This window comes from Eschscholzia californica, unplaced genomic scaffold (assembly GCF_041429995.1).
Source record: "Eschscholzia californica isolate CP2 unplaced genomic scaffold, dmEscCali1.0.p SCAF_5, whole genome shotgun sequence".
NCBI classification, from domain to species: Eukaryota; Viridiplantae; Streptophyta; class Magnoliopsida; order Ranunculales; family Papaveraceae; genus Eschscholzia; species Eschscholzia californica.
The window spans coordinates 46243194-46353353 of NW_028238472.1; the positions used below are offsets into that span (position 1 = coordinate 46243194).

A 110160-nucleotide genomic window follows, 5' to 3' on the forward strand; every position below is an offset into this window, starting at 1 on the left:
TTGGTCCGGATGGGTGGGACACATACACTTACTCAACCGGTCTGGGCAGAACGGGCACAAGTCCCAAGTGTCCACTCGGACTTTCGGACAAAGCAGGGGGACATTTCAGTTTTTTCTCCAACAAAGTGTCCGTCTATGACCGTTTTGACAGTCGGGCAAACCGGGTGTCGCTCGGTCGGGCACCGGTCACTAATAAACAAGTAAATAAATTTTTATTCGAAATTAAAACTGTTTAGTAGCTAAATACAACTTTCTAAACTCCCGCTTTATAATTTCAAAAAGTAAATGAATACAAAATTAAAAGATAATCATTGAGATTTCTCATGGATTATGATCGGCTCTATTCTTCTTCTCATGGATTATGGTCGTTGTATTTGGATTCTTGGGTTACTGATGAGATATTGAGATTTTGGAGGAGAGAGGGACTAGAGAAGTAGAGAGGTGAAGACAAGATTGAGAGAAGTGATTTCTAGAGATATATTTTTATTCTTGAAATTTAATGGTCATAGGAAAGGATTAAAATCAAACATATAGGCGGGTGGGTATAATGGGTATGATAGACAGAAGGGTATGGACAAGCTTGGTCAGACGGACTATATAAGCGGGCGGACTCGGTCGGATCACCGGGTAAGGGCCAATGCTCTCATCCGTCCGCTTAAGCTCTTTCGGTCGGGCGGATACGAATTGCTTCAGGCATCAGACAGTCACAAAACAAACCTTTCGGACTCCAACGGTCGTGGGTGGGTTCTGGGCCAAAATCCCACCCCTAGAAATGTCCCACCCAAATTGTCCAAGGGCATACGCAGCAGAAGTGGCTCATGTCTCAGCCTAAGTGGCCTAAAGCTTTGCGTTGGAAGCGCTGATCCATGTCTCCGCTAAAGCAGGCAAAATCGTTGGGCACCATGTGGTGGTTCATGTCTCGGCCACCTGGCTCGAGAGGGCCGACAAAGCAATAATTGCCATGTACGACCAGGCTTGTGCTAGGCCTTGCCCGACCTTAAGTCCACCACCTAAAGGAGTCCCATCCTTGGGGACTACTGACCGGCTATAGGAGTCTCACCTCCTGTAACTTATACCACCAAGAGCCCCACCAATTTGGGATACATCATCCCAAAGTGAGGGAAAGAGTTCTCTACAATTGCTTGAATCAAGACCATCAAGAAAAAAAGATAGTACTCGTGTTCTAATTCACAACTGATGGTATCAATATCCGTGGTCGCGTGTCTTGCATGGAGGGATCACAATTGGGATTCGTGACTTCTAAATTGCCCGATAAGTTTGGGATTCTAACATGCTGGAGAAATCGACGTAAGGTACATGTAACCTCTATTTTAATTATTGAAATGTGCATGACATCCTAAATCACCCTACTGTTAGAAACACTATTTCTGAAATTCCACTAAACGCATTAGACTAGACCACAACCCTTAAATATGCACTGAAGCTAAAAGTCGAGATCATTTGGGGGTGTGGGGTGGGAGGGGGGGGGGGGGGGGCACTGGAAACAAAACCCTACACCTATTGAGCTAGGGCCTAAATGTCAAACGCAGAGAGGATGTCGATAGCAGCCAAGACTTGGACATTAAAATGTAACTATAACAAAAATATTGACATTTTAATGGAAGCCCACCAATTGGTAAGAATTAGGAAAACAGACAAACCCTAAATTCAAGTCTCACTTTCTTGGTTTTATTCTTTAACCAAAGTTATTTTCTTTGTTTGGGACAATTTCTTTTGTAATATAGGACATGACTCGTTATCATCTTTGTTTCAACGATATCACCATTGTCTTAGGGGAGCCGCTCGGGGTGCCCCTTGAAATTGCTATTCGCGCTCTAAAAAAGGAATTGACTCTAGTCATTCTTGATTGACATCTGTAGGCGCCGCTTTTTCATATTGGTGAGTGTCAGATTGGTTCCGATCCTAGATCAGTCAGATTTTTCAAATTTACCCACTTAAAAAGAAACTCGAACACTGGTAGGAGATAAAATAATAAAGAAAAGTAAGATTTTCGGAATCGATGTTAGAAGAAATGAAGATCTTTTGAAGCGTATCTTTAGTCTATTTCTTCAATTAACGAACTATAAACGGTATACCCTCCAAAAGAACATGATGAAATTTAAGCGTTTTAATGAAGATTTCGAAAAAAATCAAAATGTAAATGAAAGAAGTCGATCAGAAATTACGGCGTCGCTAAAGACAAATTACGGCGTCGCTAATGGAGGGGTGGGGGGGGGGGGGGGGGGCTATGGCCGCTCCCTTTTCTTAGATGACACAGGGAGTGGCTAAAGGCGCGTTCACGTTTTGCTCTTTGTGCCTGTCCTCTCTACGCGCTCCAGCCGGTTCTGCAGGAGGCACCCGAGCGCCCCTTTTCTCATTTTTCTCTCTATACCTTCTATCTATTAAAAAAATCGTTATCTTCCTCTCATGTCTGCTACAGAGATCCCTCATTTAAAGATCATTTGATTAAGATTACGCAAAAAGTGGGTCGTTCTCTTGAAAGATCGATTTGCTTGTGAAGTATTCTATCAAGATCACCCAATCCTTTAAAGATCTCAAGAAAGCCTAAAAGATCTCAAGATCGACCTTCCTCTCAACTTTATCTCTTTCCATCAAGATTATACCTCATACAAAAAAAAAATCTAAACATCAATCGAGATTAGATCGAACTTCCTCTTGTCTTGAAAGATCGCCCTATAAGAGCATCTCCAATGGGACACTCTAACAAACACTCTAAAAGTCTAGTTGTAGTGTCAATGATGATTATCTTTCCTTAGTGTCAATATAGATACACTCTAATTCTTTTTGTCTCCAGAGGAGATCTCTAAAATCTTTTTACTTAATAGAGAAAAAATAGTTAAAAAAATAAGGTGTTTATAAATTTTAGAATGTCTCTATAATAAGACGGGTGCTATTTACAGAGTTACTAAGTGCTATTTACAGGTCTGGCTATTTGTAGATCTATTTTTTACTATTTACAAATCTTTTAACTTTATCACAACTTAATAGTTATTTAGAATAAAACCCCTATTTTAGAGATAGGTCCTCTGACCGAGAATGCTGAAAAATTAAACATCAAACTGATCGAAAATGTTGAAAAATTAAACATGAAATTGACCGAAAATGTTGAAAAATTAAAAATCAAATCGACCGAAAATGTTCATTGTTTTAAGCATTATTTCACCGAAAATTTGGGTTGTTCACTTAGAATGTTGACCTAGAAATCTGAATTTTTTTAGAATAATCACCACAAATTACTTTATCTTACCTCTAAAGTTATGTCTTCACTTAGAATGTTGTTATATGAGTCCAATGAAGAGTTGTAGTTGAGTTCTTCAATATCAAACTCTTCCATTAATGAAGCTCTTGACCACCAAGCTCCTCGATTAATGTACCTTCCTCATTGTTAGGTTCTTCCATTACTAATGTTTCTAGTAGGTGACTCTGAGTTGATTGGTCATAGTTGTGGTGGTGATTGTTGGGGTGGTGAAAGGTGTTGGTGGTGGGATTTAGGAATGAAGGAAATAAAATATCTTCTACTCTATAAATAGCAAAGCCTTATTTACAGAGAAAGTGAAAAGATTCCAACTTTTGGGGTTTGTAAATATCCAAAGTAGCTCTGTAAATAGTGTCTTATTGGAGAAGATTTTTAACAAAATCTCTAAAAATACTAAGTGGCGATCTAAGTGTTAGAGTTTGAGTGTCCCATTAGAGATGCTCTAAGTCTCAGACTGGTCAGTCCGAGATAGGGCACATATATCAGTCCAGAGTCAAAGGATATTGACTTCGGCCAACCTACTCCATGGGGCACGAAGAGTAATTATGGAAGGCGCCTTTAGCTACTCCGGGAGAGGAACCTCATGCCTCCCAACTTCTGAGAAACACAGAGAAAGGAAGTACTTGTCCTCTTGCAGGGTCAGATGAAGATCGTTAGATCATTAATATCCTGAAAAGTTAAGGCCATCCAATAAACCCTAAAAGCACCAAAATTGTACAAAACCTTCATTTTTCCCAAAAAGATACTACATTAAAAGACAAACACTGACTTTTCCTTTTCTGCCCTTTTCCACTGTCTTATTCCGAAACAACTAAACAAAAGATAACAAAAGAGAAAAATAAAAGGAAAAGACTCCCAACACCAAAAAGAACCCTAACCCTAAAATGAAACCCTAGAATTTAAGTGTAATTTCATTGCCATTATTACTATTATTTTTATCATCTTGATCTCTAAGTGAAGCTAATCCTCTTCTTTCTCCATTTTCACCACTATCACCTTTCCAACTATTACTTTCGGATTTTCCGTCTTCGATGCTCTCGGACCGATCTCCGGTTCCCCTTATGTCAGATTCCGGCGAACTATGTATCTTTGATGAGATTTTGTAAATATGTTGGTTAGGGTGGGATAAGGCATGATGATGGTGCATTTGGTGGTGGTGGTGGTGATGAGGTGGTGCAGCTGCAGCATAAAATTCTTGAGGTACTCCGGGCGGCGCACAGTAGTGATTAGACGGTAAAGAAGCAGGATGTGCGCCGTAGATGGTGGCCTGACCTCCTGCACTGTGAGCTGCTGTTGCATATTCTGGTGGAACCCAAATACTACCCAGTACCACTAATTGTGGTGTTGGGGTTCCGGCTGATTGTGGAATTTGACTTGGTCTTCTTGTGTGGAGTCTATATTTCTGGGTTACAAAAAAGAAGAAACAAATTAGTGGTCTGTCTAGCTAGGGAAATGCTAAATGGCCCCAGTTTGGAAGCCGATCAGGAGCTGAAAAATGATGTGGCCGGTTCCAATTGATCAGACTATTTTTCTCCTCATGACCTGACCAGTTGGGCCAGTCACATGGCCTTTCAGCCCGTGGTCGACCCCAAAATTTGGACAGTTTAGAATTATTGGCCTAGTTACATGCACCTGGATGAGAGAAACAGAGAAAGAAAAGAAAACCTGTAAATGGCTCTTGACTTCATCATTTGTTAATCCATCAACTTTCATCAACTCCCTTATTTGTTTTGGTGTAGCAACTGTGTTTATCAAAAGAAATTGTTACTCAAAGTTCTCGTTCAACAATCAAATAGAAAAACGCAAATCTTTTTTTTCTTTTTTACATTTTTAGTCCTTTTTCTTCACTTTATTGTTTATCATAGATATCGCCTAATCATAAACTAAAAATAAACATATATTCATTCGGTCTGCGTACTAAGACCAACTAAGCTACCTAGATCTCAGAATAGACACATTTAGATTTAAATACGAATGTTATTTTTAATATTTATCTAGTATTACCTTGAGAGCCACCTAACATCTGAAGAGCATTAACAAATCTTCGGTGCAAATCCGGTGACCAACACCTTCTTGCTTTTCTATGAGCTGCCTGTGAGGTTGCGGACGCTCCATGTGTTTCGTTATGAGACCCAATCGTCTTTCCATGTTCTTCTGAGGAACCTCCTCCAATATCGCTACCCTTACTAGAGTTATTATCTCTTCTTGAACAAGATATTTTATTTTCTGATTCAATACATTTTTTCTCGTCGATAATTTCTTTATCATTGGAAGCAAGAGCAAGATCAGGAAGAGTTCCTAATGTAGGACTAGAACATGAATTCCTTTCTTTAGTAAATGGAAGAAATGCTCCTACATTTCTCTTATTAGTATCATCATCTAAATTTATTAGTTTTGGACTAATTTGATCAGATTCTTTTGAAGTAGTTTGTTGTTTGGTTCCTTCATTATTTGATTGACTCCATAATTGTGCAGATATCATCCAACTTGATTTTTCTGATATGTTTGATGCTTTATCTGATCCTTCAGAATTTGAATGCTTTAGAGGTATAAATTCTTCAAGAACCGGTTTCGGTTCTTGGCTTTCTTTATATGTCTGCAGTTGCTGCCTGGAAGCCTCCATAGCTGACAAAAAATCGAAAAATAATGTATAATTAAGATATATGACGAATAAAATCACAGCATATGTCAAATCTATGAGAAAAATATGTTTGTACATACCACCCTCTCACAGAGCGAAACTGAGGGTTGCTGGTAAGCTGCCCACAACTGCGCCATTATGTGAGAGGATTGTATTTACAGACAGACCAACATTATGTATATACAACAACCTCCAAATATATATATGAATTATTATCAACAAGAATATATATATGAAGACAACTCATCGTTACCATTAGAGAGAAGCTGCATGCAAAGGGGTAATTCACGCTTGAACGCTTCGATCTTGAGCCATTCTTCTTCAAGATGAGAGAGGAATTCTTCAAGTTTTTGGGTTTGATCAGGTTGTTGTTGTTGTTGTGGTTGTTGTTGATGATCTGCAAAAGATTTAAGAAGCAAAGAGTAACTCTGGGGTTTGGTTTCTACTTGGTTTAGTTCCAAAGAAGAGCTCATATTTTAAGTTGAACAAATGAAAGATTGTTTTTAGGTTTCTTTGTGTACTCTACTCTTACACTTTCATGCTCAAACCAAAAAAAAGATGGATGGATAAAATGTATCTTGTAATCAGCACAAAGAAGATGAAATGAGGGTTAATTGTGATTCCTTTATAAGGGTGAGTTTGTTGATCAAGTTGTTAGGAGAGATAAAGAAGAGAGTAGAAAGAGAGAACACAATGAGAATCAAGAGAGGATCGTCCTTTTACGGGTAAGTTCGAGGGCGAATAAAGTAGCTAGGGTTTTAAGAGAGGTATAGAGTGTGATAAAGTAAAGGGGAGGTAACCTCTTTGCAAAGAACAAAGGCAAAAGCTAATTGAGAAGACTATCTGTAAATTGTAATGAAGGAATCAAGGTTTTTTTTTTTTGGTATAGAGAGAGAGAGAGAGAGAGAGTCATGTGCTTAGGGTTGGTCTTTAACAACTTTGGACTCACTTTGTGTGTACGAATTTCAAAATCACAAAAACAAAAGATGATTCTTCTTCTTCTTCTTTGTCTTAACTTTTTCTTCTCTCTGTTTGTTATTATCAGTCATGACACTTCTCAACTTTTTTAAAAATATAAAACCCTAAACCCAAGAATCAATTATCCTTTTCGAACAAATTAAAATTTTGCTTTTTCTCACACAACCATGGCAACTTTTATCTTTGGCAATTTTTTTTTGTTGAACTGACTTTTATCTTTGGCAATTGGTTTTTAGACAGGTCTGAGTTGAGTTGAGTTGATTCATCTTGTTGTGATTGTAATTGGCTTTAGGTTTCTAGGGAAAGAAAAACATATGAAAATAGAGAAATGCTATTTGCCCTGAAATTGGGGGTTGACTATGTCGATGGCTTGATGTGGGTGATCCAATTGGTTCACCCAAAATTTCTCTCCACGTGGCCTAGTCAATAGGAGTCGACCACATTAGTCTTCGACTATAGTTGTCTCCCTATTACGAACCAAATAACATTTCTCATGAAAATATATGCATTTTAACACCAAACATACACTTCTGACCTTATCGACTTGATTAGAACAAAGTGCAATATTATTGCCTTTTCAAAACATGTAAAAAGACAATATTACCTCTTGTTCTATATATTTGGGATAGACGTCAAGGGGGTGTATTTCAAACATTTTCCTTCTAAGACATAACATAATAAGGTAATTCGACCACCGAGTCAAATGGCTCCATTTCCGAGTCAACTCAGTCTAGTGATTGTGTTAGTTTATATATAAATGTAACTAGGGTTAGTTTGTAAATTATAAAGATTGTGTCTTATAGCTTAGCTTCACATATACTACTTTCATTGCTTTTTAGGTCATCTTTTATAAATTATAGCTTTTGCTAAATTATGAAAAGCAGAATACTTCCATTAGTTCCAAGTATATATACCCTTAGCTAGGTTAGGATATACATGGCATAAACAAAGGTAGGATTCATATTTAGCCATTTGATGCACACCACACTTAGAATATTTTCTTAACACCATAAGATTACTCATACACACTATTAGATGTCCAACACTTGTACTACATAAGTACTACTTAAAGGTTGTCCTTGCCAAAAACAATCACTAATCCCCTCTCTCTCCCTTTCTATAGAATTTTAGATATATAAAGTATCTATGAATAATTCTAGCTTGATCATAAGAAACCCTAATGTGGGAAAGTTTTGATAAAAAAAATAGAGAGATACCCAAGTAGTAGTTTTACAACATTAAAAAAATTAACCAAAGAGATTAAAGATGCTATATTCTCCAAAAAAAAAAAAATCGTAATATCTTTAGTAACATGAGAAATGGGCAGTCCAAACGGCCTACTAGATCTCAACAAAACAATCACGTCAATCTGTGAAGGAGTTTGAACGCCAAAATCCAAACTATTCATTTTTCGTGTTGTCAAAGTTTTTATTTCTTCGGGAGAAATGAAGCATTTTTCATACATGTGTTGTATGAGTGCCCGCCAATAGCGATAATTAATTAGTATCTGTCCACCATTTATCCAACTTTAATTCTCTTTTAGGGTTTGATAAAGTTTTTTTGTATAATTGTGTTGAAATATTTGAAGAACATCTTTAAGAGAATATTTAGTTGAATGCATTATTATAGTGTAAACAAGTAGTATATAGTATAATGTATACCCACCCTAAGGAAGGAATATCTTGCATGCAACTTCTACGACTCTTAAACCAAGGGAATACACCACCATCAAAGTTAACACAAAATAAAGGAAACCATAACCCTAAAAGAATAAAGCCTAAGCTCCCCCTTGGGAATCTTCTTCTCTGCTATTGACTTTAGTGAAGTGGCATGGAAGGTAACAAGATTCTCTCTATCTCTCTCCAAAACAAATGACATTTTAGAAAGAGCTTTAATAGCTTTGGGTTTAATTATTTGGGTCAAATCAGATCCATGACCCATCTCATCTTAATTAATGACTCCTTGAAAAGATTTCTTCATTAGAAATGTTTTTTCCAACGAAGTCTTAATAAAGTTTGACTCCAGCGCTTATCCGACATCTTTCTGATTGCATATTTCCATGAACAGTTTTCTAAAATTCTCAATAATTAAAAGTCGAAGTTGTGGATTCTATCATCAATAGATTGAGCAAGCCTATAAGACAAACTCTAAATGTATGCTCTTGTTTTTTATTTTCCATATTGATTTTGGGCCCATATTAGAGACAACGAGATACAAAAAAACACCATGTTTACTACAAATATACATGATCAAATTCTCCTACACACCAAGACAAAGTAGTTCTCCAGCAGATAAACTAACAAAGTGGACGCGAAAGAACAACTGCACTAGGATTTTTAAAGTTGTTCCTTGTATTTTGTCTCAATTATATAGTACGTTTGTTTATTATATACATTAGGAAAAAAGAAAATTTAAATTAGAAGATGGGTCATGACTTGATAAATCCAACCCGACCCGACGCGACCGGACCCATATTACAAGAAGGGAAAGGAAGGGGGAAATAGAGGTAGAAGATAGGAGTGAAGAAGAAAAAGATAAGAAGGATGAATCAAATTCTCCTGTGCAATAATGATAGATGGTCACTTTCCAAAAACAAAAACTAGCCTTCTAGTACAAGACTCCAACCCATGCCTTTTCCTTAGATTCTCTCTCTCACACAACAAACATTTCCTTTCTCTTACTAACATTTCTTTTTTCTCTTTTCTTTATATTCCCCCAACCAATATCGTCCTTGTTGAATATCCCTTTTGTCTGGAGCTGAACGAGGGAAATAGATTCCTACCTTGTTTGAATTAACTAACACCTACTATTATTTTGTTTTTTTTTTCTATGTAAAGAATAGAAACCTGAGCTAGTGAGAAAATTTTAATGTGAATGCACATTCGTACATTCAATTTTTAAATCGGTAAACTTGTATACACGATTAAGATATTACGTTAATATAGTCCGAGTAGGTCATGGTTATTACGGAATGCCAAATTCTTTCATGGTTAATTACATGCAAACTAAGTCTAGCTTATTTGTAAGTTCGCGCATACCTTGCATAAAAAAATTATTGGATTTTTTTTTTAATGAAAGAAAATTCGGCTTATGGAATTTTGTGACCCGTTTCCTGCCTAGCTTCCCTACTTTCTCAAAAATACCCAGATGTCCCCCTTTTTCAGATTCCGTTATAACACCGTTAACTAGTCATCATCTCTCTCTCATCCAACTCATCACCTCTTTCTGCCATCTCATCATCACGCCACCTCATCATCTTCAATGGCGAAGGTCGCCGACCGAAAAAATTGACTAGGCGGGAAACTAGTCATAAAGTTGGGGGTCATTTGAAAAATAACCCTTTTACTTTTAATGTGAGTGAAAGAACATTGACTAATGATTTTGGAATGGCTTAAATTAGGCCCGAGAGAGATAATTTCCAATTAATATGTCATGTAACTATGTATTTTTGGAATCAGAAAGAGAGGTTGTAGGACTAGGATTTTAAGTGAGCTAAACAAACTGAAATTCTAGAGATATCTTTGTAACTTGTTTTTCACTTATAGTGGAAATCATCGTGTCGTTGTTCGTCGTGGAGTAGGCTAATAAACCGAACGACGTAAAATTGTTTTGGAACAAATAAAAACATTAATTGTAAAGCAAAAAGACAACTAGGATTTCTTTCGTGAAGATAAGCGAAAGAAACTAAGGGACTAAATCATAAATAAGAAAAGAGAAGACAACATTAATTGTAAATTTTAAATAGGGTTTTTTCAATTAATACCATTAGAAATTGAAAAGGCAAATCATCTGAATATTTGCGAAAAACTGATAGCTCACTTGGTAATGTATATTACTCCCAAAATCCACGTTTATTGAACTTGAATTATTAAAGGTATAAATAATGCAATTAGATAGGCTTTTGTGCAATTAACTTAGTTGTTTCTTTCAAAGTTTAAATTCCGCGTTTATCGCATCTCAGTGATGCAACAATATTTTTGTAATGACTATCGTAGTCAATTTCCTAAACAAAATATTTCTATAAATTAGTGAACTAAGCAAAAAAACATGTCAAAAACTAAGATGCCAAACCAAAAAAATTACCCATAAAGATAATTAAGTGACACACATTTATTGGATGGTCCACGTACTTGGAGGCCCCCGAGCATTTCCCAATTTTGGCATCTCGAATCCAATGTAGGATATAGATGCATCATGCATCAATGTAATTGTTTAATGTGGTCAATCGAAAAAGCATCAACTTTCTTTTTCTTTTCCTTTTACCCTTTTTAGGTTTACGTTTTTCAACAACAACATATCTTATAATCCTCAATTTGAACCAAACCAGCATATCTTTAATGTCTCGATCCAAACCCACCATTGATTTTTGAGTGGTACTACAAAATAATTGGACTATAAAACCCATGTGTGAGAAATGCGGATTTTTAAAGAGGATCAGTTCTACTCAATAATAAAAAGTCTTTTGGTGAAAATATCTGAATCAGTCGCATTAACTCTATCAGTCTGTGTACCAATTGGAATGTGTGAGATTAACCTTAGATGCTATAATTTTTTTTTATCTATGTAAGACAATTCTCGCATATAGGGGGACCTTTAGACATCTCATTTTAGGACTTGATAGAATATTGAACCCCAAATAAAAAAGATTAATTTCAAAGACAAAGTTGAAGATTTCGATTCCATTCTTTATCATATCTAATCTTCAATATGGAAATTCCTTCATCCATCTTTTTTTCCTTTTGAGAGATTATACTAATTTTACAAGTAGACTTAATCAATGGTTTATATAAATTTGAGAGAGATTGAAAGTGGGAAGACTGAAATATTCTAATATTCATACTTAGCCTACTTCTGCCTTTACAAAAAAGCTTATGATGGGTGCATTTATGGGTTGTAATAGTTTCTTCTTTCTCTCTCTCAAAAAAAAAAAAGAAATAAGATTAAAGAATCATTTCTACTACTTAATTCATTAATAATTAAATCTTGAGTTGATGGCTCACAGAATTTTTCAATCTTTTTGGGATATGCAGGTTCTCTATAGTTTTCAGAACCTTAATAATTCATGGTGAATTTTCTTTTCTTTTTTTGTTTTGGTTAGGCCCATTGTATAATTTATTAAACCTTCGAAAATTTCTCTTTCTTTTCATTTTTTTTATTTTACTTATTTTCAAGGTCTTTTACAAGTTTTAATGGAGGACCTATGTTTTATTCCACACGTGTCGAAAAATAACATTATTAAACTCTTTTTGGGGTAGGGTACAAACTATAGACGCGTTTAAGTAAGGGGTGTAACCCTCTAACCCCGATCATGCACCAGATGCCCCTTATATAGTTTTGGTTTTTAAGTTACAAAGATTCTCGCTTGATTGCATTTACGAGAGATATTGAATTAATTAGAGCCGATCATGTTAAATTCACGATTATATAATAATCGAAGATATGATAAAGTCACGATTATATAAGAATCGGATACATAAACATAAATGAAAGACACAATGTTTAACGTGGTTCGGTCGGATACTCAAGATCTACATCCACGGAGAAATAACTCTTTATTAATAATCACCACATACAATTGTATGTGGGGTTGATCGGTTACATTGGTCAGACATAACTCGATGAGTTTGATTCCTAGAACCCTCTCCTATTTATAGATGACTTAGGGTTTAGGGTTTCCTAGTTTCTGATTACTAAACTAGGAAATAATACAAAATCTATCTAATATTACCATTAGATAGTTACAAGAGATATTCTGAATATAAGAAACTAAATCTTCACATATCTTCAATATATATATCTCCAATATTCTGAATTCTTCTTGATCGTCGGATCTCGTCTTCTCGATCCGTCACGTACATACACGTATATTGTTTCTGCAACTTATCTTGACCGCCGGATCTCCTATTTTCGATCCTCCTTATGTAACGTATCCTATTACCCCCCCGCAAGTTGGAGCACGTAAATTTTGAAGTGTCCGACTTGGAGAGAGAAAAAGGAATTACTTCTTGATTCGTCGTATTCGTCTTCTTGCAACTCTTGGATTGTGGATGCGTTGGAAGATGAATGAACGATGATTAAGTCACAACCAAAAGGTTGGTAGTTGCGGTCAAAAAATTGAGCGAAAATCAATGACAACGAAACTACATGTATTTTTCTCATGTATGTAAAGTTGGTCATTGTATGAAGAAAATGTCAACAACTAAAAGGTTGTGATGATCAATATTTGTCGTATAAAAACGTCAAGTATGAACTTTAGGAGTGACAACAAAATAATGTTGTTTTGTTTAAAATCGACAAGAAATCATTGTCGTAATTGCCAAAAAATATTGGAGAAGAAACAACCAAAAAGATGGTCGACATTAAATTCATTGACAAAAATATGCAAGATCGATATAATTCCGAAAAAATAGAGATATTCCATTCATTGAAGAGATATTCTATTCTGTGGAGAAATATTCCAAAATGTTATTTAGTAGGAAAGACAAGTCATCATAGATTAAGTATGAGTTGAAAAATGTCACGGGAGAATCCGGAAATAAAGATCAAAATAGATATATTCTATTTGTGGTGGGAAAATCCAAAATATAATTGGAAGAAATAAAATAATCATAAGAAAAATATGATTATGAAAATTTCGCGGGTTGAATTCCAGAATTAAAATCCAAAATAGGAATTATTTATCCGTTGAAGAGAAAGTCCAAAATTTTAGTAGAGAAATGAAATCTTCATAAACAAAGTATGAGTTTGGAAATCTCACGAGTATATCTGGAAAGAAAAGTCAAAATAGATGAAATTAATCTATTTTAGTGTCACAAATAGAAGAGAAGGTGACAAAAAAGTTGCGTCACATCTAGAAATAGTTGGATATAGGTGTCAGTAGAAGTCTGTCGCAAAAGAAATTTTCCGACAGTTAAAGAAACTATGGCAAAACATTGTCACACAAAACTGTGGCAAAAAAGTATGTCACAAATATATAATTTGGGGAAAATAGTGTCCAGGAAAATTAGGGTTCCGGTGAGACAATGTGTTCTGGTAACTCTAGGGTTTGCTTATCCTACTTAGTCGCGGGTTGAAAATAGCCGGGTTCACGGGTGAACAAACTTTGAGAGTTTGGGTGAAGGAGAAAACTTAAATTGGTTTCTGTTGTGCTTATCCGTCGAGAAATAGAACCGAATATATAAGAATTGGTTCCTGACGGTGTGTTTGTCAATTTCAGACCTATTTGGTCTTTAAAAAATCGAAATTTTTTTTGCAAATTAATGTAAAACTAACCTTTGTTGAAGAGGAGATCGTTGGTGCTTCTTCGACATCAAATACTAGATGAAAGTGATGAACCGAGTACTAATCACAACGAATTAAAAAGGCGTTGGAATTTGATAATCACAAGTATAACTTGGGAAATGTATATCGACAAAGTGATTTATCGATTACGTAATCACAACAACAAAAAAAAATTGTCGGAAATTTGCGGAAGCATAAAACACGAACAAAATCCTGCTCATGATACCATGTTAAATTCACGATTATATAATAATCGAAGATATGATAAAGTCACGATTATATAAGAATCGGATACATAAACATAAATGAAAGACACAATGTTTAACGTGGTTCGGTCGGATACTCAAGATCTACATCCACGGAGAAATAACTCTTTATTAATAATCACCACATACAATTGTATGTGGGGTTGATCGGTTACATTGGTCAGACATAACTCGATGAGTTTGATTCCTAGAACCCTCTCCTATTTATAGATGACTTAGGGTTTCCTAGTTTCTGATTACTAAACTAGGAAATAATACAAAATCTATCTAATATTACCATTAGATAGTTACAAGAGATATTCTGAATATAAGAAACTAAATCTTCACATATCTTCAATATATCTCCAATATTCTGAATTCTTCTTGATCGTCGGATCTCGTCTTCTCGATCCGTCACGTACATACACGTATATTGTTTCTGCAACTTATCTTGACCGCCGGATCTCCTATTTTCGATCCTCCTTATGTAACGTATCCTATTAGGAAAGAGACACGATAATTAACGTGGTTCGGTCGGATACTCAAGATCTACATCCACGGAGAAATAACTCTTTATTAATAATCACCACATACAATTGTATGTGGGGTTGATCGGTTACATTGGTCAGACATAACTCGATGAGTTTGATTCCTAGAACCCTCTCCTATTTATAGATGACTTAGGGTTTAGGGTTTCCTAGTTTCTGATTACTAAACTAGGAAATAATACAAAATCTATCTAATATTACCATTAGATAGTTACAAGAGATATTCTGAATATAAGAAACTAAATCTTCACATATCTTCAATATATCTCCAATATTCTGAATTCTTCTTGATCGTCGGATCTCGTCTTCTCGATCCGTCAAGTACATACACGTATATTGTTTCTGCAACTTATCTTGACCGCCGGATCTCCTATTTTCGATCCTCCTTATGTAACGTATCCTATTAGATCACGGTTAGTCTTATGAAAATATAGCTAAACAAATTTTTGTTGTTATTTTTCGTTTTCAAGAAAAACTATGCACAGACATATAATGTTCTCATCTGAAAAGAAAATAGACGATCGAAAAAAGTATTTTTTATCGGTTTTTCTTAGGGTGGAAGAGTAAGGAAGAAGATTTATTTCCTTACATCCTTTTCTCACACTTGTTATTCTAAAGAGGATTTTAAACCTTGACAAGAGTAGACCTCAATGAGTATATACAATACAAGAGGGCATCTCAAGCATATGAAAGTGGAGAATAAGAATAGAATTATTTTTGTCGGCCTCTAACAACATTACCCACAAAAGTTTGCATGTATTTAGAGTGAATTTGAAGAAAGGAACTTTTGTTTTCTTAATTATATTTAATATACTTTTTGCTTATGACTTTCATTAATTATATATTATATATTCTTTTGGATTCAAAATAAATCACTTAAATATACATTTTTCTTATGAAATATTCATAGTGATCTTTTAGTATGAAGTAAATTCTTTTCTGTCTATTTTTAAAGCGAATTTCTTTCTCAGTTATCGTTTTGTCTTATGTAAAAAAGAAACACTTCTACAAGTTTAAACTTGGAAAAGTCTAGCAAGTGAAAAACAATTGTGTATATTGAACTTTGGTGATTATGCATCATTGTTTTTTTTCAGTTGCAAATTATGCATCAGTTTTGAGCGTCGACTTTATCATTTATCGTCAATATCTTAATGGTGGTCCGATATTGATATCTTTCCATTTTGAGTGGGTAGATGATAGACACATTGTAATGCCCTTATGGGCAGCTGCATATAACTTGTGGAGGGGTCAAAGAGAAAAATCTGAGTTATTTATACCAAAGACTTCATATAGTCCTTTCGACAAAATAAAAGACTTCATACAGTAGACATCTAATCTCCTATTCCACTTGACATAAAAAAAAAAAAAAAGAATTTCTGCCTCTAAAACTCTAAAGGTTCTAGGATCGATCCCCAACTGATGTGAAATCCATAGTGATAGTTTAGAATGTTTAACTTAAGACGGGTTCTATGTCTTTGTAATGACTGCAATCAACCTTCCAAAAAAAAAATCACGATTTTTCCTTTAAGAAAGGTATAAGTACAAATTGTTTCGTTATTGCAACTTGTACTTTTTAAGTGTTTTTATTCGTAGATTTTTGCTTTCGATATAAAGAAATTATTTGGAGTTCATCTACTCATTTTTGGTAGTTGTTTTTTTTTTTAGATTAGTTCATCAAGTTGATGTGATTAGCTACATCAAAGATTGAAACAATAAAAAAACAAATCAATAGTTAGTTCAGATTTATTGTTTCTTATAAGCCGCACCGACACCCCACCACAAGGGGCCACTTTTAGGAAGTGCTTAAGTTAGGTCTGGTACCATACTAATACCTTATCTCATTATAAACCTCAATGTTGATGTTGTTTTTTTGTTAAATTGGCCGGCGTGCCTGGAACCCCTATGTCATTATAAGAAGGCAACCACTCTGATTTCTGGCATGAGAACTGGACTAAGTCAGGTACTTTCTTCTCCAAATTTCATTCGATTTGGAAAGTTTCGAAAAAAAATATGCCTCCGTTCAAGAATGTATGAGAGGTGACTTCAGAGAAGATAGATGGAATCTCCACCTTTCTAGACCCATTAGAAACTCTGAAATGAAGGAGCTAACATAGCTTCTCTCTGCAGCAACTATGGCTACAAGCAATCTTGCAGCCCCTCATGATTCAAGAAATTGGTCTCCTTCCAATAAAGGTTTCTCTGTTAATTTACTTTACAGAATCCTCGAGGAACAATCTAGTGCAATTGGCGATTACTTTCCGACATATTTCTGGAACAAGATAATACCATCTAAAGTATCTTTCCTCATTTGGTCAGTCCTGCACAAATCTTTGCCCACTAATGATAGACTCACCAAGCAAGGATCCTACAATCCCAATAGATGCTCTATGTGTAAAAGAGATGAAGAATCATCAAACCATTTGCTTTTGCTGCTGTTCTTTTGCCTCTGAAGTTTGGAAAGAATTACTACTACAAGAATGGAATGGTTTATGTCATTTGGATATCATCCAACTAATCAAAGATTGGAAACCAAAGAATAGATAGAAAAAGTTCCTTGATGTTATGCATTCCAGCTGCAATCATATGGAATATATGGATTGAAAGAAACAAGAGGATGATGGATGATTTGTATGTGAAAGAAGCTACAGTCGAGGAAATTATTGCCCAAACAAAAGCTTCCATTTTCTATTGGAACATCAACCAACCATGGAGAAAGCAATTGAACTTCTCGAACCTAATTATAAACTGGGATGCGTTAATTAGGCTTTGAGCCATTTGTAATCTTCTTTAGTCACATTGTTGTTTGTGTTTTGTGAAGTTAGTCTTCTCATCTAACTTCTGTAAGCTTTTTTAATCAATGAAACTATTCTATTTCTTCCAAAAAAAAAAAAAAAATCATGTTTATGATTTTGTAATGGAGTTTCCTAGATTTTGGTTTTAATGGCGGTTGACTTGGAAATGAGGGACTTGGGTAGCTACAAAACACACTACTTAGACACTTGATCATTATTGACCACTTGACCTCTCGTAACCATGGTGAAGGCATCATTGCTCATGTGTTTTGTGCCCACGACGTAAAATTTGGGGTCATATTGAAACCGCTTGATTGATAAGCTACAAAAGATTGAGTGACGTGGTTGTTGATGGATAATCTTGATTGTCACTATGATGACAATAATAAACAATATGAGCTGATCTTCCACAAATTTGTCAAATTAAAACTGAGACCCTCGGTTGAAGGTTTCGGTAGTTTGTTACAGGCGAGTCCTTCAGGAGTTGGTAATCAACTGTCGAACCCTCAACATCAGAGAGAGAAAAAGAGGAAAAAGTAATGGTGGTGGTGGAGAGGTAAGAGTGTAATTTGGTGGAACTGCGGAAATCTAGCCAAAGTTGGGGTGAATGTGTGTATAAGACTATAACATCCAATTTAATAATACTAAACTGACCTAAGCCAAGTGAAAAGGGACCTTGACACTATTTTTAGGTGTATTTTGAGTTTCCTTTTTCACACTCAAATATTTTCGCACAAACCAAACCAAACGGACTCTGTGAACCGATAAGCCCAACTCAGTGGCTTCCCTAACGAGCTGTATATGCAGCACCACTTTTTGGTCTTGAACTTTTTGTAGCATTAATTCCTCAATTGTACAAGAAATCCCACCAAAAATTGTCTCCAATCTGCCCTACCTAAACCTATATCTCGAATAGTTTGTTTTCAAAATTTATATCTTTCAGATGAGGAGATTTGTTATTTGGACACTTTTTCCTATAATTGACTTGTTGGACCTTCTTTTTTTAGGATTGCACTTTGGACTCTTTTTTCCAAAAAAAAATGTTAGATATAACAGCATAACGGAGAAAAATATTATTTTACTCTATACTCCATTGATAGAGATTTGTTGTTTAGACTCATTTTCCTGTAATTGACTTGCTATTTCGACCTCCTTATTCCATTCCAACTGTCGTTAATGCATCTCGAGTATGAATTTTAGAGTAAAGAGAGAATCACGTTTAGATATCAACTACGGTATTAATGTTATGATTGATTTTGGTGTATATGGAGTTGAAAATTTAGATTTCAAGTAAGTGGTTTTGTTAAAAAAATAAAAGGCTTCAAACTGCAATATTGATCATGCAAGGATAATGCGGGTTTTTTTTAAGTTTTAAAGATTGAATATTGCGGGCATATTTTTTTTTTGAGAAAAATGCTTATTACATATACAACTCCTCAAAAAAAAATTATTTAGAAACCAACATTTTTAATATAAATTATTGAAAAGTTTGGGTCTTTAAAAACTACCAATGAAATCTTTGATTGCATGTCTATAAGGAATTTGGTTTGTTGGAATTCCTTGATTGAATGTATCTGGTTATGTGATGGCAATGGTTGTCCATTTGAAATATTAGACCTTTGAACAAGCACATAAAGTGTTTGATAAAATGTTTAAGAGATCATTATCAACTTTTGAAGGGAAGGAGTTCAAAAAAGTATTTATTGAACATGGACAAATAGCATTTAATTTGAATACCCAAACTATGAACACTAATTAATCTAGCATTACATTTCCGTGTTTTTTCTTCGTTGTTCATTTTATGCTTCGGTTTTCGCTTCACTGCTTCGTTCCAAGATTTGGGGAATCATATAAATGTTCCTAATCAACCCCAGGGCAATAATCGCTTTGTGGAGATAGAGAAACACTGTGAGTCTGTTATATCTTCAGCTTCAGAGTTGAACCATATGATAATAGAGGTTACAGATTGAAAAATGAGCTTTCTTTCTTTGATGGAGATTGGGAGCAAAATAATGGTGGATCACCATTGATGCCATTTGATGATACTGAGATGCCCCAAAATAGTTCTTCCTCTACTCTGTCTCGATATAAATTGGTTTCTTTTGAAGTCAATAATGTGGATCCAATTCGAAGTACGAAAACAATGATACTACTGCCAACAACCCTTGGCTCAAGTGGTAAGAGGTAAGTCTTCCAACTTAAAGGTCAAGGGTTCGAGGCACACGCTTACCAATTCAAAAAAAAAACAATGATACTACTCAGTGGTGTACTATCAATAGGTATAACAAGAGAGCAAAAACTTCGATATGATCATTATCATGATTTTTACATAACCTCAGGACAGTCGAACCTTAGAATCTCCTTCGAAGGGGTCTATGTTGAATCTGAGAAAAACAGAGGCGAACGTCTTTTGTGTTTGATAGGGAATACTTCTGCATTGCCTTCTTATAAAGGAGTCACTGATCCTCGGAAAACCGCAAAGGAGTACATTTCAAACTATAAAAGCACAACTCATCTCTACCAGGAAGATCAAATTTTACTAGTTCTCTGTTACCCCTCGGATCTTTACTTTCAAAACAAGAGCAATTCGTGCAGAACTAATAAGTCTTAGAGAAGAATCAACGATAATGTTCAAATATCTTCACAGTTGGGTTCACACACCGAATATCAATTCATGACCAAAGCTTACAAAATATCATCATTCAATGGAAGGCGGTGTTAAGTTCTCTTCTGCTTCAATGTTTTGTCATAACCTACAGAGTTGGACATCTCATGAGGTACTAAACATTACACCCAACTGGAGATGTAGCGACAAAGATGAAGATTGCAGCAAGTGGGCTTATTCTGTTTTTGGATCCGAGATTTGGTCGATGGGGGGAAGCAGGAATAGTGTATGACTAGTACAGAACAATGAACAATGTCGGTCAACCTCCTTCATGAAATAGTCTCTGAATATTACAAAACAATGAATAATATTGGTCAATCTCATTCATGACGCTGTCTTTGGTAGAAGCAGGAACACCGAAACTAGTAGAAGCAGCAGAAGTATCGAAACTAATAGAAGCAGCAGGAATATCGAAACTAGTAGAGGCAGCGGGGGTAGCAGAATATTCAACAGGTTTGGCTGCCATAAACGAAGAGGATAATAATGGAGCAGGAGTGGCGGCTGTCATATGCGAAGATGACGAGGTAAGTTCCTCAAGCCTTTTCCTGATATTATGCTTCAAACCCATCACTACATTTCGCAGGTACGATAATCTTTCGTAATCAAGTTTGCTTGGATCAATATGTTCCCACCAAACCCCAGCATCATCAGTTAACTTCCTCTTCTTCTGAGCATGTCTCTCCTCTTTCTCTTCTTCTTCTTCTACTTCAACTCCATTGATGTAATGATCGAAAACAGAATCAACTGAGGTATTAATCTTCCTCTTCCCCATATTTTACTTTCAAGGGTTGATTTTTCACTATGCACAGAAATATTATCAAGAAATACAGATTTCTTAGTAAGATTTGATATTTCTAGTAATGTTGAATCTAAAGATAGTTAATCCCAACAATTAAACTAAACCCCTCAAAGAAATACACCAAATACAGTCACAAAAAACCCTAAAAGTATACTATGTAAAGCATCAGGATGAGAAGATATACTAAAACCCTAAAATCCCAGAACAAAAACTAGAAACTGGAAACAAGAAAGAAGAATGATGGGGGATATAGGGTTTTCAAGAGATAATAAGAATACCTGTGTTTAGATGAGAAATAGCAAAGGAGGGAAAGTAGAAACTTGTTCTTGATTATTGTCTCTGATTGCTAAACCACTCGTTCCCCCAAATAAGAACGACAAGAACAGATTAATCTTCAGTGAATGGATTAATCGATTCAAGAATTCCTGATAAGATGAAATGCTGAAACCCTAAATCAATTGATTCAAGAATTCCTAAGATGAAATGCTGAAACCCTAAATCAATCGATTCAACAATTCCTAATAAGATGAAATAATAAAAGCCTAAATCAATCGATTCAAGAATGGGTAACAAAGAAAAGAACGATTGAAACAAAAAAAGGGGTTTTTCAGATGTTCTTGAATGAGTTTTGTGATTAGTTTCAGACAGAGAGAGAGAAGAAGTGAGTAGAAAGAAAATGCCCTAAAATAGAAAGTGGGAAAGATCGAAATATATAATGAAGAGAGAAATTGTGGTAAAATATCCTGACCGTTAGATCGACTAAATATCCACCGTTCATTCAAATTGGAAGTGAAAGTAACCGTTAAATGGTGGAATGCAACGGCTATATTGAGTATTTCGAATGGATTTGAATTGGGAGAAGAGGCCGAAGAATGAAATAAACAGAAGGAGCGCCTATAGACCCGCCCTTATAAATACACCAACTACCATATAAGATCCTTCCCTTCTCCTTGTCAACAACCTTAAAACTTACTCCAACAAGTGAATCAAAACTAGAATTTGTTTGTATGAGCCAAATCGAGCATGCCCAAGATGGAAATGAATCCGAGACAATTTTCGAACATTCTAATTTTAGTTCTATGCAAAGAATTTTAATTTTTCATCCATGACTAAGAACACAAAAGATGTTAAAATAAAAATTGAAGTTGGTGGTCAATCTATGTCAATTTATTTTCTAAATGAAATTACCACATCATGAAAAGCGATCTAACCTCGAAATGAAAAAGAAAAGTTGCAATTTTGTTGCTTAACTTGTAGGGAATAATATTTGAAATTTAAAATTAATGTGTTCAAACAAGTTTTCCTTGATATGGAAGTGTGAGTTTGTAAATTTAAAATTGTCAAGTTTCTAGAACATTATTTAAAATACAGAATTAGTTAGCAAGGTCACATTCTTTTCTCGGACCGGGTAGTCATTGGTTCTCCGTAAATCAGACAATGAAGCTATATAAGTTCATTCTCTAGGCTTTATGGTGTCTATAGTATAGAATATACTTCAGAATTTGACCCTTATTATGTTTCTTAGTATTTGGAGATGTCTTTAAGATATAAATTGAGCACTTGATTTGCTCATTTCTAGTTGTTCTAATTTGAATACCCAAACTATGAATACTAATTAATCTAGCATTACATCTCCGTGTTTTTTCTTCGTTGTTCATTCTATGCTTCGGTTTTCGCTTCACTGCTTCGTTCCAAGATTTGGGGAATCATATAAATGTTCCTAATCAACCCCAGGGTAATAACCACTTTGTGGAGATAGAAAAACACTGTGAGTCTGTTATATCTTCAGCTTCATAGTTGAAACCATATGATAATAGAGGGCTTCTTCATTCGCAGGGGAGCTATGTTTGTGACAGTGTCAACTAACTTAGTAGCCTAACGATTCATATAACCGTCTCACACATGATCTTTTTCATCAATATACTAATTTTTCTCTTGTTAAAAAAACACAATAGCGAGACCTAAGCATGAAATTCTAGACATGAGATTAGTAGTTATTAGTTATAGAATTCACATCCTCATGTTTTGATTTTGGTACCAGCATTTTTGTTTTAAAGTATTTACAATTCGCCCTTCAAATCTTCGATATAATGTCCGCATATAAATTGGTTTATTGGAATTCAATTATTTCAGGTCATATGATGGAAATGGATATACATTTTGAAATGCTGAAACGAAGAAATAGCATCGGAGTTGCTTGATGAAATCTTCAAGAGTCAATTATGAACTATTCCAGGTATTGCAGTTAAAGGTTTTTTTTTTGTAACTTGAACTATATGATTTGAAATATGTATATATATTTTATTTTTCTCTGTGTACTAGGGAAGTAAGACTAGCTTCTTGGATTGAAACTTGGGGAAGAGGTTTCAACCTTTGATGTCCTATACAGACATTTAGAATTTTAAATGTGTTGGGATCCTAACACTTGGTCGAATAAAATAGTGTCAACTAATTATATTTTAATCACAAAATTTGATGTTTGAATTGTTAAATTGAAGTGCTCTGGTAGTTGATTAGCTCAATAAACAAGTTCGATTATTAATATATATTAATTTAAAGATTTTGACCAAAATTAAAAGTTGTATTTTTCTTGTAGGTAGTGGATCATGTTCTTGTATAAAGTACAAGGAAAATCAGAATCACATCAGCTGGTTACGAAAAATTTAGAGAAAGGAAAAAAAGGGAAGAACAATCCATTCTTGTAAAAGGTTGGTGCACTTCCACAGTTCCTTTTTTCTGAACATATTCTTTTCTGGGTAGTCATTGATTGTTTGGAATCAATAGTTAAGCTATCTGAGTTCATAACCTATCTTGTCGATAGTGTCGGAATCTGCAAAGGGCATTTAATTTGAATACCCAAGCCATGAATATCAATCTGGCAATACATCTCTGGGTTTTATGTGGGTTGTTCAGTTTTCGCTTTACCGCTTCATTCCAAGATTTTGGGAATCATGTAGATGTTCCTTATCAATCCCAAAGTTATAATCGCTTTGTGGAGATAGAAAAACATTGTGAGTCTGTTATATCTTCAGCTTCAGAGTTGAAACCATATGATAATAGAGGTTATAAACTAAAAAATGAGCTTTCTTTCTTCGATGGAGATTGGGAGCAAGATAATGGTGGATCACCATTGATGCCATTTTATGATACTGATATCCCCCAAAATAGTTCTTCCTCTGTTCTGTCTCCATATAAGTTAGTTTCTTTCGAAGTAAATAATGTTGATCCAATTCGGAGTACCAAAACCATGATTGTACTCAGTGGTGTATTATCCATAGGTATAACAAAAGATGAAAAGGTTCGTTATGATCATTATCAAGATTTTTACATGAGATCGGGACAATCGAATCTTGGAATCTCCTTCGAAGGTGTTTATGTTGAGTCGGAGAAAAACGGAGGTGAACGCCTTTTATGTTTGTTAGGAAATACCAGTGCATTGCCTTCTTATAAAGGAGTCATTGATCCTCAGAAAACAGTGAAGGAATATATCTCAAACTACAAAAACAGGCCTCCTCTCTTGCAAGAAGATCAAATTTTGCTCGTTCTTCGTTACCCACGGATCTTTACTTTCAGAACAAGAGTAATTCATGGAGAACTAAAGAGTCTAAGAGAAGAATCAAATCTTGGCTACTTTGATAATGTTCAAATATCTTCACAATTAGGCAAATACTCCGAATATCAATTCATGACCAAAGGTTACACCGCATACCCAGATCATCATCGTTCAACCAATGATGGTATCAAGTTTTCATCCGCTTCATTGTTTTGTCGTAGCTTACAGATGTGGACATTTAATGAAGTATTAAACATTATACCCAATTGGAAATGTAGCGACAAAGATTGTAGTAAGTGGCCTCATTCTATCTTCGGGTCTGAGATTTGGTCCGCGAGCAGAAACTTTGACAATGTTACACTCATTATGCAGAATGTGAAATGTGAGGAAGAAGCAGAGGAAAGCGGTGTCAGTAATGCTAGGGTGGGTATTGTATTTCGGCTACTTCCTTCCTCTGCGAGGAAGGAAATTGAGGAAGCAAGGACTGGTCCTGGCCGGACGCTTTCGGCTGAAGGTGTATGGAAGTTCTCAAGTAGTGAACTCTGCTTGATTGGTTGCTTATCTCCTGTTGGTTCAGGATCTAGTCGATGTGATTCACAGGTATGCTTATACTTTCCTCATCAATTCTCCATTACAAATCAGAGTTTGTTATCTGGGAGCTTATCAACTATAGTAAATGAGACTACTTCAACTCTAGCGTTTGAAAGAATTTTGAGGTATAATGATTTCTTCCCAAACTATAAGTATATCTTCTCTCATTTGACATACAAGTACTCGAAAATAGATCAAGCAAGAAATTTTGTAGAGAAAAGTCAGTCTGCCAAGTTCGTAACTTCTTTAAGAAAATCATTTCTAAGCTACCCAAAACCAGAAAATGGAGGAGACTTATGGCTTCTTGATGGGCTCTCGACGGAACTAGCTTTTCGTGTCTATGCAGTGCCAGACCCATTACCAGGGGGGCAGCCACTGAGGACTCGGATCGAGTTTGCAGTTATTTCATTAGGCCCTTTATTTGGGCCTCTTGCATACGACATATATGTATCTCTTCTTAGAAAGGATCCGTCCAACGCTCAAGCTAACTTTACAGAATATCAGCTATTCAATATCTCAGCGATACTTCATTTTACTGAAAAGCCATATGGGAATATCTCTTTGTTGTCTTTGGAAGGTTTGTATGACCCTATTCTTGGCGAGATGCATTTAGTTGGCTGCAGGGACGTACGTAACTCGCCGGGGATCATGTTCAAGAGCACAAACCTTGAAGATGGACGAGATTGTTTGATCGAAGCAAAAGTCCAGTACCCACCCAAAACTGCACGTTGGTTAATAAACCCGACAGTGAAAATATCAATCACCAGCCAAAGGAATAAAGGTGACCCACTCCATTTTAGCCAAATCAACCTCCAAACACTTATGATTACATACGCAAATCATGGGCAAGACGTATCATTTCGCTTTGCTTTCGAAGGAATTCTTAGAGTTTTATTGCTCGTGGCTATGATTTTCTTGACAAGAAGGCAGCTATCACATATCAGAAATAAAGATGATATTGCTCCATATATATCTCTTACTATGCTTGGTATTCAAGTTTTCGGATATATCCTTCCGCTCTTGGCGGCTAATGATGGGATCTTGTTCAAGTTGAAGGTATCAGAATTTTATAAAGGCACGTCCTATGTTCTTGAAAGCATCCCAATCTTGGGAGCTATATATCTCATTGCTGAGATCCTCTATCCTACTGCGCTTTTATTCACTGTAAGGCTTTCCATGGAGGTTCGAAGATCTCGAATCCAAATAATGTCTCTCATGACTCCAGGCGCTGCAAAACCCCTCAACGATAAGAAGGTTTTCGTTATCACCGTGTTTTTGCTTATCTTTGGCTTTATAACTGCACATATATTCCGCGGAATGAACATCACTCAAATGTTGCTTGAGCCAGAAGGATTTAAACCTTCAAGAATGAACACTACCCGTAGGTCGACTTGGATGGTGGAAACTGAGAACTTCGTTGTATCACTACAATACTTCTTTTTGCTTCCTCAAATTATCGGAAATTTTATATGGAAGATCGAAGGTAAATCTTTGTGTAAATCTTATTACATTGGTTTTACTATATTGAGAGTTCTAATCTATGTCTATGACAACATAAGAGATCCTATCTTGGATCCTTACTCTCCTAACGACGGGCGTATAATTCCAGCCCGGTTCATCTCCAAACCTGATATGGTTTCCGTTCCGATGGTTCTGATTCTGTGTGCAAGCGTGGTGTATATTCAGCAGAGATGGAGCTACCATGAGCTTAAGCAGAGGATGAACATATGGAACTATAAGCTTCTTTTATCGGAGTCTAAAACCGTTTAAGATGTTTTCTGCCATAGTCGTTGTGAATCCTAATGTCGACTAGAGGATGAAATTTGTGAAAATCATATTAACCTTGTCGGTTCCTGAATTCTAGATAGAAGTTATACATGTGTATCTTGTATGATCAGAGTTCGAAAATAATAAGATCATGATTGTTAATTTTGTTGTTTTGGTATCTTTTTTTTTTGTTTTTGTGGATTCTCCAAGATTTAGCTGCTTCACAAAAACGCTAGACAATGTGGGATAATGATAATTCCTCCCCAAACGCCCAGGCTAGAGTCACTCGGCGCTCTCTCTCCCCAAATTATCAAGTCCTGGCACATTCTTAATCCCTCTTCATCACTAGCTACGATACCATGTTAGAGCTAACTTTCCTTCAAAACCGAGTTGGAACTTCCCAAGATTATTTATAGCAAATTCTAACAATCCGGTGATTTAAGAAAATGCTAATATAAACTAGTTAAGAAAGTTTAGTACTATGTTAGAATTCCACTTGTGAGTCCGAGAAAGTAAAAGCATACTCTCGGACTTGAACTAGTCTGAGGTCTGGTTGAAGTGGTACTATAAGAGTATCAATCAACAGGATATCGATGGTGAATAACACTAAACAAATAAAAAAATCAAATTGAAGGTTGAAGTGAACTATATTAACAAAAATATACACACAAAAACAGAAGAATGAAATTAAACAACAAAAAAAAAGAGAACTCCTATTAAGATAAGAAACTGATAATCGAATCGACATGAATGAGAATTGCTTCAATGAATTACACTAACCAGAAGGTCTATAACTACAAAAAATGGCACTAACAATTAACAAATTCAACTGAGGGGTTGAAGACAACAACTATATTAACAAAAAAAATTGTAACAACCCCAAAAAATAACAATCCTCTTTAGCAAGTGGTGATAGAATATCAGAGAGGAATGAACAATTGGTTACAGAACAATGAATAATGTTGGTCAATCTCATTCATGAAGTTGTCTTTGAATATCACATAGTAATGAAGCTAGTTGTTGCCCCTCTTCATCTGCTTCGTTGAAAATGTTATCGATATCAGATACATCATCTTTCAATGGCCAACGAAAATCATTTTCCTCCTCTAAGAACAAAAAATTATCTCTCTCTGTTATAAGTGGAAACCCATCTTCATTCGCTAAAAATGAAAAGTCTTCTTCTGTTAAGAACAACGAATGATCTTCTTCTTCTCCCATTTCGATAGCAGTGAAAGAAGTAGCATTTTTGGCAGAAGAAGCAGCAGGAATATCAAAACATGTAGAAGCAATGTCAGTAGAAGCAACAGGGGTACTGGATTCGGCTTCATTCGCTAAAAATGAAAAGTCTTCTTCTGTAAAGAATGGCGAATGATCTTCTTCTTCTCCCATTTCAATAGCAGTGAAAGAAGTAGCATTTGTGGCAGAAGAAGCAGCAGGAATATCAAAACATGTAGAAGCAATGTCAGTAGAAGCAATATCAGTAGAAGCAACAGGGGTACTGGATTCGGCTTCATTCGCTAAAAATGAAAAGTCTTCTTCTGTTAAGAACAGCGAATGATCTTCTTCTGTTAAGGACAGCAAATGATCTTCTTCTTCCATTTTGTTAGCAGTGAAATCAGTAGCACTTGTGCTAGAAGAAGAAGCAGGAACATTGAAAGTAGTAGAAGCAGCAGGAATGTCAAAACTAGTAGAAGCAGTAGGAATATCGAAACTAGTAGAAGCAGCGAGGGTAGCAGAATATTCAACAGGTTTGGCTGCCATAAATGAAGAGGATAATAATGGAGCAGGAGTGGCGGCTACCATATGTGAAGATGACGAGGTAAGTTCCTCAAGCCTTTTCCTGACATTATCCTTCAAACCCATCAATACATTTCGCAGGTACGATAATCTCTCATAATCAAGTTTGCTTGGATCAATATGTTCCCACCAAAACCCAGCATCATCAGTTAACTTCCTCTTCTTCTGAGCATGTCTCTCCTCTTTCTCTTCTTCTTCTACTTCAACTCCATCCATGTAATGATCGATAACAGAATCGACTGAGGTATTACTGAAGGAGAAGACATTACCAGCCTCGGAGAAAGCAATCACCGCAATTTCTCCACCACATTCTAAACAAGTATCGGCTGCCTTCTTGAACAACCCTTGCCGTCTCTTAGTAAACGTCACCTTTCTCTTTTCCTTATCATTGATCTTTGCAATCTCAATCTTCTTCTTCCCCATATTTTATTTTCAAGGGTTGATTTTTAACTGTGCACAGAAATATTATCAAGAAATACAGATTTCTTAGTAAGATTTGATATTTCTAATAATGTTGAACCTAAAGATAGTTAATCCCAACAATTCAACTAAACCCCTCACAGAAACACACCAAATACATTCACAAGAAACCCTAAAAAGTATACTATGTAAAGTATCAGACGAGAAGATATACTAAAACCCTTAAACCCTAAAATCCCAGAACAAAAACTTGAAATTGGAAACAAGAAAGAAGAATGATTGGGATATAGGGTTTTCAAGAGAGAAAGCAATACCTGTGTTTAGATGAGAAATAGCAAAGGAAGGAAAGTAGAAACTTGTTCTTGATTATTGTCTCTGATTGCTAAACCACTCGTTCCCCCAAATAAGAACGACAAGAACAGATTAATCTTCAGTGAATGGATTAATCGATTCAAGAATTCCTGATAAGATGGAATGTTGAAACCCTAAATCAATCGATTCAAGAATTCCTTATAAGATGAAATGTTGAAACCCTAAATCAATCGATTCAAGAATTCTTTATAAGATGAAATGTTGAAACCCTAAATCAATCGATTCAACAATTCTTGATAAGATGAAATAATAAAACCCTAAATCAACGATTGAAACAGAAAAGGGGTTTTTCAGATGTTCTTGAATGGGTTTTGTGATTAGTTTCAGACAGAGAGAGAGAAGAAGTGAGTAGAAAGAAAATGCCCTAAAATAGAAAGTGGGAAAGATCGAAATATATAATGAAGAGAGAAATTGTGGTAAAATATCCTGACCGTTTGATCGACTAAATATCCACCGTTCATTCAAATTGGAAGTGAAAGTAACCGTCAAATGGCGGAAGGCAACGGCTATAATGAGTATTTCAAATCGATTTGAATTGGGAAAAGAGGCCGAAGATTGAAATAAAACAGAAGGGGCGCCTATAGACCCGCCCTTATAAATACACCAACCACCATATTAGGTCCTTCACTTCTCATCAACACCCTAAACTAGAATTTGTTTTTATGAGCCAAATGGAGCATGTGCTAGATGAAAATGAGTCCGAGACGATTTTCGAGTATTTTAATTTAGTTCTACGTGAAGAATTTTAATTTCTCATTGATGGCTAAGAACACAAAAGATGTTAAAATAAAAAGGGAAAAATCAAAGTCGTTGGTCAATCGATGTCAAGTTATTTTCTAAATGAAATACCACGTCATGAAAAGCGATCTAATCTCGAAACGAAAAGGAAAAGTTGCAATTTTATTGCGTAACTTGCAGGGAATAATATTTGAAAAATGAATTAATGTGTTCAAACAAGTTTTCCTTGATATGGAAGTGTAAGATTGTAAATTTAAAATAGTCTAGTTTCTAGAAGAACATATTTAAAATACAGAATTAGTTAACAAGGTCTATGATTAATTAATAAATAAATTTGTTTTATTTGGTTTGTGGGTCATATTTTTTCATGAAATTTCAGTATCACCCTTATATTTGATCAAAATAAAGTTTGGCTCTTTTTCAAATTTCAACCCATGAGCGGAAGCAATTCTATCGGCTTCCCAAAAAAATCTACATCTACCCATAAGTTTGATTAGTGGAATCAAGTGTGTTGATTATCATTTCAACAAAAAAGAATGTGTCGATTATGATCAACAGACTTACGAGAGAAAATAAGAAAAGAAAATCAAAATAAATAGCAATTTTCAACAAAACAAAAATGGCAATTTTCCGTATAGAATCCTTACCTCATGTTTAGTAACATTCATTAAGAAACTTTTGACTTATCAATGGACTGATCAATACAGATATCACAAATCAATCACTACTCTCCGCGACTGCCAACTGAACTCCTGTCAAATTTACACACCATTGATTTTCGTATTGTACGTAAAATATTTTTCCCATGGACAAGCTAACTTAGGTAGATAACTCAATGTAAAACTATAAGGACACCGCGGTTTTACTAGCCCCAACCAAACCCCTCTTAACTTCTCTACTCACTCTGAAGAGTTTGAACCAACTTTTTGATAAACATACCCTCCAAAAGAAGTTGTTTTAAAAGGAATAAATTGAAGATCTATTATATAAAACAGAAGGGAAAACGATGACTGGGACAAACATCTTTTTTTAATTATGCATATTGTCTAGAAGTCCTTCTCAAAATTTATAATATAGTCCTTCGTAGAAATAAAGTTACCTATTTAAAAAACAATAATCATTTCCTTCTTAGAAATAAAATAACTAATTTAAGAAAAAAAGAAACAAAATAAATTTCAAGGGTTAAAGAAAGAAATTAAAATCTCTTTCTCTCAATAAAATATTAACTAATTTAAGAGAAAAGAAACAAAAAAATAATAACTAACAAAAATCTCTCTCTCTCAGTAAAATATAAAATAAATTTTGTAACATTTGATTGATATAAGTGTCCGTGCCCTAGGGCACGGGATATACCCTAGTTAGAAGAAAGACAGAACTCTAGGGTTTTTGAATTAAGAACGGTTAAACGCCTCTATCTCTCGATGTCTCTCTATTTTCTTCTTACCTTTAGATTCAGCTTCAACCCTTTTTTTTCTTCCTTTTAAAAGGGAAAAATGTTTGTAAAAAGAATAGAGGTCTAAAATTTGGATTTAGGTGATGGTGTTGGTTTTGAGATAACCAAGGTGCCTTTATATATTCCCTTTGCTTATGTAGGGGAAGAGCCCAACTACCCCCAAGCCTGGCCCAATAACTAGACGAGGTCAAACATGGACCATATTTGCTCAACAATTTTGTTTGTTTCTCAAAATCTCATACTTGACTTTTACCTTATCAACATTGTTAGACTTTCTTTCAACAAAAAAAAAAACATTGTTAGGCTTTTGGGGAAATCCACAACGGAATAGACCATGACCTTAGAGCAACTCCAATGTGGGGGGGGGGGGGGGGGGGGGGCTGGGGCTCCCAAATTCAAAATTTGGGAGCCCCAGCCCACATGCTCCAACCCGGGAGCCCCGGGGCTGGGCTCCCGGTGGGGCTGGGAGCCCCATGCTCCCTGGCTCCCAAATGGGAGCCCGGGCTGGGGGGCTCCCAGCCCCAAATATGGCCGTTGGGGGTCTCCCAACGGCCATATTTGCCCCACTTCTTTTTAATTTTTTTAATTTTTTTTTTAAACTAATTTTTTTTTCAAAAAATATAAATTGTTTTAAATTTGTTTTTCCAATCATTTCTCTAATTTTTTCTTTTTTTAATTTTTTTTATATTTTCAAAATTCCTTCTCTCTCTCTAACATAATATTAAATTTCAATTTTATATTTAAAATTAATAATTTATAGTTGAAAATTGAAATTAAAAGTCCGCACACGTACATTACACACGTGCATAATTTTGATTTGGGAGCCCCTGTTAGGAGCCCGACGTTGGAATTGAAAAAAACCCCAGGGCTCCTAAAAATCAAGGGCTCCCAAAATTGGGAGCCCGAGCCCCACATTGGACTTGCCCTAATACTTTGTTTGATTTGGGCTCCCAAAAATGGATAAGTTAAATACTTTGGTACCCGAAAGGAGGGACTCGCCTTTCCCGGTTACAGTTAAATTTGGTGGATCAACTATACCTGATCAAGTGTAGAATTTCGTACTAAATTTTTATCTTTACTATAAGTTGATGGAGTTTTCTTTCCCGATACTTGATTAGGTAATTCTAATTAAGTGAACTATATACTTACAAAGTTTATAGATAAATTTTCTGACTTTGCATACATTTCAACTTAATAAACAAAATCTCTATAACTAACTTAATATGGTTGCGAATATTTTTTTGGTGCCATTGATTTAACTCCTACATGTGCCACTAGAATTGATCATGGAAGTGAGTAAAAGTGCATATACCTCCATGTCTTTTTATTTTCTATCCTAAAAATATAAAAATTTGTACCATACAAAAAACATGAGCATTGTTTTTTACAAAATAAAATTATTTCTCGGAGAGATAATGTTGATTGTTTTTCTATTGGGCAAGTGGTACTAACCATATAGGAAATGAACAAAGAAAAACATGTCATAAGTTTGTTAGCATTAAATAGAGAGAAAAGGGGCCCTATGTGAGGCTGGAAGTTTGTAATTAACAAATCTTGGGCATTTCTTTAACAAAGAGACAAGCTAGGGCACAAGTTGATCCTTTCTTTTCAAATGTTGCAGCAGCCATTGGGCTGTTCAAAATTCCAATAATTGAAGATGAAAATTTATTTAATTAATTGAGAATACCCTACCCATCTTGAAAAAGTTCAAATCTTTAATCACTATTAATGTATCTATGTTTTACTCCGGCACGATGAAGTCTTGTTCTGAGATGTGTTAAGTTCATTTCTCACGTGATTTTATGTCAGCTTCACAATTTACTTTGTTTGTGTTTTACGTTCTTGTGATTTGCAGTTTACTTTAACTATTTTTGTGGTGTTATGATCTTTTAATTTTGATGGAATTCAACAATAAATAAACTGATGGCACAATACAATTTCTGATGATACGCGTAAAAAAATACTTATATTAATTTCAAGAATGTCAGTTGAACTTGAGACTGAGACAAAATGTTTTGTTATGAGCATCATCCTAAATAGAATACTCTATATGTAATATTTTTTGGATAGTGTCCTTCGCAATAAAAGGTCGATTTGGAGTGTTGTTGGCAGTGGTCTGGATAACCTCTTGAACCATACTCCACCTAAAGTTTGCTAAAAAAAACTCTTAATTAATTCCTATAAATCATTAAATATTTAAAAAAAAAATCTCTATTCATAAATTTCGGTTTCATCCATATAGAAAGTAGTAAATAAGAATTGAAAATATATATACCTTTAAGTTTTATGAGATCAACACGGTAGGTATAACAGACAAGGTAGGTTAGAAAAGCATAATGGTGTTGGGGCCTCTCTTAATAAATAAGATCTTCTTTTTGAATAAATTTTTTACCACTTATAGTACTAGTTAAGTGTTTATTAATGTTGCTCAAACCAAAAGTAGTACTGTATGTATTAATGTTTAAAGGGTCATTTAGATAAATCAATAGTTGGTATTATTTGAAATAAAAAAATAACTTCAGTTTGGCCGATATATTTATTCATTATCCGTGTTTTACTCTTGATACTATTATTCCATTAGTCAATTTTACCAACTATTATTTTGTTAGTCAAATCTAACAGTGAATATTTTCTCTTATCTTTCACTAAACCATGAATATTTCTCTTGCCCTTCCCTTCGAAAAGAAGATTATGGTAAGATGTGCGATCATTTCGCAACGATTTTTCGGTTGATGGTCACGATCCAAACGATTTTTTCCAATGAGAGGTGAACAAAGTATACAGAGAAAAAAAATTATTTAAGTTGAATGTAGCGAGCAGATAGTCAATTGTTTCCCCACGACTTTTTCAACGAGGGGAACGAAAGAAATAACTCAGAGGGAACATTTTGGAAGGCAAGCCCAAAGGAAAAAAAATGATTGTTACATTTGACACACTATATCATCGTCTTGGGCCCAAAGTAGAAGAGATTTAGAAAAATAATTTAAGTTGAAAGTCGGAGGTAGATGGCTAACCGTCTGACGGAGACTTTTTTTCGACAAAAGAAAGAGAAGAAAAACATGGAGGGAAGCATTTTAAAAGAAGAAAAAAATAATTAGTTTTTAAATTTGACACACAAAATCCTGATCTTTGGGAACCAAATTTAGATGGTAGACAAATACATGGCCTTTATATTCCAGCTGATTACAAATTGGAATAACCCATAAAAAATGATTGGAACTCAAAGGTGAGATTTGAGCTAAAACTTGAGTGGAGCTATGGAGTCCTATTGTCATTTTTTGACCTTTACTACAAAAACGTGCTAAATCATGAATTCTTCCATAAGTCAAAGTTAAATTTCCCCCTTCCGTTCCAAAATCTTAATTAATTTATTCTTGAAAATATTTCCAATAACTAAAAAAAAGAAAAAAACAATTATGTTTCAATATGTGACTTATGCATCATTAATAAAACACCAAAATGAATATTTTTGTTCGTTATTATTTTTCGACCTAAGACCAAAACATAAAGAAAAGTGTGCAGGCAATACAATCTCCTTGAACAAACAACAAAAAATAATACAACTATCTAAAAAGTTATTATATATCTATATAAACTACATAATATTAATTATATTTTTACTGAGTTGTGAGAGTTTATGAAAGTTTCTATAATGCTACTAGTGGAGGCAGAGACTTTTCCATAGTTTTTATTCTACTACTAGTTCAAGTGGGTAAATAAATAATAATGAGTTTGGTTCGGTCGCACATTTACTATAAGTTTCTATAGAGTGTAGTTTTGAGATAGTTATATTTGAGTAGGAGCTATCGACTGTGTTTTTTTACATAAGTAGCTAGATGCTTTCCGATTATATCAAAATTTTAATACAGATTAATCACATTTCAAACTAGGACGTCTAAAGTCAAGTTCATCCTATAGTGGCTCTAACTTTAAAATAATGATTAAGAACAAACCATTAAACAAAATTTTAAATTAAAAAGAGCATCTAGTGGGGGTAGCTTTCTTGGTTGGCTATTGCTGTTTATAACAACTTTTCTGATGGATTATAGTGCTGTCATTCATTACTCATCATCCATTCGTATTATCTTATTTGAGAATAATACTGCATGAAGATTTTAAACATAAAATTAGGTAATCCCCCTAAACCCCAAAGATAATAGATGTGTTTAATAAATATCTACGAAAATTAAGCGAAAAGCCAAGGCTTAGTTGGTCTCTGTATCTACAAACTTATGTTACTCCTTGTATCTATACTAACAAACTTATGATCAACAAACTTATGTTACTCTCTGTATCTATACTAACAATATTGGTCGATTATCATACAAACATTATTGGTCAAGAGACGACGGATATCTCTTTTCTCTCTAGCTAGAAAGTAAGACATCCACCAAATATTGAAATATATATATTTTTTTTGTCTGTTAATTTCATTTATTTATAGATATTTTGTTTTTCCCTTTAATTTTACTTTCATTTTACCTAAATTTGTCACTTCGAATTATCGATCATTTTCGCTTAATTAGTGACTTTCCACGCCAGAAACCCCAAATAAGTGTCTGCATGGCGCATGCACCATCTACTCACTTGTATATGTGCAGAGTGATGAAATTTCTTTATCTGGCAACTATTGCACACGATCTTAATCAAATAATATCACTCTTCGACTTCATTTCAAGAAGAAAATATAAAATCAAAAGAGTAATAAACATGATATCTGGCTTTGGACTTTTTAAAAAAAATTTATGTTCTGCTATATAAAGTAGGGGGAATTTAAATACGCCCCTCATAAGGGTGGATTTTATATAGTGAATCCATCCAAATAAGGTGATTAGATCGTAGAGCTAAATTATAAATAAATCTATTTATACAATAGACTCACAAGCCATAGATTCAATTTGTCTTCCACCTTAATTCTATTGATACAATAAATTCGCAAGCCATAGATTCAATTTATCTTCCACCTTAATTTTAACGAGTTTTAAAACTACAAAACCGTAAATAAAAAAAGAAAAGAATTAGAATACATGTAAAACCAATTAGATTTTAGACAGAAACCTTATGTGATTTTTCGTTGTTCGTGTTTTTGGTGATTTTGATTTACTGAATCGTGAATCACTTCAAGTCACAAAAGATTTCTGTTCAAAATTCATTTGGTTTATCTTGTTCTCTAACATTACTCGTTAAATTAAGATAGGACACATATAGTGTCTATAAAACAAAAAAAAAATGAATATATAAATGTTGTAATAATTTTCGACAAATACCTTTGTTTTGCTAAGTTATATTAAAAAACAAAATTGTATTTGCCATCTAAAATATTTCTATACTCCTCTTTTAGTCCGGCCCAAGGTTATAGATCCTTTACATGATTTTCCATGTGAGGCTGAAATCTTTTAGCTTTGGCACGTTGGGCATTATTTGGGACGGTAAATTATTGAATGTAGACAAGTTGTTGAAATTGTGGTCATGGCCGATTGAGTCTAAAACAAAATATTATTTTTATTAATATAAATATTATTGTCTAGGTTGTTTGTATTCAATTTTTGTTATATAAATATATGTAGTGCAGTTTCAATACATAAAGTCATAAAAGGATACTAGAAAATAAAACTATTTGGGAATGAATTACGGAAACATGTTTATATGTTTCTAGTCTATATAAATAAGGGAAGGGTAACTTTTTTAGACAGATTCTCCTTTTCAATGACTAAAACTATATCTTCCAAATTTATCTCTAAGAACTGAGATTATATCTCTCAAACTTATCTTCAGACTCTCTTCAATAGCTAATTATACCTCCCAAACACAACTTCGAACATTTTTCAATGTCTAAAATTACACCTTCCTAACTTATCTCTAAAGATTGAGATTACACATTTGATAAAACAGTCTGTGTCTGGTTGGCATGTGTTACAACTTACACACGCGTAGTTTACTAAATGAAATCAAATATACCCGCAAGAAAATAAAATAATGCTAATAAGAAACTTGAGAACAAGGTGTAAAGCTCATTGAGGTCGTAAAGATTTCAATGTTCTGGCATGAAATATAATTTAGTTTGTAGACGCGAGATTCATTCAAGTATTTCCTATCTTTCAATTGAATTTATTAAGTTTATTTGTGATTTCGTATTGTTTTTTGTTTTATTTTGACCTATTTCAGCTGGCCCTATTTTAGATTTAAATTATATTGATGAAAAATTCGGACTTGCATAAAAGTCATTCCTATTTAATTTTAAATTAGATCAAATTCATGTTGGTCACATTGAGTGTTTGAAACATGTAGATTGTAGGAAACACAAAAATAAAGAGATATATAGAACAATTACTCGTACAACTTTGTTTGTGCTTCTTTTTCACTTTGTGTTTTTGGCAATTTTTTCATTGTATTTTGAAACTTAAGTAGTAGGCTAGAATTTGAAATGATGGTATGGGTTTAGCCCTCAAACACCTCGCACGCAACCATCTCATGGTGAGAAGATTGTATGTACAGACATTTGATCAGTCAATATAAACTGATTTATCTTTTCTTCAGTTTTTTTTTATTTATTTCGCTCTGATTTTTCTTCCTTCAAAAATTATATTTATCCTTCCATTTTGGTCCCTCCGACCCCCAACCCTCCGCTGATGTGGCGACATATCACTGGAGTATATTTTCTCACAATTCTCTCTCCAATTGCTTCATACTCAATTCATATGTCGCCACATCAGCGAAAAACTGAGAGAGGAATCAAAATGGAGGGATGAATAAAATTTCTATTTTTTTTTTTTCTTTGATCAGAACAAGATACTCCTAAAAAGAAAGTCAGAGATAGGGAGTAAAAGGAAACCTAATTAGACTGTTGGCGTGAAATTAGACCACTTGTTGGGGTAGCTAAAGATATGAGTTTGGAAGTCAAGGGAGATATTATATCTCCGGTCATACATGCTAGTTTTCAACGTTGACCATGTCAAATTAAAATAGTCAACTGATTTTGACGAGTCAAACTTAAAAAAATTAAAGGATACGGACAAGCTTCTAGAAGGGCTTTTTGTTGTATGAAACAGAAGAGGGCTACGTAATAAAGAATGAATTCTGGCCACTCATTGGTTGACCACCCAGTATCCAAAGAAGGTGAAATTACTACCCATAGTAGTTTAGAAGTAGGAAAGGGGTTTGTCAAGTTTTAAATGTGACTGACTTTAACTTTGATAAGATTTTAATAACTTTTAGTCTTCTAGAGAGAGAGAGAGAGAGAAAGTGCGTCGATCGAGGAAGAATCGACCCCCCAATAAATTGGCTGACCCTTTTTTCCTTCTAGAAGCCAAGTACAAAATTTTAAGTGAAGGTCAATTTAACTCACACTCCCACAGTTATTTCAGTTGATTTTTCTTTGTTTTTCTTTGACGATTCTGTATATTATACGGCTCCGAAAGCGGCCATAGAACCTGTGACCGGACTCTGTCCACCCATCTCAAAAGTTAGGGATGGGAATCGGGCGAGTTCGGTTGGGATCGGACGGACTCTTCTTAAGCGGGCACGGGGGATCCCGTTCGAAGTCCGATCAGACTGTCGGGTAAATCGAGTCGGACAAATACGGATATTTTTGTGCACGCGATCCGGTTTTGCCCGAGAGCTCGTTCAGACGGATGGGTCGCGGGCTTTTTGAATTAAACAAAAAAATTACATAACAAAAATTACTTAATTAAATAAATTAAACTGAATTTCATCTTTTATATTAATATAGATAAAAATTACGTCAAAAATAAAACTGAATCATTCTTTGATTTACATCATTTAACATAACAAAAAAACGAAAAACACATGATCCATTATTTGATTTATTTTACATCATTTAACATAAAAAAAATTAAATAATTAACAATATACAAATCAGATCTTAAAGTGAAGTTCTAAAGCTTCAAAACGCTTCATTTGATCCGTAGATCATCGACATATCGGCCGAACTTTCACGAATAGGTCTGTAACCATCTTGATATAGAGATATAAACTTCGGTTAGAACTAAATATTACTACCCATTTAGATTGTTGATCTGAACAATGAGTGTCTGGTAGAGAGAGAGAGAGAGTGAGTCATACAAGGTTCAGTCATGGTCTTCTCATACTCTCAAGGAGTGGTAAGTTGTTGGTTATTGCCTAATCAAGATCTAAGAGCATCTCCAATGCAAAGCTCAAAAAAAATCTCTGTTCATCCTATGAGTCGAGTTCCATTTGAGATTCTTAGTCATAGGTGGCGTTAATAAAGGTCCTCATTTTTTTTGTCTCCAATGCAAAACTCTAAACTTATCTTATTTACTTATGTGGCATAGTTATTTTTGTAAATAAATAATTAGTTATTTTAGAAAATATAGAAAGCTCGATTTTTATTGGTTGAAAATCAAATATTGATGAGTTGGACAATTAGAGATATCTCAAGAGGACACTCTATTTCTAGAGTGTCCTCTTGAGATATCTCGATTCCACCCTCGACACATCATCTTAGAGATCCAAATAGAGTGTTGCATTGGAGAGGATTTTTAAGAAAAAAAATTCTAAAAATCCTAAGTGACACTCGGAGTTTCTAAGATTGAGTGTTGCATTGGAGATGCTCTAAGAGAGAGAGAGAGAAATACTCAGAGAAAGTGAGAAGGGGACGGTGGGGATGGGTTTGTAAAGGGTGTTATTAGGGTCTTGAAGGGTATTTATAAAGGTGGTGGGCGGCTAGGGTTCCTGAAATGTTTTGATCCAACGGTTGGTGATGTATCAACCGTTGGATCATTTAAAAGGTTCGGGTATTAGATGGGTGGTCGGGTAGCGTGTAGGATCGGGCGGGCGGGTAGTGTTTAGGATCGGGCGGACTAGTATCGATCGTCTAACGGGTGAGCTCAATGGGTCGGGACTCGATAAGAGGCCTAACCCGTGTTCTGCCCGCTTCCACTCGATATTTCGAGTCAGGTACGCCCGACTCGGGTGCTTCTCGGGCGTCGAGTCATCTCGGATCGGTCGGTTAGGGCTGGATTTCGAATTTTTAGACCGTTTTCCCGGCCCTAGGTATGACCCTTCCCAAAATTGTGTGATCTTTTATTTTATTGAGAGAAAATAGAGCGATGAAAAATATTAAGGATGAAAGAAGATAAAAAAAAACTCTTAAAAAGGGGGCCAAATGGAAGGTAGGAAAATATTGTCTTTAGGGTTGGGTAAAAGTTAAAAAATTTGAAATCTATCTTGGACAATCCGAGTCTTTTAGGGTTTATGCACTCGTGAAATCTGAGCGCAGGTCCAACCCAACCAATTTGATCAAATAAATGGGTCGAGTTCCGAATTTAAAATGCTAACCGATATGTTGTCCGAGTCTGAGTTCAACTCGTTAGTATTTGTCACTTATTATTGTTCGTCTATTCAAGAATAGAGATGAAATAAGAAGTGTGTTTAATCCCAAATTGTGAGGAGAGAATATATGTTTGGATGTCCTTCATCTATAATTGTCTAGCTTCTCGAACATTCATTAAGCTCAAGTGACTTACTGAGCCTTGGCATTGATGTGTTAATATAGACAACGTCGGGAGGTACTATTCTTTTGAGTAGCGCGTAAACGTGTCCTCCTTTTGGATAGTGTAAACCCGACTGCGGATCCCCAATATTCAAAAAATTAACGGGATTTGGACGAGTTTTAGACACTAAGATTTTAGAAATTACATGTCCAAGTTTGCCTGATAACTGCGCTGGAGATAAAATTCTAGATACGATCGAGGCGACTAGATGAGAGAATAAGCTCGCGTCTATCTGACATTGTGTGGTTCCCACAAGGTGTGGTTACATATGAGGGGATAGCCCTTGCTTTTGTTTTTCTCTCGTATGCATCGAGCTCGTCTAGACAAGAGATTGTGATGCCATTCGAATTAGCCATAAGAAGTCTGGACACAATCGCATTTGAAAAAACTATCGTGTCTCTTACCAAAATAAGTCACGCATTGAAGATCCAGATACATCAAAGTCCGACATCTAAAATCACGCAAATCAAATTCATAAATTAGGAAACCACCTTACATTTTTCACATTGAAATACATAACATAGCAAAAAATAATTGAACTCTATACATTCTCTTAAAAGAGGGCAATCACTTGTACCATAAAGGCTAACAAGTATTCTCTATTCTTATCTCCTTTGATTCTTGGTGAATATGACTAGCAACATCAGTACGATGACTCACAAAGAGGATCATGTTATTACAAAAATGGTTGGTTATATCATTTGCGTAAAGTTTACATCATTATCAAAAATTTTGAACTCCTAGTTATAGTTGATTATGTATTTGATCAGAACCGTGTAACTATTAACCCAAGTAATTTTAAGTAAGATTTATGAGGTACACGTGGAGGACATTACTTTAAGCAATCTCTGTAAGATAAATTCATAAACCACACACCTGAAAATCATAAACTTATATGTAATATGGTGAGAAATTACTATTTCAAGCATATAATAATCTCTTTTTCCATTCCCTAATTTCGAAAAATGTTAAAAGATCATAAATACGATTCAACCACCCCCACGATCTCACAACAAACTAATCCATAAAAATATGTTTTTGGAAGAGAAGTAGATTCCAAATTTCTAATATAGTAAGAATGGCCAAAAGGACCTATTTTAAACTACCTTATAAAGACAGGGACTTATTTGGAAAATATATTTTATTTTGAAGTCCAACTGACAGCACTTAAAGTTCTTCTTCTCGTGAAAAGCAACTGTGAGAAGATAATTAAAATTCAATTCAATTCAGTGGTCAATCCAAGGCAGCTAGGTATTTAGTTATTTCTTGGAATCTCTCTCTCTCTCTCTCTCTCTCTCTCTCTCTCTCTATTCTATATGAATGTTCTATTGACTTAATTATGTTTAATTTTCTCTATCTAAACTACTTGATCACAAATCAACCCACGTTTTCTTCTTTCATTTTTGGTTTTTTAATGGAAGATTAACAATTTTCTATTTATATATATCTCTCTGTTTCTGAACTTTCTTTCAATTGGAACTTAGAGAGAGAGAGAGAGAAGAAGAAAAAACAGAGATACCCAAACTTGGGTATAATCATTTTATCTCTGTAAGACATTGTGGAATTAAGTTTCTCTCTCTAAAAGATTGAAACTTTGGAAGAAAATATATCTGGGTTTGGTTGGATTTATCAGTTTGGGGAGTTTTGAGGTGGGGGTTTAAATGGATCATGGTGATCTTTATAGAGTAGCTAGTTTAAGAAGAAATAGTTCATCAATATGGAGGAACAATACTTTAGAAGTATTTTCAAGATCTTCAAGAGATGAAGATGATGAAGAAGCTTTGAAATGGGCAGCTTTAGAGAAACTTCCTACTTATAATAGAATAAGAAAAGGAATTCTCACTGGTGAAGAAGGTGAAGCTAAAGAAGTTGATATTCAAAATCTTGGGTTTCAAGAGAAAAAACAATTGATTGAGAGATTGTTGAAAGTTGCAGAGGAAGATAATGAAAAGTTCTTGTTAAAGCTCAAGAATCGTATTGATAGGTATTCACTCTCTCTCTCTCTCTCTCTAACAATTCACCTCTCTTCTCTCTCTAGCAACCCATGTCTCTCTCTCTCTCTAACAATTCACCTCCTCTCTCTCTCTCTCTCTCTCTCTCTCTCTCTCTCCTCTCTCTACAAGCTCTCTCTCTCTAGACTCTGTTTGACAATCTTTATGTTTTTCTATTTTCAGAGTTGGAATTGATATTCCAACAATAGAAGTGAGATATGATCATTTAAGTATAGATGCAGAAGCCTATGTAGGAGGAAGAGCTTTACCTACAATTCTCAACTTTTCAGCTAATATCATAGAGGTAGTTTTAATTCTAAATCCAAACTCATTTACTTCTTTTTTTTCCTTAAATCCATCTTCCATTTTGGGTTTTTCAATCTTATTTAGAATACCCATTTTCTAATTTTGATTTTTTTTACAGGGTTTATTGAGTTCTCTCCATATTCTTCCTAGTAGAAAGAAACCATTTTCAATCCTTCATGATATTAGTGGAATCATCAAACCTTGCAGGTAAGAACTATCAATCCCACTACTCAAATCCATGCAATTCTTTGAATTTTAGGGTTTTAGTGAATTTAGTGATTCATTTTCTTATTTTGTTTTTGTAGATTGACATTGCTTTTAGGTCCCCCAAGCTCTGGAAAAACTACTCTTCTCTTGGCTTTGGCTGGCAAGCTTGATAAAGATCTTAAGGTAAATAAGATTTTGATTTCTTCTAGTTTCATGAGTGAGATTTTATTTTCATTTTTCTTAGAGTAATTTTCGTTTTCGAGTCGAAAACTGAATTGGGTTTGTTGATTAAACAATAGGTATCAGGTAGAGTGACTTATAATGGTCATGGAATGGAAGAATTTGTCCCACAAAGAACATCTGCATATATTAGTCAATATGATCTTCATATTGGAGAAATGACAGTGAGAGAAACCCTAGCCTTTTCGGCTAGATGTCAAGGAGCTGGAAGTGGTTATGGTATGTCAAAATCGAACTATTTTCATCTAAATCAATTCTAAAGATGTTCTTTTCACAAAGTCTTAATCAATCAGTGTTTTTGGTTCATTTGCAGATATGTTATCAGAGTTGTCAAGGAGAGAAAAAGCGGCAAACATTAAACCTGATCCTGATATCGATGTTTACATGAAGGTGACGCTTTGTTCTTAAATCTATTTGATACCCTTCTTAAATATTATCGAATTCGTTAAGTTTCAGGGGACTGGTTTTGTATGCTTTAGAATGTTGAGTAATTTGTACTTTTACAGTCAGCAGCATTGGAAGGACAGGAAGCTAGTGTTGTCACGGACTACATTCTAAAGGTATAATCGAGATGAAACGATCAATTCTTAAGAAAGAAATTCCTAAAAACTTATCGATGTGAAATTCTTACGGATTTCTCTGCAAAAAATTTCAGATTTTGGGCTTAGAAGTCTGTGCTGATACAATGGTGGGGGATGAAATGTTGAGAGGTATCTCGGGCGGACAGAAGAAGCGAGTTACAACAGGTAAAACAGGCCGTATATGTCTTGAAATGGAGATTGAATTTTGCTTATATACTGACAGAATCGTAACGATTTTTCGTGATGCTATCTTATAGGGGAAATGTTGGTTGGGCCTGCAAAAGCATTGTTCATGGATGAGATATCTACTGGTTTAGATAGTTCAACGACATTTCAAATTGTGAATTCGATTAGGCAAACCATCCATATTATGAATGGAACTGCAGTTATCTCTCTCCTTCAGCCCGCTCCTGAAACTTACGATCTCTTCGACGACATTATTCTTTTATCAGACGGGCAAATTGTGTACCAGGGCCCACGTGAAAATGTTCTCGAGTTTTTTGAGTCCATGGGCTTCAAATGTCCTGACAGAAAAGGAGCTGCAGATTTCTTGCAAGAAGTGACATCGAAAAAGGACCAGAGACAGTACTGGACACGTAAAGATGAGCCATACAGTTTTGTCAGTGTCAAGGATTTCGCAGAGGCTTATCAGTCATTTCATGTTGGTCGAAGATTAGGAGACGAACTTTCGACTCAATTTGACAAGAGCAAGAGTCATCCTGCAGCATTGACTACTAAACGATATGGAATTGGCAAGATGGAACTTCTAAAAGCTTGTGCTTCAAGAGAATACTTACTGATGAAACGAAATTCATTCGTTTATATCTTCAAGTTGGTTCAGCTTATGATAATGGCTACAATAACGATGACAGTTTTTCTACGTACTAAAATGCATAGAGATGGCATCGTGGATGGTGGGATATACTTGGGTGCTATGTTTTTCACTCTTATGATGATTATGTTTAATGGGTTTTCAGAGCTAGCTATGACTGTTATGAAACTTCCTGTCTTTTACAAGCAAAGAGATCTGCTCTTTTATCCTCCGTGGGCATATTCAATCCCTACATGGATTCTCAAAATTCCTATCACATTTATTGAAGTTGCTGTTTGGGTTTTCATCACTTATTATGTAATTGGATTCGACCCAAACGTCGAAAGGTAAAGAACATTAACCGAATCTTACAAGTTCGACATTCGAATTCTAGATTGCTCAGTACTAATGAAGAGATTTCGGAAAAATATTGTTTTTCAGGTTGTTTAGGCAGTACCTTCTCCTCCTATTTGTTAACCAGATGGCTTCAGGACTGTTTCGAACAGTTGCAGCTGTGGGAAGAAACATGATTGTTGCAAACACAGTTGGAGCATTTGCTTTGATTATTCTCTTGGCTTTGGGTGGCTTCATTTTGTCTAGAGGTACTTTTATCAGAACTCGATCAAATGATTTTCAGTTTTTTCTCTCCGAATTTCGTTGTTTTGAACATCGAAAATTATTCTGTCTTTGCTGCAGATAATGTGAAAAAATGGTGGATATGGGGATACTGGGTATCACCTCTGATGTATGGGCAGAATGCAATTGCAGTAAATGAGCTTCTTGGGGATAGTTGGAACAAAGTAAGTATTATGGCCTGCAAGTAGAAAACAAGAACAAAGATTTAGTATTTCCACTCGAAAATCTGATGTTTGAATTTCATAACTATTTTGTAGCCATTTCCTGGGTTTGAATCACTAGGAGTAGCTATTATTAAGTCTCGTGGATTCTTTGCCGAACCATATTGGTATTGGATTGGAGTAGGAGCATTATTCGGATATGTCCTCTTATTCAACTTGTCTTTCACTTTGGCGCTTACTTATCTTAATCGTGAGTATTCTCTTCCATTTTTTGTTCAAGATTTTGGATTTGAGACAACATTTTTCTAATCTTGTACGCGAATTTCTTCTTCAGCATTTGGAAAGCCTCAAGCAGTTATACCTGATGATTCAATTGCCATAAAGGCTGGAGAAGAGTTGCAGTCAATTTCTAGCAAAAAGAGCTCCACGAGTCGTCGATCTGCTGGTGACGAGGAAATTAAAAGAAGCACATCAGCAGCATCATCTTCGGCAAGGTTAGAAGCCATTGAAGCTAATCAAAATAAAAAGCGAGGAATGGTTCTTCCATTTCAACCTCTTTCTATCACATTTGATGAAATTACATACTCGGTCGACATGCCACAGGTAAATTTAAGGTTCAAAATATAATCAACTGATAATTTAAGTTTAAAAATACTATAAAAATAAAACATAGGTTGAAATTCAAACTTATTTTGAATTTATATAGGAAATGAAAGTTGAAGGAGTTACCGAAGATCGATTGGAACTTCTAAAGGGCGTTAGTGGAGCTTTCAGACCAGGAGTTCTAACAGCTTTAATGGGTGTCAGTGGTGCTGGTAAAACCACTCTTATGGATGTTCTTGCCGGAAGGAAAACTGGTGGATATATCGATGGAAACATTATGATATCTGGCTACCCGAAGAAGCAGGAAACTTTTGCTCGTATATCAGGATACTGTGAGCAAAACGACATCCACTCTCCTCATGTCACAGTCTATGAGTCCATTCTCTATTCTGCTTGGCTTCGATTACCTAGTGAAGTCGATCCGGCAACAAGAAAGGTTGGTTAGTTTGACATATATATAGGTTTACTTTTGATTGAATCAAACAAGAAAGTAAATATAAACTTGATCAATAATTCCCGCAGATGTTCATTGATGAAGTTATGGAGCTTGTAGAGCTAACCTCGTTGAGCGGAGCACTAGTTGGGCTTCCTGGTGTAAATGGGCTCTCAACTGAGCAACGGAAGCGGTTAACCATTGCTGTGGAACTTGTTGCTAACCCTTCTATAATTTTTATGGACGAGCCAACATCTGGGCTTGATGCCCGGGCTGCTGCTATTGTGATGAGAACTGTGAGGAACACTGTAGACACAGGAAGAACTGTTGTCTGCACCATTCACCAGCCTAGCATTGACATATTCGAAGCCTTCGACGAGGTGAGAAACACAGCTTAGATTAAGAGTATCACTATCATTTTATGGAGTGCGTAATATACCATATTTAACAACTCTTTGAAAATCTTCGATATTACAGCTTTTCCTAATGAAGAGAGGAGGAGAGGAAATTTACGTTGGGCCTCTAGGTCGCCATTCTTGCCACTTGATCAACTACTTTGAGGTAAATCCTGTCAAAAACTAAAAATAACAATTTTCAAATTTCTACTACTGAAAGACTAACGAAAAATTCCAATCTTGTGCAGGGAATGGAAGGAGTTAGTAAAATAAAGGATGGTTATAATCCTGCAACATGGATGTTGGAAGTTACTTCTGCAGCACAAGAAGCTGGTCTAGGAGTTAACTTCACCGAATTATATCGAAACTCCGAATTATTTAGGTGAATTGACTTATTTAAATTGAGATTCTCAATAGGACTTGACTCAAATTGAGCTCAATATCTGTTCTCGAAATCTTACCGATCTACAATTGTGACTATTTTCAGGAGGAACAAAGAGCTCATCAAGGAACTAAGCATCCCTCCTCCAAATTCAAAAGACCTTTACTTCCCTTCTAAGTACTCAAGATCTTTCTTCACTCAATGCATGGCTTGCCTATGGAAACAATATTGGTCATATTGGAGAAACCCACCATACACTGCAGTTAGATTTTTGTTCACAACATTTGTCGCCTTGATGTTTGGAACAATTTTCTGGGATCTTGGTACCAAAACGTAAGTCATATACTGAACAACAATGCTTGATTAGCAAAAGAAAAATTTTGGACATGCTAATTGTCACTGGTCATCAGACTGTTGCTTTTACTGTTTTTGGGATATGATTCATGAAGATGCACATTCCCCTAAAATGTAAATAGTGAAACTGGTGTCAATTTAGCGGGGTCCTACCAAAAGCCATACCCTCATTGCTAACACTTCTCACCTCCCTTAATTGCCATCATTTTGAAATTTGCAGGTCTAAGAGACAGGATTTATTTAATGCTATGGGTTCTATGTATGCTGCTGTTCTCTTTCTTGGTGTACAAAATACTTCGTCGGTGCAGCCCGTTGTTGCTGTTGAACGAACTGTCTTTTACAGAGAAAGAGCTGCTGGAATGTACTCTGCTTTGCCATATGCCTTCGGACAGGTAATACAACTATTACTCTTTCAATATTATATCTTCGTCTTGATCTGATTCTTCCAAGAACTTAGGAAGTACAGGAAGAGAAAACTAGAAGAGATTTATTTTTTTCCTTCTATATTCACCGAATTTGCTTCTTATCCTGCAGGTGGTGATTGAGATACCCTATATCTTCATTCAATCTACAATCTATGGACTTATAGTATATTCCATGATAGGATTTGAATGGACTGCTGCCAAGTTCTTTTGGTATTTCTTCTTCATGTTCTTCTCTTTGTGCTACTTCACATTCTATGGAATGATGACTGTTGCCGTTACTCCTAACCACAACATTGCTGCCATTATTGCTTCTGCTTTCTACGGATTATGGAATCTCTTCTCAGGATTTATCGTCCCAAGAACGGTAAGTTCCTATTGAAATACCATTCCTAAGTACTTTCTTGTGTTAGTTATTTTTTCCCTTTTACTAATACTATATCGACCGATTTCAGAGAATACCAATATGGTGGAGATGGTACTACTGGGCTTGTCCAGTTGCTTGGACCTTGTATGGGTTAGCAGTAACACAGTTTGGAGATATTCAAACACCAATTGAATCGGGCGAATCAGTAGAAGTGTTCTTGAAGAACTATTTTGGGTTTGACCGTGATTTCCTTCCAGTGGTTGCTATTGTTGTTCTTGGGATCAATGTTTTCTTTGCCTTCATCTTCGCCTTCTCTATAAGGTCACTCAACTTCCAAAGACGATAGAACTATTCTACCGAGCTATTACTCTCAACAAGTAACATCTCCAAGAGAACGATGAGTTCTCTACAAAAAGTGTACTAAATACTCTTAATTTTTTGTTGTTTTTAACTTTTCACTATGAAGTTTGATTTGTTTACGTCGATTGTATGTCAGATACTAATTTATCATTGTTCATCTTCAATCATAAAGTGTAAATTTGTTGTTCTTAGCTATGAATATATTTGGGTTCCAAAGTTGATTTATTTAAGTTTTAAGATTTGGTTTTGTTTCTCTATTATTATTTGACCTTAGGAGAAGGGGTATATTTTCAAAAATGGAAAGTAACAGGGAGCTAAATTTAATTATATCTTAACTTATAGTACAAGACATTGTCAATATGACAGAAGGAAGATTTTGCTGTAAAATTAAAGGAACATGGAAATGAAAAAGTCAACGGTCAGATTAACATGAAACTTATTAAAATCTCTCTCTCTCTCTCTCTCTCTCTCTCTCTCTCTCTCCTCTTTCTTGTCAAGCTGACTCTCTCAATAGATTGACTTTTGACTAGTTTTTCGTTTTTGTTCAAGTTCTCAGACTTATCTGAGCTTAAACAAACCTACTCCTATGGACTGATTAACTAGTAGTATTAGTATATAAATCTTCTTCTATCATTGATTTTCAAACAACTATGACCCATGATTAAAATCTTCCATCTCTCTGCAACTAATGGAAAGAATAAGAATAGATTAGGAAACAAAACCACCCCGAGTTTTGATCTTTATTTCATTTTCTTTGTGAGTAAGGTGGGTTTGAGTTGTAAAATCAACTAGTAACTCTCCAAACCTGAAATAACTGTGGGTTTGTTGAATATGTGAAGTGGAAGAATTGTGGGTTATTGAGGTTTTAAGGTGGTTCTAATGGATACTGGTGAGCTTTATAGAGTAGCTAGTTTAAGAAGAAATAGTTCATCAATATGGAGGAACAGTACTAGAGAAGTATTTTCAAGATCTTCAAGAGATGAAGATGATGAAGAAGCTTTGGTGTGGGCAGCTTTAGAGAAACTTCCTACTTATAATCGAGTAAGGAGAGGAATCTTAACTGTAGGAGAAGGTCAATCAAGAGAAGTTGATATTCAAAATCTTGGATTTCAAGATAAAAAAGAATTGATTGAAAGATTGTTAAGAGTTGCAGAGCAAGATAATGAGAAGTTCTTGTTGAAGCTCAAGAATCGTATCGATACGTATTAACTCTCTCTTTCTCTCATAGTCTCACTCTCTAATCTGTTTTTTTTGTTCTTGAAGTCAACCCTCTATCTCTCTAAATTGATATGTTATAAGTATCTTGTTGGAGGTTTGACTATTGGTTTTTGTGTTTGTTTTAGAGTTGGAATTGATATCCCAACTATAGAAGTAAGGTATGATCATCTCAGCATAGATGCAGAAGTTTATGAAGGAGGCAGAGCTTTACCTACAATTCTCAATTTTACTGCTAATATTATAGAGGTAATTTTAATTTCTTATCGAAAAGCATTTAGTCACTTACTATCTTATATATATATATATGTGTGTGTGTGTTCCTATAATCTTCTTTTCTTTTACAGGGGGTTTTGAGCTCTCTCCATATTCTTCCTAGTAGAAAGAGACCATTTTCAATCCTTCATGATGTTAATGGCATCATCAAGCCTTGCAGGTAAAAACTCTGTCTAAACTCGATAGCGAAAACTTCAACAGCTCTCTCTTTCTATATATATACTGATTTCATGTTGTGAGGGTTTTGTAGATTGACACTACTTTTAGGCCCACCAAGTTCTGGAAAGACTACTCTACTCTTAGCTTTAGCAGGAAAACTTGATAAAGACCTCAAGGTAATGAAAATTTTAGCCTACTCGGATTTCATGTCCTAAGTACTTGATAACTTGAAATGGATTCTGCTTCTAACATCAGGTATCAGGGAGAGTAACTTACAATGGCCATGGGATGGACGAGTTTGTTCCACAAAGGACTTCCGCGTATATCAGTCAGTATGATCTTCATATTGCTGAGATGACAGTGAGAGAAACCTTGGCTTTCTCGGCAAGATGTCAAGGAGCTGGAACCGGTTACGGTTAGTCCTGAAAAATTGAATTCTTCAGACACACGTACATATAAATACGAATTTATGTACAGAACGAGTGTGGGAGAAACAGAGTTTCACATAATCTGAACAAAAAGTTTCAATTCCTGGAAAACTCTGCAGATATGATGACAGAGCTGTCTAGAAGAGAAAAGGAAGCAAATATTAAGCCTGATCCTGATATCGATGTCTACATGAAGGTGAAGAATTCTCTGAGCTGTTGAAATTTATTTATATTTTTAGGCAAAAGCTAAAATTAGTGCCTGGAGATTTGAGGTTTTTTTTTTCATGCAGGCAGCAGCATTACAAGGAAAAGAAGCCAGTGTAGTTACTGACTATATTCTAAAGGTATAATCCCTGAAAACTTATCATCTATGACTACGAAGAGAATCTTTACAAACTTATCAGATACCAAATTCTTGAATTTTCTGTCTTTTACCATCTGAAATTTCAGATTTTGGGTCTGGAAATCTGTGCTGATACGATGGTAGGTGATGAAATGGTAAGGGGTATCTCTGGTGGTCAAAAAAAGCGCGTAACAACAGGTAGAACAACTCATGCTTGAAAATAGAGAATTGTTAAGTTTTTTATTGTCAAGTAGATAACTTTGAATTTGATTCCTCACTTTAGGGGAAATGCTAGTCGGTCCGGCAAGAGCCTTGTTCATGGATGAGATATCGACCGGTCTAGATAGCTCAACGACATTTCAGATTGTGAACTCCATTAGGCAAACCATTCATATCATGAACGGAACGGCCGTAATATCTCTTCTTCAACCAGCACCAGAAACTTATAACCTCTTCGATGACGTAATTCTCCTATCTGATAAACAAATCGTTTACCAAGGTCCCCGCGAAAATGTTCTTGAGTTTTTCGAATATATGGGCTTTAAATGTCCCGATAGAAAAGGAGTCGCAGACTTCTTACAGGAAGTAATCTTCTTCCCTTTCCCTGATCCTAGTGCTTTACTCATTTCATTAATTTTTTTGTCGATATCTAGTTATGAACTTTGTCCCCATTATAGGTGACATCGAAAAAGGATCAGAGACAATACTGGTCACATACCAATGAGCCGTATAGTTTTGTATCGGTGAAGGATTTTGCAGAGGCTTTTCAATCGTTTCATGTAGGGCGAAGGTTAGGCGATGAACTCGCCACTCCATTCAACAAAGAAAGGAGCCACCCTGCTGCTTTGACAACAGAAAGATATGGAATTAGCAAAATGGAACTTCTAAAAGCTTGTACAGCAAGAGAATATTTACTAATGAAAAGGAATTCATTCGTTTACATCTTCAAGTTAGTTCAAGTGAGTTAACAAGGCCTAATTGAGTTTTGTTCTCAAGCTCCAAACTAGTGATTACGCTTTACATAAGTAATAATGCTCGTTGCACCAGTTTTCTCGACACGCTAATTGACACTGATCATCTGACATTTGCTTTTACTATTTTCTAGACCTGAAGATCCAAATCCTATAAAACAAAGTATATAATGAGTACTTGAGTAGTGTCAAAAAAATTGTCTAGGGAGCTTGTATCGACCTAGCATTGTCCTAACATTAGTTTATTTGATTTTCAGCTTATATTTATAGCGGCAGTAGCAATGACTCTATTTCTACGTACTAAAATGAAACGAGATAGCATTGAAGATGGTGGGATATATTTGGGAGCTACATTTTTTGTTCTTACTGTAATTTTGTTTAATGGGTTCTCGGAGCTTGCCATGACTGTTGTAAAGCTTCCTGTCTTCTACAAGCAGAGAGACCTGCTCTTTTTCCCTGCATGGGCGTATTCTCTTCCTACATGGATCCTCAAAATTCCTATCACATTTGCAGAAGTTGGTGTTTGGGTGTTCATAACTTACTATGTAATTGGATTCGACTCAAATGTCGAAAGGTAAGATCAAAGACCACTCCGTGAATTTCCAGATTCTACAAGTTCATTAATGGTATTTGAATTTTTTCTGCAGGCTATTTAGACAGTACTTTATACTCCTATTTGTGAATCAAATGGCATCAGGACTGTTCAGAACAATTGCAGGACTAGGAAGAAACATGATTGTTGCAAGCACATTTGCATCATTTTCTTTAGTTATCCTTTTAGCCTTAAGTGGTTTCATTTTGTCACGAGGTATTCTAACGGAACTTCAAACCTAAAGCTGATGTTGGCCCTGGGCTTTTTTTTTTTGTTTATCTGTTTTTCCTCTTTTCTGATTTTGGTTTTATCTGGGTTTTTTGATAATTCAATTTTCTACATCATTCACTCTTTCATATAGAAAATGTGAAGAAGTGGTGGATATGGGGATACTGGGTATCTCCTTTGATGTATGGGCAGAACGCAATTGCAGTGAATGAGTTTCTTGGGAAGAGTTGGAACAAAGTAAGAAATACAATTATACAACTTGCATATCTGAAACCAGAAAGAGAAAATGTTTCCTAACTGAATAAGCTAAGGTTTGATTCCATTTACTGCTAAATAGGTTCTTCCTGGTTCGAACGAAACACTAGGAGTGCTAGTTATTAAATCCCGTGGATTCTTCGCTGAACCATATTGGTATTGGATTGGAGTGGGAGCATTGTTTGGTTATGTTCTCCTATTGAATGCCCTCTACACTTTAGCTCTTACCTATCTTAGTCGTAAGTGTTTATCCGCTCTTTCTTTGAAAAGATTAAACTTCAGTAAAAGTTTCTAATACCGTGATCCATCTGATGCAGCATTTGGAAAGTCTAGAGCAGTTGTAAATGAAGAGTCACAAACTAAAAGAACAGAAGAATTGGAGTCACTAACCGGAACCGAGCTAAGAGAAGAAGCTAACAAAAAGCGTGGAATGATTCTTCCATTTCAACCTCTTTCTATCACTTTTGATGAAGTTTCCTACTCTGTCGACATGCCGACGGTAAATTCACGCTTCAAAGACTGATAATGTCTATCTATCGTCACATGAGTTCGATAAACAAGAGTTTAATTTTTTTCCAGGAAATGAAAGGTCAAGGAGTTACCGAAGATCGGTTAAAGCTTCTGAAGGGTGTCAGTGGAGCTTTCAGGCCTGGAGTTCTGACAGCTCTAATGGGTGTAACTGGTGCTGGTAAGACTACTCTTATGGACGTTTTGGCTGGGAGAAAAACCGGTGGATATATTGACGGAAACATCATGATATCTGGGTATCCAAAGAAGCAGGAAACCTTCGCTCGCATATCAGGATACTGTGAGCAGAATGATATTCACTCTCCCCATGTTACTGTCTATGAATCCATTCTCTATTCTGCGTGGCTTCGGTTGCCCAATGAAGTAAATTCTGCAACAAGAAAGGTCAGTTTGTTAGAGAAACATTTGGTTTTCTATCCACCTAAAAAGCATATAATAATAGAATAGTTTACTTGAAACACTAAAGATAACAAAAAATTAGACAGACAAGAGAAAAGTGATTTTCTGTTTTGATCTAGTTGGGTTAAAGCTTAATGAAAACTAATTAAAGGACTACAGATGTTCATTGAGGAGGTCATGGAGCTTGTGGAGCTAACTCCGTTGAGTGGGGCACTAGTTGGTCTTCCTGGTGTCAATGGGCTTTCGACTGAGCAACGGAAGCGCCTAACTATCGCTGTCGAGCTTGTAGCAAACCCGTCTATAATATTTATGGATGAGCCAACATCTGGGCTCGATGCAAGGGCAGCTGCTATTGTGATGAGAACAGTGAGGAACACAGTCGATACAGGAAGAACGGTTGTGTGCACCATTCACCAGCCCAGCATTGACATATTCGAAGCCTTCGACGAGGTGAAACTGTGGGAGAAGTACAATAGATGAATAAGCTAGCAATATGTCACTATCTGTAAATATGTCCAACTTAATGGGAATATCTTTCATGTTGCAGCTTTTCCTAATGAAGAGAGGAGGAGAGGAAATTTATGTTGGTCCATTGGGTCGGCACTCTTGCCATCTAATCAACTACTTCGAGGTAAAGGCAATGTCCTGAGTCACTTGCTGGTTTAACTCTTGAAAGCTTCCTTTCATTAACTACTGAATAGTAATTACTGACAAGAATGTCTTTGATTTCATACAGGAAATTGAAGGAGTAAGTAAAATAAAAGAAGGTTACAATCCGGCAACATGGATGTTGGAAGTTACTTCAGCCGGACAAGAAGACGGTCTAGGGATTAACTTCTCTGAAATATACCAAAACTCAGAAGCATACAGGTGGGGTTTACTTAATGGAGACCGCTCTCGGTTATAAGGACATGTCAATATTTTCATAGGCTTGGGCTCCTATGATTCACCTGTCCAAATTGTGCAAACTGTGGGCAAACATGTACGACCCTTACTCTGTACAACACCTGTGCGAACCTTAAATAAGGAGCTGAAGCCGAAAAGAAAATTGATGGATCCAATTTTACAAAAAAAAAAAAAACATTGCCTCAGAAAGTTCTGGCCATCTCCCCTTTAACTTAATAGTGGAATTTTGGTAGAAAATTCCTAAAATTATGATAACTATTTCCGAACTTCGTCTTATTGAAGATGCTGTATGATGACTATTTTCAGGAGAAACAAAGATCTTATCAAGGAACTAAGTATCCCTCCTTCTGGCTCAGGGGACCTCTACTTCCCGACTAAGTACTCAAGATCTTTCATCACTCAATGTGCAGCTTGCCTGTGGAAACAATACTGGTCATACTGGCGAAACCCTTCATATACTGCAGTTAGATTTATCTTCACAACCTGCATTGCCTTGATGTTTGGAACAATATTTTGGGATCTTGGAAGCAAGACGTAAGTCATCATGAAAATCCACAATGTCACTAAAATGGATATAAATTATTCTTTGGTCACCAAATCTTTTTCATGATTATAAGTTCATTGAACTCTAAACTAGAGAGAAATATGTTTATGTACATTCTCAATGTCAAGACTCAAGAGTAATACATTTCCACCTTTCCACAAAATGCAGGGGTAAAAGACAAGATCTCTTTAATGCTATGGGTTCTATGTATGCTGCGGTTCTGTTTCTCGGTGTACAAAATACAGCTTCGATACAACCAGTTGTTGATGTTGAGAGAACTGTCTTTTATAGAGAAAGAGCTGCCGGCATGTACTCTGCCTTGCCATATGCCTTCGGACAGGTAACAGTTATTTTCTTCTGAGAAGTTTTCTTTTCCCTGTAAAAGACTGAGTTTTGTTGAAGAAATCTACTTGTCTTGTGTCTTTACCGTTCTCATTGCTGCAGGTGGCGATCGAGATGCCTTATGTCTTTGTCCAGGCTGCAATCTACGGAGTTTTAGTTTATGCCATGATTGGATTTGAATGGACAGTTGCCAAGTTCTTTTGGTATTTCTTCTTTACGTACTTCTCATTGTTATATTTTACGTACTATGGGATGATGACGGTGGCCTTGACTCCTAATCACAACATCTCCGCCATTATTTCTTCGGCTTTCTATGGATTATGGAATCTTTTCTCCGGCTTTGTAGTGCCACGAACGGTATGTCCCATAATTCTTGCTCGAAGAATGCTTTCGCTCCTTCATTTGAGGATTGAGTTGCCATATTCTTTGTGCGTGTGCGTGCGTCTGTGTGCGTGCGTGTGCGTGCGTGCGTGTGCCTGCGTGCGTGTGCGTGCGTGTGCGTGCGTGCGTGTGCGTGCGTGTGTGTGTGTGTGTGGAGTACTAAAAAGGGTAGACAATGTTGATTTGTTAATACTTTTTTGGTTAAATACAGAGAATACCGATATGGTGGAGATGGTACTATTGGGCTTGCCCTGTGGCGTGGAGCATATATGGGTTAGTTCTAACACAATTTGGAGATATACAAACAAAGATTGAATCAAATGAAACAGTGGAAGAGTTCTTGAAGAATTATTTTGGGTACGAACATGATTTCCTTCCCGTGGTTGCAGTCGTTGTTGTTGGGATTAATGTTCTCTTTGCTTTCATCTTTGCATTTGCCATAAGATCATTTAACTTCCAAAGAAGATAAAGAACGTTCTCGCATTTTATCCCTAAGAACATAAGTTTGTTTATCAAGTAATTAAAGTTGTACACATTATTCTTGTTGTTTCAAGATATGTAAGTTTCTATCATGTACAGTTATCATGTATATTTTCAAGTTCATGTAATCCTTTCTAGTTTCTGATTTGAGATGAATAAAATTTGAGTTCTTTGTCGAAGATTTTCATTTCTTCTTGTAATGAAGAATTCTATACTAAAATTTAGACATCCTGAAACCCTTTCACAGAAATTCATGAAAACAAATATCAAGTAGTGTTGTGGATATGTATGGAAAATGTTGTTCTTAAAGAATGCATGGAAGGTGTTCGACGTAATACCTGAGAATTCAATAGAAAGTGCAGAGACATTCAAACGATCTTTGAAGAATTACCAGAGAGAGAGAGAGAGAGAAGAAAGTGGTTTTGGAGAAGATGAAGATGGACTCACTAGACCTTCATCGTTTCTACTTTCTAGTTTAGTGGAGTAGTAGTTTATATGTTAGTCGGGAAGATCCTTTGGGCACTCCGGCGTCGTTAAAAGTAAAAAAGGAACACGTCGCTAAACTACAATTACGTCGCGATTAGCAGCGTCGCAAAAATAAAGCGTCGCAAAAATAAAGCGTCGCAAAAATAAAGCGTCGCGAATCAAACGTCGCTAATTCATATAGCGTCGTATAAAGTGGAAGTGTTGTTCAATCAAAACACTAGGAAGCGTCGCTGAAACAGTCTTCCATGCTACATATTGAATATATTTATTGTGATCAGAAGCTAACTGTATGACCAATATCAAATTTATTGTTCTGTTCTCTGACTAACTATTCTGTTACGACCAATATAAAATATAGGGAAATTTGGCCAAAACTCCCTAAAAACTTTGGCCTTTGGTTAAAAAGGATTGGACAATTTTTTATGGGCTTCGGCTCCCTGTGGCATTTTTGTAAATTATCTAATATAGGGAAAAGACAAAACTGACCTTATTGCAAACTAGTTTGCAAACCAATTTGCAAAGCAGTGCAAACTAGTTTGCAAGGCAAACCAGATTGCAAACTAGTGCAAATCAGTTTGCAAAGCTTTGCAAGGCAAACCAGATTGCAAACCAGTTTGCAAATCAGTTTGCAAAGCTCTGCAAGGCAAACCAGATTGCAAACCAATTTGCAAAGTAGTGCAAATCAGTTTGCAAATCAGTTTGCAAACTAGTTTGCAAAGCTTCGCAAAATCAAACCCTAACAAAATAAGTAACTAAGAAGTAAGATTATATAAAATGTGAGGGTTTTTGGAAAATCTGAGGGTGTTTCTAAAATTTTCCTTTAAACAAAGGTCAATTCAGGTATACAAAATTAAGGGATTTTTAGAATTGTCCTTCAAGCCTATTTCCAAACTTTTCATGGTGCCTAGAAGGAAAAAAAGATAACTTGTCTTTTTGACAAAAAAAAACAAAAAATTGGGTCTCCAGCCCAATTTCCTCTAAAGTATATAATTCAGCCCGTACTAATTATTGTGTTAGAGCATCTCCAATGGGACACTCAATCTCTCACACTTAGAGTGCCACATATGACTTTTTGGAGTGTATGTTAAAAAATCATCTCCAATGGAACACTTTGTTAGACACTCTATTGTGAGTTGGACACATTTATTATTGAGTGTCTAGAGAGAGAAACTCTAAAATGAGAGTGTCTACTTGAGACTCTCTAAGTGTTACTTTATAATTCCAACCAATAGAAAACTTTGCTTTTCAACTATTTTTTATCTATTGAATTGAAGAGGGACATGTGTATTAAGTAAGAGATTTTAGAGATTTTAGAGATTTTAGAGATCTCCATTGGAGACCAAACAAATGTAGAGTGTCTCTATATTGACACTAGGAAAGAGAATCTTTATTTGACACTTGACAACTAGATTTTTAGAGTGTTTATTAGAGTGTCCCATTGGAGATGCTCTTAGTAAATTGTCTAGCTCCGGACTAATTAATTATTATGTTATTGAATTGTCAAGTTGTCGCTCTCGCTTTCCAATCTTGACTTTTCATGAAGTTCAACCTAATCAAAGGAAATTTGCAGGGAAGTAAGTACTCCACCCTAACAGGGAGAAGAAACAAGTTTGGTAGGTAAATGTTTGAAAAGAAAAAACTTACAATATTGAGTATTGAAGCCTTGAAGGAGTTAATGCCTTCATTTGACGTGACAAAATTTGTAGATGTACTTTTTTTTTTTTGTTGCATAACAGTCTTTATTACAAAAGAGTTGAATAACATGAGAGGAGTGTTTATATAAAACTTAAGACACAAAATATAGTTGTCTCTTTCACGTAAACTTACAATATTTCATCATTAAACTTACAGAAAATTAGACTGAAGACCCAATCCTAATGTTGGTTTTGGTCAAAAGACACGTTAATATCTTGTCCTTGCGCAAACCCGTGTGCAAATGGTAGATAACATTGTAAACATAGCAAGCCTAATATGATGAATCAATTTTTAAAAGGGGCATTTGTTGTTTGGACCCCCTTTCTTATAATTGATTTGCTGATTTGTTGTTTGGACCCCCTTTCTTATAAGGGTTATTTCCCTAATGGCCCCCTACTTTGTGACCAGCTTCCCGCCTGGCCCCCTACTTTACAAGAAATATCCATATGGCCCCCTTCCGTTATAACACCGTCACTCTCTCTCCTCCATCATGTTTTCTCTCTCTGCCAACTCACGCCATATCATCTATTACGCCACCTCATCACCTCTCCGGCAGAGGTCGCCGGCCGGCCAAATTTCCGGCCGGCGACCTTCAATTTTTTTTCTCTCTCTAAAAAATAATTTTTTTTTTTTTTATTTCTTCTCACATCTCTCTCTAAACTCCGACGAAGGGAACCCCTTCGCCGGAGCTGTTCGTGATGAACAGACCTCTTAGGGTTATTTCCCTAATGGCCCCCTACTTTGTGACCAGCTTCCCGCCTGGCCCCCTACTTTACAAGAAATATCCATATGGCCCCCTTCCGTTATAACACCGTCACTCTCTCTCCTCCATCATGTTTTCTCTCTCTGCCAACTCACGCCACATCATCTGTTACGCCACCTCATCACCTTCTCCGGCAGAGGTCGCCGGCCGGCCAAATTTCCGGCCGGCGACCTTCAATATTTTTTTCTCTCTCTAAAAAAATTTTTTTTTTTAAAAAAAAATTTCCTTTACAAGAGAGAGAGAGAGATGTGAGAAGAAATAAAAAAAAATATATATTTTTTAGAGAGAGAAAAAAATTGAAGGTCGCCGGCCAGAAATTTGGCCGGCCGGCGACCTCTGCCGGAGAAGGTGATGATGTGGCGTGAGTTGGCAGAGAGAGAAAACATGATGGAGGAGAGAGAGTGACGGTGTTATAACGGAAGGGGGTCATATGGGTATTTCTTGTAAAGTAGGGGACCAGGCGGGAAGCTGGTCACAAAGTAGGGGGTCATTAGGGAAATAACCCTTCTTATAATTGATTTGTTGTTTGGAGGATGACTGAATGGTCATTTTAGAGAGAGAAAGTAAACAAGAGAGGGGGATATAGGGATCCAAATTGCAATATTGATTGTAAGGGTAGAGTGGGAATTTTTCTAAATATAACTTTAGAAAAAGAATATTCCCGGTTGATTCCGTCAAAAAGGAGTCCGAACATCAAGTCAATTGTAAGAAAGGGGTCCAAACAGCAAATCTCCCACAAAAATAAATTGGCCTAGGGAGGTTTGGCATACCCTGCAAGGCTGCAACTCAAACCAACCCTATATTTATTACTAATAAGAGAGAAAACAAGTACTTAAACCCCCTATTAAAACCTTGCTCCCAATGAAGCAAGTATTGAGATGAATGAACCAAGTCAACAAGAAAGCAACAGTCATTAACCCACAAAGGATTTGAGGGATGATAAATGGTCATTTCAACAAAATATGGGTCATACATTTTCATGATATATGGTCATTTCGTAAAGGATTGCCACAATAGATTTCATAAGATAATGTCATATAACAAAATCTTCATATAGTTTTGACATGAGCTAACAGCTATAAAGATACATAAACAAAATCAGAAAACAAGAAACAAAACTTCCTTCAGAACAACTCTCTTTCCATTTGTAGAGTGCCAAGATGTTTTCGACCCTCTGATGCAAAAGTACATTAAGATTTACCAGATACTTTTCCGTGTCTGAGGAACAGTCTCCATCAAGAACTGCAAAACGACATTAGAAAACTGTAAACGACTCTAACAACTTGATGAAACAAGAAAAAGGTGGATTATGAAGCCAAGAGATTGATGTACCTATTTTAGTCTTGAGGCCCAAAATGTAGAGATTACACTCATTCAATAAAAAATCTTCGAGAGATAGAGGGATGTTGTTTCCCAGATGCTTCTTTCATCTCACATCCAAGCTCAACTTCCATTAATCGATGATTTTCTTTAGAACGAACCATTGAAAAGGAGATGGTCAAATCGTCTCCTTCTCTAACACGTAAAGAAGGTTGAAGTAGGAATACCTGCACAGAATTTAAAGAGACAAATTTAATAATTAATGCAAGAACATCAAAACAGACAAACGAAAGAGAGGTGGCTATTTCTCTCTACCAATTATCAGTTATCACTATGTTATCTGAATAAAAGGTTGAAAATCTATGAGTAGACCACAATGGCCGCATAATTTATTATTTCGCATGCGAGCAAGTAGGACTAAACGTCTGATGGGTCAGTAGTAATGAGACTAGGTATCTCCGACTGAGAGCCAGAATGCTCATGTGTATCGCGGATAGTCCCACATTGCTTTGAAGAACATCCAGTCTCCAGATGTAGGTCACAAAGCAATTCCCTGTCTTGAACATACCTTTGGGTGGACTCGGTACATATGTTTGTCGAGTGGAGAAGTTGACTAGGCTCTCAAGAAAACACTTGCAACATGTAACTTAATGGGCCTGTCTGGTGACATGGTATTGGTGCCTAACCTTTAGGATGACTGAAGTCAATTTTTATAGACATGTGTCATTTTCTTTTCACAATCAAGAACTAGACTATCAGACAAAGTATAAAATATAAACTAGCACAACACGGTAACCTTTTTCAGAATGGGTCCATAACCAGAAACATGTAAGGGATACCTGGATACCATTGATAAACCCCTCGACTTGACGTATAGGTATCCTCACATTGAATGAAGAACCGGGTTCATAGTAGTCAGTTTTGCTTCATAAAGAACAAACAATGCGAAAAAGTGCAACAAGTTCTCAAACTCGGGTTACACTAACCTGTTGGCCCCAATGTGTTCCATTCTCAACGCTAGGAGCAGTTGTCAACTCAACCTCACGAGTAGCTGGACTAGCCTTGCTTCCCTGGGAACAAGAATAAGAAGGGTCAGGCATTTTGCTTGTAAGCAAATTTAGAATATGGTGAATAGCTGGAACGATGGCAAACAAGCACATACCCGAAAATGAACATCAAACCATCCAGCAAATCCACACAGTCTTGTCTGATCTATGTTGATTAGTGATGAAAAGGCTGCTTGGACATCACGGATTTCACTTACAGTTGCCGTCAAACAATCCATTTCTTTGATGATAGCGGGCACTCCTATGATTTGGTGAGGATGGAGATTGTTCCATATTGATGTCTACAAAATTAAAGAGGGTTTACAACATGGACAGCAGTACAAGACAACAGTAGAAATTTTAGAAGCAAGAAAAATTAAGACAAACAAATATAACCAAGAAATAAGAGGTGAACAGTCAGTTATTACCAAATGGCCCAACTAAGGGAATATAAACAAACTAAACTGCTTCGTAAATATCAATGATCCAAAAACCAAAATCCATCACTCACCTGCAGATAGTATTTCTTCTGCTCTTCACTAAAAGGCCGAGTTAGAACACTCATATCAACGCCATAATAAGTTTTAGTCTCGTTCAAAAAATTATGCCAATCGCCCATACAAGATTCATAGTCGCTCATTTTTTGTTCCACTAATCCAGACCTGATAGGAGCCATCCACATGCGAGCATGACTGGGATACCTGAGAAAACAAGAACTCTTTAAGAAAACAATAGGTCCAATTTAAAAACCATAGTAGCGGGAAAGAGCAAACACAGCCCCTAAGTATCTGGTATCAGATTTTGACTAATCAGACGTTACTATTTGGATCGATGCTTCTATTTAATCATTGAAAATCCCTTTCAAATTTCAATCTCATTCACTTAAAGGGAATGATTATAGTGAAACAGAAGAAGCTGACAAGTATTACGACGGCACATCGAGCACCAAATATTGAATAGTGCTCGATAGTTTTTGTATGAAGTTCCAGAAACTTGTGTTGGAAGAGATTGGTCAGTTTAATTTTCAAACACGGAATAGGGGTTTCACAGACATTCAACTTTCAAGAGGATACATTTACAAAAGAACAACTCCATTGTGGTTAGGAAATTTAAGCATGTTGACCTATGGAAAAGAAAAAGGAAAAAAGTACTGTAGAACTTAAAACCGAAGGATAATAAATAATTTAGGAGCTTCTCCTCCTGACACGCCAAGGAAAAGAAAAGATGGATTGATATTTCAATAAACAGTATACGAGTAACTTACATTGCTCCAGTCGGCTTCAACCAGCGATCACGAGCAAATATTACAGAATCAAACATAGATTCACGCAAAAGAAAATAACCCATCCACTCGGAGATAATTATATCAACTGTCCAAAAATGTAATTTATTTATGTCAGATTTTGACATCAATAAAATAGAAGACGCAGTACCAGAAAAAGAAAAAACTGGGAGAAGAAAATGGAAGTAACGAACCTTTCTCCGGAAGGGTAATATCTTCCACGGTACCCTCAATTACTTCAACTACATCTTGAAGATTATTAGCTCGAACAAGTTCGCGGGCATGTTCAGACATTTTAGTTGCTTCAACTGCATATACTTTCTTCGCACCAGCTTGTGCTGACCAGATTGCTAAAATTCCACTTCCTGTTCCTACATCCAGAACAGTCTTTTCCCCACATTTACCCAAATCAGTCTATGCATGTTTTTGAGATTATAATTTTTGAGAAGACGCATATCTAATCATGAACTGTTGTTGTTCATTTCACACCAATATTTCAACAAAAAAACATCTGAACCATTAGGTGTAAAGAGATTATAATCAGATAGAGATATACAAATGGATACTATTTTAGCTCAGGAATTGTGAGAAGAACACGGATTGGGTGAAAAAAATGTGATCTTTTCGTGTTCGTTTCCTTTTTCCTTCTACCCCTAAAACGATTATGAGGAAATAAGCAACATACAGAGAGAGAGAGAGAAAGGGGGAGAGAAAAAAGGTTCAGCTTTACTAACTCTAAGCAAAATACATGCATAAACATAACAAAATATGATCTTTTCCTACTTGTTCTAATCCTAAAAAACGAACATAAACCCCAAAAAATGTAGAGAGAGAAAGCTAGAGAGAGAGAGAGATGGGAAGTTTATACCTTTCCTTGAAACTGTTGTTTGTTTTGAAAAATGGAGTTATAATAAGCATCCATACGAACACGATCACAAAGCATCTCTTTCTGATGATAAAGAAACCCATAAGTACAGAAATAGTTAGCAAAATCAACGCCTTTATCAACTCCGGCACCACCACCACCACCACCACCACCACCACCGACACCATTACTGGTAGTAGCTCGGCCGCCGTTACCAGAGCTTCCCATGTTTACTCGGTGAGGAGTTTAGTGTATGAATGAGGGGAAAGAAATTTGAGAGATTTTTTTTTCCTTGTTTTTTCTCTTTAGGGCTGACTCCTTTATTATATACTTTAGGTTGGAAGTCGGAACCTGGCGTAGAGAGAGAAACTTTGTTTAGAGCAAGAAGGCGGGAGCACTTATTCAAGATTTAATCTGACCGTCCCTTGCTTGCGATCATTGGGTTTACCAACCGTAGGATCGTATTAAGGAAATTGAGTCCATTGACCCAATGGGAGGATTTATCAAACTGAACTTATGTACACTTCGCAAAACTGGTTCCGTGTGAAAATAAATCCCTAAATTGTCTCTTTCCAGCGTACACATATTCTATTAGACAGACTTCTTCAATCTATATAATAAGGGAGGAGGGTATGAGGGTATCTTTCCCCCTCATCTCAATGACTAAGATTTACTCTCTCGTGTTTATCTTTAATGATTAGGATTTGTTCTATCAAAGTTTGAGGGTTCAGATTTGGTTAAAAATCAACCAAGAGTTGAGATTATAAGAATAACATTTTTTCAAATATCTCGTTTTTCTTTGGAAAGACTTAAAGGCACCCATATTATTGTTGTAGGCGCGTATAGATCACCTCACGTAACGCATTTGATAGAACTGTCTGTGCTCGCCAGACGCGGGTTGTACCCTCTCACAACAACAAAGGATAAAGAAAGTTTGGTCAAATGACTCAATCCCACTCAAACAAACCCATTCGTCCTTCCTGCTTCAATAATAAGAGCTTCTTGAATTCCCTCTCTTGCATTTTTTCACTTGGCTAGGATTTTTTCTTGCATCCCCTTCTTCAACAGCCATATAAGACTGACTCGAAATCATTATCCAATTCCTAGCTCGACTAGGGTTTTATGATTTTTGTCTTATTACATTTTTATTGTTACTTTATTCATTATGTGTTGTTGGTTTGACGATTTTTTTGTTGATTTCATCTTATGTGTTGTTGGAATGAGGTTTATACTTATTCTTTTGTATTGATTGTAAGTGTTTTACAATGTTCATCATGTGTTTATTAATGATCCTCAATGACTATCTTATTTTTATGTAGGGAAGTTTTATAGGGCCTCCCCATTTTTGTTAAAAGGCCTCCCCATGAACCATTTCACTTGAGAAATAATCATTGAGGGGGGGCCTTTTAACAACGAACAAGACACACACACAAGGTAGATAACACATGAATATTAACATCATTGGGGATTATTAACAAACACTTATTGGACGTTGTAAAAAACTAACAACCAATACATAATTTTCAATGATAAAACTCACCATCTGCTTATTGCTACAAAATTACTTCGATTTAGAGATGCATGTGTTTTGTACATTGTAATAGTTGGTAGTACTTTTAATATGCGCGAACAATGAATTTATCTTTGTTTAATTTTTTGGTTAATTTGTAATGGAATATGCGAGTATTTGGTTATTCCATGGGGGTACATTGGGCAATGAGAATAACAATATAGAGTATATTGGTAGTAAACGAGCCTAAATAGTTTTATCAGACAAGATACACTTAGAGAATTTCGTGAAATTGTTAATGAAATAGTATGTGAAGATTGGAAGACTTGTTTGACAAACTTGAGTTTTCGGTTCTAATGACAATTCAAAGTACTTCACCTATAGAATTTTTGGTTGAGCATGATTTCAGATTTTTGTGGTCTCTTACAAAAAGTAATTTTCCCAAGTGTATCTCATTGTACGTTACTGTGAAAGGTGGTTCACACTCTCCAATTATGGTAAATAAATACTTTGTCCCTAAAGAAGTTCTCGAAAAAGATGAAATATTTTAGATATATCTAAATGTCTTCAACATTACTTATCCAATTACGTCACCGAACGGAACAGTTATACAATTATGTTATATAACTACGTTGTATGATGTAAATTAAAAACTTTGATCTACACAAGGGAAACTATTAGCGGTTAATTATCTTTATTTGCATCGAGGACAAAAACTTTTCTGAACTTTATTCTATATCTTTTCTAACCCTCTGTAATCCAGTACAAGCGCACAATGTCAATTTTGATTTTAACTCTTACTCTAGAAAAGAAGGGGAGCTCCTCCATTCAGATGGGGTCAATCCACCCAACAGGAACCCTCCAATCTAAACAAGGATCGACCTACTTCTAGTTAACTACTTCATCCACTCGCCTCAACTCCCCGAGCCACCGAGAATGATTTCCCTTCGTTTCCCACTAGCCCTATCAAGTAAGGCACACAACCCTACGGGAGAGAAAGAAAATTAGTCAGTGACGACGAAATCAGTCATTCTACTTCCCGATTCTTTTACCAGCCTGAGCATTTGCATGTCGTTCTCATATGATCATGTGACTGGGTTGGGCCTCGACAGTTCGACGGAAAGGTATCGTCAAGACATCTAAAAAATAAACGAGGAGGATAGGAAGGAAATATATCCGTGTTATCTCGTTGTGTCGACGAAATTTTCTGTAAGATCATGAATCACTTTGTTAAGTCTTTCAGTTTCGCTTGGTGACTTGTCTAGCTCTTTTACATGGTAAGGTGTCACTTCAACCTAAAAGATTACAAAAATAATACGTTGTTAGTAGGAATTACAAGTTTACAAACAAGATTTAGAGAAGGAGAGTTTTAGAGAGAGATTTAGACGCGAGGGGGAGACACAAAGTGGGAGAACCCGTTATGGAAGAAGTGTATTACCAAGTTGGTGGTGATAGAAAATTTTCTATCAAAAGTGGAGGATTATTACATCATGAAAAAGAATTTCACACTATTTAATTCACCTACACAGTGAAAATTAATTTTTCATGCGAAATAAAAACTTTTTGCTTAATTTTCATGTCTACCTTATGAGAGCTTAGTTTTTTTTTTATATAATAAAAAAACAACTATTTAGTGAAATTTTTGTAAATCCTCTAACATAGTGAAAAAGATAAAATAACCTTTAGAGGCAATCTCCCTCTATCTCTAACGAACACGATTATGTCACTTCCTCTCTCTAAAACTGAACGAATTAAAATCTTCAAAATCTTTAATGGTTGATTCTCACTTCAATTTTCATTTGCATTAGGTTTTGCGATAGTTCACAAACCCTTTGCAGTAGGTTTTGCAACCTTTGCAGTACTTTGCTGTCGGTTTTGCGATATTTTACGAATGCTTGCAAATTGCTTGCAGATTTTGTATACTGTTTGTAAAAGCTTGCAAAATAATTCAAACTCCATGCAAATGATTGTCTACTGTTTTTGAAATCTTGCAAACTATTTGCGAAGTGATTCAAACTTCTTGCAAATACTTGCAAATTACTTGAAAAGACCTGCAAAGGTCTCCCTCTCTAGAGTTTATTTAATAAAAACAAGTTGAAAACTCTAAATAATCAAATTCAAAGAACAACAAGAATTTGTTTAGCAAAAATAAACAAGCTGAAAACCCTACCAAATTTGTTTGACAAAAACATGGATTTTGCACTTCTCTTCCCTCAACCTCATACTGCTTGATGATTTGATAAAAATATCATCGAGAAATTCAACTTAAAAAAAAGTCGAACTCAACATCTATTGTTGAATTTTCCAAGCTCTCAGATTTTTTTTCTTGGTGTTATGAGGAATTTCATCGTTAAACGTAGGCATTATGGTCATTGACAAATAGGTTAAACAAATAATTGGGTTTTAATTGTATTTCGAAAAGTTATGTGTATCTAAAATCACTGTAACTTAATTTGTTTTTTAGCTAAATTTTTAGGCCCAATTTTCAGTAAAAGAAAAGTGTTTTAATTACTTGATTTGAATATATTTTTATTAATTAAAATATAGTACCCATATAATATATTAATGGGAGATTTTATAGGGCCCCCTCATTTTTGTTAAAAGGCCCCCCTCAATGATTATTTCTCAAGTGAAATGGTTCATGGGGAGGCCTTTTAACAAAAATGGGGAGGCCCTATAAAACTTCCCTACATTAATAGCCGAGAAAATTGAAATTAACTTACTAAAAATAACTTTTTTTTTAACCAAGCAGTTAACCTATACAAGTAGATTTTAGAAGTTATCCCATAAAAAAAAAAAATAGATTTTAGAAGTGAGAAATGACCTATGAGTGTTTGAGTGAGACCAAAGAAAACTCTACGAGGTAGTAAGTAGTAGGGAGATTTGTTTTGAGGACCTCCTTTCCTATAATTGACTTGTTGTTTGGACCTCCTTTCTTATAATTGACTTGTTATTTGGACCAAATTTTCCAGTGTTGCACTTTAGTAACCCTTTTGACAGAATCACCCTTGAATATTCTTTCTCTAAAGTTATACTTACATAAATTCTCACTCTACCCTTTCATAATCAATATTGCAGTTTGAAACACCATGTCCCCCTCGCTTGTTTACTTTCTGTCTATAAAACTACCATTTCAATCATTCTTTAGGGACTTGAACAATATTAATATTCTCTTGATTAAATGTTAGCGGATCATCAAATGCCTAATGTGGCTTTATTGTATCAAACATAAATATAAGTGGTTGTATCTAATTGAGACTAATAACAAAACCCCCGTCATGTTCGCTTCTTCTTTTTCTCTGATTGGTTTGCTTGTGTTTGAATTGAACAAGCATATTAAGATGGGACGGAAGAAGAGAGTCAAGTAACTCATTTATATCTATCTTCTATTCACTTTCTACCAATTTACTTCTCTGTCAATGATAACCAACAAACTCAGCAATCAATACCATCTTCTTCTATTAAAACTCCGAATCTACTAGAATGTGATCATTGATTCTTAGCCAGAGAGAGCGAGAGAGAATTAGAGAAATGGGTAGGAAGGGAAGAACAATAATGGAGGTTGGATTTGATAGGGTGGCTCTTATTATTCTCATCAACCGATCTGTTAATTCACCCTCTTTGATGGTATTCAACTTCCCTTACCCTAATTCTTTATCAATTTTCTTCTTCACTTCAGGGTTCAGTTTATGCGAAATTTAGCTCATATATGCATACTTGTTACACTCTCTCCGGTGTATAAAGTTTAATATTCTAGGGGTTTTACTAAGAGAGCTCTGTTAATGTCTTAAGTAATTGATACAGTAGTTTTAGAGAAGGAATATTCCTTCCGGGTAATTTCGATAAAAGGAAGCCCAAAGTGCAACACTAGGAGTCCAAACAACAATTCAATTATACGAACCACCCTCCAAACAAAAGTAGAGGGAACCACGGTCCAAACAAAAGTAGGAGGGCATCTCTCCGTCATAAGGCAAATGAACCAGGATGAAGGAAAATATTCATCAAAGAGGATATTTTAGTAAATTGACATCTCTCTCGAAGACGCTAAGGTTTTAAGCAACTTAGGTTTTCGTCCTCTACACATTTCTGTGGAGCTGAAACTACACTGTATTTCTCTCAGGTAAACTAGGGTTCCTGATTTACACATTCTCTCTCAATAATTTATCTCAACTACCATATTCGATCGACTCCTAACTTGTTCTTAACGATCTTCTCGTTAATTTGTTCATTGTTCAGTTCAATATTATCTTCACAAAATTTGAGGTTATATTTCTCCTAATTCACTGATTTAAGATTTGTCTCTCCATTACTATTTTTTTCGATGCATTTGTTACGTATTCATCTCTATTGAATTATGATAAACACTGATTAGGGTTTCAATATAGTCAGTTAGGGTTTAGGGTTTTGGTCTAGTTATGATTTCCTGATAGGATGTATGATCCGTAAGGTGCTATATGTGTGGGTATAGAAATGAAGAAAGTGTAAAAGTGAGCCCCGTGAAGACGACGAGCATAGACATATGTACTGAACGAGATCTGTGTTATAAATTCATTAAAGTATATTTCGTATTTTGGTTGGTAGATACGTATCTAATTGACCACATTTCTTGGTAGATGCATATACTAATGTTTTAGGTAAATCTAATCGATGGGTTTTACTAAGCGAACCCTTTTGTTTATTTGATTCACGGATTTGCTTGTTTATGCAGTAACGTTCCATGTCAACATAGAATTTGGGATTCCAAATTGGTTTTGTATTTTGGGGACATGGACAAAAAATTGTCGAAAAAGAAGAATCCTTCCGTCTTCTTTGATGTATCTGTTGATGGAGATCCTGCTGAAAGAATGATATTCGAGGTATTTTGTACTTTAATTTCATTAATAATGAGTTGGAACGTCAAATTGGGATATCTTTTTTATGAGTTGGAATGAGGTATTTGGATTTTTGAACTGGTATTACTACAATGAAACATGCTTATTTTTCATTGTGGTTGTGTTTTTCAGCTTTTCTATGATGTTGTTCCCAAGACTGCGGAGAATTTTCGAGCACTTTGTACAGGTAATATATGTGTATAACTTGCACTTACGGGCTACCACCACTCTCCCGCAAATAGTTTTTGTCACAGGATGTCTCTTGTATTGGCAAGCACAGTGAAGATAACTTGTGACTGGATTATATGCTTGTAGCTTGTAAAGTGGAAACTTCGATAGATTAATGTCCTTTCTGACTTTTAGGATTCTAATTGGTTCTTGGTTATGTATCACTTCCATGCAGCCATGGTTACTCTGTGGGCTTGGAGATATTCATTTTTTTGCCAAACCAATATTCGTGCACATACTTTTGGTTTTTCACCATTTTATGCAAAAGGATATACTTGTAAAGTGGAAATTTCGATAGATTAATGTCCTTTCTGACTTTTAGGATTCTAATTGGTTCTTAGTTATGTGTCACTTCCATGCAGCCATGGTTACTCTGTGGACTTGGAGATATTCATTTTTTTGCCAAACCAATATTCGTGCACATACATTTATTTTTTCACCATTTTATGCAAAAGGATATACACACAGAATCAGATAGAAGCATTTTTACTCACTTGGATTTTTTTTTTGTAGGCGAAAAGGGAATTGGGCCTACAACTAGGAAGCCTCTACACTACAAAGGATCTATCTTTCATCGTATTATCAAAGGATTTATGGCCCAGGTATGACCTACACCTCTTCTTAACTATCCATTTTCTCTTCCTAGATGTGGTTACTGTTCGTTGCTTCCGTGCTTATGTTTTCTGGTTAACATAAGTTAGAAGTGATGGCTATTGTCCTTTAGCCAGTTGCCCTTGTTTATGCTGTAGGGTACAGGGTTGATGGCCACGCTGCTTTTCTTGTGATATAGTTTTGAGGTTGTACTTGCTGAGTTGTCCACCCTCATCATTTTATTCAGCTTGCCCTACCCAAGCCAATTTTATGAAAACTTATCCCGTGTTCATCAATGTGCTAATCATTTGTTTTATTTTGCAGGGTGGTGATTTTTCAAAACGTGATGGTATGTGTTCTTTGCAAATCTGTCAAGTCTTATTATTATGCCTATGGTGGTTCGTAAACTAACGAGGACATGATTGCAATGTCTTGGCCGTGTGCCTACTACCTATTTCTTAAGTTATGGAGCAGATTTGTCCCTGTCGCAAGTTGCGACGCAGAAAATTGTAGCTGATGTTCATGGTGCAGTTCTTGTGTAAATACGTACCCCAACTAGAAAGATCTCAATAACGTATATGCGTTGAGCATTTTCTGTAGTTTAACTGCTATTTTGAAAGCCATCACCACTTTTTCTTCTGCATAATAGAAGCTCTATATAGCAAGAATACGGTCTCTGCTATGCAACATATTAAGAATAAATTCAAATCTTGAGGCTGTTTGATACTTTGATAAGGTAAAACGTGGCTTGAGGGACCACTAAGGCATTAAGTGTTGTTTAAGGCTCAAATCCTATATGACCTAGTATGTATTGAAGACACCTTGAGATGACTTACCCTTTTCGTTTATTACTTTCAATAGCTTTATAATGTTAAAATACAATGAGCGTGTAGTAAACCAATGAAACACCACTACCTTTATTAAACTGTTAAGTGCATGTCATGATACTCAAATTTTTTAAAACAACAGTCGTACACGAGTACAATAGACAATTGTTCGTCATATCTAAGCTCGAAAAAAAAGGGCCTAGGTGGTCAACTGGGGAGCTACGAGGCGGGACGTCATCAGGACCAGTTGATTTCATCGGTTTATATATGTTATAATTTATAATTATATATAATAGCAAGTATAAACATATTTGATCCATTAATAAATTGAAACTATTCAAAAAAATAAGAAATATGTGTTTTTAAGGCTTAAATCAGAAAGTTAAAAGAAAAAATAATATGTGATGATGAATTCCATATTTGCAGGATCTGGTGGGGAGAGCATATATGGAGGGAAGTTTGAAGGTATGAAGAGATTATTGCTACGCCAGACATATTTTGTTGTTTTCTTTTATGAATGAGTGAATGACTATATTTATCGCATTGAATTCTGATCTTCTGGAAGCATGCATTGTACAGAGAAACCATATTTGATTTCCGATATATTGCCCTCAACTAAAGGATGTTTTGCTTTGATTGATTAGTTTGAGTGGTTGTTAAGTGCCTGGATGTGTTGGAGGATCTACTAATCATATTAAAAAAATACCCCATTTCTCTACGATTAACCTTGTTTAATGCAATCTTGTTTATACATCTTCCAGATGAGTCATTCAAGCTGACACACGATGGACCTGGATTTCTGTCTATGGCAAATGCTGGTAGTGATTGCAACGGTTCCCAGTTTTTCATCACCTTTAAGGCTGCACATCATCTGGATGGGTGGGTTGATTAAACTTTTTGTTTGTTCCGTGTACCTGATTCTTTCTATTGCGCTGGAAGAGTTGGGGCATCTTATTTGAATCAGCTATTTCTTTTTCCATCTGGATACTTCTATGCCATTTTCGTGGATTACCTCTCTCCTCGATTATAATGAAAAGAGCAGAAGTACTATAAGTGGTATCAAGATCGTTGGAGAGAATATAAGCATCTGAAATATTAATGGGTGCAAGCTATCTTGTTTGAATAATGATACTTAATTTTTATTGCCTAAGAGTTTTTGAGCCTTTCAGATATTAAGATCATTGAGGAGTACTCGGCGCTTTGCTGTTAGGATGACAAGACATCCTCTAGAATTGGAATATTTGTTCTTGTTCTCATGTTCAGTAGAGTCACAACTTTATATGATTTTCCAACCACATTTGCGTTGAGATTGTTTTGAAACTCCAATATGTACCCCTGTTCCAAGTTTCTAAAAGAGGAATGTACGTTCCTGTTCTTTGGCACTGGAATTTGACCTACGCATGGTCCCTGTTTTTTTGGCAAATACCCTGTGGGTCCATTAGTGAAGTTCTAAAAAATATCATCATTAGTTTAATTATTTAACATCTTCGTTTAACGTCAACAGGAAACACGTCATATTTGGAAAGCTTGCCCAAGGACGTGAAACTCTGAAGAAAATTGAACATTTAGCTGCTAGTGAGAAAGGAGAACCTAGGTGTCTTGTGAAAATTGTCAACTGTGGCGAACTCCTTGAAGGTAGGAATCATTTGTGCCCCTTCCATTGTTTTGTTACCTTCATATAAAAACATGAAAGGAACAAAGGATTCACAGATCCATTCAGCTCTGTAACAATTTTCAGAATCCCTAGTGAACACTAATAGTCACCAACTTGATGTTAATGATGTTTCCTTGTTTTATGTTGGTTTCTGTTGGGGTTTTGAAGATCTTGCTCGCTGATCCTTTTTTACGTTTATACTCATTCACAATTTATTTTCCCAGATAATAAGAAAGCAAGTAAGCTTGAAACAAAGAAAGCCTCCTCTGATGCCGATAGTCATGAAGTAAAGCGCAAGGGAAAACATAAAAAGTCGTCACGAGATAGGAGAAGGAAAAAGAGACGAAGATATTATACATCTGAATCAGACAGTTCATCAGATACTGATACTGAATCATCCGACTCTGATAGTGACTCTGATTCAGATTCTTCCTCATCCTCTGACATTAGTTCCTCAAGTGATGACAGGCGCAGGAAGAGGAAAAGGTCATCTAAAAAGGATAAGGATAGACGTAAAAAAAGAAGAGATAAACGAAGAGAAAAAAGACGCAGACGGCGTGAGAAAAGATCAAGGCGCAAGTCGAAAAGGTTATTCATACATTGTTTTGTGTATTATTATTTGCCATCATAGGTTAACATTTTGGCATGCGACTACAACCATAAAAGATTTTTGTATGGATTTCTTTTGCAAGATCTGACCAGATAGCATCTGTAGCGAGGCAAACATACAATCTAATTTTTGTTGAGTTTGTCTCTATGTCGTCGGAAACGTTTTTCTTTACGAACTAACTAGCAAGTTCTGACATCTCTCTTAATTTCCTGTTGAGGAAAAAAGATTGGCCTCACATTTGTGTCGTGATTTTCTAGTCAGTTTTCCACTTGATTGTGTTAGGACTTCATGCCTGGTTCGTGGCACATTTCTTTATCATATTTCGATAAACTTTGTGCTGAAAATTTAGTTGCTGATTGTTTTGAAGGACATCGGACAGTCATAGTGATACAGGGAGTGACTCTACCAGTGAAAGTATGTCTGAGGATGAAAGAATTGATGCTCGGGGGCGTTCTTCACGAAAGTCGAAAAACTCCTCCAAATTATCAGGTGGGAGAAGCTTAGCATTGTTGATATTTTCTAGTTTCTTTTGACATGTTTTCGGCTGATATCAAATTATCAACCTTGAGTGTTCAACTACATCATTTTGTGGAAGCGGTTTCAACGATCACTTTTCAGAATGTTTGTCTTCATTGGTATTGAGACTTAGCCTATGCCTGTTTCGTTGTTATATTTTAGTTTTAGTTGAGACTTGAATGTACAAATAAAAGAGTACCCTAATCCCCAAATTGTTCGACAGTCAAACACACTGCATTTCTAAATTCACATGGTATCTTCTATCACCATCATCTCATCTCATTCATTTTTTCTTTACGAGTCTTTGCTGTCTTATTTTTATCTTCTTACTTTTGTCTTCACCTATCCTCCCTAGAGTTCTCCAGTTTATAGTAGAAACTCTAGGAAAAATCATTCTAGCTTTCACTTCTTACAGTGAAGTGATCCATCCGTACTGATCCCACCCGAGTCTTAACCACCCAAGTATGTTACTCTGTGATGTCACATGTATGAATTCTCAGTTCTGCACCGGTTAGTCAAGTTCACTTGTGCATGGTGCTACTCATTATGTAAAGTGAAAACAATTTGATATGTTCCTTATTTACAATTATTATGAATTCATTTAAACTCTCTGCAGGGGAAAACCAATCTCCTTTATTGAAGGATAAGGAAGCTGCTGACCTTGTGCAAAAGAAGGGTGTCACAACTGATGTGCTTCAACATGAAGGTGGTTCACCACATGAAAATGGCAAGCTGCGGAGCAATGGGGTTGAATCCGAAGCCAATTCTGACCGAAATGCAGATAGACAGCCTGATTTAGTTGATGATCACCCAAGCAAATCTAGGTTTCTCTATATTCTCTTCACGTCTAAGTTATTATTTATGCTTGCCGATCCTTCCAGATTCGGTATTTTTATTATGAGTTGATGAGCAGGAGCCGAAGCATGAGTCCTAAGAGGACCTTGAGTAAGAGTATGAGTATGAGTCCTAGGAGTTTGAGCAGGAGCCCTAAAAGAAGCAGGAGTCTAACACCTAGAAGTGTTAATGGAAGCCCAGTAAGGGTACCCCAGCAGAGCAGGAGCATTAGCAGGAGCCCAGCGCGACGAAGTGTTAGCAGCAGGAGTCCAGCTAGGAGTGCCAGCGGAAGTCCACTAAGGGGTAAAACCAAAAGAAATATCAGCCGAAGCCCATCTCTGTCACGGAGAAGTGTAAGCAGGAGCCCAGTAAGGTCACCGCCTCGAAGAAGCACAAGTAGGAGTTTGTCGAGGTCGCCACGGCGGAGGACAATTAGCAGGAGCCCTGTTAAATCTGCAGGTAGGAGCATTTCCAGAAGCCCGGCGAGGATCTCAAGGAGGAGCATTTCCATAAGCCCGGCGAGGGTCTCAAGGAGGAGCATTTCCGGAAGCTCTCTGCAGGCGTCAAGGAGGAGAATTTCTAGAAGCCCTGTGAGGGCTTCAAGAAGAAGCATTTCCAAGAGCCCTTTGAGAGCCTCAAGGAGCATAAGCAGAAGCCCCGCCAGAGTAGCTCCTAGGAGAAGTGAAAGCAGAAGTCCTATAAGGCCTCCACCGAGAAGGAGCATCAGCCGAAGTCCATTAAGAGTATCTAGCAGAAATAACCGTCGCAGCTATTCAAAGAGCCCCACAAGTCCAAGACGTCGTGGAAGGAGTATCTCAAGAAGTGCTTCGCCAGATGGCTCCCCTAAACGCATCAGAAGGGGACGAGGTTTCAGCCAGAGATATTCTTATGCCCGACGATATCGAACTCCTTCGCCAGATCGCTCTCCTATTAGATCACATCGTTATGGTGGAAGAGGTGATCGTGATCGTGACCGGTATGAAGAAATAACACCTACGAACTTCTAATTCTTTTCTTCAAATACAGACATTTCATCTTTTAGGGAGTGCTAATCTGAGTTTGTCTGACCAGATATTCTAGTTACAGAAGCTATCGTTCCCCTAGACGTTACCGCAGTCCACCAAGAGGCAGAACTCCTCCGAGGTTAGAATTTACACTCTCACTGTCTTGTAAAAACTAGAGAACATTTGGCATTTTCATTTACTTCCATTAGTTTCAAGAGATGTTTGAATGTCATCTTTACGTTCCCGTCATAATATTAGATGGTTCCATCTAGGTCAATTCCATAGCCCCTATTTTTCTCAATTTTTTCTTCATGCTGGGCCGATCATCCCTCAGTAGGATCGAGTCATTGGTTGGCGCTATGTGATACTGGATTAGTGAACTAGTCCATAACGAGACTACTTCTGAAAATTTCATGTTTCTGAAGATTAATTTTATTTGGACAGATATAGGAGCAGGCGAAGCTGGTCCAGGAGTAGGAGCTTATCACGGAGTCCAATCCGATACCGAAGCAGGGGGAAAGCAGATTACAGCCGTAGCCCAGTACGCAGCCGCTCTCCTGTTAGGTCTCGAGGTGGTGGGAGTGTGAGATCTGAGAAGAAGTCACTTTCCAGGAGCAGAAGCAGGAGCAGGTCAGAATCGAGATCTTCTTTAGATTCACCACCTCCAAAGCGTGCAACCAAGGATATTAAGTCGAGGTCACCTTCTGCTAGCCCTGCTGGTAAAGGACTGGTCTCATATGGGGATGGTTCTCCCGACTCAGGCCAGCGTTAGGAGAGCCGACACTAGTTAGAATTCATAGACGACTAATCATAGTCTCTATAGCGGAGTAGTTTTCGCCTATCAATTAGAGGAAGTCAGTCAACAATATCGACTATGTTTTACTCCTTGAATTTTCATCTCTCTCTCTCTCTCTCTTCATATATGATGTTATGATGTTTTTTTGCAGCTTTGCTTTTCAGATGATTAGAGTTTTAAACTTGAGTGTTTTAGTTTGACTGTTTTAGAAGTATATTGTCTGATAATACCTAAATTATTGTTGACTATGGATTTTTATATCAGAAACTTAGTAGTGTTATAATTTTGGGTTCTAAGTTAGACTCTTACTACTTAAGTGAAACCACCGTAGTGGTGAAGGATAACCATTGTTTTGTCTGCAGGAGCAGCAGAATTCTGCACTGATGCATCCAATTGAATTTTCTTATCAGTCGGGTATATTAATTGGATTCTCTCGCTTTTCTTGTTACATTTTGTAGTGGTAAACCTAGTTTGTTCTACAATTTCAAATTGTGTAGAGGTCTAAGCCTTAAAAAACTGTTATTCTTTTTAACATCTACAAATTCTACAATGATAAAAGACTCACCAATATATCCCATTGTTAACAATGTGTTTCGGTTTTTATTTGTTTGATTTTCCAGTGATTGGTGGTAAGAGGAGTTATTACGGAAGAAGACTAATCTCAATCTAATTGAAGCAATTATGAATTTTAGGGTTCGATTTCTGACTATATCCTAGTATTTGATATTTTGGTTCCAAGGTATAAGTCTTTAAGAGAAGGTAGATTGATTAGTTGAATGAAGCTTTGGTGAGTCCGGGGAGGTACTTTGCTAAAAACAAGTCAATCTTCTTTGACAAAGGAGAGGAAAATGATTCAAGACTACAAACATAGTAGTAATTGTTGAAAAACTGGTGCTTGAAGTAGGCAGTAGTTGTCGATAAAATAAAAGTGGGTTGTTGACGGTGAAGGTGAAAAAATAAACAGTGGAGCAAACCAAAACAAACTGGTTTTCTTTAATTCGTTGCAAGAAAACTTTTGGTTAAAACTAGTATGTTGTTCGATCTGTATGGTTGTATTTTCCCTACTAGTTTCACAGGCTGTGTTTCTTGTTATTGTTGTTGGAACCTCCTACTTGCCTATTTTTTTTTTAATCCAATCGAAAACGTATTTCATTCATAAGTGATATAATCACAAGTTACGTGGATGATAATTCTTATTTCTTTGAGAACTACACGAGAATAACATATCTTTAAATGTAAAGTGCTTCATGAAGGGAAAGAAATTGTCAGACAAACTCAAACAAAAGACCTTAAAGGTCGACAAAAAAAGATCCAAGATCAAGAATGAAAGATCCTAAAGATCGACAAAAAAAATAAATTACAACAATAATATTAAACTAATAATATATAGATACGTCCTTCTTCTGCCACTCATCACACTCATACTTGCCTATCCTGTGACCCCAAAATGTACTAAGTTTTACAGGTGTGTTGAGATGGTGTTATTTTGCATCCCGACATATTCTATAAAACCTTTAGATGGTGTTATTTTGTGGCCGCATATTCCAAATTCGACCGGTTCAAACCGAATCTATGGTTGAACCTTAATTACTACTGAATGAAACTTAAATCAGAATATTTAGATCGAACTTCGATATACATTTTGTCTCAATTCTACAGAATTCCGATTCAGGATAATACAGTTGACTTCAATTGACATGAACTGAATTTTGTAACAAAATTCGTTCCAATCCGTCGTTTCCATCTCCGGGTAGGGGTGGGAATCGTTCCGGACCGGTCGGTACCGGACTCTAACTTCATCGAACCGGTCGACTCGGACATAAATTGTTGGTGACCACCTATTTACTCGGGCGGACTCGGACGGTCACTCTCAAGAATTCTTTGTCCATTAACCGTCCAAGACCGTTTATTTTACCGGGCCAGTCGGACACCGGACGGTCTCGATCCGGGCTTTCCAATAAATTTACTTAATTCAGAGCCTTATTTGTATTACCACAAACAAAATTACTTACAAATGAAGATGTTTAGCCAAGAAATCAAAAGTAAATATAAAAAAGAAGAAACACAGTTGATCATCATTTGACAAGATATAATTAAGCCATGCACTAATGTTTGGTCTTCCAGAGGACTATATTACTATAGCCAATGACCATCATATATTCATATGTCTATAAAATTCAACGGTCAACTTCTAAAAATGAGGACAATTTAGTCGGTCAACCTATTCGGTCACTCGTACCGGTCAGTTAGCGGTCGATCATTCGACATAGAATTTTGACCGTGACCGTCCGTCAATTCTTTCGGGCCGGTCGGACACTGACCGTTATGACTATCGGGTGTCCATGGACACTTTTTATCTCGGTCGAACGGGTCGGGTAGCGGTCTTCCGGATCTTTTTCCCACCCCTATCTCCGGGTGTTGGAGTCGAATTCCGTAGATCTTGAATCAATTTTATAGCAAAATTTATTTCGACGATTTGGGCCCTTCTAACCAAATACGGTCAAACTAAATTTACCAAGTCAAAAGACTTCACGGGCACTACCAGTGGGATGCTTTTACCGAATTTACAAGCCGTTGGATCAAACAAAAGTCAATCATAAAAGTGTAATTAAACCATTTTTTTTGCTCGAGTGAGTACTGAATCTAAACGTGTCGATTGATGGATTTGCGATATCAATTTTGATGGCTTAATTAAGCATTTCGGGCGAAATAGTAGGATTCAGTGAATTCTTCCCCCATCTTCACCCCCGAGAAGCAAAAATAAGGGCAAGAAGATTGAGACGTCAAAAGAGCACAAGTTTTTAGAAAGAGAAAGAAGACAGACAAGTTTAGAGAGAGAAAGTGATTAGTATTATTTTGATCAAATCAAAACGATGTGGAGAAGGGTTTCAGTTCATCTTCAAACCCTATCATCGCCATGGCGATCTGCTTTCAATCAAAACCTTAGATGTAATCAAGCACTCCTCAATTCTATCTCATCATCTTCTCTTCCTTCCACCACCACTCCTTTGCCTTTCCAGAGAACTACCTATTCTCTATTCTCTCAACAAGTTACTACTGATTCCGGTACAAACCCTAATTTTTGTTAGATCTCATTCTTCTATTTTCATTTCGTTCTCCTCTCGTCTTGATGTGATCTCTCTATTATTGTGTTTTAGATACTATTTTGTCAAAGGGGAAGAAGAAGGTTGAAGATGTAATGCCAATCGCTACCGGTCATGAACGTGAGGAGATCGAAGCTGATCTTGAGGTTAATTTTGTTTATAAAACAATTTCGATTGGTGGTTATATTTGATTAATTTTTAGATTTAGTTAACTGATGATTTCGTTATCTTGTTGACTGAAAATATTTTCAGGGGCGTGACCTATATGAAATGGATCATCCTGAAGGTCCTTTTGGTACCAAGGTTAGTCATTGGTGTTCATTTAATCTGTGGTATTTGGTTATGTCTATGGAGGCAAAAAGATTGCATTAGGTATGTGAACTCAGTGAAATTCACAAGTTGGATGTTTGATCCTGTTGCATTAGATATGTGAACTCCTTGAAAATAGGGTTTCTTCCTATTTATCTTTCTTTCCGTTCCATTGATCTATTTTCATGTTTCTTACAGATTCCATGTATTGATAATTTTCTAATGTCTAACCGACCAACATCAGAAGATCATAAGACCAATTACAAAGTAAAAAACTGTGAAATCAGTAAATTTGATTCCCTACACATATGTAGTTGAACAAATGAAATGCAGTCTACATGTTCGCGAGAATGTATAAAAATTTGAGAATGTTATGTAAAAGCCACTGAGAAGGGCTCGTGACTCGCTTGATGGGTTGAATTCTTGTTGCATATGCTATCTCCTAATACTTCTTGCTTGTTCTATTTTGGAGTAAAAATTGAAGTTGGTACTTGTATGTGCTCCTGAATTGCATTACATAACTATTTTCTTATACATATTCTACAGTCTACACCTTGATGATTAGTATTCAACAAGTGCGAGAAAATGAAATTGTGTTAATTTCGTAGTAACTTCAGTCGTGATTCTTGAGCTTTCTTTACTGAGGGTCTAGTAAAGGGTTCATCTCATTTTCTTGTTTGACGTTGATGTACAAGTGAAGTCTTTGACCGATTCCTTTTATGATGGACAAAATCGAGTCCCTTATAGAATGCAAAAAGTCGAGTCTGTACAGACTCGATACTTATGTTACCTGTCAGAAGTGAAACTGAGGGATCTTGCGTGAAGTCATACGTATTAATTCCACTCCCGCGATGGTACAATAAGAAACTTTGTACTTAGCGTCTTGCATGACTGAAAAGTATTTCTGTGATTAGTTGCTACCTGGCGGAAAAATGGGACATAGACTTGCGGATGACGAAGATTTACATGCCCAACTGCTGGATAGCTAATTCAGAGTTTCCTCTGTGAAATGGATGGCCTGGGAAGTATAACGTTTTGCTTTTGTTTTCATAAATCAGTACTCATATTCTCATGGATAATGTCAGGATATGGCTCCCTCAGTCGTCTTAGGTAATCCCCCAGAGTACTGATCCACTTTTGGATCTTTTTTAATATCGACCTAGTCTCTCGACATTTCAGAAAGATGGAACCTAAAATTGAAGGTAGAATTGTGTGATTTCGGTATGAATTACTCCATCATGGAAGAGTTTGAATAGACTAACTTATATATGTATGAATGGATAATGAACAATAGTAATCTATATGCAGTACATTTTCTCTCTCTGGTACCTAATTTTAATGTGTACTGTGTAGTACTGTAGTACATATTTATCTTTATGTACTACCTATGTTTTATGAGTAGTACGCATTTCTCTTTTCAATGTCAATTTTGTTTTGTGGTTCACCTTTATTATAAATCATTCACCAATGTGCATTTTCTTATGTCTTGTATACTCAACATAACCTAAATCACCATTTTTTTTTACGTATTATGAATGACAGCTACTAATATATCTTAAGCGAATAATATGTTCTTTGAATATTTGTAGGAATCTCCTGCTATTATCAAGTCTACCTTCGACAAGAGAATAGTCGGATGCCCTGGTGGTGAAGACGGTATGACCTCGTTCTTTTCCCTAACCTCTCTCTCTCTCTCTCTCTCAGAACTTAGTTGAGTCCTGAAAGAAACTCGGACCCAGTTTACTAGACATGCTGTCCTGAAGAACCATGTAAATTGAGTTACTCTTTATGAATGCAGAAGATGAGCATGATGTCGTTTGGTTTTGGCTGGAGAAAGGCAAGCCCCATGAATGCCCCGTCTGTTCTCAGTATTTCGTGGTAAGTTGAACAATCAACCTCGTATTTTATCTCGATGTTTCATTTTCTCAGCACTATATGCTCTATTCGTAGAACAAGATCTCAGGATGGTAATCATATATGTTTTGTTGATTCCAGCTTGAAGTGGTTGGTCCTGGAGGATCTCCTGATGGGCACGACGATCACCATGAGCACCATTGAAGTGTTTCTTTTCCAAGTTTTCCTGCCAGAATAAGAATTGGTGAGAAGATGAGACAATTTTTTGTGTAATTTGAAAAGAGATTCTTAAGTTCATCTTTTTGGTGTTTGGGTAGATGATTTTTTTTTTCTTGTTGTTAACATGGTCTGGTCATTCAGTGGACCAAACAGGATTTATTTTTAGCCTTTTTTTTTCAACTTCAATTACTTAATGAAATAATGGCTATATCTTATTCAAATTGTTGATTTCTTTTTCTTTTTCTTTCTCTTGTCTGGAAAGAACTAGGCTTCGGTTCTTGAAGGATGATTGATCTGTTGTTCAAAATATGTCTTCAAAATGATAAGCTCCAAAGTTTAGATTGAACTCCTTTTTCATTTTACCTTTTTGGTCTCTTTAAAGTACACTGTTCTTGGGGGGTTTGGTGTCTCTTCAAGAAGGTAAACGCGGATTAGAACAGAAGATCATCTATACTTTGGTGGGGTGTTTCTAGGAACTCATAGCTGACTGCGGCAGAGGATGTGTCGAAAAGTACGATTCTTTTTTATTTAAACTTGACAATCACCCTTATAAATAACATGTGGTTCTTAATACTCGTAAGTTAAAATCCATCCAAGTTAACATCTGATTGCCAGAGTGATTGAATAGTGTGGACATTCCAAAATCCTTGACAAATCTAACATCTGTCATGCACTCATGCTCATTTCATGACCATAACTTTCCGTTACTCTCTCTCCTCCATCTCATTTTCCCGTATGGTTAAGAAAGCTGTTAGATTTGTCTAAGTGATTGAATAGCAATAATTCCCGTATGGTCAACAAAGTTGGGGGCCATTTGGGAATGATATGGGAGAGAGACAAAATGAGATGGAGGAGAGAGAGTAACGGAAAGTTAAAGATATCGAAAAAAGGGAGCCATACGGGAATTATTGCTAAAGTAGGGACCAGGCAGGAAGCTGGTCACAAAGTTGGGGGCCATTTGGGCAATAAATCCAACGGTCACAATGGATCTGAAGTTAATTAGTAACAGGCAATAAATCCAACGGTCACAATGGATCTAAAGTTAATTAGTACGTAACAGGCAATAAATCCAACGGTCACAATGGATCTGAAGTTGATTAGTAACGTAAGCTTGTCTCTCTACACTAAACATTAAAAAAACGGTTCAATTTTTTGAGAATGTCGTTTTTTGATTCGTCAAACAATTTTCTCTCTCTAATTCCATCATCATCATCATCATCATCATGGAATCAGAAAAAAACGGGCAACCTAAGCTTTAAATGAGGAATCTTTAAAATCTCTATCACAAATTTTTCTGAACAATTCAAAATGTGGAGAAGAATCTCTGCTCACCTTCAAATTGGATACCAATGTCGATCTCTTCTGATACCACAAAAACGTTACCAAACCAAATCATCATCATCATCTTATCTATTCACTTTCATCTTCAACTTCTCATGCAAGTAATGACCAAAAAAAAAAAAACCCTAAAAATTTTCCGTTTATGTATTAATCTTTATACTATTTTAATTGATTTTGTTACTTTGTGTTTAAATGTTGAAGAATGTAATATCTATGGCAACAAATCAGTAAAAAGAAAAATTTAGGTTTTTGATTTTGTTTCCCATCTTTGGAAATTTTTGCATTAATTATAAAGATTTGATGATGAGAGGTTTTAGGAATTCTTCTTGTTTATATATGTGTATGCTTATGTTTTAGTAGGGCAGAGAACTATAAGACATGGAGAATACTGAGGGTCCTTTTGGTACTAAGGTATGATTTTCTCTATTACTCTGTAATTGTTTTATACTGACTAGGGTTCGAATCTTACTGTAATTTTATAGGTAGGTATCAAGCACAACGCTTATCGAAATAATGTGTTTTCTTTTTAGTTTTCATGAGCATTGGCTCATTAGGTTATTTGAACTTCTTTTCCGTTTTGGTTTAAGTTTTCGCATCTTTGAATCGGTGAACTTTCGGAAATGTGAAATTTATTTTCCAATCAATTTCATGGGGTGGTTTACGCTTTCAATATAGCATTTTGGTACTTAATACATCTTGCTATGAAACTACATTGGTACTTACGGTATATACACTCGTAAAGATGTTGGCACCTACGCTTTCGTAAATTGCTATGACCTCAATTGCCATAATGGTTACTACTTCACAAATTTCGATATCTTCTTGTAGGAAGCACCTGCTTTCGTAAAATCCATATATGACAAAAGAATTGTTGGATGCCCTGGTGGTCGAGGCAGTAAGTGTCTTTACTTGTTACTCTTGGTTAACGATTTAGGTCTTGCTCACTGAACCATCAAGGTGCTAATCACATACACAACAATATATTTTCAGAAGATGAACATGATGTTGTCTGGTTTTGGCTGGAAAAAGGAAAGCCACATCAATGCTCTACCTGCTCTCAATATTTTGCGGTAAGTGGTCACCGAAACTTGGACCATTCATGTCAAAAAATTGAACCATTTGTGTTTGAATTTCTTGAGCTCTCCTTGCAGAATACTAAGGCTATACATTATTTTTTTTTTCCAGCTGAAAGTGGTTCTTCCAGGAGAATATCCTGACGAGGTCGATAGTCAACCTGATCCTTCATGAATTTGCAACTTCTCTGCCAGCACAAATGTCGCGAGACCATGAAATGGTTACTGATATACCTGGTGTAGCTATAGAATAGCTCTTAGTTTTTGCTTGTTTTCCTTCTGAATTCTTACTTTTTTGTGACTCTTTTGTTCAAGATATTGGAGTTGGATGTTTGTTCTGTTTCCTGCGCACCCATTAGAATGTTGTGGTTTCTTTTTAGTCTTCTTCGATCGATTTACCTAATAATGCTTAGTATTTCTCCTAAACTTTAAATTTTCAAGGACTTGAAGCTTATACACAAGCCCGAACTTATCTATGCATTTGCCAAGATTACGAAGCAAAAGCTTCAACTATACGGCATACAAATACGGACCACCAATAGGTTTAGTAGTAAACGAAGATCATAATTGCTCTCTCCAATGCAAAACTTAAAAAAAACTCTATTTGGCTTATGTGTTGAGTCTCAATTGAGATTCTCTTTCCTATGTGGCTAACTTGAGTGTCTCTAATTCAAGTCCTTCTCCAATGCAACACTCTAAAAAACTCTAATAGATACACATGTCATACATACATACATTGGGGGTAGTGGAGCGGGACTTTCACAGACTTTCATAGACAAAATGTCCCGTAGACATTTCAAGACATTTTAGATGACTTATTATAGACAACATGTGTTCATAGACATTTTCAAGACATTGAGAGTTTGTAGACAAAATGTCTTTATAGACATTTCAAGACATTTGATCCATAGACAAAATGTCCTGGGGATATTATAAGATCTTGAGTCCATTGACAAAATGTGTAATGCATATTATATTTGTGCTAATCAAAAATATATTTTTCGACTTTTGTAGACATCTGTGAATATTTGTGGACATTGATGGACATTTGGTAGACATTTATTATTTTAATATTATTATTATTGTTTAATCACATGAAATAATATATTTATACTAACATTTCAAAAATATATTTTTCGACTTTCGTAGACATCTGTGAATATTTGTGGACATTGATGGACATTTGGTAGATATTTATTATTTTAATATTATTATTATTTTTTAATTACATGAAATAATATATTTATACTAACATTTCAAAAATATATTTTTCGACTTTCGTAGACATCTGTAAATATTGTGGACATTGATGGACATTTGGTAGACATTTATTATTTTAATATTATTATTATTGTTTAATCACATGAAATAATATATTTATACTAACATTTCAGAAATATATTTTTCGACTTTCGTAGACATCTGTGAATATTTGTGGACATTGATGGATATTTGGTAGACATTTATTATTTTAATATTATTATTGTTGTTTGATCACATGATGGACTTCAAATGTCTCTTGTTTTTTGAAAGACATTTTGACTTCCAAATTTGTCCCAAATCCTTCACAAATCCATCAAACTATGAAATCCACCAAAGTCTGGGACATATTTTGTCTACAATCGAATGCCTCAGACTTTCGTGGACTCTCAAATGTCTGGATTTGAATGCCTCAGACTTTCGTGGACTCTCAAATGTCTGGATTTGAATGCCTCAGACTTTCGTAGACTCTCAAATGTCTGGATTTGAATGCCTCAGACTTTCGCGGACTCTCAAATGTCCACGAAAGTCTTGCTCCAATACCCCCCCCCCCCCCCCCCCCCCCCCCCCTTAATAGGAAAAAGTGGTTGAGAAAGAAAAGCTTTCTATTGGTTCAAAACTTAAATTTGATGACTAGGACACTTAAGACTCTCAAAAGAGATCTCAAAAATAGAGTTTCTAGTTGAGACATCTTAAAACTTAATGCTTCCACATCAACTTAAGATCTCAATTGAGTTTTGCATTGGACTCTAAAGTCCTAAGTGGCACTTAAGATTTTAAGATTGAGTCTTGCATTGGAGATGCTTAAAGTTTGTTTTTTCAGATCTACTATTTTTTTTTCATATCCAAGTATATAGTTGTTTGACTACATAATTGAAACAAGATTACACAAATAAGAAACTTAGGTACTTATTTCCGCCATGGCAAGTTGGTCTAGTCATGGATACTAGTTTTCTTGTGGAAAGAGATAGTGGGGATATTTAGAGCTTTAATGTTCTTCATTGGGGATTTGTTGCGATATCTCCAGTGAGCATAAAAACTAGGGTTCTGATGTTCTTCGTGAAAATATTTAGAGTTTTGATGCTCTTCCTTGGATCTTTTTCCGGCTTTGGTTTTTGATCTGCTTGCATTTTGCAAACCGCGTTTGCGAAATTTGAAAGCCTAGTTAGCAAGATTTGCAAAGTTAGCAAGATATGCAAAACCCGTTGCCAAGATTTGCAAACCAAGTTAGCAAGATTTACAAATCCAGTTTGCATCTACAAATCGAGGTTGCGAGATTCGCAAACCCAGTTTGCAATGAGAAATGGAAAAGGAACATTATTCTTTCTAGTTTATTTAGAAAAATGTATTGAAAATGAATCTTGTTTGAAGGATCGTGAAGACGTGAACAATCCTTTCTAAATATGTAAGTTTTATCGGAATCTGACGTCTTATAAAAATTATATCTATGCATATATTTAAACTTTGAAGAGAAAAGTTACGCAAACACATAATTTTGAGTTTATAAATATTTTCTATTTCCTTTATTTATTTTGAAGTAAACGTAGTCTAAATGGATTTTGAGGCCTAACTCTCTCTGGGGGCCTGAATTCTAATGCTCGAACAATGTGGGATAATGCTAATAGAATATACATGTTCGCAAATTTTAGTCTGAACACGCTTATTAAGACTTTGTCCCATCAGTTGGGGAAACTGAAGAAGACAGGTCTGAATATATAACCCTAGAAAATCAAATTGAAGAAGACAGGTATGAATAACCATATAAAGTCAAATAGATTTTTTCTTCCCAATAATGTATTTGTTTGGTTAATAATATGTTAATTAGCCTTAACTCAAAAACATAAAGAATTATAAATAGTCAATCAATCATTTGATTTTTTGGATCCCGATGTTACCTATTTAACATCTTAAAAAATCCATATTTACATCAAGTGGTCCAAGCGGCGTGATACTGTAACTAGATGTACATACTATTTGATATATAACAAAAAAAAAATTCATTTGGTCCCCAAAACATATATATTCAAACAATAATTACGCGTACATTGTCAAACGTAAAAGCGACATATCATAAATGGAGGTGAAAGAAGTAGTCTTAGTTCAATTCAACTTCTCTATAGAATTACATGAATATAAGGACTTAGATTATTAATGGAGAAGCCAAAAATAAATTAGGGGTTTCATTTATTGATGGATAGGGAGACCAATTCTTGATTTATCATAATTTCATGTATATTTTGAATGTTCTATTTGAATATCAATGGAGTCCAAGAAATCAAAGATAATTGGTATTTCAGGGATAACTTGCCTAGTGATCATCATAGTAGTTTTCCGTCTCATTTTCGGATTATCGAGAACTTTCTTATTCATCCTTGGAGCTAGTATTGCAGGGATCATAACTATTATCACATGTTTTTTAGTTGAACATCTTAAAGATCGAAAACTCGAGCTAGAATCAACCTCACAAGGACAAGAACTTAGAATAGAATATAGCTTCTTGAGAAAGGTATAGCGGAGACTTCTTCTTCTCGGTTAATCGAAATTTTATTCAAGTTTTTAAGACTATACATATTAATATATTATGAACTTATGATTCATGTCAAACCCTTGTAGGTAGGCGGATTACCGACTAAATTTCTTTACCAAGATATCATAGAAGCAACCGATAACTTCCGTGTTTTACTAGGCAGAGGTGCATCAGCTTCAGTATTCAAAGGAATACTAGAAGATGGTACACTTATAGCTGTTAAAAGAATTGAAAGAACTGAACATGGAGAAAGAGAATTCAAAGCAGAAGTATCGGCTATTGCTAGTGTTCAACATCTTAATCTTGTTCGCCTTTTTGGTTATTGTAGTGTTCTTGGTGGAGGTCCTCGCCTTCTTGTTTACGAATATATTCATAACAAGTCCTTAGATAATTGGATTTTCTCAAAAACTACTAGACTTCATCATGACTCTACTAGTACTAGTTCTTCATTTTCGTCGAGTTTTTTGTCATGGAAGTTAAGGTATAGAGTTGCAATTGATGTTGCTAAAGCTCTTAGTTACCTTCACAATGATTGTCGGTCTCGAATTTTACACTTGGATGTTAAGCCTGAGAATATTTTACTAGACGAAAATTTTCGTGCGCTTGTTTCAGATTTTGGGTTATCTAAGCTTATGGGTAGAGATGAAAGCAGAGTTTACACAACAATTAGAGGAACAAAAGGATACTTGGCTCCAGAATGGTTATTAGAATATGGAATTTCGGAAAAATCAGATGTTTATAGTTACGGTATGGTGCTTCTTGAGATGGTTGGCGGGCGAAGGAACGTCACTTTTGAGGAGCACAGTGAGAATTCTCGAGGAAAATGGTCGTATCTTCCTCGAATAGTTGTCGAAAAAATGAAACAAGGGAAGCTTATGGAGATTGTTGATAAGAGGTTGCTAGTAGGAAAGGTAGTTCTTGAGAAGGAACTAAGAACCTTAGTTTATGTAGCTTTATGGTGTATACAAGAGGATCCTAAATTAAGGCCAAGTATGGCACGTGTGGTCGACATGCTTGAAGATCGTTTATACGTAGAAGATCCACCGGAGAGCGAGATGATTGTTGTTGATCTATTGTTACTTGATCAAGATGATGAGAACAGTATACCGGTCGTTCAACGTAGAGTTGACGGTCATGTTCAACTTTCAAATTGTTCGTTTTCTATGTCATGTCTGTCCGGTCGATAGCTTTCACATCTTATCAAGCTATTAGCAACAAACATGGTTGTAGAGTTAAGGTCAGAACCAAATTTTAATTTTTACTTCTTAAATTTCATTTTGAATATGTTTGGAGTATTCTTTGAAGTTGTCCTTGTTTCATTGACAAAATAAGATATTAAGATAACATATTTATGTGTAGGTATATATACTAATATACTAGGTCAGACGCGAGGACTCGGACAAAGTCCTTACCAACTTTTATATTTTTGCTATATATCGACTTGTTCCCACGAAAGTAGTGTGAAAATCAATAACAATATTCAAAGAGAAGAAGGAAGAGGAGAAACATTCTAGAGGCTATGGATTTCATCATTAAACTAGGTTTACAATATCTATATAACATATGACATAGGTTTTGGTGCCATGCCATAACTTTGGTTTATAAATCTCGGTTGTCCAATTTCTTTTGTAAATCGTGGCCCTTCATTTTAAAGAGACTTTGAAATGATAAATATTTAACCGTCAAAATAACTACCCACTCCCTAAAAACTCTCTAACTCTTTTTCTCTCTTTCCTCTTTTCTCCCTTTCCTCTTTTCTCCTTTCAAACAACTCAATATAATCTCGGTTATTATCTTAAATATATTTTTATTACTTCAATATTTGTGTAAGACCAAAATATTTGATAATTTTGTATAACATAAATATAGAAATTTCCGTGCCCTACGGGCACGGGCTATACCCTAGTAACAAATATACAGCAAGGATAAAAGACAAAAAAGACAAAAAGACCCATAAATGGTAAATTACTAAACAACCCCTAACTATTACATATATTATTCTAACACCCTCCCTCAAACTCACGGTGCGGTGTTGAAAAGCATCGAGAGTTTGCTAGCTAAAGCGTGGAACCGAGTGTGACTTGGTGAACGAGTCAGCAATCTGCATAGTGGATGAGACAAATCCAAAATCTCAAAAACTATCATTTTCCCAAAACTGCGAACCAAAATCCAAAATATTGCTAAACCAAAATTCGATACTGTCAACTAAAATTCAATACTGCAAATTACTGCCAAACTAAAATCCAATACCGGCAACCAAAATCGAAAATTCAATATTGCAAACCAAAATCCAATACTGCTAAACTGTAAAAGGAGAAGAGCAGGAAGAAGATGTAAATGCAATATTGCTCAAAAAGAGGAAGAAGAAGATGGAAATGCAATATTGCCCAAAAGAGGAAGAAGAAGATGCAAATGCAATATTGCTCAAAGGAGGAAGAAGATGCAAATGCAATATTGCCCAAAGGAAGAAGAAGAAGAAGATGCAACTGCAATATTGCCAACATTCAAATGCAATACTGCTCACAATCCAAATGCAAGTACTACCCAAAATTCAAATGCCATACTACCCAGAGTCCAAATGCAATACTGCCAACATTCAAATACAAATCAAAACCGCCAACAAATTCACTGCCAACAAGTTCAATGACTTATCCAAAACCACTTTCAAATTTTCAGTAACACCACATCCTCCCAATTCTAGAACTACCTTATCCAAAATCACTCAAATCAAATCCCAACTAAAACTACCATTTAATACCTCCTAAACCATTCAATACTACCATTCAAAACCGTTCAATGCCATTCAAAACTACCAATCAAATCAAAACTGCCATTCAATACCATTCTACCTTCTTTTACATTCAAAAGTCATGTGGAGAGTAACGAAACTAATAACCAAACTAAACTATTTTTTTTTACCCCCAAAAAGCAAAACAACACTAAACAGACTAGCTAAAGAAATACGAAGAAGAAGTGCAATAACAATACTAGATCTGTAACGAGAAAATAATTTCTTTGCGGAAGCCAAAACAGTCCCTTGAAAAGAATAATTTTCCTGCAAAAAGAAAATCAAACCAAACGCACCCTTCTTCTCCATAGAAAAACCACCAAACCGAAACCATCACGATTTAAAACCACCAAATCAACACCACCTACTGCCAATAATACCAAAACTAAAACTACCTTTTAAATTCGAACTACCTCTTTTTATGATCGGGAATTTGGCCAAAACTCCCTAAGAAATTATGACTTCGGTTAAAAAGGATTCATCAAAGTTTTTTAGGCTTCACCTCCCTAATGGCAATTACGTATTTTTCAATTTCAGTACAAAGACCAACCTAACCCTAGTCTAAGAAAATACCTTGCAAACACTTTGCACTGCCTTGCAAATACTTTGCACTGCTTTGCAAAGCCTTGCAAACACCTTGCATGGTTTTTGCAAACACCTTGGATAGCCTTGCAAACAAATTGCAGAGCCTTGCGAACACCTTGCAGAGCCTTGCAAAAACTTTGCAGAGCCTTGCGAACACCTTGCATGACTTTTGCAAATACCTTGCACAACCTTGCGAACACCTTGCAGAGCCTTGCAAAAGCTTTGCAAATACCTTGCAGAGCTTTGCAAACACCTTGCAATGCCATGCAAATGGTTTGCAAATTAGTTTTTGAATTGATTTAACATAAAATTTGTTACAAATTATTATATATTATCTAATAGAATGTTGTATCGAAAAACTAGCTAAAACCCCTACAAATTCATAATAGTAATTTTATAAGCTCTAGCACCATCATTTTACATTTCTTCGAAAAACTTCCAAAGCTTTCATGAAATTCTCAATTCAAACATAAATACCAATCATGATTGTCCAAGAAAAAAATATTTCTCACAGGCATTTCACCTAACAACTTTATAGCTATTTCAACCAACCTAAGTCTTGTATAACCTACTAAAGTTGCATTCCAAGCAACAACATCTCTTTCAAACATTTTATCAAACGCATTGCTTGCATTAACTATACTTTCACAACTTCCATATAAATCCAACAAATAAGTTTGAACATAAACATCAAAACTAACAAATTGTCATCCATCATTCATAACTTAATGAAAATAAAGCAATGAAGAAGTTGGATTATACCTTGAAACACTATCAAATTCTCCTTCCATTGAAAGTATATAAAACTTTCTCTCTCTAGAATTTATAACCAAAAACTAAATCAAACCCCTTAAAAGCCTCTTCAAACAACAAGCAAATAGATTAAATCACCAAAACCTAAAAACATCAACCTATCTTATAGCCAAAATCGATTCAAACCCCAAAAATTCTAATCGACGTCGACAATCCAACTCGGTTCGTTCATGAGAAAAACTCAAGTTCCTGATTTATTAGTTAGATTATTACTAGGTATTTCAAATTGAATGAAGGGTATTTTTGACTCTTAAAAATTTGGTGCTTTTAAAAATGTCCTTCAAGCCTATTTTTATAACTTACTTGGGGCCTAGCTAGTTAAAAAGATGGGTTGTCTTTTTAACAAAAAGATACAAGAAATTGGGCCTCCGACCCAATTTCCTGTTTTATGATTCCCCTAAAACCACCTCCTTTAGAAAACCGTTCCAACCCAAACTAATACCACTATCCAAACTGTCAACAAAACAAAAAACCACCAAACTGCCACGTACCACCTTTCCCGAGAATCACTTCACAAAATTACCTGTTCAAATTTTCCCACAAAATCCACGAAGAACTCCACCAAAACCACCCAACCGCCAATCAATTCCAAGCCCAAAACCTAAATCAAATCTTATAAACTACCTATTCTACTAATAAAATCCCCAATATAAAAAAAAACCCAAAACTACCTTCATCTTCTCCCCTCTTCTGGCTCAAACCATATAAAAACTTCAAGAACCATGCTCTGATACCATGTGAAAATCGATAACAATATTCAAAAAGAAGAAGGAAGAGGAGAAACATTCTAGAGGCTATGGATTTCATTCATTAAACTAGGTTTACAATAAATGAAATCCATAGCCTCTTGTATACTAGCTCAGATCTGGTGTTGTTATTGCACTTCTTCTTCGTATTTCTTTAGCTAGGTTGTTCAGTAGTTTGCCATTTATGGGTCTTTTAGTCTTTTTAGTCTTTTATCCTTGCTATATACTTGTTATATTGTAAACCTAGTTTAATGAATGAAATCCATAGCCTCTAGAATGTTTCTCCTCTTCCTTCTTTTAGTCTTTTTAGTCTTTTATACTTGCTATATATTTGTTATATTGTAAACCTAGTTTAATGAATGAAATCCATCAATGTTTCTCTTCTTCCTTCTTCTCCAAACGTAAAACGACGTGAATCAAAACTGCCATTCAATGCCATTCTACCTTCTTTTACATTCAAAAGTCATGTGGGGAGTAACGAAACTAATAACCAAACTAAACTAATAACCAAACTAAAGTATTTTTATTACATATACTATTCTAACAAGTAGATAGCATCTAGAATTCGAGGTCTGGTCAATGAGGGACGAAGACAAAGAGAAAGAGAGAGAGAGAGAGAGACAAGGTGGGAGAGGATCTTAGGTTAAGGCCATATATGGATTTGTACACATAAAAGTATGTGTACAAATAAATTACCATCGACATGTCAAAAATTATTCGAACACATGAATTTTCGTTTACACATAAGCTTTCCCTCCTAAAGAAAATGTCGAAACAACACTTGTATAATGATATGTTTCGAATTTATATATATATATATTTCTTTTACATTGATAAGCAGGATTAAAAACCTGACTCGGAAAAGAAATACAAGCTATGTAGCAGCAAAAAAGAAATACAACAAGCTATGTCTCGATTTATGAATTTGACTCTTTATCATGAACACATCATCTTGCAGAACTCAAATAGTTTGCGCCTACGCACATATTTCAGCTAATCAAGAGAAAACCTTAAACACAAAAACTCCAATGGAAAAATTCATTATTATTGAAAATGCAAATTCAGATTCACACTGAGTGGAGCCAAAAATGTGATTTAGAATCACACATAATAGGGCCAAACATTGATCTCTGATCTTGTTTAGGGATTTTAAATTATTTTGTCATAATTACAATATCCACAGGCATGGGGTTGCCTTTCAAGATATGATTAGGTCACGTTTGGTTGCTAAAAAAAAGTCATTTACCCATAATTATAGGAAAGTTTTTCTCACAAAAATGATTACAGTAAAGTTGGTCCTATCATTCTCTCTTATTACTTAATTTTTTTTTACTAAACTTCAAAGCTTTCAAAATTTCAACTTGAAAAAGTTTAGAACTTCATAACACATGAACACTTCAGTGGAATATCTACACACTATACTCAAAGGTACCTTGTTCTATTTTTTTTTTGCTATTACAACCCAATTATATTGGCACCCTTTGAATTTGGGTTAATTACTATTGCCACCCACATACTTAAACGAGGGGCCCTTGCCTAAAAACGCAGTTAGAGTAGCTACATGGATTTGTTTCAAGACTAATTGACTCGATGAGATGAAAAACTTTCAGACTGGTTGATCCAACTGACATGAAGAGCCCTCAGTCTTGTTGATTCAACCGAGATGTAGGACCTTGGGACAAACAAGTTACCTGAGAAAAGAAGGTAAATGAAAACGAAAAAAAACAACAAACGATTAGCAATTTCTTCAAGATAAATGAGCAGTTTGTTCAACAAACAAAATAGACAGTAACTACACATATATTCAGGACACTAATAAAAACAAACTGTAATCCACCACCCTTTGTGTAGTGGTTGGAAATCCCTCTTAAGCCCATGAGATCGAGTCTCGGTGAAAACAGTTTATCACCAAGATTTATCTCATGTATTGCACATTATATTCATTATGTATCAATGTCATCCAAATGCATTGACTCTTAGAGTCCAATATCAAAAGATAAAATAAAAACAAACAATATGTTTGTCAGAATTAGAATTTAAATAGAGAAGGGTTATTTCCCTAATGGCCCCCTACTTTGTGACCAGCTTCCCGCCTGGCCCCTCACTTTACGAAAAATACCCATATGGCCCCCTTCCGTTATAACACCGTCACTCTCTCTCCTCCATCTCTTTTTCTCTCTCTGCCATGTCACGCCACATCATCTGTTAAGCCACCTCATCACCTTCTCCGGCAAAGGTCGCCGGCCGGCCAAATTTCCGGCCGGCGACCTTCAAACTTAAAAAAAAAAAGTTTTTTTTTCTCTCTCACTAAATTTTTTTTTTTTTTTTTTTTTTCTTTCCCCTCTCTCTCTCTAGATCTAGAGAGAGAGAGAGAGGATTGATCCGTTCAAGGTCCGAACAGACCTTGAACGGATCCGTTCAAGGTCGTAACATACCTTGAACAGGTCCGTTCAAGGTCTGTTCAGACCTTGAACGGATCTGTTCAAGGTTTTGAACGGATCAATCCTCTCTCTCTCTCTAGATCTAGAGAGAGAGAGAGGGGAAAGAAAAAAAAAAAAAAAAAAATTTTAGTGAGAGAGAGAGAGGAGAGAGAATTTTTTTTTTTTAAGTTTGAAGGTCGTCGGCCGGAAATTTGGCCGGCCGGCGACCTTTGCCGGAGAAGGTGATGAGGTGGCTTAACAGATGATGTGGCGTGACATGGCAGAGAGAGAAAAAGAGATGGAGGAGAGAGAGTGACGGTGTTATAACGGAAGGGGGCCATATGGGTATTTTTTGTAAAGTAGGGGGCCAGGCGTGAAGCTGGTCACAAAGTAGGGGGCCATTAGGGAAATAACCCAATAGAGAAAATTGTGTTGTTTGGGTTGAAGACTGTTGAAAAGGAAGCAACATAGATTTATAGGCAGGATTCGCTTGACAATTTTAGTTTTTTTCTTTTACCTTCTACGTAGTTCTCCTTCCAAAGGCTTCTTTCACCATTATGGTGCCTGGTGGCCAATCTTGTTTTGGTTTAATCTTTCATCGCCTTCTTATAATTTTAAAATTTGTTTTAGGCTTATAAATAGTTATATATAGTCCACGAAAATAATTTTTATGTTTTAAATCCACAAAGTTGTGTACTTAAAAACAAATTTAGTATAAAGCTGTTTAAAATATGAGTTAATTCCTATATGGCCCCCTACTTTGTGACCACCTTCCTTTATGACCCCCTTTTTTTTCGTAAATTCAAATATGGCCCCCTTTTCTTAACACCGTCAGTCATCTTTTATGGTTAATCTTTTTGTTTCCATATTTACCCTTCATATAAGAATGATTTCAAAATTCAAAATTGACCCCCTTTTAAATTTGGGTCAATTTCCAAGAATTTATAACTACTTTAGGAAAAACTAGGGGGCCAAAACAGAATACATATAAAAAAATTTTAAAAAAACCACATCTCTCCCTCTCTCTCCTCCATCTCATCGCCTCTCTCCTCCACATCATGTATCTCGCCACCTCATCATCTTCTCCGATGAAGGTCGCCGGCCGGCCAAATTTTCCGGCGACCTTCAAACTTTTTTTAATCTTTATCTAGGGGAGAGAAATGAGAGAGAGATTAGTTAGATAAAGATTAAAAAAAAAGATTAACCATAAAAGATGACTGACGGTGTTAAGAAAAGGGGGCCATATTTGAATTTACGAAAAAAAGGGGGTCATAAAGGAAGCTGGTCACAAAGTAGGGGCCATATAGGAATTAACTCTTAAAATATCTTAATAAGTAAATGAATTGTCTATTTCCGGGCTTAATTAGAATTTTAGCCCGTACCCTAAATTAAAACATAAATTGAGACCATAATGACTCGAAACTAATACACCATAAACACAATTTGGAAGACATCAGAATTGAGTGAGCAGTATAACTATCAATTAAAACATATTGTGCCCTAAATGCTATATAAAAACCCTTAAGATCATCTTAGGAGGTTTGAAAGTCAATTTATTCCAATCTTTACTTTATTTATGACCTTAATTGCATAGGATAAATCTTGATGATAAACTACTTCTATCGAGATTCGATCCTACGACCTCATAGATTTAAGAGGAAGCATCCAACCACTATACCAAAAAGTAGTAGAGTCGCTGTCTTTTTTGTTTGAAACATTTTTCTTCAATCATTGATTTGTGTTTGTAAAAAACACATTTTATTTTTCTCTCTAAAAATAAGTAACTATGTCCTTCTCTACTTTTGAAAATTCTGTATGCATTGAGAATCCCACAAGTCTATTGGTAATATATATTTTTTTTGGTTGAAAGTATTGGGAATATATTTACCATCAAAATTTTTACAACTCTCCACCCACCAAAATTTAAAACGGTTGTGTTTCAACAAAAAAAAAAATTGTTGCACTCGACTCTTTCACCATCCATGATATAAATAAAATATCATTTATAGACTCTAACCTATTCTAGTAGAACTAGGTATCTCAACTGCGAGTCTGCGACATCTGCTAATCTATATAGAACCCTAAAGAAGTGTCAGTGCATTGTAGATTACACGTAAACTTTGTCAAGTAATATTTATAATGATCTAAACATCAAACATCAATATTTTATTAATGTCATGTAAAAGAATTAAGACTATTTTATTCGAATGGGTGGCAGCAGAATATGTTGTTTCTTCTCTAAACAAATAGTAAAACAAAAAACCTAAATTTTTAATCATAATTATTTGTTGGTATTACTCTCTTAAGAATTTCAATTATCTATTAATTAAGTAGGAGTAAGGAGTTCACTTAGTGGCAAAGATTCTGCTATATATTAATGTAGGGTTAGAAAAGGGTTGACAAAGATAAAGAGAAGAGGAAAAAAATTCACCCACTTTATTCATTAATGGGAATTATAAAATTAGGTCTTTTCTTTATATATCTACAATTTGTATGCTAGAAAAACTTTGATAGATCTGCTAAAATTAATTTAGTTCTCGATTTCTTAATATTTCAATTGGTTATGAAAGAAGAGAATGTGTACATACAACTTGGTTATATATGTGACAACATATTTTTTTCTTTTGCTTTTTCTTTTAGAAAAGAGGTTATACTTTTCCTACTTGTAAAAAGATGTACTTTGCATAACTAGTAAAAAGATTATTCCCAAAGAAAATTTTAAAACATTTTATAATATTCCAAGTTGACTTGAAGATGTAAATTCTAAACCATCCAATTACACCATACTCTAATTAATTAATCAATTATAAATATTCCATATTAAGCTATTGATAGTTAGAACTTATTTCTAACTAGCTATTAGACTTCATTTAATTCGTGTTGTGTTGATAAAATATTTCCCTAATAGTCTTTAAGTGGATACGTTATTATTGTTCGAATCATATTACGCGCGGTGAAATTTGTATTGGTTGCTTAAAAACTAAGACCACATTCAAAGAGCACAAATATGGTCAAATTCTAGTTTTTTTTTTTGTTGAAAAGTCAGTTGAGAAGTTCAATCTTTGTTGTTCCATCATTATGGATGTATTATTTTCACATACAACATCAAATAATCAACTTTTAGGTTCTTGAGTCTAAAATTTAAGCATCAATAGTATCCATTTCTAATCCAAATAATTTTTTAATCGAGATCAAGTCCAAAAACAGTTTTCTAGGTAAAAATGTGAATGTCGATGAACTTTTTTCTTCTGAAATGCCCATTCTAACCTTCTATATATATACCGACCGCCCCTTTAGAAATTACGTTTATTCTCGTTGTTGATTTAGTCTCATTTTCAAATGATCTCTTCTCTCTTCTTTCTCATGCAACAAATTTCATACGATTTTTTTTTTCTATTTCTTTTTGTTTGTCCTTCTATTAATACTGTTTGTTTCTTTTCATTGTTTGAATACCTTGAAGTAAAATCGAAATCATATAGTGTCATTCATCATGGCTGGATTAAACTTGGTATTATTTCTTGTTTCTAATGAATTGTTAATAGGTATAAGTTTGTTAGTTCGAAGTTTATAGTTTTTCAAACTACAAAACTATGATCTTATCTATTTTTCTCATTCTCTCTCATCATTCATCAACCTTTATTTTTATTTTCAACCTCATATTTTTTTACAAACCAACTTGTTAGGCTCAATTTTTCAGCAAAAAAAACTTGTTTGGTTCAAAAGCATTATATATTTTGTTTTTTGCCAGTCCAGGGCCGGCCCTAGTATATCGGGGGCCCCAAGCGAAACAAAAAATTAGGGCCCCCATACAATGGATATTAGAAAAAAATTAAGTAAAATTTAAACAATGCAAATAGTAGGAATCGAACTCTTGACATTTCATTTAAGATCTAAACCCTTTACCACCAAGCTACAACTTAAATTGTATTTCAAATTGATTTAAAATATAATTAGTTTTTCGAAAATTATATACGAAATATGAAACATGGGGCCCTTGATTAATTGGGGCCCAAAGCGACCGCTTTGGTGGCTTTGGTCACGGGCCACCCCTGCCACAGGGTGAAGTTTCAAAAGCCATCTTCCTTTCCTGATGGAAAAGACGAAAAGTTTAGATCGTGAGTTTATAAGTGTAATGACAAAAGTACCCCTTTCCCATCTCACTTGCTTATTTCTTATTTAATTTGATGTGTAATGAATATTATTTAGTAAACAAAATTAAACACAAACAAATTTCATTTTAAGAATAAATGATGGTTGTTGTCATGGTATCACCATGATGTGTCTGACACTACCAAAAGGTGTTAGAGTATGGTGGCATATGTCTATTTACGTATATACAAAAGGACGGCTCTTTACAACATCATTCTGAGCAAATATTTTAAAAAAATTTCGTGGACCTAGCAAAAATGTACCCTAAAAAAGAACGGTAGAAATGCTCAAAAGTCTTAAAGAATGAAAATAATGTTCGAAAATGACAGTTGATTGTTTCTTGTTCAATAGTTTGGCATATATTCCTACAATAAAGAAAATATGCTTATAGCAAAAGTTTTCGAGAATGGTAAGCAATTATATGCTAATGGATTCTTGAAATATCCTTCTGGTGTCACTTTTCGAGAAACGAAGTATGTTGTTAGCAAAAACACTATATGCTTGTCTTTTCTAGGGTCAATTTAATGAAGTTATGCCATTACTTTGGTTTTTGCAGTTATTTCTGTGAGTTGAAAGGCAAAAACCTAGCAATTGAGTTTGCCTGATTAAATCGTGAAAGAAAATAGTTTACAAAATCAAAATATTTTTCTAAGATGTTAATACGTAAAAGTATCCGAGTTGGTTGAGTGTATATTGAAATAACCTATTCCTCTTTCTATAAGACCCGCATAAAAGTATGCCACTAACGCAGATAAAGTTAAAGCAACAATAGTGTTTAGATCATTTGTAGGTGTCACTAACTCCTCACGAAGACGATATAGTTTTCCAAAGTAAAATAGTCATCGTGATAGGTTAAAAACAAAAATAAACATGAATTTCGAAGAAATTGCTATCTAAAAAATCAAAGACACTACACTCGCGTACTAATAGGCAGATTAGATGACGATATCTTAATCCTTATTCCCTTTCCTTGCAGTTTCAAATAAGTTCTTTCAATTCCGCACACGTAGCACTGTTGAATAATCAAACAAAAAGTGACAACTAGTGAGGAGTGACACTTGAGAAAAGCTCATAAGCTTTTTGTGTTTTCCTCCACACACACACACCTCTAGGGGGAGTATAAAATTTCTTAAAATTCCAAAATCATTTCATTATTTCAATATCTTCAATTTTATGATACCCTTTTGCTTCTCTAGCTATATCTATATTTTATGGAAATTTGTGTATGCTTGTGATTAATGATGAGGTGGGTATGTATATTTGATAAATAAAACTATGGTTAGAAACTAGTAAAATTTTGTTCATACTAATAGATTATTAAAATATTATTCTGCAATTCAAAATTTGGAAATATTCTTTGGGTTGATATTCTCTTACTTTGCCAACTCTGTCCACAAGCATAGATTCTCTTTGTTTCTGCAAATCCCAGAGAGAGCCTCTTAGGTGGCCCTCTTTCATGTGATGATCTCTTTTGGATTCTCTGCTCTTCAAAAAGATTTCTTGCTTTTTCACTAGTAATACCCTCACTCTCTTTCTCTCTCTCTACTCTCTACTCTTGTGGGTGCCTTTCACTTTCTGGGGTTCTAGATTGATGAGTTGAGGAACATTTTGAGCTGGTATAAACAAAGTATATGAACTGATGGAGATTGTTGAACTTATGTTATTATTCCCTTTTTAACCCTAACTTTCAATATCTTATAAATAGAGAGATTGTCAATTTGGGTTTTTATTCATTGCAGGATATATCTTCTTAATCATCATTACACAAACATCATCTTCAGGGTTTAAAGGATGAGTTTTAGTAGAACAACTACTGGTTCTGGTTAGTCCCATATTTTAGTCTTTGGGTTTTCTTCTAAAAGTGTAGATATCTACTAGAACTGTCATTAGCTATATTGTTCATTTTCATCTTCTAGTTGGAATCTTTTTGGTTCTTCATGTGTTTGTATATATTCCTCAATGACAGATTACTATTGATGCTCCTCTTTTGTGTCTGGGTTTGAATGATTAAAGTTTTTTTTGCTGAAAAATATTCAGGAAGTAGAACAACTGGAAGGGCATTTGAGTTTGGAAGAACCCATGTTGTTAGGCCAAAAGGGAAGCACCAAGCAACTATAGTTTGGCTACATGGCCTCGGCGACAATGGTTCGAGGTATATTAATCATATTTTCCATCCATTATTCTTGATCTTACATGGTATTTGTAATTCACTTTGACAGTGTTTGTTTACTAGAAAATTTGAAGTTCATAATATTGTTTGAGTAACTATGTTTCCAACTATTCCCTTTTGAAGATAGATTGATAATTTTAAGTTAGATCTTCACATTTTGTGTAGATTTATCTTGGTATAAACATTTATTGAAGTTTTTAACTTGAACATTTTACTAAAAAGTTGTCGATCGATCATTGTTTTTGTTCACGTGCTCGTGTTAGCTGTTTGAGATAGAGACTGGGGAGGTATAATAATGATTTGTTTTGTATTATTGTGTTTGTGTTTATTATCGACTAAATTGAGAATACTTGTGACTTGTGAGGTTTAATGTTCCTTCTTTTTTATCTTGAGCATGATTAGAGGTGACATTTTTGTTTGAATATAGGGGAAAAGGGAGTAGAGGATGTTGATATTTTGTCTTTTTCTCTACAAAGGGAGTCTAATGTTAAAAATGTTAAATATTCGATCCTTCTCGTGAGATTTTTTTCCCCTTTTTCCTTTTTAAGTTAGGTTAATTGAGATTCTTATTCTGATTGACTTGTATAGATATCTTTGTGGCCGTTCACTGAATAAAACATAATTTGTTTTCATATTCTCTTTTATTTATCTTTCTAATGGCCCAAATATTCGTCTGCTTTTATCTGGGGACCCTGTAATCCTCCTTCCGACACATGCTACGCAATTAAGCAAAGAGTAGACACATGCTACGCAATTAAGCAAAGAGTAGACTTCCTGCAGGTGGCCGAAGAGAAGGACCTCTCTAACTCTTTTCAGACTTATGTACATGGTCTTTGACTCTTTTAAAACTCGCCAACTTGTATGGGGTTTAGCTTTCTAAGAAATTCTAACTCAAATTGGGAGGTTTAAGAATTTGAAGTTACGATCTTCCAATAGGTTGGTCAGCTTCTAACCTTCTTAAACAAGCAGCCAGTGGCTTCTCTTCGTTGGGGCTTGATGATCAATTGAGGGAATGTATCCAAGCGCTTGAACCTAGGGGTCACGCTTCATCATCTCCTCGGCCTCATTGAAATTCTTTTGTGGGAAATTTTAATTCAGTTCGCAAACATAAACACAAAATTCTTTTCTTTCACCCAATATATGACAACTTGATATTTATCTTCTACGGAGTGAAAATGAGGTATATTTTTACTAAACTTTGTCTGAATGCTTAAGCACTTCATTTTATTTAGCTGCCTTTAAGATCTAGATTGAGAAATATGCGAATTACCTGTTCCTGGTATAAACACAATGTGAACTATATACGATATTATTTCTAATCTTTGGAAGAAAAAACTATACTATTGCTGGTTTCCTATAATGTTTTCATTGATGGTTGCTTCTCCGTGCTGAATTCCTTTAGATTTGCTGAAGAGCATTAAGAAACTTAGTTTTCTGATTTAATCCTCTGGGTTCTTTTCTCTTTTGCAGTTGGTCACAGCTCTTGGAAACCCTTCCTCTTTCAAATGTAAAGAGATAGCATAACTGTACTTTTCCCTTAAATATGAGTTGAATGTATATGTTTATCCCTACTGTGTATATATATATATATATACATATACATATATAGGGTTGGAGATGGTTAGCTTTTCATTTCCAAAATTTACTAATATTAAGATTTTGTTTTGCAGATTAAATGGATATGCCCCACAGCGCCTACACGACCTGTAGCAGCTTTCGGTGGATTTCCTTGTACTGCATGTGAGATATTTCCTCTATGATAAACTGCTTAATTATAGTACATGTTTTCTACAAAATTTGTCAAAGTAAACTAGAATTCCTTGAGATGCTCTAACAGTTTTTGTTTAATTTATTTAGGGTTTGATGTGGGAGAGCTGTCGGAAGACGGCCCTGATGATATCGAGGGGTTAGATAGTGCAGCAGCTCATGTTGCAAATTTGCTCTCGACAGAGCCAAATGATAGTAAGTTCTACGATCTTCTCATCCAACAAAGTTTTACTTGACCAATTTTAGAATTGGGCATACTTCAATTTTTCTCTCATGTTTTATATCGTTTCAAATTTACAGTCAAAGTTGGAGTTGGAGGCTTCAGTATGGGTGCGGCAACCGCCCTTTACTCCGCTACTTGTTGTGCTCAGGGAAAATATGGAAATGGCAACCCTTACCCTATCTATTTAAGTGCAGTTGTTGGTCTAAGTGGCTGGCTTCCTTGTGCAAGGTTTGGCCCGCTTTAATCAATTTTCCACCATCGTGTAAAGTCATACATATGCTCTAAACATACATATAAAATTATCTTTTTTTCTCTATTAGGAGCTTAAGGAACAAGATTGAGGGATCAAATGAAGCTTCAAGGCGTGCTGCGTCCTTGCCCATTTTGCTTTGCCACGGAAAAGGTAACACACGTTTCTTTCCAACTTTAATTGTTTTTCTTGATACATTGATACGTAAAACTTGTTGAGGTAGGGCCATTCAGGCTCGATTTTACAATTATACCATGTAATTATGAACTATTGAACCATTGAAGGAAAAAAAGGACCTTTTTCAGCCAAGGCTGTATTAGCTATAACAAGATAACCAAGAAGAAATCCAATGGGGAAGCGAGTCTACTAATTCTTGATTCCTATGCCAGGGCTTTTCAACCCTCTCGTCAACACCCAAATCCTCAATATGATCATGAAAATTTTAAACATCAAATTACACTAAATCGCCTAAAAGATTTCATATTATCAGTTTAGAAATTCTTATAGTTTCTTTCGGTTTCAGGTGATGATGTAGTACAATACACACATGGAGAGAAATCTGCAGGGGTTCTAAGCTCAACTGGGTTCCGAAATCTTACTTTCAGAACCTATAACGGGTAATAATCAATTTCTTAACCGAACCATACACATTGAGGTATGGAACACTCATTTTTTTAGGTTCTTTGCTTTATCTGTGCAGACTTGGACACTACACAGTTCCACAAGAGACAGATGAGGTTTGTAGTTGGCTTACAGCAAGGTTGGGTCTCGAGGGATCACGATCATAATTTCAGAACCTTAATGTTGTTTGGGAATAAACGATAGCGAAGGAGGAAGTAAAGGAAGAAGATCAGAGTATTATATCTGTAAGGAATAGAACTCTGAGTTAGGTAAAAGAATTATAAGGTTTGGGGGTATATGTTGTTATAGTGGCATTGATCTGCCTAATTCCCTTTTGGTCATCTTGTCTCTTTTGGAAGAAACTGTGTTTTTTTTTTTTTTTTTGCTTTTGAGTATGGTTTTTCTTTTTCGGTTCTTGGCTTGTTGGTACCTTCATGGGATTGATTTTGATGAATAATATGAGCTATTTTGAGTTTGTCAATTTTTACCATGTTACGATTTATTTTGAAGTGTCTTATTCAAGTATTATTCGTTGTAGTTGCCGAAGGTACAAATTATGTGACTATCAGTCTGAACCTAATTTATGCATCGCACTTAGTCCCACATTAACGTAAGACGTTGTACTGCATATTGCGGCACTAGGTTGGTTAGCAGGTATGAAAGCTTAGGGTAGTCGCACAAGCTCATGTGGAGGAAATACACTTTACCAGGTAGAGTTTCTTCCTTTTTTGTCGAATTCAGACCTGAAATCTTGGTCGAGGTCTTTAATTAGTTCTATGTTGCATTCGAACTTCGATTACTTCTCCAACCTAAGGGGGAGTATTAGGAGACACGGACCCGGCTTCCACTCGGCCAACCGAGTGGACTCCGTCCATGTAATAATTAGGAAGTTATTTCTTGTTCTTTACATTCTCTTTGCACTTGTTCTCTCTCACTCACTCGTCCCCCTCTCTATCTCACTCGATGTCACTCTCTATCTCTCGGTCTCACTCGACCTCTCTCTCCATCTCTCGGTCTAACTGTCTTTCTCTATATTCTATTATCAAGAGGTTCATCCCTCTTCACACCCGACAAATTTATTACATTATTTATACCTTTAATAACCCAAATTCAATAACCGTTGGTTCCATTTCCTATGCGAATAGGACCTGAGACCTCTAGGATTTGGGAGTTTATGTCAACACTATCAAGTATCAACCACTTAGGCAACCAAATGTTGACAACTATAAACTTGCGAGTTTTTTTTTTACATAGGATGATTCAAACGAAGAACCCATTTTGAGGGCACTTCAGTTATCACATTATCTCTTATCGGCAATGCCGACAGTTAAAATGAGGACTTCGGTTAAAAATAATCGACCCCAGTTAACTTACAGAGTAATTTAATTTTGAGTCAAAAAATCAGCACGATTGTTCTACGGGCATATGGGTACATATGAAAACTACTTAAGACCCTAACAGAGAGATCCAAACCTTGCCTAACAGAGGGATGAAAGCCTTGAGTTCAACCTGGAAACCCTAATATTCGAACGTCAAAGAGAAAACAAGATAATGGGTGATGGAGCAATTGATATGGGGATGTTATTGGGTGTTGTTGGTGAATAGGACTCGTCTAATTTTTTTTTTTTTGTTGAGAGAGGACTCGTCTAATTTAGGAGGACTATTCAATTGATTGCAAATGTTGGAGTTAAATTATAAGGGCAATTTCAGGAAGGAAAATAAAATTTTAAAGGGTTTAGATGAGAGCCCTAAAGAGAAATAGTCAAAGCCCATATTTTAAAATTTTGGAGGCCAAGTAAGAAATTAGTAAAATTACAGGGGCCCAAACGAAACTAGGTGGCAAGAGGATTCAGGTTTTTTTTTTTTTCTGTTAAGAAAGAGGAGAGGATTCAGGTTGGTAGTTAGGTTTCTATTTTTGTTTACAGACAGTCTTGTACTACTAGGATTTGGAGAGACCCGGCCGACCCGCCCTTAATTTAGAAACTACTATTACTGATATAAGGCGGTAAAACCCATATTACTATTACTATTACTATATATATAAATATAGAACTTGTTCAATCGGTGAGCAAAGGAAGAGAAAACAAAAAACAACAACACAGAGAAGGTTTCTTTCTTCATCATATTATCTAATTTAGCAAGTGGAGCAGGAGAATTTTGTTGTTTCGAGAGCGATGGGAAAAAGAAAGTCGAGAGCGAAGCCAGTAGTTTCAAAGAAACGAATGGAGAAGCTTGATACAGTATTCAGTTGTCCATTCTGTAATCATGGAAGTAGTGTTGAATGTCTTATTGATATGAAGAATTTGATTGGAGAAGCTGTCTGCTGGATTTGCAAAGAGACCTATAGCACAACCATCAACGCCTTGACTGAGCCCATTGATGTTTATAGTGAATGGATTGATGAATGTGAAAGGGTCAATGCAGTTGATTCATGAATGTGAAAGTGTTCGATCGATCTTTCCTTTCGAAGTTTTCTTTATTTTTCGTAGATTTTACTGCAAATGTAAGAATCAAGACTATTAAAAAAAGGCTAGAGATTTTACTGTACAATAAAAATTTAAATATTTCTCATCATCTTGTTAATAAGTTTGTGAAGTTTTGCGTTCAAAGTGTTTTTTTTTTTTTGCATGGTGATATTATATAGAAAGGTTTTGGTTGAACTAATTGTTCGATTTGTATATCATTAAATTTACCGTTGTTCATCGTGACCTCTTGCTTATGTTCACTTGAAAAATTCGTAATCTGTGTAATATTAATGTAAAACACTATAAATCATGAATGTCTTACTTAATAAACTTATTATAATTATCAAAAGGGAAAGTTCGTTCTTCTAAGTAAAAAAATAACTATTATACATATTTGTTTATAAGTTAAAATACAATATATAGTATAGCAGATTTCAAGTTACCGATGAACTCCTGTAAAAATTGTCTTCCATGGGGATAAGGTCAAAAAACAAACACAAAAAAGGAATAGGGTCTTATCTTTCCACTAAATGAATTTTTAGTCCTTTAACACTGTGGACCCTGTTATTCTTGTAGACATGAAAATATTCCCACCCAATCCCTCAACTACTGTCTAAAGTTTAGTCAGTCGGACTGTCTCAAAGCAACAACACAACAAAATGTGTATTTCAACAGCCAATCCCATCAATTTAAAACTCAAAACACAATTTTTTCCTCTTATTTCTCTCTCTAGAAACAATTCCAGATGAAGCATCTATCTCTCTTTCTAGATCTCTCTATGTTTATTGTTTCTCACCATTCATTCTCGAAAGTTCATCAATGACACTGTAAT

The 110160-nt window shown here is 35.6% G+C and overlaps 12 protein-coding genes and 1 long non-coding RNA gene across 28 annotated transcripts; 8 read left to right on the forward strand and 5 right to left on the reverse strand.

Annotated features, from left to right (window-relative positions):
- Positions 1-3989: 3989 nt before the first annotated feature.
- Positions 3990-6952, reverse strand: LOC147539770 (myb family transcription factor EFM-like). The gene is made up of 4 exons (XM_086643960.1): positions 6172-6952; positions 5282-5902; positions 4943-5019; positions 3990-4679 (listed from the first exon to the last, which is right to left on the reverse strand). Exons 1-4 carry the CDS (start codon positions 6389-6391, stop codon positions 4170-4172), a joined length of 1428 nt encoding a protein of 475 aa, XP_086500086.1. The 5' UTR covers positions 6392-6952; the 3' UTR covers positions 3990-4169.
- An 11895-nt stretch (positions 6953-18847) lies between these two features.
- LOC147539771 (uncharacterized) lies at positions 18848-27299 on the forward strand. 10 transcript variants are annotated; one of them, XM_086643824.1, is made up of 6 exons: positions 19599-19916; positions 20025-21176; positions 23360-23462; positions 23823-26426; positions 26540-26624; positions 26719-27299. In XM_086643824.1, exons 4-5 carry the CDS (start codon positions 24090-24092, stop codon positions 26618-26620), a joined length of 2418 nt encoding a protein of 805 aa, XP_086499950.1. In that variant the 5' UTR covers positions 19599-19916; positions 20025-21176; positions 23360-23462; positions 23823-24089; the 3' UTR covers positions 26621-26624; positions 26719-27299. The 10 variants fall into 10 exon arrangements, with proteins under 10 accessions (XP_086499941.1, XP_086499949.1, XP_086499950.1 ...); XM_086643823.1 differs by having other exon boundaries at positions 19171-19916; positions 20025-20951; positions 23823-23934; positions 24488-27299; XM_086643815.1 differs by having other exon boundaries at positions 18848-19916; positions 23823-27299.
- LOC147539772 (uncharacterized) lies at positions 19402-21909 on the reverse strand. Its single transcript, XM_086643827.1, has 3 exons — positions 21505-21909; positions 20018-21226; positions 19402-19911 (listed from the first exon to the last, which is right to left on the reverse strand). Exon 2 carries the CDS (start codon positions 21197-21199, stop codon positions 20687-20689), a length of 513 nt encoding a protein of 170 aa, XP_086499953.1. The 5' UTR covers positions 21200-21226; positions 21505-21909; the 3' UTR covers positions 19402-19911; positions 20018-20686.
- Positions 27300-27821: 522 nt separating the features above from the next.
- On the reverse strand, positions 27822-30092 carry LOC147539773 (uncharacterized). The gene is made up of 2 exons (XM_086643826.1): positions 29669-30092; positions 27822-29384 (listed from the first exon to the last, which is right to left on the reverse strand). Exon 2 carries the CDS (start codon positions 29355-29357, stop codon positions 28110-28112), a length of 1248 nt encoding a protein of 415 aa, XP_086499952.1. The 5' UTR covers positions 29358-29384; positions 29669-30092; the 3' UTR covers positions 27822-28109.
- Positions 30093-42921: 12829 nt separating this feature from the next.
- LOC147539774 (pleiotropic drug resistance protein 1-like) lies at positions 42922-49915 on the forward strand. Its single transcript, XM_086640792.1, has 21 exons — positions 42922-43434; positions 43625-43745; positions 43866-43954; positions 44053-44137; positions 44254-44413; positions 44508-44584; positions 44701-44754; positions 44850-44940; positions 45033-45933; positions 46028-46188; positions 46283-46386; positions 46480-46633; positions 46718-46986; positions 47090-47422; positions 47509-47799; positions 47897-47980; positions 48063-48196; positions 48302-48529; positions 48771-48942; positions 49085-49339; positions 49428-49915. The coding sequence occupies exons 1-21, from the start codon at positions 43112-43114 to the stop codon at positions 49683-49685; spliced, it is 4344 nt and encodes a 1447-aa protein (XP_086496918.1). The 5' UTR covers positions 42922-43111; the 3' UTR covers positions 49686-49915.
- Positions 47850-58281, reverse strand: LOC147539775 (uncharacterized). The gene is made up of 4 exons (XR_015225314.1): positions 58085-58281; positions 54557-55064; positions 52839-52960; positions 47850-51771 (listed from the first exon to the last, which is right to left on the reverse strand). It is a non-coding gene; the product is annotated as an uncharacterized LOC147539775 (long non-coding RNA).
- Positions 50195-57925, forward strand: LOC147539776 (pleiotropic drug resistance protein 1-like). Its single transcript, XM_086640793.1, has 23 exons — positions 50195-50901; positions 51043-51163; positions 51262-51350; positions 51441-51525; positions 51605-51764; positions 51897-51973; positions 52068-52121; positions 52228-52318; positions 52404-52705; positions 52798-53079; positions 53349-53665; positions 53739-53899; positions 54045-54148; positions 54249-54405; positions 54484-54665; positions 54746-55078; positions 55253-55543; positions 55641-55724; positions 55830-55963; positions 56306-56533; positions 56712-56883; positions 56988-57242; positions 57478-57925. Exons 1-23 carry the CDS (start codon positions 50579-50581, stop codon positions 57733-57735), a joined length of 4260 nt encoding a protein of 1419 aa, XP_086496919.1. The 5' UTR covers positions 50195-50578; the 3' UTR covers positions 57736-57925.
- Positions 58282-61664: 3383 nt separating the features above from the next.
- Positions 61665-65619, reverse strand: PRMT10 (protein arginine methyltransferase 10). The gene is made up of 8 exons (XM_086641530.1): positions 65207-65619; positions 64533-64725; positions 64321-64426; positions 63568-63757; positions 63173-63358; positions 62997-63080; positions 62023-62237; positions 61665-61932 (listed from the first exon to the last, which is right to left on the reverse strand). The coding sequence occupies exons 1-7, from the start codon at positions 65429-65431 to the stop codon at positions 62061-62063; spliced, it is 1161 nt and encodes a 386-aa protein (XP_086497656.1). The 5' UTR covers positions 65432-65619; the 3' UTR covers positions 61665-61932; positions 62023-62060.
- A 5188-nt stretch (positions 65620-70807) lies between these two features.
- On the forward strand, positions 70808-78931 carry LOC147539778 (Cyclophilin-like peptidyl-prolyl cis-trans isomerase family protein). 2 transcript variants are annotated; one of them, XM_086638933.1, is made up of 14 exons: positions 70808-70833; positions 71422-71569; positions 71717-71771; positions 72326-72414; positions 72728-72752; positions 73657-73695; positions 73992-74109; positions 74735-74865; positions 75109-75472; positions 75862-75983; positions 76627-76834; positions 76924-77820; positions 77916-77987; positions 78293-78931. In XM_086638933.1, the coding sequence occupies exons 2-14, from the start codon at positions 71480-71482 to the stop codon at positions 78618-78620; spliced, it is 2538 nt and encodes an 845-aa protein (XP_086495059.1). In that variant the 5' UTR covers positions 70808-70833; positions 71422-71479; the 3' UTR covers positions 78621-78931. The 2 variants fall into 2 exon arrangements, with proteins under 2 accessions (XP_086495059.1, XP_086495060.1); XM_086638934.1 differs by lacking the exons at positions 70808-70833; positions 71422-71569; positions 71717-71771; positions 72326-72414 and adding an exon at positions 72562-72609.
- A 2337-nt stretch (positions 78932-81268) lies between these two features.
- Positions 81269-84351, forward strand: LOC147539779 (cytochrome c oxidase subunit 5b-2, mitochondrial-like). Its single transcript, XM_086638935.1, has 6 exons — positions 81269-81710; positions 81803-81894; positions 82001-82051; positions 83647-83713; positions 83856-83935; positions 84053-84351. Exons 1-6 carry the CDS (start codon positions 81518-81520, stop codon positions 84113-84115), a joined length of 546 nt encoding a protein of 181 aa, XP_086495061.1. The 5' UTR covers positions 81269-81517; the 3' UTR covers positions 84116-84351.
- Positions 84352-85290: 939 nt separating this feature from the next.
- Positions 85291-86923, forward strand: LOC147539780 (cytochrome c oxidase subunit 5b-1, mitochondrial-like). Its single transcript, XM_086638936.1, has 4 exons — positions 85291-85882; positions 86300-86366; positions 86462-86541; positions 86657-86923. Exons 1-4 carry the CDS (start codon positions 85850-85852, stop codon positions 86717-86719), a joined length of 243 nt encoding a protein of 80 aa, XP_086495062.1. The 5' UTR covers positions 85291-85849; the 3' UTR covers positions 86720-86923.
- A 3141-nt stretch (positions 86924-90064) lies between these two features.
- On the forward strand, positions 90065-91518 carry LOC147539781 (Protein kinase superfamily protein). The gene is made up of 2 exons (XM_086643173.1): positions 90065-90310; positions 90418-91518. The coding sequence occupies exons 1-2, from the start codon at positions 90065-90067 to the stop codon at positions 91516-91518; spliced, it is 1347 nt and encodes a 448-aa protein (XP_086499299.1).
- Positions 91519-102880: 11362 nt separating this feature from the next.
- LOC147539782 (alpha/beta-Hydrolases superfamily protein) lies at positions 102881-107344 on the forward strand. Of its 6 annotated transcripts, none has more exons than XM_086638941.1 (10): positions 102881-103078; positions 103572-103654; positions 103870-103984; positions 105473-105509; positions 105673-105742; positions 105860-105964; positions 106070-106220; positions 106313-106395; positions 106766-106859; positions 106943-107344. In XM_086638941.1, the coding sequence occupies exons 2-10, from the start codon at positions 103624-103626 to the stop codon at positions 107028-107030; spliced, it is 774 nt and encodes a 257-aa protein (XP_086495067.1). In that variant the 5' UTR covers positions 102881-103078; positions 103572-103623; the 3' UTR covers positions 107031-107344. The 6 variants fall into 6 exon arrangements, with proteins under 6 accessions (XP_086495067.1, XP_086495068.1, XP_086495065.1 ...); XM_086638942.1 differs by having other exon boundaries at positions 103007-103073; positions 103570-103654; XM_086638939.1 differs by having other exon boundaries at positions 103064-103459.
- The last annotated feature ends 2816 nt before the right edge of the window (positions 107345-110160 follow it).

Coding starts and splice junctions, on each gene's coding strand:
- LOC147539770 (XM_086643960.1), bottom strand. CDS start 6,391: ATGAGCTCTTCTTTGGAACTAAACCAAGTAGAAACCAAACCCCAGAGT. Junction 5,903..6,171: donor CATGCAGCTTCTCTCTAATG/GTAACGATGAGT, acceptor ATTTTTTGTCAG/CTATGGAGGCTTCCAGGCAG. Junction 4,680..4,942: donor AAGTCAAGAGCCATTTACAG/GTTTTCTTTTCT, acceptor TTTGTAACCCAG/AAATATAGACTCCACACAAG.
- LOC147539772 (XM_086643827.1), bottom strand. CDS start 21,199: ATGGGGAAGAGGAAGATTAATACCTCAGTTGATTCTGTTTTCGATCAT.
- LOC147539771 (XM_086643815.1), top strand. CDS start 24,090: ATGAATATCAATCTGGCAATACATCTCTGGGTTTTATGTGGGTTGTTC.
- LOC147539773 (XM_086643826.1), bottom strand. CDS start 29,357: ATGGGGAAGAAGAAGATTGAGATTGCAAAGATCAATGATAAGGAAAAG.
- LOC147539774 (XM_086640792.1), top strand. CDS start 43,112: ATGGATCATGGTGATCTTTATAGAGTAGCTAGTTTAAGAAGAAATAGT. Junction 44,755..44,849: donor TCACGGACTACATTCTAAAG/GTATAATCGAGA, acceptor AAAAAATTTCAG/ATTTTGGGCTTAGAAGTCTG. Junction 46,387..46,479: donor TTGGGGATAGTTGGAACAAA/GTAAGTATTATG, acceptor ACTATTTTGTAG/CCATTTCCTGGGTTTGAATC.
- LOC147539776 (XM_086640793.1), top strand. CDS start 50,579: ATGGATACTGGTGAGCTTTATAGAGTAGCTAGTTTAAGAAGAAATAGT. Junction 52,122..52,227: donor TTACTGACTATATTCTAAAG/GTATAATCCCTG, acceptor CTGAAATTTCAG/ATTTTGGGTCTGGAAATCTG. Junction 53,666..53,738: donor TTCGACTCAAATGTCGAAAG/GTAAGATCAAAG, acceptor TTTTTTCTGCAG/GCTATTTAGACAGTACTTTA.
- PRMT10 (XM_086641530.1), bottom strand. CDS start 65,431: ATGGGAAGCTCTGGTAACGGCGGCCGAGCTACTACCAGTAATGGTGTC. Junction 63,758..64,320: donor TTGAAGCCGACTGGAGCAAT/GTAAGTTACTCG, acceptor TTGTTTTCTCAG/GTATCCCAGTCATGCTCGCA. Junction 63,081..63,172: donor GGTTTGATGTTCATTTTCGG/GTATGTGCTTGT, acceptor TCTTGTTCCCAG/GGAAGCAAGGCTAGTCCAGC.
- LOC147539778 (XM_086638933.1), top strand. CDS start 71,480: ATGGACAAAAAATTGTCGAAAAAGAAGAATCCTTCCGTCTTCTTTGAT. Junction 74,866..75,108: donor CTGTGGCGAACTCCTTGAAG/GTAGGAATCATT, acceptor TTATTTTCCCAG/ATAATAAGAAAGCAAGTAAG. Junction 75,473..75,861: donor TCAAGGCGCAAGTCGAAAAG/GTTATTCATACA, acceptor ATTGTTTTGAAG/GACATCGGACAGTCATAGTG.
- LOC147539779 (XM_086638935.1), top strand. CDS start 81,518: ATGTGGAGAAGGGTTTCAGTTCATCTTCAAACCCTATCATCGCCATGG. Junction 81,711..81,802: donor ACAAGTTACTACTGATTCCG/GTACAAACCCTA, acceptor ATTGTGTTTTAG/ATACTATTTTGTCAAAGGGG. Junction 83,714..83,855: donor ATGCCCTGGTGGTGAAGACG/GTATGACCTCGT, acceptor TTATGAATGCAG/AAGATGAGCATGATGTCGTT.
- LOC147539780 (XM_086638936.1), top strand. CDS start 85,850: ATGGAGAATACTGAGGGTCCTTTTGGTACTAAG. Junction 85,883..86,299: donor AGGGTCCTTTTGGTACTAAG/GTATGATTTTCT, acceptor ATCTTCTTGTAG/GAAGCACCTGCTTTCGTAAA. Junction 86,542..86,656: donor CCTGCTCTCAATATTTTGCG/GTAAGTGGTCAC, acceptor TTTTTTTTCCAG/CTGAAAGTGGTTCTTCCAGG.
- LOC147539781 (XM_086643173.1), top strand. CDS start 90,065: ATGGAGTCCAAGAAATCAAAGATAATTGGTATTTCAGGGATAACTTGC. Junction 90,311..90,417: donor AATATAGCTTCTTGAGAAAG/GTATAGCGGAGA, acceptor AAACCCTTGTAG/GTAGGCGGATTACCGACTAA.
- LOC147539782 (XM_086638941.1), top strand. CDS start 103,624: ATGAGTTTTAGTAGAACAACTACTGGTTCTG. Junction 103,655..103,869: donor TAGAACAACTACTGGTTCTG/GTTAGTCCCATA, acceptor AAAAATATTCAG/GAAGTAGAACAACTGGAAGG. Junction 105,743..105,859: donor TGGATTTCCTTGTACTGCAT/GTGAGATATTTC, acceptor TAATTTATTTAG/GGTTTGATGTGGGAGAGCTG.